Source organism: Hypomesus nipponensis, chromosome 17 (genome assembly GCF_054491055.1).
Source record: "Hypomesus nipponensis isolate SF chromosome 17, ASM5449105v1, whole genome shotgun sequence".
In the NCBI taxonomy this organism is placed as follows: Eukaryota; Metazoa; Chordata; class Actinopteri; order Osmeriformes; family Osmeridae; genus Hypomesus; species Hypomesus nipponensis.
Window position 1 is genome coordinate 435,453 of NC_140377.1, and position 134,713 is coordinate 570,165.

A 134,713-nucleotide genomic window follows, 5' to 3' on the forward strand; every position below is an offset into this window, starting at 1 on the left:
GGGGCCCAGGCTGCTGCTCATGAGGGGCTGGGGCATGGACATGGAGGCAGGGAGGGCCCCTGGCACCCCCACGCCTGGCATCATGCGGCCCCCCACAGGCACCATGCTGATGGGCTGGGGGGGCAGGGAGGACAGGGCCAGGGGCTCCGCCATGCTTCCAAAGCCCAGGGGCATGGGGCTGACGCGCAGCTGGTTGAGGGTGGGAGGGACTGGCTGGCTGAGCTGGAAGGGATTGGCCTGGGCGGCCGGCGCGGGAGCGGAACCTGTGGAGAGGAGGCAGGGTTAGACAGAGTGGAGGGTCAAGGTCGTCTGGCTGGGAGTTCCTACTAACCCTAACCCTACTGTGTCTGCTAGTCCGGCTGGGAGTTCCTACTGTGTCTGCTAATCTGGCTGGGAGTTCCTGCTGTGTCTGCTAGTCTGGCTGGGAGTTCCTGCTGTGTCTGCTAGTCTGGCTGGGAGTTCCTGCTAAGTCTGCTAGTCTGGCTGGGAGTTCCTACTGTGTCTGCTAGTCTGGCTGGGAGTTCCTGCTGTGTCTGCTAGTCTGGCTGGGAGTTCCTGCTGTGTCTGCTAGTCTGGCTGGGAGTTCCTGCTGTGTCTGCTAGTCTGGCTGGGAGTTCCTGCTGTGTCTGCTAGTCTGGCTGGGAGTTCCTGCTGTGTCTGCTAGTCTGGCTGGGAGTTCCTGCTGTGTCTGCTAGTCTGGCTGGGAGTTCCTGCTGTGTCTGCTAGTCTGGCTGGGAGTTCCTGCTGTGTCTGCTAGTCTGGCTGGGAGTTCCTACTGTGTCTGCTAGTCTGGCTGGGAGTTCCTGCTGTGTCTGCTAGTCTGGCTGGGAGTTCCTGCTAAGTCTGCTAGTCTGGCTGGGAGTTCCTACTGTGTCTGCTAGTCTGGCTGGGAGTTCCTGCTGTGTCTGCTAGTCTGGCTGGGAGTTCCTACTGTGTCTGCTAGTCTGGCTGGGAGTTCCTACTGTGTCTGCTAGTCCAGCTGGGAGTTCCTGCTGTGTCTGCTAGTCCGGCTGGGAGTTCCTGCTGTGTCTGCTAGTCTGGATGGGAGTTCCTACTGTGTCTGCTAGTCTGGCTGGGAGTTCCTGCTGTGTCTGCTAGTCTGGCTGGGAGTTCCTGCTGTGTCTGCTAGTCTGGCTGGGAGTTCCTACTGTGTCTGCTAGTCCGGCTGGGAGTTCCTGCTGTGTCTGCTAGTCTGGCTGGGAGTTCCTGCTGTGTCTGCTAGTCTGGCTGGGAGTTCCTGCTGTGTCTGCTAGTCTGACTGGGAGTTCCTGCTGTGTCTGCTAGTCTGGCTGGGAGTTCCTGCTGTGTCTGCTTGTCTGGCTGGGAGTTCCTGCTGTGTCTGCTAGTCTGGCTGGGAGTTCCTGCTGTGTCTGCTAGTCTGGCTGGGAGTTCCTACTGTGTCTGCTTGTCTGGCTGGGAGTTCCTACTGTGTCTGCTTGTCTGGCTGGGAGTTCCTGCTGTGTCTGCTAGTCTGGCTCAAGCTTCCAGTGTCACGTCCAGCAGCCCCAGACAGCAGCAAGGCCAAGTGTGATACAAGGAGCCAGGCTGTGTGTGTACCTGCGGAGGCCAGGAAGGGGTTGACGGTGGGGGCTGGCTGGGGGGGCTTGCAGATCAGGGAATCCAGGTTGACCAGGGCGGCGTTGGGCCCCAGGAAGGACTCAGGGGTCTTGCGTGTGGCGCTGCTGCTGGGCAGGGGGTCAAACAGGTCCATACTGAGGCTGCCCCCTCCTCCTCTGCTCTGGGAGGGTAGGGATGACACGCCTCCACCGTCACCTGGACCAACACACACACACACTTCAATCTATTACTTTTATCACTTGTATTATTGTTTTTGTTGATTTTATGTAAAGCACCTTGAGCTGCAATTCCTGTATGAAATGTGCTATATAAATAAAGTCTTACTTACTTACTTACACAAAGTCAAAACACTCACACTAGCTGACACAGAGTGGGCAGGTGGAGAGGGAAGGTGGACTAGGGTTAGCAGAGGAGCACAGGTGAGTGACAGTGAGGACAGGTGAGTGACAGTGAGGACAGGTGAGTGACAGTGGGGACAGGTGAGTGACAGTGAGTGACAGTGAGGACAGGTGAGTGACAGTGGGGACAGGTGAGTGACAGTGAGTGACAGTGAGGACAGGTGAGTGACAGTGGGGACAGGTGAGTGACAGTGGGGACAGTGAGGACAGGTGAGTGACAGTGAGGACAGGTGAGTGACAGTGGGGACAGGTGAGTGACAGTGAGTGACAGTGAGGACAGGTGAGTGACAGTGGGGACAGGTGAGTGACAGTGAGGACAGGTGAGTGACAGTGGGGACAGGTGAGTGACAGTGGGGACAGGTGAGTGACAGTGGGGACAGGTGAGTGACAGTGAGTGACAGTGAGTGACAGTGAGTGACAGTGAGGACAGGTGAGTGACAGTGGGGACAGGTGAGTGACAGTGGGGACAGGTGAGTGACAGTGAGTGACAGTGAGGACAGGTGAGTGACAGTGGGGACAGGTTAGTGACAGTGAGTGACAGTGAGGACAGGTGAGTGACAGTGAGTGACAGTGAGTGACAGTGAGTGACAGTGAGTGACAGTGAGTGACAGTGAGTGACAGTGAGGACAGGTGAGTGACAGTGAGGACAGGTGAGTGACAGTGAGTGACAGTGAGGACAGGTGAGTGACAGTGAGGATAGAGGATCTGGCTGTCCTCTGTAGACGTACCGTTAGACACACCGAACAGGTCAAAGCTACCTGTGAACGTCACACACACCTGTGGGTTAGAGTCTGCTTCCATTTATGAGAGGATATTGTTTGAGTGTTATGATATGCCTTTATGATGCCTGTGTGTACCTGTCCCTCTATTGGAGTTCCAGGGGTCAGGGCCAGAAGCAGAGTTGCTTCCCCAGGGATCACTGCTCTTTATGGGGGGAGCAGAGGAGGAGGAGGGGGGTCCCCAGGGGTCCACTGGTGCTGCAGGCTTGGGAGCTGCACCTGTGAGGAGAGGGAGGGCAAGGGATGAGAGGCCAGTCCAGTCACACACACACTCAGTTAACACACTGTACAAGACACAGCAGGCTTTTCTCTCCTTCAGTCATCCTCAAGATTTTCCTTTCTCCACCCCTCCCTCCTCCTTCCACCTGTCCCTTCCTCACTCCACCCCTCCCTCCTCCCTCCACCTGTCCCTTCCTCACTCCACCCCTCCCTCCTCCCTCCACCTGTCCCTCCCTCCACCCTCTTCAGTGGAGTTATGTGACAGAGCAGGTACAGCAGCATTCCTACTAAGAGGCCCACTGCTAAGAGCTGCTGGTGACACAAACACAGCAAGTCACGCACCCCAGTTCCTGCACTCTATCACACACTATCACACACTCTGTGTGTGTGTGTGTGTGTGTGTGCGTACCATAGGACTGCCAGGGGTCTGGGGCAGCTGCCCCTGCTCCCCAGGGCTCTGGCCTGGACTCTCCCTCTGGAACATCCATCAGGTCCATGAGAGAAGACTGAGGCTGGACACCCAGCAGGGGGCAAGAGAGAGGGGGGGCGGGGGGGGGACAGGGAGACAGGGAACAGAGGGAGAGAGGAATGCAGAGAGGTAAAGTTAGCATCCAGCCAGACAGGTCTGTGACAATGTTACACAAGTTTCCTTAACTGCACTTTCAGCTGGAACCTGACCCCAACCCAAACCTGATCCTCTTCCTCAACCACATCATGATCTGAATCAGACTGAGCAGGATGGGATCTCTCCAGGAGCAGGACTGAGCAGGCATGGTCTAGCCTCGGGGTCTAGCCTCGGGGTCTAGCCTTGTGGTCTAGCCTCGTGGTCTAACCTCGTGGTCTAACCTCGTGGTCTAACCTCGGGGTCTAGCCTCGTGGTCTAACCTCGGGGTCTAGCCTCGTGGTCTAGCCTCGTGGTCTAACCTCGGGGTCTAACCTCGTGGTCTAACCTCGGGGTCTAACCTCGGGGTCTAGCCTCGTGGTCTAACCTCGGGGTCTAGCCTCGTGGTCTAACCTCGGGGTCTAGCCTCGTGGTCTAACCTCGGGGTCTAGCCTCGTGGTCTAACCTCGGGGTCTAGCCTCGTGGTCTAGCCTCGTGGTCTAACCTCGGGGTCTAGCCTCGAGCTAGCTCCAGGTCTCCCTGTTGACACTGTGAGCAGCATCATCTTGGTGCATAACGCCTGGGACACACTGGGTACGTCATCACCATACTGACCATTTACATTTAGTCATTTAGCAGACGCTCTTATCCAGAGCGACTTACAGTAAGTACAGGGACATTCCCCCCGAGGCAAGTAGGGTGAAGTGCCTTGCCCAAGGACACAACGTCTTTTGGCACGGCGGGGAATCGATCCGGCAACCTTCTGATTACTAGCCCGACTCCCTCACCGCTCAGCCATCTGACTCCCCAGATGGCTGAGCGACCAGATGTTAACCATCAGCACATAATCACCTCCTTCATCACACACCAAAAACCTTAGAAAAAACACTACTACTTGTTTTTATTTATTCCTATGACATCATAGGAGGACATCATTAGAATTGAACAATTTGTGCAAAAACACAGAGTGGGGGATCGTGAGAGCTGTGGTTGCTTCCCTATACGGGCCTGGGGGGTAGGGCCTGGGGGCGGGGCCTGGGGGGTAGGGCCTGGGGGGCGGGGCCTGGGGGGTAGGGCCTGGGGGCGGGGCCTGGGGGGCGGGGCCTGGGGGGTAGGGCCTGGGGGCGGGGCCTGGGGGGTAGGGCCTGGGGGCGGGGCCTGGGGGCGGGGCCTGGGGGGTAGGGCCTGGGGGGTAGGGCCTGGGGGGCGGGGCCTGGGGGCAGGGCTTGGGGGCAGGGCCACCCTAATGATGGGAAACTGGCCTGACAGACAGGCGGGAAGCAGAGGGAAAATATCAGTCCTATTATGACTGAGTCAGTTTCCTCTGTGTGTGTGTACCTCCCTCTTCTTCTTGGCCAGTTTGGCAGAACCAGGTTCAGTGGAAGGTCCTTTCTTGCTCTCCTCCAAAGCCATCTGTAGTCTCAGATCATCCCCCCGACGGATACGCTCCTCCTGAGGAGGGAGAGAGAGAGAGAGAGAGAGAGAGAGAGAGAGAGAGAGAGAGAGAGAGAGAGAGAGAGAGAGAGAGAGAGAGAGAGAGAGAGAGAGAGAGAGAGAGAGAGAGAGAGAGAGGAGGGAGGGAGGGAGAGAGAGAGAGAGAGAGAGAGAGAGAGAGAGAGAGAGAGAGAGAGAGAGAGAGAGAGAGAGAGAGAGAGAGAGAGAGAGAGAGAGAGAGAGAGATTGAGGGAGAATGTATTCTTTGTTTTACATCCTTTCACTAAACATCTGATGGGACAGGAGTGTGTGTGTGTGTGTGTACCTGTTCTGCAGCCTCTCTGCTCATGGCCAGGGCCAGCTGCAGCTGCAGCTCCTCCTCCCCGCTGGTCTGTGGGCGGGCCTGCTCCAGCTCTGAGCCCGGCGCCGGAGACGTGGCTGCAACACACACACACACACACAGCATCTCTCTGTCTGTGTGTTCCACTGGGAGAGGGTATGTCCATTGAACAAGAGGCGTAGGCGATGTTTGTAAGACATATGTACTGACTGACACAATGAAGGACAATCACCATGGTGTGTGTGTGTTTCATCATGTTTACAGTTGATTTCCTGGAAACTGATAGTGTGTTGAAAATGGAAAATGTGACAGTGTTGGTTTCCATAGAAACCAAGGCGGGGGAGGAGATGACAGAGCATGATGACATCACAAGTCTGTGTTTCTGCCCTGCCCTCCTTCCTTCCTTCTGCTTGGTGTTTCAATGCGCTCTCCCTCTCCCTCTCTGTCCCTCTCTCTCTCTCTCTCGCTCGCTCTCTCTCGTTCTCTCTCGCTCGCTCTCTCTCTCGCTCTAGTCTCTCCCTTTGTGTCTCTTAATGCACATCTTAAAATAAAGGACTAGTGGAGACATGCTCCCACACAGATCTCTGGAGACAGCATGGGACACACACACACACACACACACACACATACATACAGGAGCCAACCAAAGAACAGAAAACCCAGACCCTTGCAGTAGCTGAGCCATCCTTCACTAAGCAGACAGAGATGATGACACGAGGAGCAGAAGTATGAGGTCAGAGGACGACTACCTACAGAACAACCCTCACCCCCAAACTCACAGCAGGGAAACCTGATCAACTGCCCCAGACCAGCCCTCCTGGTGCTCTTCCTGCCCTCCTGGTGCTCTCCCTGCCCTCCTGGTGCTCTCCCTGCCACCCTGGTGCTCTTCCTGCCCCCCTGGTGCTCTCCCTGCCCTCCTGGTGCTCTTCCTGCTCTCCCTGCCCCCCTGGTGCTCTTCCTGCCCTCCTGGTGCTCTCCCTGCCCTCCTGGTGCTCTCCCTGCCCTCCCTGCCCTCCTGGTGCTCTCCCTGCCCTCCTGGTGCTCTTCCTGCCCTCCTGGTGCTCTCCCTGCCACCCCTGGTGCTCTTCCTGCCACCCTGGTGCTCTCCCTGCCCCCCTGGTGCTCTCCCTGCCCTCCTGGTGCTCTCCCTGCCCTCCTGGTGCTCTTCCTGTCACCCTGGTGCTCTCCCTGCCCTCCTGGTGCTCTTCCTGTCACCCTGGTGCTCTTCCTGCCCTCCTGGTGCTCTTCCTGTCACCCTGGTGCTCTCCCTGCCCTCCTGGTGCTCTTCCTGTCACCCTGGTGCTCTCCCTGCCCTCCTGGTGCTCTTCCTGCCACCCTGGTGCTCTTCCTGCCCTCCTGGTGCTCTTCCTGCCACCCTGGTGCTCTTCCTGCCCTCCTGGTGCTCTCCCTGCCCCCCTGGTGCTCTCCCTGCCCTCCTGGTGCTCTTCCTGCCCTCCTGGTGCTCTTCCTGCCCTCCTGGTGCTCTTCCTGCCCCCCTGGTGCTCTTCCTGCCACCCTGGTGCTCTCCCTGCCACCCTGGTGCTCTCCCTGCCCTCCTGGTGCTCTCCCTGCCCCCCAGGGGCCCCAGCACACAAATACACCACACGAGCCATTTCAGCCCCACTTCCCCCTAGAAGGAACCAACCCCTGATGACTTCCATCCTGGAAGCCGACCCCCAGGGTGAACCTGATGGAGTCTCTCATCCCCAGGGGTTGGAACCACTGAGTAGCATTGGTCAGGGACGGACACCACTACAGGAAGATGATGGTGTGAAGCTGATTTGGATCTCATGGCTGCCACAGCCATGGGTTTGGCACTGGTTGGTTAAAAATTGAGGAAATGACAACAAACACTCTGAATAGCTCTAGTCAGTCACTCAGCTGTTGGTTCATTCACACCCAGATCGGACAATACCAGGAAGTTTCCACTGGAATCCTAAATATTCCCTTCAGAAACACCCTGAGTGAAACCTCAGTCCTGGTGACTGTTGGAGCTTCATTCAAGACAGGTGAGGGTCAGGGACAGTGATCACATTGATCACACAGACGGACACAGGACCAAAGAGCTTGGATTCAGTGACCTGAAGATTAAGGATTAGGTGGAAGAGAGGAAAGATCTGTGTCTCTTATCTGTCACTGTCCCTGTGTCTCTCTCTCTTATCTGTCACTGTCCCTGTGTCTCTCTCTCTTATCTGTCACTGTCCCTGTGTCTCTCTCTCTTATCTGTCACTGTCCCTGTGTCTCTCTCTCTTATCTGTCACTGTCCCTGTGTCTCTCTCTCTTATCTGTCACTGTCCCTGTGTCTCTCTCTCTTATCTGTCACTGTCCCTGTGTCTCTCTCTCTTATCTGTCACTGTCCCTGTGTCTCTCTCTCGTATCTGTCCTGTCTATGCTGAAGGGAGGATCATGTTGCTCTCAGGAGACCAGAAACAGATTATTCTGTCATGTGGAAGAGGGGGTGAACTCTACATCCTCCTCGGCTGTGTGTGTGTGCGTGTGTGTGTGTGTCACAGCCTGTGCATGCCTCCAAAGCTCAGGAATGTGCCCCTACTGCAGGCTTGTACAGCCCAGAGCCAGGGGGAGGGGCTACACTCAAGTTCTAGGCCAAAGTTACACAAACTAGGGCAGAAGCATGAACAGAAGTCTGATGTGTGTGTGTGTGTGTGTGTGTGTGTGTGTGTGTGTAGTCCTGACTCCACAAAGTATACTTACAGCCATGGTAGGAAGCAGGCGAGCCCTCTGACTTGCCGTACTCCTCAGAGTAGGAGGTGGAGAGGTTGGGCTGGGACGAGCCCCTGCCAAAGCCCATCTGGGCAGCAGCTCCCGTGGTGGAGACCTGGGCCATGCGCTCCTTCGTCTTCAACGCCTGGGACCTGGCACACACACACACACACACAGCAGGTCAGTGTATTGGTCTACGCTCTTTCCCGACACACACAGTATCATTAACAGTGGGAGGACCTAACCCCAACCTTCTCACACAACACAACAGTTTGGTCATAGCCCACCCATCCCATAATAATCTCCTGGGGTGTGCAAGGCAGCCCCTCCTGACCTCTCTCCTTTGAGCCTGTCTTCATCCTTGAGGAGCACCACCAGCTGCTTGCTCTTCTCCCGGACGTTGATGCCCTGGTCCTTCCCATCCCGGTCCACGTACTGGAAGTCCTTCAGTGTCTGGATGGCGAAGATGTTCTCCTTGCACTGCAGTGCGACGCGCTCCGAGCCCGTCTTCATCAGGTAGTCCAGCAGGGTCAGGGCCTTGTACACGTGGCGCCAGTTCTTGCCATGGTCGTTGAGGCGTTTCCAGATCATGCTCATGATCTCAGAGAAGGCCACCACGTTGTAGGTCAGGTCGGCGATCTCCGACATCAGCGAGGACGAGGGGCCCCACGAGTCATTGGAGGTGGCCTCGCGCACCTTCTTCTCGGCGTCAGAGTAGTTGTTGACCATGTTCTTCATCTGACGCCGGATGGTGGAGCTCGGCATGGCGGCAATGGTGATGGTGGACACGCAGCGGGTAGACACGCTCTCTCACACAGGAGAGTTAGGCTCACACACTCTCAAGAGGGAGGTGTGTGTGTGTGATAGAATGTTCTGTTTTGTGTGTGTGTGCTAGGAAGCCTCTCCAGCCCAGTGACGTGTTGCTGAGTCCTCTAGAACTGAGTCTGTTAAAACCATCTCCACACGCCAGGAGCCGACAGCACACACAACCACGCCATCACCTAGAAACACGAGAGAGAGAGACAGAGAGAGGATGAGTCAGTTCTGTGGCAGAGGAACACAACACAGTGACAGTAAATAAGAGTGAAGCCTACATAGAGGAAGGAAGAAGAGGCAACGTTTCCACTGTAACAGCAGCCAGGGTTAGGGACACTTCAACACAATACACCATCTGAGGAACTGGGCTGCTGTTTCCCTGTGAGGTTTCTGTCTGTTACCAGCATTGACTGTGGGAAGAGAGGATGCCCGTCATCTCTGATTGGAAGCTGTGATAGGGCAAGTCTGTCTGCCACCTCAGCACTCCTGACTTCCTGTAGCTCCCTTCCTGTAGATCCACATGTGAGCTCCCCTCACAGCTCTCCTCTGTACCGCACACACACACTCACACAGCTGGGGAACCTACTAACCACTCACCCCAGAGGCTTCACATGCCTGTCACAGGGCCATGACCTGGGTAGTGAGTGAGAGGCAGGGGGAGTGAGACTGGAGTAGAGCTGGGAGAAGAGGGGAGAGCTGTGGCAGTAACATGCATCCTGTCTGGGTTACCTGAAACCCTGACAGCATGCACACACATGCCCTCCTGGCAAGCTCTTCTTTAGGGGGTGGTTGGGTGTGTTTGGGTGTAAATATCCTGTAAAATGTTCACGGTAAAGCACCATCAAGTTTTTAATGCAAGTACCCTACTTCTGAGTGTAGTAGTGTGTGTGTGTGTGTGTGTGTGTGTGTGTGTGTGTGTGTGTGTGTGTGTCGGCTGGGCTTCCTGCTTGGTGATGCTGAGGAAAGGCAGCTGAAGGAATGAGGGTGAGGAGAAGGCAGGGGTGACGGGGGTGTAGGGGGAGGTGGGGGGTAACAAAACAACTTGGCACATCCCGTAAATTCACTTAAAGGCTCTGAAATGTGACTCTAACTCCTCCCCCCTCTCCTCTCCCCTGCATCAGTGTGAATACCGCTCCAGCCTAATGACACATCTGCTGCTATAATCACCTATTCACACAGTAGACAAGAGGAAGAGAGAAACGCCTGTCTCCCCCCGGAACAACCCCCCCTCCCTCCCTCCCCAGCCAAGGAAGCCTGCACACAGGCAGGGTCTGTGTAGTGTGCCTGTGTTACTAGGCCTCCTCCACAACTCTGGCTCTTATCAGAGCACCAGCCGTTTCTCCGCCAGACCAGCCATCTACAGGGCAGATCCCACATTCACTGAAGCCGCGAGGCCATACACCCGCTAGACGACACCTGCTATTACGTTCAGATTTAGCGTTTTTTTTGCTTGTTTTTTTTTTTTACAGTTATAACCCAAGCTCTGTTAGATATCTGGGGGTACATTTGTATGTCAATAGATTAATAACCATGGATTTGCTCCTTGTCCACTATCGCTGAAGATGCCCAGAACATTGATCGTCAACTCATGCCTTCTAATGTCCGGCTCAGCAAATTCTGAAGCAACCACATAGTTTTAACTACCATGCAGCGTTTAGACCAACTAACCTATCTAGCTAACCACCAGTTGTGGTAATTGTATGCGACCAAAAAGTTTCTTTGAACAGCTACTTGCTAACAACAGCAAATCACATTTTCAATCATCTTGCCCCGACATTTAACAATCTCACCGAAACTGAGGACATTGAACTTGCTAGCTGCTGTTTGTGTGCTTCGCAAGCTATGTCTTTATCTGGCCAATTGATAATTATCTTGCCACTGTTTTTGAAAACGATACCAAAAAGCGAACATTTCCAAACGTATGGGTCCAACAATGCACAGGTAACCAGCTAACTTTAGCTAGTACCGTTAGCTTGTTATCTATTAGCTAGCAAGTTGCTAGAATGAACTCAGCAAATGGTCCTTGATATCTAGTCTGCGCTTTCAGAAGTCAAACCTGCAGTAGTAAACGTTAATCAAACTGACAAATACCAAATTACACTTTGCCTAAACAGTTAAAATTCAGTTCAGGCAAACAATTAGCTCAAGTGACACCAGAACACACTAAATGAGCCGTTCCTTACAATGGTCAGACTAGCTAGCTGGCTAACAAAGCTATGTAGCTAACGTTGCTAGGGACTGTACTTGGTGGAGATGTCGCCGAAGAAGCATCGCAAGGAGTTTGGACTCCCCTCTAGGCAAAACAATGAGCGACTTACCATTCTTCGGAACTTGTTCGAGGTACAACTGGAATTCCGGGGATTTAAACCCATACGTTAAGGAAATAAATTTCGTAAAACGCCAAGGATATTTCGAGGATAACGAGTTTTTTTTGTTGGATGAGGCTTGTTGCGCCTTCGCGTATTGTTGCTATGGTTAGCAAGCCAGCTAGCCTAGCACAAGCTTACACGTCTGCGCTTCCACTGGTCCCTGTGAACCCCACTCAGCCCACAACATGGCGGGCAGATCCTTCGCTCAGGGAGGGGGGCAGCGCAGGCGGGGAAGGGTGTGACCAAAGCAGTTTGACTCGCCTAGACAAAAACCTCTGTCCTTCCCTTCTGAAGAATTTATTTACATGTTGAGCAATGGTGAGGGAACTTTTTTGATTTACCACAAAGAGATCATTGGAGTTATGCAGTCTTGTATTTCTATGTGGTGTGTTATGTATTTCCATTGAAGAAAGACGAACGGTCAAGTGGTGTTCATCATCAGGTTTCTGTGGATTCCTGCAAACTTTCCTTTACCGTTTTTACTTTAACTTCTTACCTTATCTGTCATCTGCCTTGTTTTTTTATAAGCTGTAAAAGAAACACTGGAAACTGGTTAAACAGGGAACAACTTCAGAAACAGGTCCTTTACACTTCATGTTGCTTTAATGATAAATCATCGCCAGGGGCGCAGCCAGGAATTTCGGGCCCCATTAATGTTTTTTTTATTTTTATAATTTAGTTTTTAAATTTTTGGGGGGCCCCTGTCAGTCTGGGGCCCTTAGAATCGTCCCAACTCCCCCCCCCCCCCCCCCCCCCCCCCCCCTATACGGCGCCCCTGATCATCACCAGTGACAAGGCGTACTGTTGAGCTATGGAACACTTAATTGACAATAAAGAATTAATAGTATGGCCAAGGAACAATTAACAAAAAAAATTATATGCACACTCACAGGACTTAGTAGGCCTAGTGTGGCTGTTTGATATGTTATTAGAGTGAGAGAGTGTGTATGTGTGACAGTGTGTATGTGTGACAGTGTGTGAATGTGTCAGCACCAACCGTTGCTTGGAGAACAGCATTCCACCAGTCAGAGGTTCAGAGCCCTGTGTCCGTGCCAGTGATAAATATAGCGTCTGGGAGGGTTTCAGACATCATCCACCCAACCAGCCACTCCCGACCTACGTGTTCCTAAGCCTGCCCCATCCATGCACCACGTGTGGCCTCAGTCACACAGCACAGGGGAGACACTGCAGAGGTGACATTGGTGAGATGCAGATATCAAGACAGGAACCTAACCTGCACTGGTGCCTGAGACACCCAGTGAATCTGTAGAACAGACTTTGACTTGTTCATGTAGCAAACTAGTTTGAGTTTGGTTGGGAGGAAGCAGATGATTTGGTCTGACAGGTTTATTAAAGGGAGGAGCAGATAGCATGAGGAGGAAGAAAAGGAGGGATTGAGACAGAATATGTCAGTCTTCCTATGACATTGAAATTAGATCATTTAAAATCATACAGTAATGATAATAATACAAATAAAATAATATTATTGTTAATACAAAGCATTCTTCAGGAAACCCTTATACTACATTGTCAGGTACTATTTAAAACTTGGAACACAGAGGATCATAGTACAAAACATGCAAAACAATTAAGTAAGGTGAAAACTTGTAGAGCTGAAGTGCAAACATAATGAACATGTCCAGTATGTAAAATACTGACAGCAGCCCTCCTGTCTGAGCAGACAGACAGCAGCCCTCCTGTCTGAGCAGACAGACAGCAGCCCTCCTGTCTGAGCAGACAGACAGCAGCCCTCCTGTCTGAGCAGACAGACAGCAGCCCTCCTGTCTGAGCAGACAGACAGCAGCCCTCCTGTCTGAGCAGACAGACAGCAGCCCTCCTGTCTGAGCAGACAGACAGCAGCCCTCCTGTCTGAGCAGACAGACAGCAGCCCTCCTGTCTGAGCAGAATGACAGCAGCCCTCCTGTCTGAGCAGACAGACAGCAGCCCTCCTGTCTGAGCAGAATGACAGCAGCCCTCCTGTCTGAGCAGACTGACAGCAGCCCTCCTGTCTGAGCAGACAGACAGCAGCCCTCCTGTCTGAGCAGAATGACAGCAGCCCTCCTGTCTGAGCAGACTGACAGCAGCCCTCCTGTCTGAGCAGACAGACAGCAGCCCTCCTGTCTGAGCAGAATGACAGCCTCTCTGTCATGTTGTCTCTGCCTGTTGCATTAAGGAGCACAAGATTAGCCAAAGAAAGCTTAAGTCAAGCTGCTTTAGGCATGTGTTTGTGAGTGTGTTTGTGAGTATGTGTGTGTATTTGTAAGGGTGTGTTTGTGTGTTTGTGAGTGAGCATGTGCAGAAGCACAGATCATAGTATGTCCAATCTACTTATTGCCAAAAGAGGCTGCAGCAATGTACCTCCTCCACACACAAGAGGGCAGCAGAGGACAAGAAAGACCAAGTGTACATTGTGTGGTGTGAGAATGTGTGTGGAGGGGGAGGGTGTTATTGTCTTTTATTTGCAGAGTTTCCCAACAGTCTTCAAGGATATCAGAAACATCCTGCCTCAAGATGATACAAGTCATGCAAAGACACAATTTGTACATGGGATTAATATTTCCTGTTATTAAACATCTCTTTACCACAAAGTTGTTTGTGTGTAGGTGCACCGGCTCTGATGCTGAAACAATATCTGGCATATGAGTCTATGAGCAACTACCAACACATGAATAAAATATAGAAAATGACCCAAAGAGTTGAGGCCCGAGCTGGCTGGGCTGAGGGAGGGAGGGAACAAGGGAAGATCTGCAAGAGACAGAATAAGGAGAAGGAGGGGAAGAGAGAGAGAGAGAATAAGGAGAAGGAGGGGAAGAGAGAGAGACAGAATAAGGAGAAGAAGGGGAAGACAGAGAGAATAAGGAGAAGGAGGGGAAGAGAGAGAGAGAGAGAGAATAAGGAGAAGGAGGGGAAGAGAGAGAGAGAGAGAGAATAAGGAGAAGGAGGGGAAGAGAGAGAGAGAGAGAATAAGGAGAAGGGGGGAAGAGAGAGAGACAGAATAAGGAGAAGAAGGGGAAGAGAGAGAGACAGAATAAGGAGAAGGAGGGGAAGAGAGAGAGACAGAATAAGGAGAAGAAGGGGAAGACAGAGAGAATAAGGAGAAGGAGGGGAAGAGAGAGAGACAGAATAAGGAGAAGAAGGGGAAGAGAAAGAGAGAATAAGGAGAAGGAGGGGAAGAGAGAGAGAATAAAGAGAAGGAGGGGAAGAGAGAGAGAGAATAAGGAGAAGGAGGGGAAGAGAGAGAGAGACAGTGAATATATTTTTTTTACAGAGATTGGAAAAAGGTGAAATGGAGGGATGATAAAAAGAGATAAGGTAGAGATCAAGACAGTGGGTGGATGAGAGAGAGAGAGAGATAGAGGAAGAAAGAGAGAGAAAGAAGGAGAGAGGGAGAGAGAGGGAGGGAGAAAGAGAGAGAGGGGGAGAGAGAGGGAGAGAGACAGAGGGGGAGAGAGAGAAAGAGAGGAAGAGAGTGAAAGAGAGGGAGAGCCAGAAAGTATGGTTTCATTGTAACACGTATTTGTGCCCACCCGGTTGTTCCCCTGCCCACCCGCATCCGCTGAGGTCTCTCACACACACACACACACACACACACTTACCTACATGCACACAAGCAGACACATACACAGACACAGTACAGCCGTGGCCAAAAGTATTGGAAGCAACATACGTTTGGTGTTTGCAAAGCTTGCTGGGTATAATATGACTGCTAACATAATTTCAGTAAGTCATATCATCAGCACAGGGGAAAGTGTGAACTAGTTGTAGCCAGATGAAATCATTCAGATTTTAAGAGCAGATTGTAAAAGAGGGGACTATTTGCATGTATTGAAAATGTTCGCCCGCAAAAAGCTTTAACAAATATGAAATGTGCCATATTGTATTCCAGTATTCTATAGAAACATGTGAATACATTTTCCTCAAATACTGAAACAGCAAAACACAACATTTGTCATTGCCAAAACGTATGGCCACGACTGTACATACTAACATATAGGTGCTGTGCCAGTAACTAACATTTCATGTTTTTTGCCATGCAGGTTGATGGAGAGTGTGTAAACTTATGATCAAGAAAAAATCATTCTCCCGTCTATTTTTACTACTTTTTGTTGACTTGTCCTTCCATGTATTTGCATGTTTATGATCACCTTCATGCAACACATGCAAGACACTGTTAGTCAGGAAAGGTGTGGTGTGTGGTGTGTGAAAAACTCGACCTTGTGAGGCCCTTGTGCTGGAAGCCAGAATCTGGAACGTTGTGTCAGGGTGTGGAGTCTCAGTGTCAGGGTTAGGGGTTAGGGGTGAGGGGTGAGGGGTGAGGGGTGAGGGGTGAGGGGTGAGGGGTGAGGGGAGAGGGGTGAGGGGAGAGGGGAGAGGGGTGAGGGGTGAGGGGTGAGGGGTGAGGGGTGAGGGGAGAGGGGTGAGGGGAGAGGGGTAACACAGTTGTGTGTTGGAGTGAATAGTTGGGCCTGACTGGGATGGAAAAACGAACTTGTGTGTGTGTGTGTATGGTGTCAGTGTGACTGAACACACCTTGAGAGGGTTTCCTTTTGCATGTTGTGGTATCCACAGTCCTCACTGGTCACTGGACGTTACACACTCACGAGACCTCCAGTAAACGCTCAGGTCGGGCTGTCTGTGTGAATGACATGACTCAGCTTCCTGTTCTGTCCTTCAGCATATCATGTGACCAGCTCACTGACTGATGGCTGATATCCTGGGAATGGGGGCTAGTGTCTATAGCCAGTTCTGCTTTCAACCACACTCCTTGTTCCTCTGCCATTACTCACTTACTGCATCCTGTCGCTCAGCCTTCAGTTGTTCCGTCTAGCTTAAAGAGAAACACTTCTCCTCTTTTCTTATGCTCCTCTGCTTCCTCTCCTGCTCCTCTCCTCTCTTCCTCCTCCTCCTCTTCCTGCTTGTCTTGTGTCTCTGTGTTGTTATTGGAACCAGTGAAAAACACTCCTGTGGTGACTGGTAGGTTTGTGCGTGTCTGCATGTGTGATGTTTGGTAGGTGTGTGTGTTGTGTGTGTGTGTCTGCATGTGTGATGTTTGGTAGGTGTGTGTGTTGTGTGTGTGTGTCTGCATGTGTGGTGACTGTTAGGTGCGTGTGTGGTGATTGATATGTATAAGTTCAGTTTGCGAGTTTGCATGAATCACAGGCTCTCCAGAGCTCTGAAACTCCAGCTGTACTACACACACACACACACTCCAGCTGTACTACACACACACACGCTCCAGCTGTACTACACACACACACACACTCCAGCTGTTTTACACACACACACACACACACTCGTGAGTAACAGATGATTATGGTGCCCCTGCCAGTATTCCACCTCAGGCAGAGAACCCCAGAGAGTGCCGCTATAGAGCTGCTGTAGAGCTGCTGTAGAGCTGCTATAGAGCTGCTGTAGAGCTGCTGTGGGGCTGCTGTAGAGCTGCTGTAGAGCTGCTGTAGAGCTGCTGTAGAGCTGCTGTAGAGCTGCTATAGAGCTGCTGTAGAGCTGCTGTAGAGCTGCTGTAGAGCTGCTGTAGAGCTGCTGTAGAGCTGCTATAGAGCTGCTGTAGAGCTGCTATAGAGCTGCTGTAGAGCTTCTGTAGAGCTGCTGTAGAGCTGCTGTAGAGCTGCTGTAGAGCTGCTATAGAGCTGCTGTGGGGCTGCTATAGAGCTGCTATAGAGCTGCTGTGGGGCTGCTGTAGAGCTGCTATAGAGCTGCTATAGAGCTGCTATAGAGCTGCTGTAGAGCTGCTATAGAGCTGCTATAGAGCTGCTGTAGAGCTGCTGTAGAGCTGCTATAGAGCTGCTATAGAGCTGCTATAGAGCTGCTATAGAGCTGCTATAGAGCTGCTGTGGAGCTGCTGTAGAGCTGCTGTAGAGCTGCTGTAGAGCTGCTGTAGAGCTGCTGTAGAGCTGCTATAGAGCTGCTGTAGAGCTGCTGTAGAGCTGCTGTAGAGCTGCTGTAGAGCTGCTGTAGAGCTGCTGTAGAGCTGCTATAGAGCTGCTGTGGGGCTGCTATAGAGCTGCTATAGAGCTGCTGTGGGGCTGCTGTAGAGCTGCTATAGAGCTGCTATAGAGCTGCTATAGAGCTGCTGTAGAGCTGCTATAGAGCTGCTATAGAGCTGCTGTAGAGCTGCTGTAGAGCTGCTATAGAGCTGCTATAGAGCTGCTATAGAGCTGCTATAGAGCTGCTATAGAGCTGCTATAGAGCTGCTGTAGAGCTGCTATAGAGCTGCTATAGAGCTGCTATAGAGCTGCTATAGAGCTGCTGTAGAGCTGCTATAGAGCTGCTATAGAGCTGCTATAGAGCTGCTATAGAGCTGCTGTAGAGCTGCTATAGAGCTGCTGTGGGGCTGCTGTAGAGCTGCTATAGAGCTGCTATAGAGCTGCTATAGAGCTGCTATAGAGCTGCTGTAGAGCTGCTATAGAGCTGCTGTGGGGCTGCTGTAGAGCTGCTATAGAGCTGCTATAGAGCTGCTATAGAGCTGCTGTAGAGCTGCTGTAGAGCTGCTATAGAGCTGCTATAGAGCTGCTATAGAGCTGCTGTGGGGCTGCTGCTAGTGAGTCAAACTCCCTGCTTGGCACACCTGGATATGCTCTAGGTGTGCTGTATTCATTTGTCCTTCCCATACGGGAACCCACAGAGAATGAATCCTAGTAGAAATAAGATGACCTAGATCTGGCACTGTCGATCCCCACAAGTAGGAGAGAAATCACGCAACTGTTCATCCATGTGACAGTCCAGAAACATGAGACAAGGATAGATTCATATACACTCATGCAAACATGCACACCAACACACACCCACATCCAAAGTGCAGGCAGAGCTGGGCTGTACAGGGTGGCCAGGCAGGGCAGTGTTCTGGGTGGACAGAGTTGCCTGTAGGAGAGGAAGTTTCTGGCTGTGCGGCGCTGCTCTGAAGCCACTCCCCTTTCCTGTTCAATAGAACGCTGCTCTCCCGTCTCTCAGCAACACACACTAACACACACTAACATACACACTAACACACACTAACACACACTAACATACACACACATTCGAAGAAACACACTCGGCACCACACAGACACACTCACACACACAGGAACTGCCTCCCACTCACAGTCTCTCTCTCTCTCTCTCTCTCTCTCTCTCTCTCTCTCTCTCTCTCTCTCTCTCTCTCTCTCTGTCTCTCTCTCTCTCTCTCTCTCTCTCTCTCTCTCTCTCTCTCTCTCTCTCTCTCTCTCTCTCTGTTGCTCATGACCGTATTGTAGTAAGAAGCCAGTCGTCTCTCTCTTCTCTAGCGGTTAGAGGTCTCCTTTCCTCCTCTCATTCTCCTCTTCTCTCCTTTATTGCAGCTGCAGAAGAAGACCAACATCTCTGTCCTCATCCTCCCTCCTCTCCACCCCTCTGTCCCCCATCACTAGGGGTTAGTGTGTGTGTCAGTGTGTGTGTGTGTGCTGGGGTCTCACAATGGAGGCAGTAGCTCTTTACACGTTTCGAGCCACAGAGAGAGATGAGCTCAGCTTCACCAAGGGAGACATACTCAAGGTAAGAGAGACACACCTGACACAAACACACTCATATCTGGCACAAGACATAACACACACACACAACACACACATTTTGCACACATATACACACAATTCCACATGTCACAAACACACTCACACACAAACTTGACACAGACAAATGCTAGTACAGCACACATGGATTCAGAGAGGAGAGAGGGACTGGATGGGATTCAGACTCACTGGGTCTCTCAACACTCTGGGAATTATACCAATTATAAATCCTAACACATATTGTGAGGTCGGCAGTATGGTTGTCTAAAGGGACATACTGTACTGGCGACAATCTTGAAAGTTAGATCCAGATTCAGTTGTGTTTGTTACTACTGGGGTTAGATTACACAGTATTGTGTGTGGTTGGTAGATGTGTTAAATCCAAAGCACTGTAGGGGGGAGGGGGGTTGAATCTCTCAATCCACTCCTTTATCCAGTCCACAACTCTACCACTGAGCTAGCTCTTTACCCCAGAACAGTTTTTAGTATATTGGTCACCTTTTTGTAGTAATGTTATTGTCATTTCTCTCTTCTCTTTATCTCTCGCTATCTCTGTGTCTCTCTTTTGCTTTTTCTCTCTCTCTCTATGTCTCTCTCACACACACACTCACAATCACACGCTCACAATCACTCACTCACACACACTCACAATCACACGCTCACAATCACTCACTCACACACACTCACAATCACACGCTCACAATCTGCGTAGTGTGCTGAAGCATAGCGGTTGTGCTGGACTGGTCTGGTGCTACTGAGTGGGCTATGAGCAGAAAGACAGGAAGAGTCCACTTGTGCTCCTTGCTCTTGTGTGTGGGTGTCGCAACCACAGAAAGAGCTTGTTGGTCTAATATGTTGTTTTTGCATTACAAATGACGAATCAGTTTGCCGAAATGATGAACAGAGAAGCTGTATGATGGACATGGGTGATTTGTTCCAGAGCTGTTTATAGGTCAGAGCCCATTTGCCATGGGATTATCACTAAATATGTGTGCGTGTATGTGGGTGTGTGCACCTGTGTTTGTGTGTGTTTCTGACCACAGATCACCAACATGGAGGATGATCCTAACTGGTATACAGCTGAACTCCACAGCAGAAAGGGCTACGTGCCCAAGAACTACATCACCCTACGAGCACATGCGTGAGTGCACACACACACCTCCTGTCCAGAGTTGGCACACATGTGTGTTTCACAGTCTCAGCTAATGTAGCTGTGTGAAGCTACTGAGAGTGTGTGTTGCTGCAGGCATAGTTGGTACTAGTATGGACATCTGTACTGCAGCAGAAGGCCCTTCCAGGGGGAATACACTCGCTCTCTTACGTAACAATACACATGATTTGACGTTGTTTGTGAGTGTGTGTGTTATTGTTTGTGTGTTACTTTGCATACCAGCTCTAATGAAACACTCACACACAAACACCCCCCCACACACACACACACACACACGCACACACACACACGTTGAGTGAGAAAATGCTTAAAATGCACCAGCTGTGTCTTCAAGCCTCTCCATAAATGCACTGTGATGAAACCAGACTAGCTAGAATGGTGAACAAAACATATGTGATGTCTGTGTGCATCCGTGCGTGTGTGCCTGTGTGTGTGTGTTCACCCCTCGGCCCCTGTCCCTGTGCAGCTGGTTTGCTGGCCGGGTGTCCAGAGGGGTGGCAGAGGGCCGTCTCAGACAGAGGGAGTGTGGAGCCTTCCTGGTCAGAGAGAGTGAGAGTGCACCTGGAGAGTTCTCTATGTCTGTCAGGTGAGGACCACACACACTGAGGGACATCTGGGGTTTGGGCACAAGTTTATATATGTGTGTGTGTGGGTCTGGGCCTGGGCTGAGTGTGGGTGTGGCCTGGGTCTGGCCTGGCCTGGTAAAGCAGCTGATTTACATCTCAGCACCACCAGGGCCAGATGGAGCAGGGCTGGTTTTGTGTTAAAAGATGAGTCATTTTGGGAGATAACGCCTTTCAGCTTAAAACTCTCCCTCTGCCTGTTCTGGCCCTCTACCTCCCTCTACCTCTACCTTTCTCTACCTCCCTCTACCTCTCCCCCTCTCCCCCTCTCCCCCTCTCCCCCTCTCCCCCTCTCCCCCTCTCCCCCTCTCCCCCTCTCCCCCTGTCCCCCTCTCTCCCTCTCTCCCTCTCTCTCTCTCCCTCTACCTCCCTCTACCTCCCTCTACCTCCCTCTACCTCCCCTCCCCTCCCTCTCCCTCTACCTCCCCCTCTCCCTCTCCCTCTCCCTCTCCCTCTCCCTCTCCCTCTCCCTCTCCCTCTCCCTCTCCCTCTCCCTCTCCTCTTCTCTCTATCTCTCACTCTGCCTTGTCTGTAGCAATATTAATATTACAGATTTAATCTCTCGCACAACAACCTGACATGGAAAGGATGACACACTCCAAAACATTCTGACACAAACAAACACACACACACATTCTGAAATACACAGGTACACACACAGTACAGTACTGCCAGTCCTGTGTCCACAGAACCATCCTCAGACGGTAGTTTAGGGACTGAAGTAAGATGAGGCAGTGAGAAATAAAGGATGTGAGAATGGAGAGATGGGGGAAAGGAAGAGGGGGCACTGCAGATGACCTTCATGCAGCATGAATTGTGCTGTTTGCTGTAAAGTTATAAATATAACTGTCTGCTGCTGAAGCTTGGGGGGGGGGGGCTTCCCTTGAGCTCATCAGCTTCTCATGAGCTCTCTGTCTCTCTCTCTCTCTCTCTCTCTCTCTCTCTCTCTCTCTCTCTCTCTCTCTCTCTCTCTCTCTCTCTCTCTCTCTCTCTCTCTCTCTCTCTCTCTCTGTCTCTTCTTGCTCTCTCTCTCTTCTATCATGTTCTCTCCTCTCTATGTCTTCTCTCTCTCTATTTCTTCTCTCTACCCCTCTCTCTTACTCTGTTTTCTCTCTGTCTCCTCCTTTGACTTGGAAAGACAACTTCTCTATTGCTTTGGGCCTTAATTAGAATACACTGCATCACAGGCAGAAAGGACTTTGTGTGTCTGTGTGTGTGTGAGAGAGATGTTCTGCTTAGACAGCTGCTGTCTAAGCAGAACAGTCTTTAAATGTCTTTAAATGTTCTCTATGTTGTCCCACTAATGTCTCTGTCTATAATTTATGAAGATGTCAATTCAACAAGCACAACATTTCTAAGCTAATAGATTGCTCTGTCTCTCACTTTCTGTCTGTATCTCTCTTCACTCTCACCCTCTCTCACCCTCTCTCACCCTCTCTCACCCTCTCTCACCCTCTCTCACCCTCTCTCTCACCCTCTCTCACCCTCTCTCACCCTCTCTCACCCTCTCTCTCACCCTCTCTCACCCTCTCTCACCCTCTCTCACCCTCTCTCACCCTCTCTCTCACCCTCTCTCACCCTCTCTCACCCTCTCTCACCCTCTCTCACCCTCTCTCACCCTCTCTCTCACCCTCTCTCACCCTCTCTCACCCTATCTCACCCTCTCTCACCCTCTCTCTCACCCTCTCTCACCCTCTCTCACCCTCTCTCACCCTCTCTCTCACCCTCTCTCACCCTCTCTCACCCTCTCTCACCCTCTCTCACCCTCTCTCACCCTCTCTCTCACTCTCTCACACGCTCTCACACTCTCACACTCTCACACACTCTCTCACTCACTCTCTCTCTCTCTCACTCTCTCTCACCCTCTCTCCTGACAGGAGGCTGCAGTACCACAGCTCATCCAGTAGGGAGCATTAGGAGAATTCATTTGTGTGAGAGAGATCATTCTCATAGAGAGTGAGGGAGAGAGAGAAAGAGAGGGAGATAGAGAGAGAAAGAGAGAGAGAGAGAAAGAGAAAGAGAGCAGGGTAGATTTGTAAGCTCTGTTAACAATCAGAACAGAGACAGGCTGTTCATGGAACACAGCACCTGAAAAGAAAAGGAATTCAGGTTGAAGAAGGTCATAACTCACGATCACCCCTTAGTCATGGTCAGAGAACTTCCTGACTTGGAGAGTAACTGGAGAGTAGAAATGTATGCTTCTATCTTTTCTCTCCTGTCTCATGTTCTTCTCCTTCCACCCCCTAACCTTTCTGAAGCTAATAACTTACTCCCTTTCTCTGTCTGTGTATGTGCGTGTCTACAAGGGGTTCATGTTGTAGAACTAGTTTTGGAGGTACTGCTGTTTTCACCCCCCTCCCCCCCTCTCTACCAGCTATGGAGATCATGTGCAGCATTTCAAGGTGTTGCAGGACACTGCAGGACAGTACTTCATCTGGGACGAGCTCTTCTGCTCCCTAAACCAGCTGGTGGACTTCTACCACAACAACAGCATCGCTAAAGAGAGGGCTGTTTTCCTCAGGGACCCAGAACACTTTGCCAGAGTAAGAACTTCTATCCTATTCTATTCCGTCATGCTTTATTCTATTCTAAGATAGACACCCTGTTCCTTAGGGTTGGGGGAAAAATTGATTCAAGTTTGAATCGCAATTCAGTCTTCTAACGATTCACATCGATTCACACATTTTAAAAATCATATTTTTAAACATATATATTTTTATATATAAAAAAGAGATTACAAATTGAAAAAATCGTGAATCAATTTTTTATCGAATCGTGAGGAACCAAAAGATTCCCACCCCTACTGTTCCTCCAGCAGCTCCTCCCCCCTCTCCACAGGCTCCACCCCTGGACAGGCTCTGGTTCAGCTCCCATGTTAGGATCACCCCACCCCATAACCCCCTGTAGTAGAACTGGAGACACACCCCACCCCATAACCCCCTGTAGTAGAACTGGAGACAGGCTACATAAAAACAGCACCCTGTGCTCATGATGCACATGATGCAAGTATGTTACGTGTTGCAGGATATTTGACATAGTTTTAGATGTCTCATCCACTGAAATCCCATAGGCTCATATCAGCAGATGTCAGGGTGAGAGCCAATCATTTATCTTCTTGTCTCATGACAAGATGCCAATGTTCCCACAGATCTGCATTCCTGAACCACAGTTGGCCACGCCCTGGACCACGCCCCCTGACATCACATCATAAACGTGATGGCTGCATATCACATCACGCAGCAGCACATTGAGGAGTTATTGTGACGCTCAGAACATTATTGTCCTCAGAACAAGGAACAGAGAGTTAAGCTCTCATTCCTCTTCTCTGACCTCCTCACAATGAGCAACACTGTCACTGTAGTGACATTTCGGGTTTACATTTTAGTTGATAATTTTGACACTTACTCGTGTGCAGGATGAAAGGTTGTTCTGACTCATATCCGTGGTTAGCTTGCAATTTCTATAGTGGCTCTTGATCCACAGTTCCTACTCACAAGACCCAGATGACTGACTTTTGATGTCTATTATTATCGTCTTCTTCTTCATCAAAGAACAGAATCTTCACGCTTGCGAAGTAGTTGCAAATATACACAATGTCAAACTAAAATAATAATTGCAAAACTTCAATATTGGTTGACGGATGATGGTCAAAAGCTGTATGCTTCCACAGATACACACGTCTCTCTAATCTAGTCATATATTCTCATTCTAATCACTTACATCACATGTGCAGCACAAGATCTACATTATCCATTAGCAATAATTAAATATTCAAATGCAAAATATTAACAAAGCATTTTCCAATAATTTGGCTCCTACAATCACCTTCATTTCATCACTTCCAGAAGATTAGGAGGGATCGAGATTTAACTAACCCAACTCCTTCTTTACTACATGTAGGCCTACACACACATTAGTACATAAACAGGACCAGCTGACGTGTATGTGTGTACATATTTGCCGTAACTGACGTGGAAATAATGACAGGCTATGCTGCTCAGGAGTACTGAGGAAGTAGGCCTAGCAGGGGCGTTGTTAGACATAAAGCTCTACTGGGTCACAGGCTCACAGGCCCCCCCCTCACAGGGGCACAGGCCCCCTCACAGGGGCACAGGCCCCCTCACTGGGGCACAGGCCCCCTATTCATATCCCTGTTCTTCTTCCAAGTGTGCTGCGCACAATGCACTATAGGCTATAGAAACTCCCCTTGCTTAACCCACTATACAACAGTTCAGGGACGCAAGTTTGATATCAGCTTTGGCAGGGACATCAATAGTTAATGTGACCTACCTCAATTCTGACTTGTGCGCCGAGACCAACACCTGGACTTCTGTGTGCGTGCTGCAGTGGCTATTTGGCAAGCTCCGAAAATGGCACATACATTGGGCACATATAAACTTGTGCCCAATGTGGAATTCTGCGTGCATCAGTTTGTGTTTTCGGTTAAATCTTCCGGGATTATCAATCTAAATTAATGCACTGACTAATAAAGTACATTTTTAAAACTCAAACTTTTGATTTCACTGGGGCACAGCAAAATTATACTGGGGCAGTAAAAAGGGTCTAATGACGCCCCTGGGAAGTAGCCATGATCCTTATCTGACTGTTGACTGTAAAAATAGCAGCTGTTTGTGTGTGCGTGTGTTTTGTGTGCATGTTTGTGATCTGGTTAGAATACCAACCAGCAGCCTTACAGTGGGAACATACACATGAGTGTGTCCCGGCTGCCAGCCAATGAGAGACAGGAAGTTAGCATCTCTCCTGGAGGACAGGGAGAGAGACAGGAAGTTAGCATCTCTCCTGGAGGACAGGGAGAGAGACAGGAAGTTAGCATCTCTCCTGGAGGACAGGGAGAGAGACAGGAAGTTAGCATCTCTCCTGGAGGACAGGGAGAGAGACAGGAAGTTAGCATCTCTCCTGGAGGACAGGGAGAGAGACAGGAAGTTAGCATCTCTCCTGGAGGACAGGGAGAGAGACAGGAAGTTAGCATCTCTCCTGGAGGACAGGGAGAGAGACAGGAAGTTAGCATCTCTCCTGGAGGACAGGGAGAGAGACAGGAAGTTAGCATCTCTCCTGGAGGAAAGGGAGGGAGACAGGAAGTTAGCATCTCTCCTGGAGGACAGGGAGAGAGACAGGAAGTTAGCATCTCTCCTGGAGGACAGGGAGAGAGACAGGAAGTTAGCATCTCTCCTGGAAGACAGGGAGAGAGACAGGAAGTTAGCATCCCAAGCCCTCTCCAAATAACAGTTTATCTTCTCTTTACACTGCAGGAGGGCTGGGCCACTGTAACAGCAGACAGACATTGCTTTTTATTTGAAACTGGCTGAATTTATCTCTAAATTCTCATTGCATTGTCTATTCACTATGACATCCCTTGTTTCATGCTGTGCTTTTACATGACTTTCATGTTTCTCAGGAAACACACGCTCCTGAAGCTCAGGTATATCAAGCCTGGAAGTAGATTTCCTTTCATCCTAATCTCAGACTCCATCCTCCATCCTGAAGCAAACAGTACCGCAGATCATGTATACAGTGTCTATATCTACCATTTATACAGGATCTATAGAGGACTGTGCATGTAAGTAAGTAATTAAGTAAGACTTTATTTATATAGCACATTTCATACAAGAATTGTAGCTCAAGGTGCTTTACATAAAATCAATAAAATGTCGGCTTCATTCACACTGTGAATGCTCAGTGCTCAGCCTGTTTAGACTTGTTAACCACTTTATTGAGACTTAGGCTGCATTATGCAAATCAGAAGTGTGTTTATATTCTGGTTATTGATAGTCTGACTTGGGTTGGGCTGCCCCACATGTTCTGAACTACATTTACATTTACATTTATTCATTTAGCAGACGCTTTTATCCAAAGCGACTTCCAAAAGAGAGCTTTTCAAAGTGCATAGGTCACTGATAATAACAACAAGACACAACATGCCCCAAAAGCATTGCGGGTAGCGAAAACAAGAAGCACACATTGTGACTAAAAACTATGTGTCAGCAGAACTGACCTGTAGAGGTGCAGAGGTGGAGAAGTGGAGGGGTGGAGAGGTGGAGAGGTGGAGAAGTGGAGAAGTGTAGAAGTGGAGAGGTGGAGAAGTGGAGAAGTGGAGAAGTGGAGAAGTGGAGAGGTGGAGAAGTGGAGAAGTGGAGAAGTGGAGAAGTGGAGAAGTGGAGAAGTGGAGAGGTGGAGAAGTGGAGAAGTGGAGAGGTGGGGAGGTGCGACCGGGGGGTTTATGTTTATGTAGGAACTGTTTCTTCCTCAGTGTGTACTGTCATTACCTGTAACACGACATGTTCTCCCCCTCCCCTCTCTCCCCTCCTGTCCTCCTTCCCCCTTCTCCTCCCTCCTCCAGCGCCCCCACCATGCCCACGCCCTTTTTGACTTCCCCGCCCACCACCCATCCCAGCTTCGTTTCGTACGAGGTGATGTCATCGATGTCCTCGACAGCTCGGACTCACTGCGCTGGAAGGGCCGTTGCCACGGACGCGTTGGCTACTTTCCCCCGGAGTACGTCCAGCCCATCTACCACTGACCTGTCAATCAACCAAGCCCCTATCCCCAACAACACAGACCCCATGATGCCAGTAGAGCTAGACTCTAGACCCTAGAGCTAGACCCTGACCCTACCTCTGGATCTATGCTGGCAGGTCTGCTGCTCCACTAACTCAGTGACTGAACCTCTGCAGCCCTGCAGAGCCCTGGCGCCTCCACACTGGCACCTTCACACTGGCACCTCCACACTGGCACCTTCACACTGGCACCTCCACACTGGCACCTTCACACTGGCACCTCCACACTGGCACCTCCACACTGGGACCTCCACACTGGCACCTTCACACTGGCACCTTCACACTGGGACCTTCACACTGGGACTTCCACACTGGGACCTCCACACTGGCACCTTCACACTGGCACCTCCACACTGGCACCTCCACACTGGCACCTCCACACTGGGACCTCCACACTGGCACCTTCACACTGGCACCTTCACACTGGGACCTTCACACTGGGACTTCCACACTGGGACCTCCACACTGGTACCTTCACACTGGCACCTCCACACTGGCACCTCCACACTGGCACCTTCACACTGGCACCTCCACACTGGGAAGAGAGTGGAGACACAGGGATTCATTGTGTTGATACAGGTTAGAGTGTTCTTCTGACACTGCAGATTACTGTAGAGGTTGGTTGGTGTGGATTGGTCTAAAGCTGTTTGGGTGTGTGTGCTTATGAGTGGCCTTCTCTCTGTGTGACAACAGCCCAGTGATCTGGGGAAACAGCCCAGTGATCTGGGGAAACAGCCCAGTGATCTGGGGAAACAGCCCAGTGATCTGGGGAAACAGCCCAGTGATCTGGGGAAACAGGCCAGTGATCTGGGGAAACAGCCCAGTGATCTGGGGAAACAAACTGATATCAGCTTTGTCTTCTTAGTCAGCTTGACTGTTTGGCCCCTTACTCTATTCTTTAAAACATCTTTGGACTTTACTCATATTTATTTGTGCTCATTCAAGGTCTCTGCTGTAAAATCATGTTAAACATTATAAAGTCACAAATGTTGTGTTGATCATAGTCAAATCCAATTCAAACTACCTTTTATCTGTATAGCACTTTCTACAATTAATGTAACTAAGTAACTATGAGGCATAACAGTAAGACTGGCCGATTCAAATCTTAAATCTTTTATTCCTTCAACTGTTATAACTATGAGGATTAAATAAAGTTAGATAACATTCCACTATTTGTATTTATGTCGGTGTGTATGTGTGTGTGTGTGTGTGTGTGTGTGTGTGTGTGTGTGCTATGTGTGGAATGCAGGCGCTGTAGGCCTCTCATCAGGATGTTATGTTTAAAGAGCAGGAAATGAGGTCGCATCCCACAATCCCCCTGGGTGAGATGACTTGTGAGTCTTCTGTTAGTGTCAGCTCGCAGCTGCTGTGGATGGACTAGACACTGAAGATAAAGTAGATGGGGCTAAAACACAAGTGAACAGAAATAGCATTGTTTGTTCTTTTTACAGCAAATACATCACTTTAATGTTAGTCTAGTTTAGTGTGTTTGTGTCTAATCCATGATACAATTTCATGAGTCAGACAAAAACTGCATAGGCAGTGCACACAGATAAATACTACAGATCTCTGCTTACCACACACACACACACACACACACGCACACGCACAGAAAGAAAAAAAGAGAGAGGGAGAGAGAGAGAGAGAGAGAGAGAGAGAGAGAGAGAGAGAGAGAGAAAGAGAGAGAAAGAGAGAGAAAGAGAGAGAAAGAGAGAGAGAGAGAGAGAGAGAGAGAGAGAGAGAGAGAGAGAGAGAGAGAGAAGAGAGAGGGAGGGAGAGAGAGAGAGAGAGAGAGAGAGAGAGAGAGAGAGAGAGAGAGAGAGAAAGAGAGAAAGAGAGAAAGAGAGAGAGAGATCAGTTTGGTCTCTTCAGGGTGGAATTATTTCTTAAAAGGTAAAAAATTGCCTTCGGTTCTGTGTTGTCGGCTAATCTGTACATGCAGATCTTGCTCTGTCAAATTGGATGAACAGCTCATCACATAGATCTTTAGGCCATCTGAAAAGTCGACGCCCACACCTTTTATCAAAGCGATAACACATGACGCCTTCCGCTAAAGTTTAAACTCATTAGAGGCAGGGCTGTGTAGCGGGTCACGTGACAGGTGTATCGTTTCACACCTGTCCTGTATGTCGTGGTGGCTGACGGCTCGCGGGTGAACGTGATGGACTGGCGGGTGTGCAGTCCACCGGTAATGGAAGGCATAGATTAGTAATGCCACATGGCTGAATCAAACTTGTAGGCAAAAAGTTATACAGTATCCGTCACTCTACTCAAGTACCTTTACTGGTACTGCCTGTATATAGCCCAGGATTTTCTATTCTCCAAAGAATAGGCTACGGGGACGAACTTCTTTTGAGATAAATTTTGAACTAATAACTGACTTTTTTTCTCAAACCATGGCGTTATCTCAGATCCACTGTTTGGATAACAACAATGTAAATCCCCGGACACACGAGTCCAAACCGGAATTTTTATACTGTGAGGACCAGAGGCTCGCTCTGGAGGCGCTCCTCGAAGACGGCAGCGAGGCGTTTGAGAAGTTCCTCTGCGCGCAAAAAGTGCGGAACTTTCTATCAGACCCCGAACTACACTGGCTTAGGGCGACCGTGGAGGTGTATGACCCGGGCTCAGAGCACTTTCAGGTGGACCCAGAGAGCGATGATCCCACACTATCTCTCCAGTACTGGCCGGAGCGGTCTGACTGCTCCTTGGCCGAGCTGGAGCTGGGCTGGCCGGACAGCTCTGCTTACCGGGGGGTGACGCGCGTCAACGTGTACACGCAGCCACCACTGCACGAGCCCACTCACGTTAAAGAAATGATTAGAAGAACGATAGCTCAGGCGCAAAAGGTAGGCGGGCTAAATCGCACAATTGGAAAAAAACCGATATTTGTGATGAACACAAATAAAACGAGGGTACATATAGACCTGTTCCGCAGCAGTTGCACCTTCATCTAAATATGTTGCCCATATTAATCGTATTGAGCACAGTAGTGGTATGTTGCATTAATGTATGGGGTTAACTGGGAGATAAAAACTGCTGTAGACGGGCACAGTATTTTCAGACAGACGTGTCTCTGTGTTATAGGTCAGAGTACACGTGCCTGTTAGGGCTGTTCAGACAAAGTTCACTCCTGTTTACAGAACACAGGCTTCCACAACTGTCACTGTATACCTTGTAGATAGGAATGAGCCACTGTATAGATATCACCCTGTAATAAATGCAGCTTGAAAACAAAGCTCAGGAATGCAGAGAAGATTGTAATGTGCTGGCAGAAGTTTTCACTTGGTAGTTCGGAGTTCTTCACAGCAGTGTGTGTGACGGTGTGTGTGTGCAGGTGATTGCCGTGGTGATGGACGTGTTCACTGATGTGGACATATTCAGAGACCTGCTGGATGTTAGCTTCAAGGGGAAGGTCTCCGTCTACATCCTGTTGGAGCGGACTGCCATTCCTCACTTCCTGTCCATGTGTGAGAGAGCAGGCATGCACTCCGGACACCTGAAGGTTAAGATCGCTCTCTCTCACACACACATCATATGATAGGAAAAAGATATGAACAGGAAGAAACTTGGTAGGACAGGGGTAACTAGGCTGGGTAGGACAGGGGTAACTAGGCTGGGTAGGACAGGGGTAACTAGGCTGGATAGGACAGGGGTAACTAGGCTGGATAGGACAGGGTTAACTAGGCTGGATAGGACAGGGTTAACTAGGCTGGGTAGGACAGGGGTAACTAGGCTGGATAGGACAGGGTTAACTAGGCTGGGTAGGACAGGGTTAACTAGGCTGGATAGGACAGGGTTAACTAAGCTGGATAGGACAGGGTTAACTAGGCTGGATAGGACAGGGTTAACTAGGCTCGGTAGGACAGGGTTAACTAGGCTGGGTAGGACAGGGTTAACTTGGCTGGATAGGACAGGGTTAACTAGGCTGGATAGGACAGGGTTAACTAGGCTGGATAGGACAGGGTTAACTAGGCTGGATAGGACAGGGTTAACTAGGCTGGGTAGGACAGGGTTAACTAGGCTGGGTAGGACAGGGTTAACTAGGCTGGGTAGGACAGGGTTAACTAGGCTGGATAGGACAGGGTTAACTAGGCTGGGTAGGACAGGGTTAACTAGGCTGGGTAGGACAGGGTTAACTAGGCTGGGTAGGACAGGGTTAACTAGGCTGGGTAGGACAGGGTTAACTAGGCTGGGTAGGACAGGGTTAACTACGCTGGGTTGGACAGGCTGTAATGGTCTCATTAGTTTATGTGAACATGCAGAACATTCAGAGGGCCCAGTATAATGGCAGACTGATTGAGCCATGCTGATAACAGACCTTTGGCTCCAGGGTATGGGTACACACACACACACACACTTACACTGTAGACATACAGACATCAAACACACATACACACAAAAAGCAAAACACACCAAAAGACACGCACACAAAGACATGAATAAACACAGACATCCCTGTTCCAAGCTATCCACAGGCTCGGACATCCATGGAGGGACACACACACACACTGTCTCACACACACTCTCTGACACACACGCTCTCACACACACTCTCTCACACACACACTCTCTCACACACACTGTCTCACACACACTCTCTGACACACACGCTCTCACACACACTCTCTCACACACACACTCTCACACACACACTCTCTCACACACACACTCTCTCACACACACTGACTCACACACACTCTCTGACACACACGCTCTCACACACACTCTCCCCCAGGGTGAGATGTAGAGCACACAGATCCCAGTCTGCAGGGGACCCTGTAACACACGCACCAGAGGGTCCTGGGAGGTCCAGGTGTGTCCTCTATAACCTGTACCACAGAGCTGGTTTCCTAGATACTATTTACTCTTTTCAGATGAGGTCATGTGCTTGTGAGATCATGTCTGACACTGTCCTATCCAGGAAGAGGAGAGGGAGGGAGACAGAAGGGGAGGGCCAGAGATAGGGAAAGTGCCGGACACTTTCATTTTGTTTATTCTGTTGAACCCTTTTACAACAGGGTGTTCACAGTGTGTGTGTGTGTGTGTGTGTGTGTGTGTGTGTGTGTGTGTGTATGTGTGTATAGAACCTGCGAGTGCGTTGTGGGGGGGAGCAGAGTTCTATACACGTTCCTGTAACAGGGTCCGGGGCAGGCTGGGACACCGGTTCATGTTTGTGGACGGAGACAAAGCTGTGTCTGGATCCTACAGGTGAGGCTGTGTTTGGGACACAAAGGGGTTCCCTCCCAAACCCTGATGCCTGAGTTTGTTTAGTGTTTTTCTAGTGGAAGGATTACGACCAGGGGAGCGATGGAGGGCACAGCACACCAGAGGCATGTGTCCTGTCCATGTCAGAACACAACCCTCACCCTCATGTCATCTTAAGTTTAATATGTGACCATACTGTTACCTCACTCGTGTGTGTGATTGTGTGTGTGTTTGTTTGTCAGTTTCACCTGGATGGCGTCACGTTTGGATAGACACCTGGTCACCGTGGTAACGGGCCAGGCTGTGGAGGCCTTCGACCGGCTGTTCCGTGACCTCTACCTGACCTCCAGTGCCGTCAGCCTCAGCAAGGTAACCATGGAGACGGAACCCCAACCAGAGCCCCTCCTCCAACCCGCCGCTGTGGCTCCTCCTTCTGCTGCTGTTGCTAGGAAACTCATCAACCCCAAATACGCTCTGGTTACCCTGGGCAATGCTAACTCAAGCCCCGCCCCGTCAAACAAGGACAGCGCCAAGAACTCCCAGAATCCCAAGGGGCTGACTCAGAAAAAGAGGGTTAAAGAGCCAGAAGAAGTCCCACCGCTTCACCCTGGATTGGCCGACCTAGAGAAGGCCTACCTGATCCCCTACCTGCCCACTTGGCCTGACCCCGACCCCCCCAGTGATGTCATCGGCTTCATAAACGTGCGTGACTCCAGCCGACCCCTGCAGGTGCACCTGCAGAGGTCAGAGAGATTTGAGACGAGCCACGCCATCAAGTTCAGCTCCCCCTTCAGCAAGCCTGAGACCCCAGACCTGACCCAGCCTAAAGCTGTCAACACCTCGAAACCTGAACACAACCTCAACACACACACCCCTCCACCTGAACACAACCTCAACACACACACCCCTCCACCTGAACACAACCTCAACACACACACCCCTCCACCTGAACACAACCTCAACACACACACCCCTCCACCTGAACACAACCTCAACACACACACCCCTCCACCTGAACACAACCTCAACACACACACCCCTCCACCTGAACACAACCTCAACACACACACCCCTCCACCTGAACACAACCTCAACACACACACCCCTCCACCTGAACACAACCTCAACACACACACCCCTCCACCTGAACACAACCTCAACTTGAGTCTTAACACACAGACTCCTAACACTGGACCCAACCTTAACCCACAGATTAATACGCACCCTTTAAACCCTAACCCTCATAAGCCTACAGCCTTCCATCCCACACACACTCACACTACCACACACATCTCCCTTACACCAAACCAGACACACGTACAGCCCCAGCCCTCACCCCAGCCCAGCCCAGCACCTCTGTCACCCCCTCTGGATTCCAGACAGGACAGGACCCCTCCCCCTGTGCTGCTCACCCGCTCACTCCTCCCCACCATCCCTCCCCACACCACGGACCCGATACCTTCTGGACTCACCCTCAACACACACGACACACACACAGCCGCACAGTCTCCACCGCAGCATGGAGACCTACCCACAGACAAACCTGATGTACGGTCACACTCTGACCTGCGGACAAACACACCAGAGAGGCGGACCTCCACACCTGAGGTGGGCGATGGCTCCAGGTGTGTCTCTCCCAGGAGAGACTCCACCACCTCAGACGAGTACTACGAGTGCTGTGACTCTCTGCAGACTGACTCTCTGCTGGATGTGAAAGGCCTCCGCAAGGACCCCGAGGAGCAGGGCCGCACTCCTGGTTCACACGCTCCTGGTTCACACGCTCCTGGTTCACACGCTCCTGGTTCACATGCTCCTGGTTCACACGCTCCTGGTTCACACGCTCCTGGCTCACACGCTCCTGGTTCACATGCTCCTGGTTCACACGCTCCTGGTTCACACGCTCCTGGTTCACACGCTCCTGGTTCACATGCTCCTGGTTCACACGCTCCTGGTTCACACGCTCCTGGTTCACACGCTCCTGGTTCAGCACCAGCCCCAGCCTCATCTTCAGACCCTCAGAGCTCTACACCTTTACTGACACACACACCTAGCACCAAAAGACGTGCCCCTCGGCCCCCCATAGCATCAGCAGGCCCTTCCCCTGACAGAGGCCGCCCAGCAGGGATACCAGCAGAGATACCAGCAGGGATACCAGCAGAGATACCAGCAGGGATACCAGCAGAGATACCAGCAGAGATACCAGCAGAGATACCAGCAGGGATACCAGCAGAGATACCAGCAGAGATACCAGCAGGGATACCAGCAGAGATACTAGCAGGGATGCCAGAGTACCCACATGTGGCGAGACCAGCGTCAGAAAGGAGAAAAAGACCCCTGCACATTAGAGAGACAGACGGGAGGAAGGTGAGTGACAAGACACACACACACACAGCCTTGTCTATGCTGGACAACAGTGACTATTCATGTCAGAAACATCCCATCAGTGTCCCAGCCTCTGGTGATTCAGCATGAAGCACATCTGAGCATGTCTAGTCACACGAGAACACTGGAATATTGAAGGAGAGTGTGCAAAAAGCTACAGACATTTAATGAATCATGTGTTCACAGTCATGGAGTATTTATGAACTGGTAAAAGCATGAAACCCTTTAATGATGCTCACTTGTGTGTCCACACACACCCATTTTGCCAGTTTTTAAATGATTCATTAATATCCATTCTTTTGCACCTTTCTCTGTCTGTCTCTTTCTATCTCTGTCTTCTTCTCCCACCACCATCTCGCCATCTCTCCCTGCTGTCTGCCAGCCTGTGACATTGACCCCGAGGCCTCCGGCCCCAAGCCCTCCCGGGAGGGGGCAGCACAACGAAAGCCCCCCCACTAAACCTCCCCGGCTGTTTGTGGGGAGATACCTCAGCCAGGGAAGGGCCAGGGAGACTCCGCCCCCACACGACCCCCCCAGCAGGCAGACCAGGGAGACTCCGCCCCCACACGACCCCCCCAGCAGGCAGACCAGGGAGACTCCGCCCCCACACGACCCCCCCAGCAGGCAGACCAGGGAGACTCCGCCCCCACACGACCCCCCCAGCAGGCACACCAGGGAGACTCCGCCCCCACACGACCCCCCCAGCAGGCAGACCAGGGAGACTCCGCCCCCACACGACCCCCCCAGCAGGCACACCAGGGAGACTCCGCCCCCACACGACCCCCCCAGCAGGCAGACCAGGGAGACTCCGCCCCCACACGACCCCCCCAGCAGGCAGACCAGGGAGACTCCGCCCCCACACGACCCCCCCAGCAGGCAGACCAGGGAGACTCCGCCCCCACACGACCCCCCCAGCAGGCAGACCAGGGAGACTCCGCCCCCACATGACCCCCCCCGCAGGCAGACTTCCTTTCAGCCAGGGAGGAGACTGGTGGAGGGCTCCCCTGCCAGGACATCCCCAGCAGGGGAGCGGAGGAGAAGCCTTAGGAGCAGCTTGGCTCAGGCCAGCACCAGACCTCAGCCTCTGCAGCGCTCCCAGTCCTGTGCCCCATTCTCCCAGGCCTCCGAACCTGGAGGAGGTGAACGGGCTGGGGCCGGGGCTGGTCAGGAGGGGGTCAAGGCTCCGTTCGCTCTGTCCTTCAGCAGGTTGTACCAGCTGAAGAGTCTGAAGGAGAGGATGAGCAGGAGCCCAACTCAGAAGAGAGCCCCGCCCACGCAAGAGAGAGCCCCGCCCACGCGGGAGAGAGCCCCGCCCACACAGGAGAGAGTCCTGCCCACGCAAGAAAGAGCCCGGCACACGCAGGAGAGAGCCCCGCCCACGCAGGAGAGAGCCCTGCCCACGCAGGGGCAGTCTGACCCCTGACCTCTCTCCCGGGACCACAGGGACTTCCTGGGGAAACTTGTGACTCATGAGGTCATTAAAAGCACTGACTGTGTAGGTCTTCTATGGGGATATGTCTGACTTAAGGTGTCATTGGAGGAACAGGACTGTTTATATGTGTGTTGAGTGGAATCAATTTAAGAAATAACAATAAAAATCTAAATGTTGTACCTTGGTATGTTTCTGATTTCTGTGTTGACCAGTGAGTGGAGTGGAGCAACAGATACTCTAACATGTGTTTTGTTACTGTTGAGATATTATGGAGATTCAGTGATTGTAAAAAAAGAGAAAGAGAACAAGAGAGAGAAATTAAGTGACCTCTTATATGACATCAAACACAGAGTGCCACAGGGGATGCAGGTGCTCACAAGCAGCCAGGACACACACACACACACACTTACCTCAGGGCACAGTTGAAATGTCAGGGAAGGTTATGAGGAGGAAACGCTATCCTACAGAGTCTGGGTTGTCTGTGTGGGGGAGGTAGAGTGGAGCAACCATAGGATAAGGTCACAGACTACACTACTGCACACCACACAGATACACAACCTATAGGAAGACATCCTGTACAGATACATATCACACAGAGCATTTCAACTGTGCAACTAGTATTGTGTTTTAATGACTGTTGCTGTTGATACATTTCGCCCAGGGCGCCAGAGGTGCTAGGTTTGGTACTGGGGGGAGGTGATGGAGGGAGAGAGGGAGATGACAGGATGAAAGAAGGGACACTGCTGCTGGTGTCTACTGGCCACCCTTGGCAAACATGAAGAAATGCCTCATGCAAATCTCAGGGGAAGCAATACAAACCGAACAATCCCACAGCTTTAAACACAGACCCACTCACCATAAGATGCTAAGAGACACACCACCACTATTTCATGAAGGATTAGGATGAAGGGATGTATCTAGATCCAGACCTCTTCATTAAATGCACATCCATATTTCCAGCAGTGTATGCAGTGTGTATATGCCGTGTGTATATGCAGTGTGTATGCAGTGTGTATATGTGTTGAAGCAGATGCACAGCATCAGTGTAGCCAGTCAAGCATGAGAGGGAAGCTTGTTAGCCATGGGATCTGCTAGAACACATCTGAAGTTGAGCCCTCGCCCCAGCTTAAGGCCACACATACACATACTTTCCTGCTCCACACCCACCCTAGGCATCCAGTTGAATAGGTATTTAGTTATTTAATTAATCCAGTCAGAAAAGGTTGAGAAAAGGGGGGAGGGAACCGAGGTACAGGAGGAATGTGAAGAAGAGAGGGTGGGGAGGCCATCACATCTGTCACAGCTCTGACAGCATGTAGCTCTGTACAGAGCGTGTCAGAGGAGCTCTAGCAGCATGTAGCTCTGTACAGAGCGTGTCAGAGGAGCTCTAGCAGCATGTAGCTCTGTACAGAGCGTGTCAGAGGAGCTCTGGCAGCATGTAGCTCTGTACAGAGCGTGTCAGAGGAGCTCTGGCAGCATGTAGCTCTGTACAGAGCGTGTCAGAGGACAGTCATTGTTGGTAACCCAGGACAGGAAGATACGAGGGCCATGTTGTTGTTTGTCAGGGTTAGTAATCAACAAAGACATAAGCTGCTCAGACAAAGCCAGGACACACAACAATGACCTCACGCTTCCTGTGGAATAAACCCAAAACGATTTAACCTTAAGAGGCACAAACTCAACACACAAGAACAGCTAAAGGATGCGTCGCCCCCTAGTGGCCATCCGCTGCCAGGGACGACATTCAGCAGGTCGGGATCACAGCACGTGTTGATAGAGTCCCTGTGTCCTGAGCTCCCCCTGCTGACCGGTCACATGGTATCATCAGATATCATGAAAAACCCCATCAGAAATCAGGTCGAGATTAACAATTGGAAATTTGCTGGACCCAAACAGGTGGAGTAATTGGGTGTGCGGACATTGGCAAAGAACCACTTCTGGCGTCAGATTAATGTCAAAAGTCTCGAGCATGTTTATTATTTCACACGCGCAGACATTAACTCTGCTTGCGCATTGAAATTCTACTCGCTTGAAGTGGGGTTCAGCTCGCAAAAGGTTGAAAAAAATTATATATTTTGTATAATAAGTTTTGAAAAAAGCTTTGAAAGGTTGAAAAATTATTCTCACTATTGCAGATCCCAAAAAAAATCCCCAAAAAGTTGAGGGGTTAAAGAATATTTGAAAAGTTTTGGAAAATTGTTTCTAAAATATATTTTTAAAAAAAGGTTTTGAAAGGCTGAAAAAAATATTCTCAGTACTGCAGACTCTCACTACTGCAGCATCTCACCAATGCCACTTCGAAAAAAGTTTCCAAAAGGTTAAAAAAGTGCTTAGTACTGGAGATGAAAATGGCTTCATAAAAGCATTCTTTATTCCCCTTTATCAGGATCTGTGAGAAGATTCAACACCCACCTGAATCTCCATTAGATACATTCCTTTTACTCATAATCAATCATTCCTGGTGGCCCATATAGATGAGTTGATTTAGTGTACAGAAACAGTATTACAACGACATAGGACCAAAACCTTCAAGGGGGAGGAAACAAATCCCAACAGCAGAAATAATAAATACAGTAACATAAAAACATCCTGATTGTAGACACAGCTGGCTTAACACAGCTGGAGTAACAACTCAGGCTTCCCCAGGTCAGCATCTGAGGTCTTCCTGGCTGGCCCAGGTCAGCATCTGAGGTCTTCCTGGCTGCCCCAGGTCAGCCTCTGAGGTCTTCCTGGCAGGCCCAGGTCAGCCTCTGAGGTCTTCCTGGCTGCCCCAGGTCAGCCTCTGAGGTCTTCCTGGCTGGCCCAGGTCAGCCTCTGAGGTCTTCCTGGCTGGCCCAGGTCAGCCTCTGAGGTCTTCCTGGCTGCCCCAGGTCAGCGTCTGGACACGGGCGTCTTCAGCCCCATCACCCTGAAAGTGCTGGTGGTGATCTTCTCGTACAGCAGGAACATGAGGGCAGCCGTGAGGACGGTCTGCAGCAGCTTGGCCTCCAGACCTTTAAACAAGCCCTGCAGCCCAAACTTCCTGCAGCGGGGGAAAGGCCCACACACACAATACTAGACTTGATTTAAATAAATGGGAATACTGACTGCTCCTGACACTTTGAAAAGGTTTGGGACCTGACGCTGGGTTGTGTGTGTGTGTGTGTGTGTGTGTGTGTGTAACCCACCTCACTCGGTTCAGTAGCAGACACTTGACCGTGGTTAGGCTGCTCAGAAGGTGAGGCTGGTCTGTGGGCTGTTTCAGACCAAACTGACCAACGGAGAGAAACTACTGTTACTGTCACACGTTTCTGAACTCCAACACATCTACACACACACACACACACACACACACACACACACACACACACACACACACACACACACACACACACACACACACACACACACACACACACACACACACACACACACACACACACACACACACACACACACACACACACACACACACACACACACACACACACACACACACACACACACACACACACACACACACACACACACACACACACACACCCCCCTACCCTGAGGATGGACTGGACAGTCTGTAATGGGTATGTTACAGTGGTGGCCACTGCCTTGGCTAGAGCTCCGATGAGGAAGACCTGGACAGAGGACAGCTGCAGAGACACAAAACAAACTCTTCATTGTGGTACAAAGACTCTGAAACATCTGAATCCATCATATTCACTGATGCCTTGAGTAGCCTACCGATGTAGATATGATCTTGTAAGTGGAATTCTAACCCGACCAAGGTGGGCCATCATGTGGGTGGGCTTATCTGCTTACTTACATATCTCAAGTCTGCTCATCCAGATAATTAGCTCATCAATGAACAAAAAGCACTCTCTATGGTCAAAACCCTCATCTCCTCCTAACCACTACCCTGCCCCCTAACCCCTCCACCCTCTCCTCCTCCCCCCTCCCCCCCTTCCCCCCACCTCTGGGAGTGGCCCCCTCCTCAGCTGCCTCTTCAGGCCCTCGTAGATCATGAACTGGATTGCGGGGTTGAGCACCAGCAGCAGGGAGGGGAACGTGCCGTTCCACAGCGCCCCCAGGCCCTCCTCATGCAAGATCTGGGAGAAGGCATCTGGGAGACAAATGTTTACCCATGATGCCAGTGTAGTACGAGAGACATATGTTTACCCATGATGCCAGTGTAGTACGAGAGACATATGTTTACCCATGATGCCAGTGTAGTTAGAGACATATGTTTACCCATGATGCCAGTGTAGTAAGAGAGACATATGTTTACCCATGATGCCAGTGTAGTTAGTGGGACGGATGTCAGCATTCCGGAACTGAGCCCCCTGCAGTTTCAGTCTGGTGTTGACCACCCACAGAGGAGTAGTCAACAGCACATTCACCACACCTACAGGGGATGGGGAGGGTGACAGAGGGGGGGGGGGAGAAGGCAAGGAAGTGAGTGATGAGAAGAACATGCCAGAATTGACTCCATGTCATAGCCTAGGCGTGGCTAACCTGCAGCTACACCGATGAGCAGGTCCCGGCCAGGGCTGGCCTTCTGCCCCCTCAGCCAGCTGGCCTTCAGGCTGTGGAAGCAGTAGAAGTAGACAAAGTTGGAGCAGCACAGGCTACAGATCACTGGGACCCAGCCTCGGTAGGGAGCAAGTCTACAGGAAGAGGAGAGAGAGACTGTCAAGGTGATTCACTAAAGAAAGGAAGGAAAACACTGTGGTGGTCACGATTGGTTTCAGCCTACTCACAGTCCCTCCTCCTTCATTATCTCTGCCAGGATGGCTGGTGTGGACTTCGCCTTCCTCTTGTCATCCACTGTTGGAAAGAAGAATGAGGAAAATTGAAAACATTGATGCCCGCTTTAATTCCGGATATAGACATGAAGGTTTAACGGCACCGGTATCCCGGTATGCTACCTTGTAGTCGTAATCTTGCCGTGTCAAGAGGGAAAAACACCGTCATTGCTGTCACGCTCCCCTGAAAAACAGTTTCGGTCACTGACACGCTCTAGCAACGACTATTAGACCAGGGACAGACAACTGGACACGACCACAATGAAGTTTGGTTAACTTACCACAGCTCCAGCCACTGCGTGCACCAAGCTTTCGTATGAGAAAACGTTATATTCGCTGAAGTTTTCAGAACTCATTTTTGTATTTGTTCCAACTGGTGTATGCTATTTCATTATTAATACATACTACAAACGACTAGCTGAGTTTAAATGTTTCTGTCTCTGAGGAAACTTTGTCAAATGAATCGCCGCCGTTTCCTTACACTTAGTAGAGCGCCTCCTCTTCTGCAGGGATTCCATCCAGGTCATTCATACCCAATAAGAGAGCGATTCTCGTTTGCCAAATAACACAATTGGGCAACATACTTTCTTACTTTACATGCGATTGGTTACTCGTGTTATCAATCAAAAACGATGTGGCATTTGCCTGCTAGCTTTCGATTCCGCGTGACTACCGTAGTTTGATTACCTGTCGGTGTCGCTTAAAAAAAAAGGATCCCCCCCCTATATCGTTGTTAAAAAAACATTATGTCAAATACATATTTGTTACAGGATAGTCATGTATCATCTGTTTTCAATTTCAAGCATTTATATTTCATCATCTAAACTATGTTTGCGTCAATTACATTTTATTGTCGATGAAATGTTAATGAATTTTGTGATAAGCAATATTTGTCAATGCGTTGATCAACAATAATTACTACATTGTTATTAATTAACCAATGATACCCAGTAGTCAATTATTGTAAAGACTTAATTTATTCTTAATAATACACAAAAAAAAGAAAAAAAGATTCAGGATGAAAGATTTATTCTCCATTCTTTGTGAAAATTGAAAACATAGAAATCACTTACAGGACATGTTATAGCATAAGACAAACAATGTTCATAGTTGACACTGAAAAATTAAGGTTAGAAAGTGTGAATGATCCAACAACAGAACATTCAAACTCAACTACTGATTACTATTTCTCATTTTCTCCACCATCTGCCCACAACATGAACCAGCCGGTCTTTAAACAGGAAACCACCCAGAACCACCACTGCCAAATATAAAAATAAATTTAAAAAATGGTCTTTTAGCAGGTAGTATGCCACTCCTGTTAGAACTGCAAAAACAATTAGGAATATTGCAACAGAGAAGATTTTACTGGGTTGGCTCTCTGCCTCCTGCCTGGCCTCCTCCTCCTCTCTTCTCCACAGCTCCTGACGTTTCTTCTTAAGCTCCTCGTCCTTGTACTTGTCCTCCAGCTCTCTCTCTTTACGGCGGATCTCCTCGTCCTTCTGTGCCAGGATGCTCTCCTGCTTCTCCCTGACCCTTCGCTCCTTCGGGGGGTACAGCTGACTGCAGTAGCAACCTCCTCCATTTAAGGCCACCAGGGTGTCAATCTTCTCCAGCAGCCTGGACACCTGATCTGGTTTACTATCTGCGTTTTTGTTGTCAAACACCAAAAAACCGCCACTGCATTTGCGGATGAAGTCACGGAGGTTTGCATCGCTGCTTGCAATCACGTCATTAATGGACTTGCCCTCCAAGCGGTCTCCGTAGGTGAACAGCACGATGGTGTAGTCCCAGACATGGGGACCGAATGCAGCTTCAATCCGCAGGTTGGTCTCCTGGTCCTCCATGGTCAACCTCCCCAGAGGAACCACCACCACGAAGGCATGCAGCCCCGGCTCCTGCAGCTTCACACGCTTCAGGATCTCACGGAGGATCTCCTTCTCTTTGCGATTGGTCTCAAACAGTCCTGGTGTGTCGATCACCGAGATGGGCCTCCCATCGACCTCTGTCTTCTCCTTCTCACAGATCTGGGTGACCCTGGCCAGCTTCATGTCTGACTGAAACACAGGACTGCCTATGATGGTGTTCCCTGAAGAGCTCTTCCCAACTCCACTCTTCCCAATCAGCATGATGGTCCACGCTGGCATCACATCTATGTTTAAAGGAAGTCATCTCTATTAATCACCCTATTAATGAACCAGCCAAACAAAACATCAAATTGTTCAATTGGTTTACATTTACATTTAGTCATTTAGCAGACGCTCTTATCCAGAGCGACTTGCAGTAAGTACAGGGACATTCTCCCCGAGCAGGTAGGGTAAAGTGCCTTGCCTAGGGACACAACGTCATTTGGCACAGCTGGGAATAAAACCAGCAACCTTCTGATTGATAGCCCGATTCCGGCAGGTATTTAACTATTTGGAAGTCAAATTATTTATATATTTCTGTATTTGACATGATCTAAGGATTCTCTTGTATTTTTAGTTATTATTTCTTATAGTAGGCCTACTAAGTGTCAAAGTCACAACGTTGACTTTGATAGTAATGTCTTACAGTGAGTCAGCAACATTTACAACTCACCATTCTTAGCTGGATTACTTAACTCCATGGCCAGGACTGGTTATCTGTAAAAGTAACGTATCGACAGTTAAACTATAACACATGCAATACACTATTATCATCTTAGTAGGCTCCTGTAGTCACGGAGTATTTAGATGTTATGTTTGGTATAACGTGCCATTATCACTCCGGCTTCACAATCGTGGTTTGAGGATGCTGCTATGAAAGGACAGTTCAGTTAGGCTGTAGATGGGGCACGCACCGTGTACAATGCCAACGTACTTTTATGACGAATACACTTTAAATCGTATATTGAGAGTTGTTAACGTGTTGATGATACTTAAACAAGCCTGTACACACATTGCTCACGAGAGAAAACGTAGAGGATCGCAGGCCATGAAACCTCAGCAGGTTTTATGCAATGGCCCAGCCCTGTTGAAGTTACATTGAAAGTTGTAAATGAGTAAAATCATTACATTTTACATCATTACACACAACTTCCAAATGATAAAAAGTCTATAAATTAAGCTCCCATTTAATGCAACATTCTATTTTTCCGCGTAATTGGACATTTGTGATTCTTTGCAATCGTGTCGACAAAAGCAACGTAGAAATGTAGGACCTATCGGTTTTTGTCAGTCACTAACCCTAAATGTTAGATTTTTAATTTTGAACACAGGTAATAACTGCTTTCTTACCTCTCGGTTGAATCTACTACCAGAATAGCCGGAATGTTGTATGTTCTGAATTATTGAACAAGCATTTAACATTTCCTGCACGCAATGTCTGGCCTGTAAAGTTACTGAAAACAAAAGTGAAACTGAAACTTAAAGCGTGATTTATTGTCCAACCATGGGGTGTTTGTTGGGTCACAACACTGAGTTGATTCTCTTGGGTTAACAACGTAAACACAAGCCATAAGTCCAACATTTAATGTCAAGCACGTTATACAAATTCATGTTATAATTTATTCCTGGCCTCGTCATCAATGTCTTATTTTCCAATCGAAGGTTTTAGAATGGGAGGGGGGCAGGGGAAATATAACATTAAAACAGTGTCTGAGCAATGCCATTCAAGAGCACTTCTTCTGACATCACTTCCTGTCAGCCAACCTCTGCAGCAGTGCGATGACAGTGTCCTGTTTGGAGGAGAGAAGCTCCAGGGCGGTGGCTATCCTTCCCAAGGACTCAGCCATGCGGACCTCCCTCCTCTCCCGCCTCCTCTCCCGGCCCTCGCTCCTGCTGCTGGTACCCTGCTCCAGACCAGCCTGCTCCTCCTTCCTCCTCAGCACCTCCTGCAGTAGGGAGCTGCTCTCTTCCAGCCGTCTCTGCTGCTGCTGTGCCTGGCGGGAGGTGGAGGAGCAGGAGGTGGAGGAGCAGGAGGTGAAGGAGCAGGAGGAGAACCCACGGAGCTTCTGTCTGTGCAGCCGAGCCCGACTGAGATGGGACAGAGCTCGACGGGAGGACAGAGGGACAGCTGCCGGTTGGGACTTGAGAGGGTCTGTCTGATTGGTCATCCCGGGGGGAGGTGTGTTCGAGGGGTTGTGAGGTGGGAGGGGTGTTGGGGCGAGGGTGGGCGTCTGAGTACAGGTGCTGAGGATATCGCCGTTGGGATAGAGAAGGGGTTGGAATTCCGGAACCACAGTCTCCGCAGCGATAGTTGTCATGGGAACGGTGGTCACAGAGACAGTGCTGCTGTTGGCCTGGGCTCCAATGGTGTCACCCAACATGGCTTCCATCATCTACAGACACAGAGACTCAGAGAGTTGTGAGTGAACATGGAAGATGGAAACAGTGAGACAAGGATAGAGAGGGGGGAACAGGTCAAGATTCAAGGAGCAACCTTTACACCCACAACAACCAGGGTGGTCACATAAAATATAAGACATGACAAAACTAAACACTGACCTCAAAGTACTCCCAGGAGGTTTTGGCCTGGCCCGTCTCCCGGCCACGGTCTTTCACCCTCTTGTAGGTGACGATCAGGTTGTTCCACTTGCGGCGGATGCGCTCCACAGGCAGGGGGTGACCTTGGGCCTCCAGCTCCTTCTGGACGCTCTGGAAGAGCTGTGACCGCTCACGTGTCCCGTACAGACTCCAGCGCCGGCCCACCGCCTCAATCAGGAACACGATGCTCTGGTAGGTGAACTCTCCTGTGGTCACCTTATCTGCTGAGAGAGGGGGGCGCATGGCCGGAGCTGGGTGTGTGCGTGTGTTGGGGGTGGGGTTGAAGTCTTCAATCAGTGCTTTCATAGAAATCTTGGGGTGGCAAACCAAAATCCAAAGCCTGAACTGAATTTCAGGAATTCTATTATTCTGATGTAGTATAGGCTACTCAAAAACTATGTCAATATGAGAGTTAAGGAATTGCATACTGATATACTTTGGTTTCTTATTTTACTATTGATATAATTTTTACTATTAATACTACTTTATATTTAAGATAATTATGTTTATCGTATGCACCTTCCTGTCACAGTCAATTCCTTGTTTGTGGAAATATGCTTTGCGAATAATGCTGATTCTGATATTACTAATTATCTGATGTGCAGACTAATACTGTTAATTCGTTATTTTTATTATAGTTGCCGCAATAACTTTCTAAAAGGGTCCAAGTAATACAGGCTTCTACTGCACTAAAACTTCTTAGAAAAAGGTTCTTTCAAACATGTAGGACTACGGAAGGTGAACCTTTATCCACGGAGGAGGAGACAGAATAAGCCCGGAGTCTGAGCTTACCTGGGGAGAGCTTCAGAATGGTTTTCCCTTCTGCGACTGTGAATGAGTACAACCTGTCAGCGCTCACAGGACCTGGAAGAACCACAGAACCACACAGAACCACACAGAACCACACGTCTCAATGTCGTGAAGCAAGGAATACATGAACGTGTGAAACCACGGCATGTTGAATGTGGTCGACAGGGATAACTCACACAATAAGATAGCGGAGGTGTTAGCAGCGGGCTGTTGGCACTGTGGGCTCTCCTGGTGTCGAGTCGCGAATCCGCCTCCTCCACACGCTCTGCTGTTACCGTCTGCAGGGGTACATGAACCAGGACTGTCGGGAAAAAACGACGACGACGCATCCTCTACCAAAGACGCTTCCGTTTTAACGTTCATAACTGTAGCTAGGATTTGTCTATAAATATGTTTTCGGGATTGTGTGGAGAAAATATGCAATGTCTGAGTTCAATTAATTGTTAAAATTATCAAAAATAATTCGTATAAAAGTTTGGCACTCTGGACTCCTTTGCTAACAGGTGACAATAAAAAGATAACTCTTAGAATTGCACTTTCGTAGATCATTTTGTTCCAACTGCGCATACCCTCTTGACGCAATATAACAGGCTTGGGAAATGGCTGCGTTCTTTCTTGTCCAAACACGTCTGCGCAACGCTGATGCGCAACTCTGGGCAGGGATTCGCTGGCCCCTGTTATGTCATACGCAAGGACTGCAAAAAAAACACAACGCACACTCGTGACGCTTTCCACGTGCAGCAGCAGCCAGTTTTTATTTTTCTTAGCAGCGCTGCATGACTTCTATTCTCTGTAAGGAAATGTAATAGAATTGTCTTTCTGATAGCTCCGACGCCAGTTCTGGAGAGGATGAAATGCACATCCCGTCATTCACCATCTCATTCAAAATACCTCCCTTCATTCGATTGACATTATGTAAAGCCTATATTAAATAGATTAATCATGTTTGTTTAATGTTAATTATCTGTAACAGATACAATGTGCTAGAAGAAGTTTTGGTGGAAAAATGTTCATAGCAGTATTAAAAGAGTACAGTTCAGACATTAATGTACATTTACATTTAGTCATTTAGCAGACGTTCTTATCCAGAGTGACTTACAGTAAGTACAGGGACATTCCCCCCGAGGCAAGTAGAGTGAAGTGCCTTGCCCAAGGACACAACGTCATTTTGGTACAGGCGGGAATCAAAACTTTCTGATTAATAGCCCGATTCCCTCAGCCATCTGACTGACCCCCTTCTGAAATCTTACCACCTGAAATGTTACTTTAATAAATGTATAAACAATATCATGACTTCTGTGTTGTAATTGAACCCCATCCTGTAATTTGGCGGATGTGAGACAAGACTTCATAAAAATTACTGTTCTTGCAGTAAAGATACTTTAAAACATAAAGACTAAAGAAAAAAAGTAGATTAGAGAGATAAAACACAGACCCCAGATTTCATCTGAGGAAACTATATCAACTATTCTAGATTTTAAACAAGTATTATTATAATTATAATTCAACAGTAGCACCTTGGATGAGCTCATAGTAAAACAAGAAAAGGTGCCTGAAATAGGTTTACTGTTGAACCCTGAAAACACTAGTGAACTCGCTCTCAAAGCAATCCCTTAATTTGAATCCAAGATCACAGATCCTTCTATCATCCTGCAAAATGGAAGAAGACAAGAAATTCAACTGATAGTAAAACCAGAAGAATTTCTTAGAGTACATCTCATGCCTCATCTCATTAACACTACAGGTTCTGTGTAAAGTCAATCTCCTGGTCCTTGACAGTAGATCCTGTTCATCTCACCTTGTTGAAAGTGGCACAGTTGTCGAAGATGAGCAGAAGGTCCATCATGAAGTGTTGAACTGTCTGGTACTGTTCCTGCTGGAGCTTCTCCTTCACCTTGTCCAGCCACATGGGAGTCTTGACCACACGCCTGTAGCCCTCGATCTAACAGAGACACAAACGTCCTCAATATCACAACCCAGACAGGGATATCACTAACAAACGTTCAATAAAACACTATTCTATTGTATTCTCTCCTCCCTCCCTTCCATAAACAAACCTTAAGGCAGGAATCTGTAGCAAAGACCCTCTCCTCGTCAGCGTGGTACATATACATGAGGAGATACTGGCATTCCTGTCAGGGAGACACATCTCTACTTTACTGTCCATCTACAGGCAGGCAGGCAGGCAGGCAGGCAGGCAGGCAGGCAGGCAGGCAGGCAGGCAGGCAGGCAGGCAGGCAGGCAGGCAGGCAGGCAGGCAGGCAGGCAGGCAGGCAGGCAGGCAGGCAGGCAGGCAGGCAGGCAGGCAGGCAGGCAGGCAGGCAGGCAGGCAGGCAGGCAGGCAGGCAGGCAGGCTCACCAGCAGGTGTTTTGAGACAGTGCAGGACTGGGCTTCTTGGAAGGTTTTTTGTCCTGGGTAGAGCCACATCCGGCTGGCTTGATAAATACAGAATGTACAGTCCCACTTAGAGTCGTCACTGTACAAATCACACAAACAACACAAATGGTTCAGGACAAGTAGACAAATCGACTCAACTGTACAAACACACATTTCTTTTTCTCTCTCTCGTTCCCTCTCCTCACTTCACTGAGGTGTCGTCCAGTCTGGGAAGGTGACAGTCCTGGTGAAAGGATCGAGGACATGTGTCACACAGGACCAGGTCACCAACGCCTCGGCAGATGAAGCAGTTATCATCACTGCTCTGTTCCTTCTGACACAGTGAAGGAGAGGAGTCATGACATCACAGGCCTCCTTTATCTAACTACGGTCATGTGATTGGCTGAGAGAAGGCAGCTCCATGTTTTGTGGGGGCTGGGTGATACGGAGTCAGACTCACCAGGTCTTCAGGGTCTGAGCTGCAGAGCCTGCACGCACACCGGGTATGGATGGTCAAACTCCCCTCCTAAAAAAGACACAATAGCAATAAAATGCCTCTCCTCTAAGTTTCTCTCTCTATCTCTGTGTCTTTGTCTCTCTCTCTCACTCTCTCTGTCTCTACCTCTATGAGGAAGCTGAGAGGTTGTCCATCACACTGGATGTCTTGTCTCCATCTCCAGTCATCTGAGGCGACTGACCCCTCCCTCAGGAACTCCACAGGGGTCATCCAGCTGTGCTCCGTACGGATGCTCTTCCCACACGTCCCTGGGACACACACACACAGGGAGGGGTGAGGAGAGACGGGGAGGGGTGAGGAGAGACGGGGAAGGGTGAGGAGAGATGGGGAGGGATGAGGAGAGACAGGGAGAGGTGAGGAGAGACAGGGAGAGGTGAGGAGAGAGAGGGAGGGATGAGGAGAGACAGGGAGAGGTGAGGAGAGAGAGGGAGGGATGAGGAGAGACAGGGAAAGGGCCCAATAGTTTCCTGGATGTAAACAAACACCAAACACACACCTGACGCAAAACGGTACTTATGTAAGACTCCACTGATGATCCCACAGGTCACTTGGAAGACTGCTTGCTTATCTATTGATTGTTCATCGCTAGCAGGCCTGCTTTCGTCCTCATCTCTCTGTTCTACTCTCTCTTCATCTCTCTCTTCCTCCAACGACTCAGACACTAAATTAAAGATCACAGGAAAGAGAGGGGAGTGTTGGAAGGCAGGACCTTGGGTATAATATTAGTTTTTGATATTGTAAACATGTATTCACTGTCTCTGACATCACATGAATGTGTTGCATACAAACCATTAATGCAGCTGTCTGATTGGTTTCCTGGAACCAGTGATGTCTTGGTCTAGATGGGGAGAACAGGAAGCATGACTGTCATCATGACTGTCGAATACAACCAATCAGCACACAGATTGACCAGAAGTATGTTGGTTGCTGGGAGCTAATAAGAATAAAAAAGTGATACCAATGTTTTGCTCTGAATGGATTTCTTAGGAACCTGGTAGTTGATAAGAAGGATTGTCATTAGTTACGTTAAACAATTTTTCTTATGTTTTTACAGAAACCTTCCACTGAGGTAAGTATTGAAGTAAATCCAGCTTTAGATGAAGGATTTTCTAAGTTTGGTTTTTCCTTATAAACTTTAAACAACAAACTTCATTGTTCTTTTCCCCATTAGTGTTACTGTTACCAATACATATTTTTAAGTTTCAATTTAATACAGTGAAGCATATCGATGTGCATTGGTCCCTTCTACAGCTTATTAGTTATGAAGATCATAGATTCAGTTGCGGCTGGTCTCACACCTTTGGACTGTGGTTCTTTCTTCTGGTAAAGCCCGGACATGTCAGGTGACCTTGCTGAGGGGGAAGTCATGAAAGAGGCAGGGAAAGGTACACCATGTTGACATTATTAAAATAGAATAAGCTAAGCAACAACATATACTGTTGCACTACATACAGTACATCCTAGAATTAGATATTGTACACACATCCTCCGCAGGTCATAACTCTGAATAGATTTATATGAATTACATTTCCCTTAATTCTGGTCACCTCACTTTTATCAGTTTTCCCAGAGAGGTGTCCTCACATCGTATAGACTTTTTCCAGTTCTTGCAGCTCTTCTTTCCTGCAAACTCCTCAAAGCCAGCGGGGGTGAACCACTTGTCCTGGACCACAATACATTTCTTCCCTTGATGAGGAAGAATAAAACATAACAACCAGAACACAGACAACCTCATTATCACGCATGGAACATACATTAAAATAAGTTCATCAACTCCAACTCTATTCACGAAATCTACATTTTACATTTGTCATTGTATTAATTTAGCAGATACTTTTATCCAAAGTGACGTATAAATAGTGCATCTAGAAAAAACATCAGAAGATCCAGGATCAGAAGTACACAGATCTACAGTATCCTGTCAGAAGAACACAGATCTACAGTATCCTGTCAGAAGTGCACAGATCTACAGTATCCTGTCAGAAGAACACAGATCTACAGTATCCTGTCAGAAGAACACAGATCTACAGTATCCTGTCAGAAGTACACAGATCTACAGTATCCTGTCAGAAGAACACAGATCTACAGTATCCTGTCAGAAGTACACAGATCTACAGTATCCTGGTGGTCTGAGTCAAGAAACACTCTGATTCACCAGCCACATGGACAAGTAACCACATCTCAGCTAGCAGGCACGGCCAACCAAAATACTACTAAGGTGCAACAATAACATCTCAATTCCAGTCAACCGAAATCAAGGATTTATCACAAATGCCATATCAAGCATTATATCTAAGACATTCAACCCTTTTAATACAAGATGTGTGTCCAAGCTTCCATCTCACCCCTGGCCAGCTTGTCCCTGATGAGGAGCCCCTCCTGGTCCCCACAGGTAACAGGCAGCTGGGTCTTGTAGAGAGGCTTGGTCCAGATGCTGTCCTGGTCTGAGAAAGCAAACAGTCAAGACAGGAATGACTCACGCTTCCAGTTTGTGACATTGCTTGTTAAAAAGGCTATTCAAATGAAAGGTTAGTTGACTTGATTTAATTTGAGTTTTTCTGGCTTTGAAGGCTTAAGTGGAATTGAACTTGAACATAACCACCATACGTTTTGGGTTCCACCTGAACATTTGAGGCCTGTTCAGCCAGAGTGAAGCCTGGGACTCACCAGAGTTTGGCTTCTGGACCTTCTTCCTCTTGTGTGGGCTGTGCAGGGGGGACGGCCCAGCCTGCTCCTCATCCACACTCACGCCTCTTGTCTTATCTTTCTTCTCCATCTTTTCGTCCCTTCTTCGCTTCTTCTGTTGTTCTGGAGATGTTACTGTCTTCTCTTGATCTGGAGATGTTACTGTCTTCTTCTCTAGTTCTGGAGATGTTACTGTCTTCTTCTCTTGTTCTGGAGATGTTACTGTCTTCTTCTCTTGTTCTGGAGATGTTACTGTCTTCTTCTCTTGTTCTGGAGATGTTACTGTCTTCTTCTCTTGTTCTGGAGATGTTACTGTCTTCTTCTCTTGTTCTGGAGATGTTACTGTCTTCTTCTCTTGTTCTGGAGATGTTACTGTCTTCTTCTCTTGTTCTGGAGCTGGCACTGTTGTCTTTTCCAGCTCCTTTTCTGCTTCCTCCACTTTCTCAGGCAGTGTTTCTATAAAGGACCCTGCATAAAGAGATTTGTTCAAATAATTAGTTGAATAATATAATAAAGAAATAATACAACACCTTTGTAGTCTAGGATTTCCCAATACGATGGTACATTACTGAATACATGGATCTCAATAGGCTGTCTCTGAAAGTGCCTTGTAAGACTGACAACACTGGAACTAGGAAGCGATGATGTAACAGCAGCATCGCTGGGGACCAACTGACCGTCCATCAGGCTGCTGCGTAGCTGTCTCAGAGTGGGATACTGCAGAAGGAGATGTTCCTTGAACACACACTTCCAGAACAGCTTGATGTGCTGTGGTCTCTTCCTCTCCAGCCAGTCCAGCATCTCATACACACTCTTCTGCCTCAGATGTGCACTCTTCATCTTGATCACTTTCTGTACACATGAATGGATAACATCTTGCATTAGCATAGCCTGGTAGATTGTAAAGATGTGCATCTAAGGTAGCTCTAAAGCAGATAAACACAGGAAGTATGCAAAGCCATTTTCATCAACACAGCTAACAGGTGGCCTACACTGGAATTCTTAGGTCCTGCCCTTTTGACAATCCCTAGACGCCTGTGATGTAAAACCATAATCTAAACAAATACAAAATAGGACAGTATGTCCTAACCTATATGAGCTACTATATTTAGGCCTATCAACAATTTTAGGCCAATTTATCAAAGATTTGGACTAATTAAATAATACTGAATAATTAATCTAACAACTGAGAATAACCCAAGATAAAAATAAAACATAAACATATTTTGTGAGATGGAGTGCAGCGGGTCTTCTGAGTGGTTTTCAGTCACTCTCCCGTCTTCAGATGGTGCAGAATGCTGCTGCCAGAATGTTATCGTCCACTAGGAAGTTTGATAACATGTCCCCAGTCTTGGCCTCTTTGCTCTGGCTTCCTGTCCAGTTTAGAATACATTTTAAAATGTTATTGTTTGTTTTTAAAGCTCTTAATGGACAGGCCCCCTTGTATATCTTGGACCTCATACAACTACACGCACCCCTTTCTCTCAGGCAGTCTCCTTCATTGTCTGTTTCTAAATCCAAACTTAAAACGCACTTATATGCACTAGCGTTTCATACTACATCTTGAGTTGTAATGTTGCTTATTTTATTGTTATTGACTGTTTGTATTTTGTTATTACCATGTATTTTAGGTTGTCTTTTTTGTGCTTTTGTTCGGCACATCGAACAGCCTTGCTGTGTTAGAGTGTGCTTTATAAATAAAATGTAGCCTACTTACAGTAATATGCTGCAGACTCAATCATCGATGATATTGGGAAGATGCGGTTGCTAATTTTGTTTCGCAATAGTTTGTAACACCGGCCTACAATTTAAGCAGCACACACACAGGTCTCTCTTACCTTATACATATTTTCCGGTAGCAAATTGTGATCGCGTAGCTGGTTTAAAAAGATATACGGTGGCTCCATGAGCGACATTTGGTTTTTCTTGCAGTGGAGAAAATGTTTCAATTGTTCCTCAGTAACAAAATCCAAAGGGTCCATTGGGGACGCTGAGTGCTCTAATCGCGTAAAGATGAATTATTTACTGCCCTGATGTTGATGATCTTTAGACCGACTTGTGAATGCCGACAGCTTTGGAAATGTATTCTCTCCTTGTTCAAATGCCTTCAAATAGGATCACATTTATCCGAGACTGACGTAAAGATTGTAATCAACCCTCAACCATTTTCAAACGCAAAACCCCGCGTAAAAACCTCTTATTTTCTGTTTTAAAAACACGGAAATGTGGTTTTGTCTTAAAATTCAAATGGCTTTGGAAAGTGAAAGTAAACGACTGGACTTTAAACACACCAGTCAAGTAAGACGGGCGCCACTTACTGGACAAATGTGAATTAGTCACAGATTTTCACAAAATTAGGCAATTTTGTCAATCAGGTAACGTAAATTTGATATGTTAAGGACGGTGCAGACGGCTTGTGATTAGGTCAGGACGGAATGCACTTCTCAGTAATCACTCATGTCATAATTTTATTAGTTTTCGTTTTGTCATGACTTCAAAAACAACATATGCCTTGTACAATGTTATACAATGGTACACCAATCCCTATCCCGTTCATATAAACAACAGGACAATATTATAAACATGAATAGGTCAATTAAAAAAATTAAAGTGCTTTACACAAGACAGACATAACAGACATTTCCCAGGCAAATCAGTGGTAATAACACTATTCCTCCAATCAAATCAAATATGACTTGTTTTGACATTACATTAAGTATAAAAGGGCTTTACAAAACACTGTAAATCTCAACCTATCAAAAGCACCAACCGAACCGAAAACCTCAGATAGAGAACATGGAAACACTGTTGACTATTATCTATATAATTGTATCTATATAATTGTATCTATTATAATTAGTGGTGGGCCGTTATCGGCGTTAACGTGCTGCGTTAACGTGAGAATCTTATCGGGCGAATCAAAAAAATATCGCCGTTAATCTATTCTCAAAGTTGGGTGGGAGCTGGGTCTATACTACGCAAGCTATGATGACTTTCACCTTGATAGTTTAGCGCGGATGTATACCTAGCCGAATTGCACTGTAGGGGGCGAGAACGAATCTTCAAACCTGTGTGTATGCCTTGTGTATGAAATTACCACATCAAACGTGACGTGCTAACATGGATGCAGCTATGTAGCCGCCTGGTTTGTTTCAGGGAAAATGTATTTTTAAGAAGCTTCCCAATGGAAACATCGACAAGACTAAGGTTATTTGCACCTTGTGCGATGCGGAATTAGTTTACTGTGCGAGTTCTTCTAGTCTCAAATACTACCTAAATGCAAAGCATCCCTTAACTAATGCGGAAGATGCCGGGCCAAGCACTGATGTAGCGCAGGGGAAGAGTCGTCGTCAAACTGCTATGTTTGAGTGCAACCGAGGCAAGCCCGTCAGCACAGCTCTATCAGCCAAGCTAACTTATCTCCTTGCTCACTTGGCTTGAGAAACCCGTTCTCAAAGACTTCCATCCATCCATCCATCCATCATCTGCCGCTTGTCCGGGGATCGGGTCGCGGGGGCAGCGACCTAAGCAGGGAGGCCCAAACTTCCCTCTCCCCGACTCAAAGACTTACTTTTAGTTACTTTTAGTCATTATTTGGGTAGCACACATATTCTGAATGCCTTCGGCGGAATTCAAATGAGCCATTTTAATCTAGATTAATCTAGATTAACGCCAAGATTACAGTGAGATTCATCTAGATAAATAAAAAAATCTATCCCCACCACTAATTATAATATATAAATGATCTGAAGGAAAAGATGGAAATGAAGCAACATTATCAGAAATAATTCAGCGAGTAATGCTCCAGAGATGACCCCACATCAGTGTGCCTGCAATGCTCCAGGGAGCCAGTCAGTCCAGACTGTGGCCAGACTAGCTAAGAGGTTAGAGAACCATGACAAGGTTTACTGCTGAACTCTGAAAACACTTTTGAACTCCTTCTCAAACAAACCTCTGAGATTTACTCCCATCTCACGGAACACCGCGTTGTCCTGCAAAATAAAAAAATGAATTCAATACTCATATAATTAAAAGACACATTGGGTGTTATACTGCACTACACTACAGGTTCTGTGTAAAGTCAATCTCCTGGTCCTTGACAGTAGATCCTGTTCATCTCACCTTGTTGAAAGTGGCACAGTTGTCGAAGATGAGCAGAAGGTCCATCTTGAAGTGTTGAACTGTCTGGTACTGTTCCTGCTGGAGCTTCTCCTTCACCTTGTCCAGCCACATGGGAGTCTTGACCACACGCCTGTAGCCCTCGATCTAACAGAGACACAAACGTCCTCAATATCACAACCCAGACAGGGATATCACTAACAAACGTTCAATAAAACACTATTCTATTGTATTCTCTCCTCCCTCCCTTCCATAAACAAACCTTAAGGCAGGAATCTGTAGCAAAGACCCTCTCCTCGTCAGCGTGGTACATATACATGAGGAGATACTGGCATTCCTGTCAGGGAGACACATCTCTACTTTACTGTCCATCTACAGGCAAACAGACAGACAGGCAGACAGACAGACAGGCAGGCAAGCAGACAGGCAGGCAGGCAGGCAGGCAGGCAGGCAGGCAGGCAAGCAGACAGGCAGACAGAAGGGCAAGCAGACAGACAGACATACAGGCAGACAGACAGGCAGGCAGGCAGGCAGGCAAGCAGACAGGCAGACAGAAGGGCAAACAGGCAGGCAGGCAGGCAGGCAGGCAGGCAGGCAGGCAGGCAGGCAGGCAGGCAGGCAGGCAGGCAGGCAGGCAGGCAGGCAGGCAGGCAGGCAGGCAGGCAGGCAGGCAGGCAGGCAGGCAGGCAGGCAGGCAGGCAGGCAGGCAGGCAGGCAGGCAGGCAGGCAGGCAGGCAGGCAGGCAGGCAGGCAGGCAGGCAGGCAGGCAGGCAGGCAGGCAGGCAGGCAGGCAGGCAGGCAGGCAGGCAGGCAGGCAGGCAGGCAGGCAGGCAGGCAGGCAGGCAGGCAGGCAGGCAGGCAGGCAGGCAGGCAGGCAGGCAGGCAGGCAGGCAGGCAGGCAGGCAGGCAGGCAGGCAGGCAGGCAGGCAGGCAGGCAGGCAGGCAGGCAGGCAGGCAGGCAGGCAGGCAGGCAGGCAGGCAGGCAGGCAGGCAGGCAGGCAGGCAGGCAGGCAGGCAGGCAGGCAGGCAGGCAGGCAGGCAGGCAGGCAGGCAGGCAGGCAGGCAGGCAGGCAGGCAGGCAGGCAGGCAGGCAGGCAGGCAGGCAGGCAGGCAGGCAGGCAGGCAGGCAGGCAGGCAGGCAGGCAGGCAGGCAGGCAGGCAGGCAGGCAGGCAGGCAGGCAGGCAGGCAGGCAGGCAGGCAGGCAGGCAGGCAGGTATCAGATGTAGCTCACTAGAAGGTGTGTGTAGACAGGGCAGGAATGAGCTTCTCGCAGGGTTTTTCCTTCTGGGTAGCGCCAGTCTTTGCTGGTCTGGTACACACAGACTGTACACACCCACTCACAATCGCTACTGCAGAAATACATAAACCACACATGGCTATAGGACAAGTGGATCATGTGGCTCTACTGTAATGTACCAACACATCGGAATTCTCTCTCTCATCGTCCCCACTCACCCTCAGTCTCTCTCTCTCTCTCTCTCTCTCTCTCTCATCGTCCCCACTCAGACCCAGTCTCTCTCTCTCGTTCCCTCTCCTCACTTCACTGAGGTGTCGTCCAGTCTGGGAAGGTGACAGTCCTGGTGAAAGGATCGAGGACATGTGTCACACAGGACCAGGTCACCAACGCCTCGGCAGAGGAAGCAGTCATCATCACTGCTCTGTTCCTCCTGACACAGTGAAGGAGAGGAAAAGTAAGTAAATTATTAAGTACATTTTATTTATAAAGCACACTAACACAGCAAGGCTGACCGACATGACATCACAGGCCTCCTGACATCATTATCTAACTGCAGTCATGTGATTGGCTGAGAGAAGGCAGCTCCATGTTTTGTGGGGGCTGGGTGATACGGAGTCAGACTCACCAGGTCTTCAGGGTCTGAGCTGCAGAGCCTGCACGCACACCGGGTATGGATGGTCAAACTCCCCTCCTAAAAAAGACACAATAGCAGCGGGTGGGGGTTTTCACTGCCGCTGTTTCTAGGGGGACCCAGGTACTCAGTTCCAGAGAAGAGGAGAGTATGCCTCGCATCTTTCCTTTTTGGGCAGGCCAAGCTCGCTATATGGAAGACGAGGAAGAGTAGGCGTTTGGTAATGGGGTCGGTTGATGCGAGAGCAGTGTTGCTGGGGCTGGTCACGGCAAGGTTGCGAATTGAGTTCTCGTATTATAAGCTGGTGGGGAAAATGGAGGAGTTTGTGGATGTGTGGGGGTGCCTTGTGCACAGTGGAGGGGGAGGGGGGTCTAGCGTTAAAGCTGTGAATAGGGGGGTTTGTATTTATTGTTATATATATATATATTTTTTTTTGGGGGGGGGGGTTTGATGAGGAATTAATATTGTGTGGGAGTTTTAATTGAAGTGTTTTTTGTCTTGATAAGAAAGGTTCGGTGTGGTGAAACAGTTTGGTTGGCTGGCAGTTCTAACTGCCCAATAAAGGTATCTTTAAAAGTCAAAGGTCTCTGTGTGTGTCTCTCTCTCTCTGTCTCTCTGGCTCTCTGTCTCTACCTCTATGAGGAAGCTGAGAGGTTGTCCATCACACTGGATGTCTTGTCTCCATCTCCAGTCATCTGAGGCGACTGACCCCTCCCTCAGGAACTCCACAGGGGTCATCCAGCTGTGCTCCGTACGGATGCTCTTCCCACACGTCCCTGGGACACACACACACAGGGAGGGGTGAGGAGAGACAGGGAGGGGTGAGGAGAGACAGGGAGGGGTGAGGAGAGACAGGGAGGGGTGAGGAGAGACAGGGAGGGGTGAGGAGAGACAGGGAGGGGTGAGGAGAGACAGGGAGGGGTGAGGAGAGACAGGGAGGGGTGAGGAGAGACAGGGAGGGGTGAGGAGAGACAGGGAGGGGTGAGGAGAGACAAGGAAGGAGCACTACTTTCCTGGATGTGAACAAACACCAAACACACACCTGACGCAAAACGGTACTTATGTAAGACTCCACTGATGATCCCACAGGTCACTTTGAAGACTTGAGGTTGACCACCATCACGACTGCCCTGTTCAGAGTCGGACTCTCCTGTCTCTCTGTCCTCCTCCTCAGATTCAGATTCTGAGTGAAAAGCAGACAAAGATGGAAGACAGGATATTTAGCATGATACTAGTTTTTGGGGGCATCAACATCCTTTATATGACATGAGTGTTTAGTCTGTCCGTTGTGGCTTCTGACAGTGTGTGGGGGGATTTCAACTGTGATCCTGGTGGTCTGGACTAGCCTTCCCAACTTTAGTCCTGCCCTGCATGTTCGAGATCGTTTCTGTCCTTTAGTTACTCCCACAATACGTGCAAAAATTTAAAAGAATAAGTCAACTTTTTATTTCAAGAAGGCATTTGACTGGATAAATAAAGAACTTCATCAATATAGGTTCAATTCTAGGGTTAACGGGAGGTTTTATCATGCAATTAAGTCTCTTTATCAAGCACCTGTTGGACATGTCCAAGTTAATAACACAACTGGATGGTTTTCCCAACTATTTGGTTGGAATCAGATTCATTGTGTGCAAACATTTTGGTCTTAAGTCTTAAGGCCTGAACAACTGTTTCTTGTCAATGACATCCCATTCATGTTTTCCATACAAACCAGTAATGGAGGTCTTGCAGTGGCTTCTTTGAAACAGAGTTCTTTTAATCTAGAGGGGGATGCCAAGAAGAAGACAGGGTGTGACAGTGGTCAGTCATGTGACAGTTGTCAGTCATGTGACAGAGGTCGGTCATGTGACAGGGGTCAGTCACACCAAACACACAAGCACAGTTTCAGTAGTTCCTAGATGTTTCAATTTGTTTGTCTCTGTTAAAAGAGCTTCCAAGATCATTCTGGGCAGCACACCAAGTCTCCACATAAGTCTCCAATCAAACCTGATATACAGCTGGTTAATACAACCATGCAGAGCTGCAGATAGTTTAATGTTTTTTGTTCTTCTGTACGGTGCAGAGAAAGGCGCCTTTAAATACAATTTATGATTTAGTATTATTATATAGAGCTGCAGAACATAGAGCTGCAGAACATACAGAGCTGCAGAACATAGAGCTGCAGAACATAGAGCTGCAGATGAACCAGTCTACTGTGTGGTTGGTGTCACACCTTTGGACTGTGGCTCCTGTTTCTGGTCAAGCCTGGAGATGTCAGGTGACCTTCCTGAGGGGAAGTTATGAAGAGACGCAAAAAGAGGGACAACATTTCAGACACTTTCCAACTGAATAATATCTTCACTAAGACCTCTAACACCATATATAATATTAAACACACACAGTACATCATGTTCACATGCCCTCAGAAACACTGACTACTCATTCAGTGGAACAGACTGGTCTGGTCACCTCACCTGTATCAGGTTCTTCAGAGGGGTGCCCCCACATAGTATTGACCCTTTCCAGTTCCCACAGCTCTTCTTTCCCCCAAACTCCTCAAAGCCAGCGGGGGTGAACCACTTGTTCTTGACTATGATGCACTTCTCTCCTGGAGGAGCGCCACGCAAGTCAAACCAACGCCAGATAAACACCAGACAATGACACCCAAGTCACTGTCAACGTTCTTTGCTTACAAACCAGGCTAATCACTGAATTTGAATTGACATTGTACATTAAATTCATTTTTTACACTTATCCAAGGCAAAGTACAAACAGAGCTGAAGGTCAAAGATCAGAAGGGCAGATTTCACAAGACCTCTCTCAGTATGTGGGTGGTCCATGAAGCAACACACTGTTTGTTCATCCAGTCCTGCTCACCTTTGGCCAGCTTGGCTCTGTACAGCATGCCTTTCTTGTCCCCACATGTGACCGGTACTTGCGTCCGGTACAGCTCCCAGGTCCAGATGTCCCTGCTCTGCCCCTTCGTCAGAGGAGTCCCTGAGAACACACGCAGAGAGGGCCACCTCATCAAAAAGCACAATTAAAAACCTTTTACCCTATCGTTGGCGTTAAAGAGGATTCAGGGAATAAATTCAAATGCAGCCAGAGAGAAGCCTGGGACTCACCAAAGCTTGGCTTCTGGACCTTCTTCCTCTTGCGTGGGCTGTGCAGGGAGGACGGCCCAGCCTGCTCCTCATCCACACTCACACTTTTTGTTGTCTTCTTTTTCTTCCCCATCTTTTCCCCGTCCTCAGGAGCTGTCTTCTTCTCTATGCCCTGCTCCACCTTTTCTGGTAGTTCTTCAGAGAATGTAAACGACCCTACATGAACAGACGCTGGGTTAAACACAAGTGCGACACACATAATTATAAGTCAAAATAATTCTGGTTCTTTGATAAGTCTAATAGTATTGCTCTATAACATGGTACATTGTTGAATGCATTGTCCTCAATATCTGCCTACTAAGGTAGAGACAGACTGACAACACTGGAACTAGAAAGCGATGATGTAACAGCAGCATCGCTGGGGACCAACTGACCATCCATCAGGCTGCTGCGTAGCTGTCTCAGAGTGGGATACTGCAGAAGGAGATGTTCCTTGAACACACACTTCCAGAACAGCTTGATGTGCTGTGGTCTCTTCCTCTCCAGCCAGTCCAGCATCTCATACACACTCTTCTGCCTCTGAGCTTTGCTCTTTGTCCGGATCACTTTCTGTACACAAGGTTTATAAAACATATTATTGCCTATTGCTGCCTATTGTCTGTTATGACAACTGAGGAAAGGAAGTTTTAGAGAGTTAAAGGCATGGTAGGTAATGTTGATGAGGAGCATTTTTTGACATATTTGCTGCGATAAACTTCACATCATGATAGCAACAAATACATCTAAAGGTTTGACAGTAAAATGAAATTAGGACTGTAATAAACACGACCAATCATACGGCACTATTGATTCAGACGGAATGCAATGATTGGACGGGATTGGACGGGGACTACAATTCAAACACGAATGTGTTTTGGAGGAGTGGCTTTGAAGTGAGAGGGGATATTTGGGTTTGAATCCTTTCAAACTCGTTTTCAAAACGATCCTTCCTTTAACACCGCAAACAATTTTTGCAGTAGGAAAATGGCTAAACTGATCTTGATTTCGACAAATCTTTGCAAACCTATTAGACTATATCGGATGATTTTGAAGTAGACCTAAATAGGTGGTGTTTAAATGTGTGACCAAAGTGCCTTTTTGAAGTACTACAAGAAGTTATTTGGCTTTGTTCATGCATCACCTTTAACGTTTGAGAAAATAAATATGAATAAAAAATCAGCCACCCAAAACTTTTGATCAAAAAATATGAAGGCGCGGCAAAGGGTTTTTTCAACAGCCACTCAGCCTCGGACTGTTTGACAGACCTGACTTCCGTCTCACCTCGTACATATCAGTCGGTAGTAGGTTGTAGTCGTTAAGCTGGTTCAAAAAGAGACGTGGATCTTCCATAACTGACAGTTCAGTTTTCCTGCAGTGGAGGAACTGCAGAAATTGCTCATCTTCTAGAAAATCTGTCGGATCCATCGTCTTTACAAACCGCATAAATGCTTATACCAATATATTTGAAGCGAAGGGCACGTTTGTAGCTAAGCGCATTAATGCATTATACTACCGTAAACTCGTTACAGTAGATTTATAATCTAGTGGATTGTCAAGTGCAATTATTACAGCTAATACATAAACAAGTTTCAAGCGTTAAAAAAGAGTCCCGCGCAATGGGATCCACTGTCCCTCCCCAGACCCAGGCTGTTCCGTCTCAGTCAAATGACGTTTGGAAAGTGAAAGCAAGCAGGCTTCTGGTCAGTGAACATTGCGGGCTGCCACTCCCTGGGTTACAGTAGTTGAGGGTAAAACCAACGTCTTTGACAACTCAGGAACACAGATGGATAAACAGCTTACTGTCTTTCAACCCCATAATCCAGATTTGATCACTTTGAACATGACAGTATGTCATTCTTGAAGTTCACATTCAAATCCCGATGTACCTTTTAATAACCAAATGAAAAAACGCGGGTAGGTGAAGACAATATTTCTTGTAAAATACTTTTATTTTAATCATGGTGTGGTTTTCAGTGTTCCTATTGATCATTGTAGAGGACATCGTCATGGTGATTGTGACAGGTGTGCACTATCTGCAGGACAGTTGCCAGGCGGCGGTCCAGAGCCTGGAGGTGCTGCTCTGACAGGAGAGGAGCCACCGTCACCAGAGGGTCCTGGGATAGGGACTCACGCATGACGTCACTCAGACGGAACTCCAGGAGGGACAGGAGACGCAAGCGCTGCAGCGTGGAGACACGGATCCTGATGGGGGGGTGAGGTGAGGTGAGAGAGGGGGCTGGGGGGGGTGAGGTGATGAGGGGGTGAGGTGAGCCCTCCTTACCTGCAGCACTGCTGTAGGGGCGCCAGTATGGACAGCTCATCAACAGAATGACGGCCAAACCTGCCGGACAGGACAACACAGTCACCTCACGCAACACAGTCACCTCACACAACACAGTCACCTCACGCAACACAGTCACCTCACACAACACAGTCACCTCACGCAACACAGTCACCTCACGCAACACAGTCACCTCACGCAACACAGTTACCTCACGCAACACAGTCACCTCACACAACACAGTCCCCTCACACAACACAGTCACTTCACGCAACACAGTCACCTCACGCAACACAGTCACCTCACGCAACACAGTCACCTCACACAACACAGTCACCTCACGCAACACAGTCACCTCAGGGGCCATGCTGGCTAGACAGCACAGCACCTCAGTGTTGTCTTCTGAACCTCTGTTTTACAGAACTTCACTCCTTTAAACAGCATGTCTCAGGTTCTCACCCACGCCCGTTGTCCAGGTGAAGCAGAAAAGTCTCATTCCCGAATTTCTCAAAGGTCTCATATTGATGTCTGTCCATGTTGCCTGTACAAACATACAGTACCTGGGGTTTATTGAAAGGTTACAGTTTTGGGTTAATATGACCATTTTGTCTGTAGGTGAGCTGTACAGTGTAACCCTACAGGAGGGTATCTCTCCAGGAGCAGGGTTGGAGTGTAACCCTACAGGAGGGTATCTCCCCAGGAGCAGGGTTGGAGTGTAACCCTACAGGAGGGTATCTCCCCAGGAGCAGGGTTGGAGTGTAACCCTACAGGAGGGTATCTCTCAGGCCAGGCCTAACTGATGAACATGTCTCTGCTGGCAGAGCAGGCAGTGCCAGACTAACCCATGAGGAAGTCCAGGATGGCCATGTCGACCAGGTCCACCAGCCTGCTCCCCTGGCTGTAGGGAGGAGTCTTCTTCACGATGTCACAGTACTCAGGATCCTGCTGCCAGCTACAACACAGCACACAGAGAGCTCACGTTAGTGGGACGTCAAATACTTGTGTTTATTTAACTTTTATTCAAAACAACATACAAACAGTGCATGAAGGCCTAGTAAAATATTCGTTTTATTCTAATCCCTGTATTTGTGTGTGCTTGTGTGGGTGTCAAGTTTCAAGCTTATCTGCCATTTGTAAGAAGTACAGGTACACTGGAATGATTAGGTCCTTCTCCGGACAGCAGCCTGTCTTCACTTCTAATAGATCATCTAAACCTGTAATCATTATTCAAATGAGCTATTATACCAACAATATCTATAATATAAATAAGAATTTGAAAAAAAAAGAATGATTCACCTAACAACTGAAAACAGCCCACACTAAGGATGACAACCAATGTGTGTGTAAGTGTGTGTGTGTGTGTTAGTGTGTGTGAGTGTATGTGATTGAGTGTGTGTGTGAGTGTGTGTGGACTGACGCTGCCAGCTTGACGCGGCTGTAGGAGCGTTTCCAGGGCGACCTCCAGTAGCGGCGGGGGGCCAGGGAGAGGTCGGGCAGCATGGAGGCCAGGGATGCCTCCAGGAGGTGGGGCCGGCCGCACACTGCGTGCTCTGTGGAGCAGTAGTACTCACACTGGCCGAAGAAACACACGTTGCCCACTAGGGGGAGCCAGAGAAACGTGGAGAGATTGAGACTGGTTTCGTCACTGCAACACCAACCTGCAAGGTCACAGCGGCTATTAGCTGGACGTGTTTAGCTTTTTTGAACACACACACCAGGAGAGTTAAAGAAGGTTCTAGAGAGTTTGCGGTCAGTTGTGATGTCTCTGATCTCTGTGGTCACGTTGATCAGTCTGCCGACCACGGGAGGAACCCTTCTGAAACCCAGAATTCTGACAGAAGTCAGAAACGGAGCGTGAGGATGAGGAGAGGGACAGAGAGCAGGGAGATGGTCAGGTCAGGGTCAAAGGGCAGCATTCCTCATGCTGTCCCCTGCCTTCCTACCTGTCCAGGTGAAAGGCAGCGATCTCCGCGTTATGTCTCTCAAAGTCTGAGAAGTAGAAGAGGTTCAAGTCTGTCTCCACGTCCCTCTCCTGTCTTCTCACAACACACAGTGAGGAGGTCAGGTTGTGGCACGTGAGTGTCTGAGTGTGTTTGTGTGTGTGAGTGTAACATCTTACTTCATGGGTTTGAGCAGCGCTTCTCCATGGTTTGAGAAGGACATCTTCAACTTCAGCTGTGTCCCACCTGTCTTCTGCACTACACACACACAAACATACACACACACACACACAAACATACACACACACACACAAACATACACACACACACACAAACATACACGCACACACAAACACACGTCAATAAACAGGCAGGCAACAAACTCAAATGTATATTTGCCTTAATTTAGCCTCGAGTGTAGCCAGCCTATTTTGGATCAATCTGTTGAGTCAGATGGGTAAATGCAGTCAGTGCACAGTGTGACTCAGATGTAGCAGTCTGCAAGCAGCCTGTGGTCTGTTGAAGAGGAGGGGAGTGGAGCCTAGACTACAGAAGACAATCCCACGGAAGATTAAGGGTTAGTAATCTGCAGTGCTCAACACCAGTCTCAATACGGCTCTCAGTAGCTCTGGGCTGTAGAGAGGGGGAGGTGTTTGAGAGATTTACAAGTGTGTGTGTGTTTGGGGGATGTTGTGTATGTGTGTGTATCTATCTGCGTGTGCTCTGGAGGATTATATTAACTGACCTCAGAACGAAGGATCATGTGATCCTGACATGTTCGATTATCTGCCTTTCACATGTGTCTGTTCTCCTCCCCTCTCCTGCTGTAATCCCAGTGTCAGACTCTTATTTCAGTAGAAACCACAATCCTTAAGGTTTTACAAGTAGATTCTGAATGTGTACAATTGTTGTTTGACACAAACACGCACAACACTCACTTCTGTCTCTGTTGACATGCCCTGTCTTTGTTTGTTAGGATAGAGGAAGGGAGGAACTTTTCTCCAGGATCCAAGTCCAGGATTTGAGGACCATCTAACACTGTTGAACATGCTGTAGGTAACACCAGAGCCTGTCTGCATGGCACAGCCACCATAGGCTGGTACTCACACACACATCATACTCACACATATGCCTGTTTTATCTGTGATTGATTAAGAGACACCAGCACTCTCACATCAACGCTCCTGGCCATACACGCTAACAAGCTGCCTTTCAGAGCTCCAGAGCTTCTGACCAACCAAGAGGACTAGAACTGTCCAGCCAAGGGAACCTCCTGAAATTTAGACCTGAGCCAAGCTGACCCTGAACATACCTGTGGTGAGGATGCGTTGCGTGGCTAGGTCATACCTGTAGAGAGGATGCGTTGCGTGGCTAGGTCGTGAGTGAGCTGGGCCAGGCTGGAGTCTGTCCTGCCGTACAGCTCCCAGCGAGAGATCCCCAGGTGAAACCGCAGCCACGGGGGGTGGGTCTCTGCGCTGCTCGTCCAATTAAGTCTGTCGTAGCCATCCTCCTCGCTGTCGCTTGGCCTATGGGAGAGTTTTGTATCGCGAAACCAGTAAAGTAATTTTCTCTATAATGAGAGTTATTTATCTGTATTGATGAAGAGAGTCAATGGCCCCCTAGATGACAGTATTTGTAGAGCAATTCTTATGTGAAGCCCTCTGTGACATGATTGCGTGTAAAAAGGGATATACAAACACATTTGATTTGATTTGATTTTCAATTCCAGTTCTGATGGTGGGTGTTTTGTGTTACTCACCACTCACTGTCTAGTATGAAACTCTCCAGCGCTTCATCCATGGTCTTTTCCTCTGTCTCTGGCTTGAACTTCAGCAGCCAATCATCTTCCTGAAGCGGGGGACGGGGCAGGTTGTACAGCGGATGGCTGAAGAGAGCCTTTAGCTTGGAGCGACCTTCAACTTGGCTGTCTCTGTCTGAAATCTTAGCTTCGATGGGCCCATTTGTTGCAGCAGCCATTTTGAGACGGTTCTCAGCCACCTGGGAGCTGCTCGCTGGGGAGGAGGAGGAGGAGGGGAGCGGAGGGAGGAAGCAGGATGTCCAGAGAACAGAGAAACAGAAGAGGACCAGCAGCAGGTGCAGAGCCAGAGCCAGAGCCGCCAGCACCAGACAGACGGAACGAGAGCAGCGACTCCCACTCTGCCTCACCGTGCCTGCCTTGCTCTGCTTCACCATGCCTGCCTCGCTCTGCCTCACCGTGCCTGCCTCGCTCTGCCTCACCGTGCCTGCCTCGCTCTGCCTCACCGTGCCTGCCTTGCTCTGCCTCACCGTGCCTGCCTCGCTCTGCCTCACCGTGCCTGCCTTGCTCTGCCTCACCGTGCCTGCCTTGCTCTGCCTCACCGTGCCTGCCTTGCTCTGCCTCACCGTGCCTGCCTCACTCTGCCTCATCGTGCCTGCCTTGCTCTGCCTCACCGTGCCTGCCTCGCTCTGCCTCACCGTGCCTGCCTCGCTCTGCCTCACCATGCCTGCCTTGCTGCACAAGGGAGACAGAGGAAGGGGGTGGACGTTAGTCACCCTACTGCTCATGCACCTGCTGTATGCAAAAATGATCATATGGAAATTACAAGACAGAGATAGGTGAGCAGGCAGACAGGCTGACAGACAGACAGACAGACAGACAGACAGGTTGGAAGGCAGACAGGCTGACAGACAGACAGACAGACAGGTTGGAAGGCAGACAGGCTGACAGACAGACAGACAGGTTGGAAGGCAGACAGGCTGATAGACAGACAGACAGACAGGTTGGAAGGCAGACAGGCTGACAGACAGGAGACACTGTTAGATATTGCAGGACTCTACTCACATCTCAGTCATTCTGGACAGATGTTTTCTCTCTCTGCCTCGCCTGTGTGTAATGAGGCCTGATGACAGTGTTGTGGAGTCATGTGGCAGTTCTGTCCCCCTCAGGTGCTGTTACCTCAGCCTCTCTGTGGGAGCGGTCAGGTCACACTGACCACAGTGACGGCTAACAGAACACTGTCCAGACACTTCTGTTTGTCGTTTGATTGCATCATCTTGTGTTTGGGATCAATGTTGTTTTCTGTGTTGCGCCAATTAGACGACTGACGTGTGTTTAGTTTTTATGTGATTATAACTTTAGAAAGTGGTCTGGGAATTTTGTGTGCTCACATGCACTGAGCATAATAGTTCCATATTTTGCAGTCGGTGATGACAAACAGGAGCAAAGTCTCTAAGCCTGTGTTTGTCTACTGGCAGAGACAAGACTGATCTCTCCCTTTACCCTGCTCTCTCTCTCTCTCTCTCTCTCCCTTTACCCTGCTCTCTCTCTCTCTCTCCCTTTACCCTGCTCTCTCTCTCTCTCCCTTTGCCCTGCTCTCTCTCTCTCCCTTTACCCTGCTCTCTCTCTCTCTCCCTTTTCCCTGCTCTCTCTCCCTCTCTCTCCCTTTGCCCTGCTCTCTCTCTTTCTCTCCCTCCCTTTACCCTGCTCTCCCTCTCTCTCCCTTTGCCCTGCTCTCCCTCTCTCTCCCTTTGCCCTGCTCTCTCACTTCTCTCTTCATTTCATCCCTCCTGGGACTTATCAGAGAGCTTTATGTGCTATTGCTTCATCCCTTGCCCCCTCTCTCTATCCCCCCCTCTCTCTACCCCCCTCTCTCACTCCCTCTCTCTCTATCCCCCCCTCTCTCACTCCCCCTCTCTCACTCCCTCTCTCTCTATCCCCCCCTCTCTCACTCCCCCTCTCTCACTCCCCCTCTCTCTATCCCCCCTCTCTCACTCCCTCTCTCTCTATCTCCCCCTCTCTCTCTACCCCTCTCTCACTGACGTGACCGGGAGTGCTTCCATGAGGAGAATATTAAAGATGTTTGCTGTGTCGATGAACACAGGGTACAGTGAGTTAGAATAAGGCAGCCGTGTAACCACACAATCATACATATGGGAAGTGTACAAGACCGCACACACACACACACACGAGTGAAACGTGCTGTGAAGTATCAATATTCCATGTCTTATCAGACTTCACTAACAGCTCATGAGAGCAGCTCAGATCAAATATTCATCCAGCATGGCGCTCATCTCCTCCCGTCATACCTCCAGCTTCTCCTCTGCCTCGGACCCATATGATGCTTAAGGTGCAGTATACAAAGTAGACAAACACAAACTGACAGACATCGAGGTTGTTAAAAAGTACACTTTTAAGTACACTTCCAAGTGTGTAGAAAAAGATAAATATAATGAAAATGTTTGAAGCTCCTGTAGATTCTTCTACCACTTGAAATGTTTCCGTCTCCTCTGTCTTCACATCTGCTCTCCAGTGGAAACATTTCACTTCCTTCTTAATTTAGCACACAGGCTTTGGCTTGGAGAAAACAGGATATATTATTCATAGAGTGGTAGTAATAGTCTATTCCCTAAAGGTTGCCTAGATCCTTGATGTCCGGGTGACCCCAGGCTTGGATGGTAAGGAAGAGGATTCCTCCATAATTAAAAGTTTAATTTGTATTGAAGTTAAAGTTTATTTACCAAGTGTTGCATGTAACCAACTCTTAAAACAAGCTGGTATTATTATAATACATGTTTTTCTCTCAATTCTTTCAATCTCTGTGTCCCACAATATTCTTTTTTCTCCTCACACACACGCACATGCACACACACACATGCACACACACACGCACACACGCACACACATGCACACACTTCAAAGCTTCAAAGCCTGTCCTGTTTCCCTCTCAGCATTTAAAGCTTAATGTAGGTTGCTTGGAAACAACCCAGAAATCTCGACCTAATTGGAGACAGTGCTGACAGCCACAGACACTCTGCTCCCTGCTAACACCAAGAGACACACTGACTCTGCACTTGTGTTTGTCTGAGATAGAGAGAGTAAAAGAGAGAAAGAGAAGACAGAGATGAGTATTTCATGTATCCTGGAGTGAGGGGATGTGGTGGGTGAACACAGGGGCACTACTCTTCCTCACTGGCTGAATATTTCATCTCCACCCTTGACAGAGAGAGAGACAGAGAGAGAGACATAGAGAGAGACATAGAGAGAGACAGAGAGAGAGACAGAGAGAGAGACAGAGAGAGAGACAGAGAGAGAGACAGAGAGAGAGACAGAGAGAGAGACAGAGAGAGAGACGGAGAGAAAGAGAGACAAAGAGAGACAGAGAAAGAGAGAAGGGGAGAGCGAAAGAGAGCAGACACAGGGAGAGAGAGGGATGAGAGACAAAAAGAGATAGATAACTTAATGGTTGGGGAGGAAAGTTTGCACATGAAAGTGAAGAGGTGACGGATGTGGAACATTAACTAGCAGTGGAGAGGACAGTAGAAGAAGGGGAGAGAGGAGGGAGAGCGGCTAATCGAACATCGAACCTAGATGACAGCTCCGGCAAGGAGGTAGAGGGAAAGGAGAGAGTGGGCCTGACTGAACTTGCACTAAGCTTTCTTTTGGTACTGCACAGGAGAAGAATGAGTCCTGGGAGGATGTGAAACAGCATGGTGGATGAAGAGGAAGAGGGAGAAGAAAAAAGAGGAAGGAGAGGAAGAAAGGGAGAGACAGAGAGAAAGCTAGTCAGAGTAGCAGTCCAGATGGCCTCTCTCTGGAGCTGCTGGGAGGGGAGGTGCATGCTGGGAGGGGAGGTGCATGCTGGGAGGGGAGAGGTGCAGTGCCAGCAGGCTGAGGGGGTGGAAGAACAGATCTGTAGAAACTGATGAGTAGGAGGTTGGAATGACAGTGAGCAGTTGTATGCTGGCGCCATCATCCAGTCACATTTTTGTTCCCCCACAAATAACTGAGAATGCACTCCATTATGTCAGTCCTGGAGCCCCATACACTCTCAGCCACAGATATATAATATACTTAGTATAATAACCCTAACCCTAATATACTTAGTATAATAACCCTAACCCTAATATACTTAGACAATTTATAAACCCGGAACCTGAACTGGAAGTCACACCGTTTTAGTGGACACAAACTTGAAATTCTTCCAACCCCTCACCCAGCCCTGCCCTGCTCCCCTCCATCCCAGCCCTGCTCCCCTCCATCCCAGCCCTGTTCCCCTCCAGCCCAGCCCTGCTCCCCTCCATCCCAGCCCTGCTCCCCTCCATCCCAGCCCTGCTCCCCTCCATCCCAGCCCTGCTCCCCTCCATCCCAGCCCTGCTCCCCTCCAGCCCAGCCCTGCTCCCCTCCAGCCCAGCCCTGCTCCCATCCAGCCCAGCCCTGCTCCCCTCCAGCCCAGCCCTGCTCCCATCCAGCCCAGCCCTGCTCCCATCCAGCCCAGCCCTGCTCCTCTCCAGCCCTGGCCTGGTCGCCTCCAGCCCTGCTCCCCTCCAGCCCTGGCCTGCTCCCCTCCAGCCCAGCCCTGCTCCCCTCCAGCCCAGCCCTGCTCCCCTCCAGCCCAGCCCTGCTCCCATCCAGCCCAGCCCTGCTCCCATCCAGCCCAGCCCTGCTCCTCTCCAGCCCTGGCCTGGTCGCCTCCAGCCCTGCTCCCCTCCAGCCCTGCTCCCCTCCAGCCCAGCCCTGGTCCCCTCCAGCCCTGCTCCCCTCCAGCCTTGGCCTGCTCCCCTCCAGCCCAGCCCTGCTCCCCTCCAGCCCAGCCCTGCTCCCCTCCAGCCCTGCTCCCCTCCAGCCCAGCCCTGGTCCCCTCCAGCCCTGCTCCCCTCCAGCCCAGCCCTGCTCCCCTCCAGCCCTGCTCCCCTCCAGCCCAGCCCTGCTCCCCTCCAGCCCTGCTCCCCTCCAGCCCAGCCCTGGTCCCCTTCAGCCCTGCTCCCCTCCAGCCCAGGCCTGCTCCCCTCCAGCCCTGTTTTACATTTTACATTCAGTCATTTTGCAGACGCTCTTATCAAGAGCGACTTACAGTTAGTACAGGGACATTCCCCCGAGGCAAGTAGGGTGAAGTGCCTTGCCCAAGGACACTACTCATTTTGTACAGCCGGGAATCGAACTGGCAACCTTCAGATTACTGGCCCGATTCCCTAACCACACAGCCACCTGATGGTTAAGCCCATCTCTCTGATTGTCCCCACAGGATTAACTGGAATTATTCCCGCCATGATAAATGGAGAGTCAGGAGCTCTAATCCCTTTGGGAATAACGTTTTCAGGAAAAATCTATTATTTAATGGAGGCACATCTGAAACGTGACTCTATCAAGAAATTGATGTTTCCACTGCAGTTTATTTCCTTTCCTAGAAATTCAATAGGCTACGCCCACCCAATCAGTGGATTAGAAAAGATCAAATGTCACATTCACGATCCTTTAATATTAGATCTTTTTAGACGTCATGGTGACAAGAATGGAGTAAAGAACATCTAACCCTAAACCCGGAACTCAAAACCCTTGTCTCTGTAGGAAACGTTATCATGGAGTCCTGTGACTGACTATCTCACTTCACACCTGCTGCCCCCCTCTCTCTGGATGCTGGTCTGAGAAAGACCTGGGCTTGGGAGGGAGAGAGAGATGGAGATGGAGGGAGAGAAAGAGTTGAGCAAAGGAGGAAGAGAGAGATGGAGATGGAGGGAGAGAAAGAGTTGAGCAAAGGAGGAAGAGAGAGATGGAGATGGAGGGAGAGAGAGAGTTGAGCAAAGGAGGAAGAGAGAGATGGAGATGGAGGGAGAGAGTTGAGCAAAGGAGGAAGAGAGAGATGGAGATGGAGGGAGGGAGAGAGTTGAGCAAAGGAGGAAGAGAGAGATGGAGATGGAGGGAGGGAGAGAGTTGAGCAAAGGAGGAAGAGAGAGATGGAGATGGAGGGAAGGAGAGAGTTGAGGGCTATATATATATAAATATGATCTATAAAAACTGTGATCAAACTGAATATGTTAGCTCTTACTTTTCTGTATCCTGCTTGAAGCTTTAAAGATCAATATGTTGATTTTAAATGGAGTCTGAACTCTGGGTCAATATTTTAAGCATCAAGAAATCTAACTGGGTTCCTAAACACTGCCATTATTATATTACATCATGATTCTACTGATGCAGATGATCAATCTAAAATGAACCCAACCCCAAAGTTCACACACACACACACACACACATACACACACACACACACACACACACACACACACAAACACACACAGTGTTCCAGTTGGCTGTCTACACAGGTGTAAGAGTGAGCCAGGAGAGATGGTGAGCAGTTTGTTGTCAACAACCTTGTGTGACAGGATGATCAGTGAGTAACAGTCTAACGTTCGTTGTTAATCTACATGGAGTAATCCCACTGTCCAGATCTCCCACGATGCACTTAACATTTGATACCTCTCTCTCTGTTACAAACACTCTCTCTCTCACACACACACACACACACACTCAGACACCGTATTTGACATACTGGAAACTCTGGAAGATTAACAGATGAACCTTTTTCCCAACATACACACAAACTCCATTAAACAGGATAGCATGACACATCTCTCCTGCGCCACACACACAGCCTCTTCAACACACATGATATCACACATGACGAGAACATGTGACGAGAACATGTGACCACAAGTGGTCTCACGCATGAAATAAACCAGACCTATGTTCTTTAGTCTGAACATCATTTCTGCATCAATACTGTTGCTATAAATGTTCCTGTTTGATGTCTCAAGGGGCAGCTACAGAGATGATAGGATTAATGACTCCAGTTTCAAGACTTCAGGACTTTTTAATCCACGTATTTGAACAACAGCAGGAACATAGAGACACTAACAGTACTGTTGAACCAAAGAGGCTGCTCAGCCTAACCATGTCTAGAGGAGCCAAGGGCAGGAAGCAAGGCTCACCTGAGGGACACACTGGAACAGGAAATGACACAGGCAATACAGGAAGTAACCGGAAGTGTTCAAGCACTTAAATACATATTGTGCCACAGCAACATCAAGACAGAGAGAGAAAAAGAGAGCAAGATAAAGAGAGAAAGTAAAATTAAGAGAAAGAGATGGAGAGAGTGATAGAAAATGTGTGTGAGCTAAACAGCTAAACAGACAGAAGACAGAACAAACAGCAGAAGCACATGGGACAGCCCATCACTGGGAGGAATGGACGGATGTTACCACGGGTACAGGTACCCAGGTGACAGTGACAGGCACTTTCCATTGGTCAGCTATGAGGTAAGAAGGAGGATGTTCTGCTGTTAGGTTGGGAGTTCTCCAAGGTCAGTAACCCTAACACTTCATAACGTAGTGTCAGTAACCCTAATCCTTCATAACGTAGTGTCAGTAACTCTAATCCTTCATAACGTAGTGTCAGTAACTCTAATCCTTCATAACGTAGTGTCAGTAACCCTAACACTTCATAACGTAGTGTCAGTAACCCTAATCCTTCATAACGTAGTGTCAGTAACCCTAACACTTCATAACGTAGTGTCAGTAACCCTAATCCTTCATAACGTAGTGTCAGTAACTCTAATCCTTCATAACGTAGTGTCAGTAACCCTAATCCTTCATAATGTAGTGTCAGTAACCCTAACCCTTCATGACGGTGTCAATACGTTTTCCCCCAAAACCCAGCAATGTTAGACCTTTGTATTTGCTGAAGCAAAACATTTAGTGTATACTGGCATGTTATATTCATATACAATCAAACATCCATTATAGTGCATCTTACGTTGATGTACAGAGAGCCTTAACAGGAGTATGAACACTAAATTGCATGCACCTATACATAGTTCTTCAAAGTAAACTTTATCACCTTTTTATGGAATGTCAAAGCATAGATAATGCGCTGGTGGTATGGAACCCACCAGGTGGTGTGATCAAATATCCCCCTGGATGACTAGATGACATCACTGTTCAAAGTGTAAACCAAAGAGGAATATGAAAACATCAAACGTAGAAATCAGAATCTGAAACTACAATTATAGATTTGCAGATTCATCTCCATCAACACCACCCCGCAACCCCTCTACCCCACCCCCAGCTCCAGTTCCTACCACCACCCTACCCCCTCTACACCCTAACCCTCCACACCCTACCCCCTCTACACCCTAACCCTCCACACCCTCCACCCTCTACACCCTAACCCTCCACACCCTACCCCCTCTACACCCTAACCCTCCACACCCTACCCCCTCAACACCCTAACCCTTCACACCCTCCACCCTCTACACCCTAACCCTCCACACCCTACCCCCTCAACACCCTAACCCTTCATACCCTCCACCCTCTACACCCTAACCCTCCACACCCTCCACCCTCTACACCCTAACCCTCCACACCCTACCCCCTCTACACCCTAACCCTCCACACCCTACCCCCTCTACACCCTAACCCTCCACACTCTCCACCCTCTACACCCTAACCCTCCTCACCCTCCACCCTCTACACCCTAACCCTCCACACCCTACCCCCTCTACACCCTAACCCTCCACACCCTACCCCCTCAACACCCTAACCCTCCACACCCTACCCCCTCTACACCCTAACCCTCCACACCCTCCACCCTCTACACCCTAACCCTCCACACCCTACCCCCTCTACACCCTAACCCTCCTCACCCTACCCCCTCTACACCCTAACCCTCCACACCCTACCCCCTCTACACCCTAACCCTCCTCACCCTACCCCCTCTACACCCTAACCCTCCACACTCTCCACCCTCTACACCCTAACCCTCCACACCCTCCACCCTCTACACCCTAACCCTCCACACCCAACCCCCTCTACACCCTAACCCTCCACACCCTACCCCCTCAACACCCTAACCCTCCTCACCCTACCCCCTCTACACCCTAACCCTCCTCACCCTACCCCCTCTACACCCTAACCCTCACTGGCGTGTGTGTTTGGCGCAGGGCTCCCCAGGGGCCTTGGTGGCCCCTCCGTACAGCTTCAGGTCCCGGTCCCTCCAGGGGGCCACGTTGCCCTGCGTAACCCGCCCACATCGCATCAGCCGGGCCACCTCCGCAGGCATCAGCACCCTCTCCCACAGGTTCACCTGGGACAGCTCCCCCACCAGCGCCTGCGACCAGTCAAACCCCCCTCCCAGAGTATCCTGCAGAGAGGGGGAGAAGACAGGTAAGGAGAGGGAGGGAGGGGAAGGGAGGCCTGAGTGTTTCAATCTTTACCCCCTCCCTCCCTCTCACCTGCTCCTGCCCCAGGATGAGGACCCCTCCAGGTCTGATGAGATGCCCAGCCGCCAGCCCCTCTCCCTGGCCCCTCAGCCTGCCCCCCTGGTAGGCCTGCCACGCCCCAGCCCTCTGGCTCCAGCTCACACACAGGTGCTGCCAGCTTCCCCGGGACAGGTTCAGAGGCAGCGCCGCCACCTGTAGGTGGGAGGATGACAAGGCAGCTTAGAATCTCCAGAGTGACAGTGGAGTGCAAGGTTGGGAGGGCTGTAGTTTATAGAAATCTTTTTAGACACGTTCAAAATTGTATCTGGCAACAACCTGGAAGCATTCCAATATTGTGTTGTTCCCTAATGGCCATTCCTGTTCCTACCATGTTCCTGTTCCTACCACGTTCCTGTTTCTACCATGTTCCTGTTCCTACCACGTTCCTGTTCCTACCACGTTCCTGTTTCTACCATGTTCCTGTTCCTACCACGTTCCTGTTCCTACCACGTTCCTGTTCGTACCTTGTCGTTGATGAGTAGCTCCACAGCAGAGTGCAGACCCTGCAGCAGCACCAGCTCGTTGGGCTGTTCCTTCACGGCGTAGGACAGCGCCGTGCCCATGTCCCCCTGCGAGGGCCGCAGCCACAGGCAGGCGGTGAACGCCGCCAGCTCAGGGATGGTGTGGCTCATCACAGCATACATGGAGTTGGTCCGTGAGGAGAAGGACAGTCTGAAGCGCGCAGGGTGCTCTGGCAGGCCTGGGGGAGACAAGGAAGAAGCAGTCAACACAGCAAAGTATTAAGTTAATATAACCTTTTATAAAGGTATTTTTGCAAATGGACACACACACACATTCCCTCCTGATCCCTATGCTCACCCTCCTCCAGGTCAGCGAGGCGTTGGTGCAGGATCCGGACGGCCTGGTCCACGTCCTGCTGCTGCTGGAGGGTGTCCTGGCGCAGGGCCTTCCGCTCCTGCTCCAGGAGCGCCACCTTCCTCTCCAGCGCTCCCTCCAGGTCCTCCATCCTCCAGCGCTTCAGCTCAGCCTCCTGCCCGGCCTTCCCCCTCCCTCCTAGGGCTGCAGAAGGAGGGCTGGGGGCCTGGGAGGATCCAGAGGTGTGGTTGTGGGGATATGGTCCAAAGTCTGACTGCAGGGAAGGAAAGATGAAGGTTTTTTGGAAGTGATCTTGTTCTTTTCACCTTGAATAAACCTTTCCACAGAAAGCTCCTTCTCTCTTCGTCTCTGTGTCTCTCTCTCCATCTCTTTATGTCTCTCTCTCTGTTTCTTTCTTTATTTCTTTCTTTCTTTTGTCTTTCTCTCTCTCTCTCTCTCTCTCTCTCTCTCTGTCTTTCTCTCTCTCTCTCTCTCTCTCTCTCTTCTCTCTCTCTCTCTCTCTCTCTCTCTCTCTCTCTCTCTCTCTCTCTCTCTCTCTCTCTCTCTCTCTCTCTCTCTCTCTCTCTCTCTGTCTTTCTCTCTATAGGTGTTATATGATGAGCCATGTGAGTGAGGTGTTGTTAGAGAAGCTGTCGAACCTCTGGAGAATGTTTTGTTTTCAATTATGCACCATCAGTTATGTACCAAAAGAGTTCAGTCTATAATTAAGAGAAAGAGAGAGAGAGAGAGAGAGAGAGAGAGAGAGAGAGGGAGGGAGGGAGGGAGGGAGAGAGAGAGAGAGAGAGAGAGAGAGAGAGAGAGAGAGAGAGAGAGAGAGAGAGAGAGAGAGAGAGAGAGAGAGAGAAAGAGAGAGAGAGAGAGAGAGAGAGAGAGAGAGAGAGAGAGAGAGAGAGAGAGAGAGAGAGAGAGAGGGAGGGAGGGAGAGAGAGAGAGAGAGAGAGAGAGAGAGAGAGAGAGAGAGAGAGAGAGAGAGAGAGAGAGAGAGAGAGAGAGAGAGAGAGAGAGAGAGAGAGAGAGAGAGAGAGAGAGAGAGAGAGAGAGAGAGAGAGAGAGAGAGAGAGAGAGAGAGAGAGAGAGAAAGAGAGAGAGAGAATGTCAGGAGAGCAGTATTCCACCAACCAACCAATTAGTTTCATGATTCTTTAGTATACAGTTGTGTATTGCAAACAGTAGTAACAATACACAGTACTGTATTGCAGCTGTGAACTCGTACAGCTAAGACTCGTACAGGACAGAACAGTGAGACAGGACAGTACAGTGAGACAGGACAGCAGAGTGAGACAGGACAGTACAGTGAGACAGGACAGCAGAGTGAGACAGGACAGTACAGTGAGACAGGACAGAACAGTGAGACAGGACAGTACAGTGAGACAGGACAGCAGAGTGAGATAGGACAGAACAGTGAGACAGGACAGCAGAGTGAGACAGGACAGTACAGTGAGACAGGACAGTACAGTGAGACAGGACAGTACAGTGAGACAGGACAGCAGAGTGAGACAGGACAGAACAGTGAGACAGGACAGAACAGTGAGACAGGACAGCAGAGTGAGACAGGACAGTACAGTGAGACAGGACAGCAGAGTGAGACAGGACAGTACAGTGAGACAGGACAGCAGAGTGAGACAGGACAGTACAGTGAGACAGGACAGCAGAGTGAGACAGGACAGTACAGTGAGACAGGACAGAACAGTGAGACAGGACAGTACAGTGAGACAGGACAGCAGAGTGAGACAGGACAGTACAGTGAGACAGGACAGTACAGTGAGACAGGACAGAACAGTGAGACAGGACAGAACAGTGAGACAGGACAGTACAGTGAGACAGGACAGTACAGTGAGACAGGACAGAACAGTGAGACAGGACAGAACAGTGAGTCAGGACAGCAGAGTGAGACAGGACAGCAGAGTGAGACAGGACAGTACAGGGAGACAGGACAGAACAGTGAGACAGGTGTAAAGCATGTTACAGAGCCAAACAAATGGATGAAGTCTTAAGATGCTGGAGAACATGCAGGTCTCTCTCATTTAACACATATATATAGGTGTCTCATGAATTATTGATGATATTTCTCTAGCAGAAAAAGGTTGTACATCATGTGCTGCTATCACGGGCAGCCTCCCCCTCTCCCTCTCCCGCTCTCCCACAGCTTGGTGATGTGTGTTGAAATTGTGTTTTGTTGAGGTCCAAAGACACATGTTTGTCTGTATGTGTGTATGTAAGTGTGTGTAAATGTTTCTGAGATTTTCCCTGCATCCTGGTGGTTGTAACTATAAGTGCTTTTGGAAAAAATCTGCCTAAATGGAAACTCTAAAGACAATCTAGACTAACACATGTACTGAGCATATTACCTCTAACACGTGGACACCCAGACAAAATACGTGCTTAGCAAGTGGGATGGAGGGATGGAGGCAGGGATAGAGGATGGAGGGATGGAGGAGGGAGGGATGGAGGAGGGAGGAGGAGGGATGCGAGGTGGGTCATCTCGATAAGCGCTAATCAGCATCACGGCGCACTAAAGGGACTGACTCATTTTATAAATATGCCATCAGGGCAAAGCATGTTGAATAGTTTTTTGTTTGGCTAATACGTTGAAAACTACTTCTGTAGATATTAAAATGCAATGGCACACATCCAGGACTCGTAACCGTCCTACCTCTAGTCTCTCTATGCGGTCTTTCAACAGAGTAATGGCCTGATCCAGGTCGTTAACTGCTCGATCTGTGAGCAGCTGTACAGCGGCACGCGACCCCTGAGGGCTATCTCGAACCATGAGACCTCCATCCTCCCCCCATCTCCCTCTCCGTAGTCCCGCGCTTCTCTCCGGACTGTTTATCCCCTCTATCCCGCTCTCGCACTCCGAAAGCTTGCCGGTTAGCTCTCTGATCGTCCGTTGGTCGGTGAGAATCTGGTCCTTCTGTTGAAGCACAGTCTGTTTTAATTCTTCCGCTGTGGTGCGAAGGTGCCCCCAATCCTCGCCTGCGTATACCGAAGATTCATCCGCTTGTTGCTGAAAGTTTTTCCGATTACATTCGCCCGCGGGAATAGGAGTGCAGATGAGTCGGCTGACCGTAGCGTCTGGTCTGCCGTCCAGACCACTGAGGATGTTGAGGGTGGGCGCTTCGAAATCTGGAGTTACAGAACCATGGAGAGCGCCCAGCGGACCAGCCCGCGCCGAGCCCCCGACGGGAGTCTGTTCTCCGTAGTCCGGCGACGTCGACTGGTTGTAGGCTGCAGGCGGCTGGGGCGCCGCGGCGGCAGAGCCTGTGTGGACTGCAGCGATAATACAGATAACAGCTCCGATGAAGGCCACCATACCGGCGGCCAAGATGATAACGATGAACTTCAGGTTGGCGGCTGGAGCGAACAATGATTATGAAAAACTCACAACTATCACGGGTTCAATTATGCTATATAGTAATTGAGCGCAATAAAACAAAGGATCTAACTATTTGCGTCGATATGCCGACAGGATCGAGCCTAGGGCTTTGCCACCACTATCCACACCAATAGAAAACCTATAAAGTTTGAATCTATATATTTTTTATTGGAATCAATAAAGCAACCGTTTGCATTCCCTACCTCGGTTCCTTGTGCATGGCCTCTGCCTTCTAGCCTACAGAAGATATCTCATTCTGTCACTGGGAGGACAACAAGCAAGACAAGAGAGAGAGAGAGAGAGAGAGAGAGAGAGAGAGAGAGAGAGAGAGAGAGAGAGAGAGAGAGAGAGAGAGAGAGAGAGAGAGAGAGAGAGAGAGAGAGAGAGAGAGAGAGGGAGGAGGCGGCGGTTGTATTACACTGTTGTATATTACGAACATCTTTTGCTGTCTCTCACATTACGGGAGATCCCCAAAGCGGTCGGCTATTTTAAACCAGAAATAGCAGGACACGCGCCGTTTCTGCCGCGTCGATGCGCAGCCCCTCACACCCTGGTGCACCGTTCATAAGTCAGCTTGGAGTCTTCCCGCGGGACAGCCGGATTCTAGGTGGTTTTGCTGCAGCATGGGCACCAGAGTGAACTCATTACATTGTGCAAGCACGAGCAGGTCTGTCCAATGTAAACAGTGTGTGTGTTTGTCTGAGAGAGAGAGAGAGAGAGAGAGAGAGAGAGAGAGAGAGAGAGAGAGAGAGAGAGAGAGAGAGAGAGAGAGAGAGAACAAGAGAGAGAGAAAGAGCAAGAAAGAGAGAGATAAAGAGAGAAAGAGAGAGATGCTGTAACATATTAGCACCTTCAGATGAACAGGAAGCTTTCCTGTACCGCGCAGGTGAGGGTAGGTTATAGTTGAACCAATAGATATACGCAGTGAACATCACAAATTATTCAGGCGACGGGACATGTTTTAACTATTAATAGCTTATGTTAACATTATAAATGTATCTGTGTTGTGTGTGATTACGCGGGTATGCTGCGAAAGCTGTTTAAAATTCCGGTCGTGTCTTTTGTTTAATGGTGCCACCTAGTGTACAACCACCGGACCCTAATTACTGCAGCACCTGTTTTATGAGGGCTCGAGGGCCTCTCCTTCTCCGCTCCGTTACGTCACGGCTGAACAACCTGCTTTCCCTTTATAGAGTTTGTGTTTATGACGAACACTGGGAACCTGTTGTTAGTTTATTGCCTACAGGTCCACACATGTAGGCTACATTCTCCCGTTCTTTCATGATTAACGTGTTCTTATTTAATCAATCTTATTTAAACAGTGAGGTATACTGTTTCATCTAAATGAACACAGTGATAATGGCGCTCGCTGCCATTTCCTATGAACGTTTTCATGCACATACACATCCTCACTTTAATAGGACTACGTCACGTTGTTCACACTGGACATCAGCTTATGTCCATGTTTCAGCGGAAACGGGCACTGAGAGTGAAGTGAATTTGGCCAACATTGGTTTACAAGGTCTCCTCATGTTGAACACACACACACACACACACACACACACACACACACACACACACACACACACACACACACACACACACACATGTTAGTACATTCAGCATGTTGGGTGTTGTATTTTATGGCCCATACTCCTTTAATAATTAACAACTTTGTCTCAGAGCTCGGTGTCAATTGCGCACACGTTCAGTTCTTCCGTTCCATTTGTAGATGATAAACTGCTGATTCGTGTGGAGTAGACGACAAAAGGGACATTAACTGGATGTTTCTCAATTTATAAAACAATTAAGACGAGATCATCTAGTTTCATCAAACCTCAAGCGTCAACATGTCAGGCCTGAACAGCGACCAGCTCCACCGCTCCACGCTAGCGATATATGCGGTAAGACAATATCTCCAACCCGGAAGCCGCATCTGAACGCAAACTCTGGATGTCTCACTTACATTTCCAGAAATAATTGTATTAAGGCGCAAAAAATATAGGATGACATAAATTGAAATGTTTCTTGTTGTTGATAGTTTAACATGCATAACTTAATAGATGACAAGTTCCTCTTGGTCTTGTGTGTTGGTGCATGTGCTTGTGTATATTCAACAGAGTCTGACGGATCAGTTCAATCCAAGCCTACAGAAGTTAGTGTCTCTGGGGAACAGCTACATCCAGGCTTTCCATGGTGAGGTCCTACCTGCTCTGACGGACATATTTCACCCTGACTTTCCCTCCAACCTGAATCCCCCACCCCCTCCACCCTGAATCCCCCACCCCCTCCACCCTGAATCCCCCATCCCCCCTCCACCCTGTAACAGCCCTCCCTACCCCAGTTCCCCTCCCCAGCCAGCTGCATCCCTGGAGACACATGCTAGTGTGTCATAGTTAGGCTGCATCTCATTCTGACACCGTGCCAGACAGTGTGGAAGAGTCCCTCCTGTGAAGCAGGGCTGTGATGACTCCTGGACCGTCTGTGAGCTGCTCACAGGCGGTAAAGGAACATGCTGGGAAAGTACAGCTGGAACACATGCTAGTGGTCAGTGATGGCTTGTCATGGGGACATTTGCTTGAACAATATGTTAGCAATACATGAATTTCGTCAGGACACTCCATCTGTTCATTTAACCACTTATTTCAACTAAGATAGTTTTGACTTGGAGGGGTTCTATCTAGAAGGGACACTTTCTGTCTTTTTCTGTCCTTTAGAGCAGCTAGCATAGTATATTTACAATTACAAGTAGAGGGCTCATGGTACAAATCCGGAACAAGATAGACAGACAGCATGGAGTAGTGGTGGTGGTGGGAGATGTTGTGTTGTGAGCATGTGTGATTACGTTGCGTGCATCTGACAGCTGGTGATGGGATCACAGGCTGTTCCATAACTAGCTTTCCTCCATTTATATGGTGTTAGAAAAGTCAGTTACATTATTTGAATGTACAATATCATTTCCTCTTTGCGGGATTGCTTGTGTTTACACTGTGTGTGTGTGTATTGTGTGTTTACACTGTGTGTGTGTGTATTGTGTGTTTACACTGTGTGTGTGTATTGTGTGTTTACACTGTGTGTGTGTATTGTGTGTTTACACTGTGTGTGTGTGTGTGTGTTTCAGCTCTTGCAGCCACTAGTGAGGCCTACTTCAGCGCTCTGGCTAGGATAGGAGAGCAGGCCTTGCACACCCTGTCCTCACGGCCCCTCGGTATGTTCCCCGGCATTGTGTGTGTGTGTGTGTGCGTGTGTGTGTGTGTGTGTGTGTGTAGAGGACCAGGGTCGGCCTGACCCAATAAACAAACTAAACATTTGTTTAGGGCCCCACGATTGGTTCGGGCCCCCCTCCAGAAAACAATATTTGTAAGAAAAAATATTTTGCCAAACAATGGGCCCCATACACTATTTTTATTTAGGGCCCCCAAAACCCCCCTAGGGCCAGCCCTGTAGAGGACACTGCTGTGCCGGCCCTGTAGAGGACACTGCTGTGCCGGCCCTGTAGAGGACACTGCTGTGCCGGCCCTGTAGAGGACACTGCTGTGCCAGCCCTGTAGAGGACACTGCTGTGCCAGCCCTGTAGAGGACACTGCTGTGCCGGCCCTGTAGAGGACGCTGCTGTGCCAGCCCTTTAGAGGACACTGCTGTGCCGGCCCTGTAGAGGACACTGCTGTGCCAGCCCTGTAGAGGACACTGCTGTGCCAGCCCTGTAGAGGACACTGCTGTGCCAGCCCTGTAGAGGACACTGCTGTGCCATTCCTTTAGAGGACACTGCTGTGCCGGCCCTGTAGAGGACACTGCTGTGCCAGCCCTGTAGAGGACACTGCTGTGCTTCTCCACATATTTTCACTCCACCTTCAGAGGGCCTCAGCCTTGCATTCTAGCGTGAACACATTGTTATCTACGCTGAACATAAACATGTTTGTTTTGAATGGAGATACACCTACAGTCCAGGCCTAAAAGCTGATCTAGGGTCAGTTTTACTAAAGGCGGGTCAACGCTCTAATCTATGACAAACTGATCTTGAATGAGCTGTAAACAGAATCCTGGAAGTGGACCTGATGGTGCTCGTGTGCAGTAGAGGAGCTGGGTCAGGTGACAGAAGCCCCACAGGGATCATTAATGATGGAGGAGAACAGACTCCCAGGGTGAGAGGCTCAGTTCACTTAACCCAGCCGCTCCACGACTACAGGCCTGATACGAGAGAGTGGAGGAAACAAACAGCTTCCTGGCTCCTTCATTGCTGACAGTTTCTACTAAAGGAAATCAGTGTCTTAGGAAGGGTTAGGCGTGGTACGATGTTGGTGCTTCAAAAGGCAGGCTTCCAAATATGTGTGTCTCTGTGTGTGTACGTGTGTGTCTGACTGTGCGTGACTGTGTGTGTGTGTCTGACTGTGTGTGTGTCTGACTGTGTGTGTGTGTCTGACTGTGTGTGTGTGTGTGTGTGTGTTGTAGGAGATGTCCTGCTTCAGATCTCTGAGCACCAGAGGAGGCTCACATCAGAGCTGGAGGGAGTTGTGAGTGTGTCAACATGCTGCCACACACACACACACACACACACCAGGCTAAACACACAAGACTAGCCTCATCCATATGGATTGTCTTTGATCTAACACATGCAGTTCATAAACTTGTGAGAAAAATTATGAAACTATTGATATATTGCCAGTGACCTACATGTTCATTACTTAATAATTGATATACAATAGCCTGAACAAACCCCACAGACCTGCGATCAATTATTAAAACATTTGGTCAGTTATAAAGTCACTGTTCACTGTTTATCTTGCAAATGGAGCAGAAATGTAGCATGTTTGAATGTTTGACCTGTTTGTGTTGCCACCAGTTTTACTGGTTCCAGCATGAGGTCATCCAGGAGATGGACAACAACGTGAAGTTGGACAAGGACTACATCTCAGTAAGCAACCACACCACACATACCACCCACACCCCACACACACCCCACCACACACACCACACACACACCAGACCCACACACACCACCCCACACACACCCCACACACACCCCACCACACACACCACACACACACCAGACCCACACACACCACCCCACACACACCCCACACACACCCCACCACACACACCACACACACACCAGACCCACACACACCACCCCACACACACCCCACACACCCCCTCTCTCAACAGCATCCGCACACGGCTCTCAGCATGGATACCGGCCATAGTATGTGTGTGCTTTCCTCATGTGGTTAAGGTGTGTTTGTATGCTTACTCAGTGTCTGTCGTTGCTGTAATGTGACCTCCAGAACAGTAGGAGGCGCTATGAGATGGAGGTACGAAGCCAGGCGAGCGGTCTAGAGAGACAGTTGAGGAGGGGAGTCCATCAGGTCAGTCAGTTGTGGGGGGGGGGGGTGGGGATTGCTAGAGAAAAAAGTATTGTAGAAAAGATTCCTGAGTTTGTTAAATAACATTGGTGCTTTGGGTTGTGGTGGTGGTGCATGTGTGTGTCAATGCGTGTGTGTTTGAATGCGTGCGTGTGTGTGGACAGGACGGCAGTGAGTACATCAGCTTCTTGAGAGAGAGTCAGCGAGAGGCGTTACAGGAGGAGGAGCGGCGGTATCGCTTTCTGGCTGAGAAACATTGCAACCTCACCCAGTCCTTCATCCTCCTCATGAATAAGGTACACACACATATACCCCCCCTCCCCCTACACACACACACACATATACCCCCCCCCACACACATATACCCCCCCCCCACACACACACACATATACCCCCCCTCCCCCTACACACACACACACATATACCCCCCCCCCACACACATATACCCCCCCCCCCACACACACACACATATACCCCCCCTCCCCCTACACACACACACACATATACCCCCCCCCCCCACACACACACACATATACCCCCCCCCCCCCCCACACACACACACATATACCCCCCCCACACACACACAGTCTCATAGAATGTGTGTTGTCTGTGCGGCAGACAGGGGTTCCTCTCCAGCAGACAGCTGATGACTGGAAGGACCAGGTGGACGCCACGCGGGGCGCTCGTGCTGGCTCCTCCCCTCACCTGGAGCAGGACAGCAAGGTAGGAGACCCAACACACCAAACACACACTTTTTCTCCAACTCTAATGTAACACGCCTGATTCTGATTATTAGGTAACTAGTGGTGAATCAGGTCAAACACGTGTGGTTGGAACATAAAAGACCAGGCAGGTAGCTCTTCAGGAACAGGGTTGGAGACCCCTGCTCTACTGCTTCATGTATCCCAGAGTGAACACTGCTAACAGATCTGGATTCCAGTGGATTCCAGTGTGTGTGTGTGGTGTTTAAGCTGTGAGAGCTGAGTGTGTTACTGTGTTGTTGCGCAGGTGGGGCTGAGGGAGGTGGAGCGGTGGAGTCGCAGGGAGGACCAGCCCTTGGGAAAAGTGCCCTCCAGAGGTGGGGGACGTCTTCGGCCTGTACCGAGACTGGTGTTGTTGCTTTAGTGTACATATATGTTTATGTCCTTCATCTTCTGTGTCTGCCTCTCTTCTTCTTTCCTCTGTGTCAATGTATCATTTCCTTCCCTCTTTCATTCTTTTCCCTCCCCTCACAACCATGTTTCTTTCACTTTTCCTCCCTGCCCTTTACCTCCCTCTCTACCTACCCCCGTCATCATCCTCCCTCATCCTTTCTCCGTCTCCCTTCCTCTCAACCCCCCCCCATCCTCTCCCTCCCTCCCCCTCTCCACCCAGGTCCCTCCCCCCAGGGCAGCCGCTCCCGTGCTGGCTCTGTGGGGGACTCCCTGGGCCTGGGAGGAGGGAGAGTCATGAGGGCTCTGGTGGCCCACCCTGCCTTGTCCAACCCCACCCTGCTGGCCTTTTCCAAGGGGGAGCTGATCAGCGTGCTGGTCCCTGCACCCAGGAACGGCTGGCTGTACGGCCGCGCTGAGAGCAGCCTCAGGTGAGGCCATGGCCACAGGGACCAAAACAAACAGATCATGATACAATATCATTCTTGAGGATCTCCATGTGTCTTTACAACTTCAGATTATTATTTCAAAGTTATGGTACAGACTGTACACTCTTAAGTAGTTCTGACAATGAATTCAATGTGTTTAACTTTGAGATGTGTAATTGTAGAAGTGATTTATATTTCATAATCTGTGCTCTCTCATGCCCTGTCTCTGATTCTCCGTTCTCTTGTATGTCTCTGGTTCTCCGGGTCGCCGGTTCTCTGGCATATCAGCAGCCAAGGCTGGTTCCCGGCCTCCTATGTGCAGCCTCTGGAGGAAGCTCCCAGGCAGCCCAGCTCCAGGTAACTGTTCACAGGGGAACTTTGCCCACAAGTTTATTTGATCATACAAACTATATTTAAACAAGCAGGTCACTGAGAACAATGGATTTCCAATCATGATGGGCAAGCAGCTAATAACTAGGCTGCCATGACTATAGTTAGCATCATTATCTTTAATACTTTCCACTGCTTCATCTGGCTTTTGTGTCACAATCTCCTGAAAACAGGGCCAACATTAAAACACCAAGGCCTTCCAGCACACAATGAACTATTTAGGAAATATGGGTGACCTATTGCTGTGAGGAGCAGTGATGAACAATAAGGTTTTTCCACGTTAAAAACGTATCTTTTTTGTTACTTGATTTCCAGTAGCGGCTCCACCCTCAGAAGCAGTAGTAGCATGAGCAACCTGCTTGACCACTCAGGAGGCAGCAACCATGGAGGAGGCCCGCCCCCACCTCCACCCTTACCCAATAGGCAGACAGAAATGCGTCCAATCACGCCCACCTCTGAACGAAGGGCAGAGTCACTCTCAAACAAGAAGGTATTGGTGGATAGACTAAAAGGCCTATTTAGGCCATGGGTCATGAACAATCTCAACTATACATTTGGTGTTTTAAAAACATGATTACTACTGTATTTGTCATTTTCATCAATACAGTTCTTTGGGAAAAAGTGTTACTATTTTAGTCAAAGTTTACCTCCAAATTGTCAAGGTTTTTCCCTCTCCGGCCAGCAGGGGCACTGTGGCAAGGTGCTTTTCTCTATGACGCCACACCCCGCGTTCTGGTGGATGCAGGGGGGCAGTTCCAGCTGCTGAGAGTGTAGGGGTGAGGCTGTGTGAGGGGTGGTTTGCATGTGTGTGTGTGCACATACTTGCATGGAGTTAAGTCAGGTGTAGCAGGGGTGCTCCAGTGTCATTCTGTAGAGACTCGGACCAGTTTACCTTTTCATCCTGAGAAGTGAATGAACACATCAGTTTACTGTAAGAGTTAGAGTCATCCAGATTTATAACATCCATAAACGTTTTATAAGTATGAGGAAAGACTGAACTGTGGAAAGACTGAACTGTAGAAAGACTGAACAGTGAAAAGACTGAACTGTAGAAAGACTGAACAGTGAAAAGACTGAACTGAGGAAAGACTGATGTGGAAAGACTGAACTGTAGAAAGACTGAACAGTGAAAAGACTGAACTGTAGAAAGACTGAACAGTGAAAAGACTGAACTGTAGAAAGACTGAACTGTGGAAAGACTGAACTGTAGAAAGACTGAACAGTGAAAAGACTGAACTGAGGAAAGACTGAACTGTGAAAAGACTGAACTGAGGAAAGACTGAACTGTGGAAAGACTGAACTGTAGAAAGACTGAACAGTGAAAAGACTGAACTGTAGAAAGACTGAACAGTGAAAAGACTGAACTGAGGAAAGACTGAACTGTGGAAAGACTGAACTGTAGAAAGACTGAACAGTGAAAAGACTGAACTGAGGAAAGACTGAACTGTGGAAAGACTGAACAGTGAAAAGACTGAACTGTGGAAAGACTGAACAGTGGAAAGACTGAAGTGCAGATGCTTGTCAGAGGTAGACAGACGTCGTGTAAATCAAGTCTTTTCTGGGACAGGTGAGGTGAGGAGAGTGATGATACTGACAAATTCAAAGATACATGCTTCATCTCTCTCTCCCTGTCTCTCTCTGTCCCTGTCTCTCTCTGCCTGTCTCTCTCTGTCCCTCTCTCTCTGTCCCTCTCTCTCTGTCTGTCTCTCTCTGCCTGTCTCTCTCTGTCCCTCTCTCTCTGTCTGTCTCTCTCTGCCTGTCTCTCTCTGTCCCTCTCTCTCTGTCCCTCTCTCTCTGTCCCTGTCTCTCTCTGTCCCTCTCTCTCTGTCTGTCTCTCTCTGCCTGTCTCTCTCTGTCCCTCTCTCTCTGTCCCTGTCTCTCTCTGTCCCTCTCTCTCTGTCTGTCTCTCTCTGTCCCTGTCTCTCTCTCTCTCTCTCTGCCTGTCTCTCTCTGGTTTTCTACAGAGACCTGAGAAGTCCGGACATCCACCAGAGCTCTTCCCCAAGTAAGAGCCATGTCTCCATGTCTCACACCCTTACAAGTGGCTGACTGGTGATGAGTGACTGGTGATGAGTGACTGGTGATGAGTGACTGGTGATGAGTGACTGGTGATGAGTGACTGGTGACCAGCTTCTGCTCCCTTGTCAAGCCTTCATACTGACACACAACTGATGAAACCTCTTTTGTCTCTCTCCATCTTTCTGTCTCTTCCTTTCTCTCCCCATCTCACTCTATTGCTCTCATCCTTGTGCTCCCATTCTATGTCTGTGTTGCTAGAGGCACCAACCCCTTTGCCACGGTCAAGCTGAAGCCGACGTCGACCAATGATAGATCAGCTCCAAAACTCCGTCGGTGATGGGTGATGAAATCATAACCTTGAGAAAGAGTGGTGATATTGTGAAGTTTAGACTAGCTTGGCGTTCTACACAACCCCAGATATATCATGACCTTCATAAACCACTTTGATAGGAATTGTTAATGCATTGATTATTTTATATGAAGAGGTACATTTTGATTTGTTGATGAGAAACCAATGCATTGATTGTTTTCTGGGGATTATATTGTAAATATAAATGTTTTATAATTACGTTTTATGTTTTTTAAAGTCTGTCTCATATCTTTGTCAGAATCAGGGAGATTGTATAATAATTGCTCAGTAATAGTGGTTTGTGTTCTGAGTTAAAATGATCTTAATTAAGGCCTGCTGTATAATGTATCCTTAAACAACCCTTTCATTTGATCTGCCATTCTTAACCTACACCATGTTAAATGTTCTGTTCAATGTTACACCATGTAGAGACTGAGTTAGCTGTCTGTCAGGCATGGTCACTGAATACTACCTGGCTGGCCATTGCCTCGTGTCAAACACTGTACATTCTTTTGGGGTTATCTGCTCAGGCAGTTGCGTGGCGTAGAGAAGGACCTGAGGGGTGCCAGCTTGTCCTGTTGGGGATACTTAACCCAGACTGCCCTTGGTGTGATGCAGCCTGGCTGATGGTACAGCGATACACAGCCACAACTCTGGATGTATTTGTAAATCCAATGAATAAAGTGTGACATTGATTTCTGTGTTTGATGTTGTGTGGATGTTCCAGCTGTCTCAGTCTCAGGACTGTGAGGGCTGAGCAGAGGACAAAGCTCAGTGGGAGACATACCAGAGGCATTTCTTTTATTATTATTTTGTTCTGTCACAGTCTGACCTCTTTCAGTGTTTGTTCATTTTTACCAACAACTCTAACAGTGGAGGGAGGGAGGGGAAAAAAGGGCAAAATCAAGAGCATGTCGGACAGGTCAAAGGGAGGAGGAAGAGAGTCGTGTTGGGGGTGTGGGCAACAGTCTGGGAGCAGGTGTTGGGTGGGGGAGCCCTACTCCGCAGGGAGGTAACTGTTACTGGTGCACCAGGGCAGTGAACTCTGAAAGAGAGGATGAGACAGTGTGGTTGGTACTCTGAGAGAAGAAAAACACTAGAAACATCATCCACAAAATCTCCAGTCCTTAGATATGGTGATAAATACAGTAGGCTTATATTCTGCCTCAGAACCAGAGCCTTTGTGTGAGACACATGATTTATGGGACCAGGTAAAAAGGGACAGAGACCATCGATAGAAATCTTGCCATCTCCATCCGTGTCGGCTGCCTGTAGGAATGCTTTGGTTTCCTTATCGGTCAGGTCCCTTCCCTCAGGGGAAAATCTCTTCAGTAAGGTTCTGAGGAGAGAACAGCAGTGAGAGCGTGTGTAGGTGTATCCACCATTAAAGTTCTAATATGAACATGTGAACACTAAATTAGTCTTACTTCATCTCGTTCTCCTCTATGAAGCCGCTGCTGTCAGCATCCACAATTAGGAAGACCTTCTTAACATCGTCAGCTGACTTGGCCTTCAGACCCACCATCTCAAAGAACTTCTTATGGTTGAAGGAATCAGCAGCTGTACACACACACACACACACACATTACAGTCAGCGGAAAGAGCCACTAGGTGCTGGTATACAGTAGATGTGGTTGCTATGAAGAATAGAAGATCCCAAACCTGCAAATGCTGCCAGGGCTTTCTTGATGTCATCAGCGTTGAGGATACTGTTCAGGGCCATCTTACTTCTGGAACTTGAGAGAGAGGAAGGAGGAGGGAGGGAGGGAGGGGTTGGTCAGGGGAGAAGGTCATAAACAATTAAGTTCAAATTAATACATTTACAGTATAGTAGCTTACCGTACAGTACCGCTGAAACACCTTAACGCTAGTATTAGACCCAAGTTAGTATTTTCTAAAACTAACATTTATCAAAATAAAAAATAAAAAATATTTACTTGAATAAATTCAAGTTAAGTTATAATGCTGTTTATTTCGGTGTTTTGTCGTCCGGGTTGCATTTTTGCTAGATCTAGCTAGAGGTCGTTGCTAGTACTACCGCTAGCTAACTAAAGCTAGTTGTTAACCAACGGTTAAAAAAAATACAGTACCGTAGTAGAAACTGGGATATCAGGCTAGACTAGCTGGCCAATTAACGATTCATCAAAATAAAATATCATAATAATTAACGTACATAAACACAAATTAGGTCAATATTAAGTATTTAAGAGGGTGTTTTTTTCCAGGTTGCGTTTTTGACTGAGTAATTTCATTGCTACTGTAATGCTAGGCTAGATCTCTAACTGTAGTGCTAGCACTAAGATAATTACAGTAGAACTAGTTTTTTAACGGTTTAAAAGTTACAGTCGGAACTATTTAACCAGGTTACCTATTTATCAAAATCGTAAAAGTTCTTCTTAGCTAAACTAAAGTAAAATGGCACAATATAATATTGGGTAATGAAGACAAAGTATTTACCTTACTAGTAGCTTGTAGAGCTGGTGATGTGTGGTGTGGGTCTTGAATAAGGCTCTCGAGCGCAGACCAACTGACGTGTTTAAATTCAAATATTAAAGCTGGAGAGGATTGGGGTTACTAAGCAACAGTCCTCCTCCTGAAATGATTTGATTGTAATTCTCGGACTCATAGCTACTGGACGTTTTAAATTAACATATGGTTAATTTAAAACGAGGAAAGCCTATATTGGGGAAATCGGGTGGTCACCTAATCCCTTTAAATTTAACTGGTTGCAGGCTTTACAAAGTAGAATAGGTATAACTCAGTGGTAGTGCAATTTGACTTCAGAGAGGTTGAAGGTTACGTTTTTGGATAAAAGTGTCTGCTCAAAGAAATAGAATAGTGTTATTTGAGGCATGCGTCTTGCTCACTTCCTCAGGTCACTTGCTGGACAAAAATGCCAATTCGTCCAAACGAATTTTCAGCATGGGCGAAAAGAAAAGTCACTTCAAACGTATATAGGTTAGCACTACGTTTTTCATACCCCAGTCAGCTAGCATACGATCGACGGGCCACCAGCGGTTTTTGGGTGGCACGCCGTTATAGTGGCTTGCAGCGGTCGGGCCTCCATTGGCGGACCATCCTCAAGCGGATAGTCGGCAATTAGGCTACTCACTGGTCCGCCAGTGTTTCATGGGCTGCATGCTGATAGTCGTAACTGCGTCAACCTTCTGTGTTTTCTCTATGTGTTGTGGATATTATTGATGGTGAACAACAAATTACACTCAAGGACGTTATATCAAGGCCTACAAAGCATACATCAGATTCGGCCTGTTACCCTAAAGAAAATACAACAAATTGTATAGCCTAGCACTAATAATATTCATAGCAGGCCTACCTTATTATTTGACAAACATAATGGAGGATGCACATTTTCGCTAGACGAGGAGTGCTTCGTGATAAGGCTTGTGATAGCCTATTTTTTACCATAGACTGTAGGCCTATATAGGCAACATATATCTTAAGCAATTTGTTTCAAAGGGTTTTCTTTGAGGATGAAAATTCTGGTTAGCTAACAAGGCCTACCGTAAAGTAGATACTGTATTTATTAGTAGAGATGCAGGGAATTGTATCTGCTTGTTAATGACAACATGCGTTTAGGTGTACAGACAATCCATGGGTACAAAAATATTATTATTATATAGGCCTATATATATTCTGAACTGTGGTGGATCTGGAGCCTACCTAGATTGGCTGCTACTCACTGATTCACATTGTATGTTGTGAAGTTGTCCTCAATCCCACTGAGCAGATCTATAGTCCTATGTTAGTATTTAGTTAATGTTGTTCTGGTTGTCATGTGTTTGCTAGAACGCAGCGTGTCCACTGTCAACACGGGGTCTGTGAGACCAGTCGCCCTGCATGTGAAACCCTCCTGGGCCCAACCGGTCCTGACAAACACACTCCCACAACAGCTGCTAGCGTGTGTGTGCGTGTGTGTGTACGTGCGTGTGTGTGTACGTGCGTGTGTGTGTGTACGTGCGTGTGTGTGTGTGTACGTGCGTGCGTGCGTGCGTGTGTGTTCAGAGGTGGTCAAGGGAGGCTTGGCTGAGGAAAGGAAGGAAAGGGATGAAGCCAGACTGTACAGAAACTTGTCATGTTTTTTTTCTTCTTGCTTGTCTAAGTCTGGATGCTATAGTACTACTGTGATACACAAGCACAACTCTGGATAACAGCAGTTGCAAATATGATGAATAAAGTACAACATTGATTTCTGTGTGTTTCATGTTGTGTGGATGTTACAGCTGTCTAAGTCTCAGGGCTGCAAGGGCAGAGCAGAGGAGGAGCTGAGGGGAGACCTTAACACAAGAGTTAGGAGAGATTAAAGGAGTCATTTGGAGTCAGTCCTACTTTAGGCATTTCTTTTATTGTTATTTTGTTCTTTCACAGCTTGACTTATTTCAATGTTTGTTAATTATTTTCATTTTTACAACAGCTCATGAGCAGAGAATGGTGGGAGGGTAGGAGAGGAGCAGAAGTAGAATAGATAAAGTGAAACTGAAACAGTGTAGAGAGGGACTCTCTTGATATATCTAATGTACATTAACAGGAGGTTTAGCTTGTCCGGCAGTGTGATCATCTACACATCAACAGAAAAGCAAACATTGTATAAAACCGGAAAATGAACAAGATGATTATGGGTGGCACAGAGATCTGAGAGACACAACTCTCTTACTCTAGAGCAGGTGTGCGCTGAGAGGAGAGAGCTAGATGTCGGACAGGTCAGAGGGGTGAGGGAGGAGGAAGAGAGTCGTGTTGGGGGTGTGGGCAACAGTCTGGGAGCAGGTGTTGGGTGGGGGAGCCCTACTCCGCAGGGAGGTAACTGTTACTGGTGCACCAGGGCAGTGAACTCTGAAAGAGAGGATGAGACAGTGTGGTTGGTACTCTGAGAGAAGAAAAACACTAGAAACATCATCCACAAAATCTCCAGTCCTTAGATATGGTGATAAATACAGTAGGCTTATATTCTGCCTCAGAACCAGAGCCTTTGTGTGAGACACATGATTTAAGGGACCAGGTAAAAAGGGACAGAGACCTTCAATGCCAATCTTGCCATCTCCATCTTTGTCAGCTGCCTGTAGGAATGCTTTGGTTTCCTTATCGGTCAGGTCCCTTCCCTCAGGGGAAAATTCCTTCAGTACGGTTCTGAGGAGAGAACAGCAGTGAGAGCGTGACTGTAGTGAGTGGATGCCGGTGTGTGTGGGTGTGTCGGCCATTAAGGTACGATGTGATTACTTTAGCTCCTTCTCCTCTATGAAGCCGCTGTTGTCAGCATCCAGTACCAGGAAGACCTTCTTAACATCATCAGCTGACTTGGCCTTCAGACCCACCATCTCAAAGAACTTCTTATGGTCGAAGGAATCAGCAGCTGTACACACACACACACACACGTCAGCAGAAAGGGACACTCCCAGCTGCTGGTCACATACAGATGTCAGGCCACCAGCATGTTCACCTTTAAAGGCCAAATGTTACTGGAAAACAATGGAAACCACCATAAATACAAGGTGAATTACAGACTGCTGGGACACAGACTCTGTCTGTGGAGGGTTAGGAAAGACGTGGTGGCTGGAGGTCCGGTCTCTTCCAGGTCAGGGACCTCAGTGGGTCAGTTCCTATGTTGGAGTGTGAAAGGTTTGTACTGTGTGTGTGTGTGTGTGTGTGTGTGTGTGTGGTGAACCTAGGGGCTGTAGCTGTGTTCATCACATTGTAGTTAGGAAGCAAATGAACAGAAGATCCCAAACCTGCAAATGCTGCCAGGGCTTTCTTGATGTCATCAGCGTTGAGGATACTGTTCAGGGCCATCTTACTTCTGGAACTTGAGAGAGAGGAAGGAGGAGGGAGGGAGGGAGGGGTTGGTCAGGGTGAAGGTCATAAACAAGGCCAACCAAGAGCAAAGGAGCACAGACACAATGCTGCTGCTGTGTGACTTGGCTTTGAAGTTGATGTGGGATGAAGTCTCTTTGTGTCCCCACATACATTTGGAAACACTATTTTACTGACAGCTTGGTCGATCCTCTATCATCCGGTAGGTTAGAAAAACATACAAACATGATTAGGGTACTAACTCACCAGTAGTACTACTAGCAACTGTTAAGTAATACTGCTGCTATGATGATCAAGGACAAATCACACTGATAAGCTACACAGTGATCCTATCAGCATTATAATACGTGATCTGTTCAGAGCATGTGCACAGTATTGATCACACAACTGGTGTGAGGGAGAGAGAGAGAGACAGATGGAGAGAAAGACGGGGTTAGGGGCGTGTCAGTTACAACAACACCACAGAGCAAAGGGCAGGTAAGATAAGACCGTAAAGATGCATTATGGGATTGTTTGGGGGTTTATCACAAACGCGTCTTATCTCATGTCAGTTACCATGAACCGTCACCATGACATCCCCAGGCCTCCCTAACCCAACTCCAGAGACTCTGGGGAGCCGAGGATACAAACTGCAGTGTCTCCATCTCTGGAATAAACGGCCAAAGTTGATTATTAATAATCTTATGTAAATGTCAAACATGTCAACAAATAATGAGAATATTGCATAATTTACATAAAGCATTAGAGAATAATAAAAAATGCTAATTGCTTAAGTCCTGGCTTTAGCGTTTGATAGCATCGTTATTTTGAAGTCATACATATTTCATAGTGACACACGAATGCAGCGTTATTTGTTTTTCTTGGTAATGAACGGAGGCCATATCTACTAAAACAGTTCACTGCGTACATGAATATTCATGAACAGCGTGCATCCATGAGCACATGTAAATGCACCACTTTTACTCAAACCCCAATGAGCCAGGGGAGAAAGGGAGTTTCTACCGTATCAGCAGTTTCCAGCCAACACCTCTTCCTCTACAGGGGGACAGATAGGGAGCGCAGAGGCGTACACTTGACCCAGTAGACTATCTTGCTATGGATTATTACGGTTTGACCTTGAGGCGAAAAAGCCGGTAATAAAAACTGCACCTAAAAAAACTGAAATAAAAACGCATAAGTGTTTCATATTTCCCTGGTAGTTAAACCCCCAGTTACTGCAAAGCACCTGCCCTGTTGATATACTGCATGTGAGTTCGGTTTTTATCTAAGGACAGAATACAAGAATGTGCATTTAAAGTTTGCAGACATGGATACAACCATCTTTTAGATGTACAGCATATGTATCCTAAATAAACTCATTCATTTACCCATTTTGATCAAGTGAACGAGTCTGCCTCCACTCCCCCATCATCTCCCACTCCCTAGCTTCTCCTCTCTGGGAAGCAACACCCAGAGGACTGCCATCCCCCGTCCATATCCACATCCTGACATCAGAAGTGCTCAATCTTTTTGAACTCTTTCTTGCCTCAGTCTTTTCCTCCGTCTAAGTCCCGGCTCAGACAGGGAGGGAGGTGAAGGAGTGAAAAGGAGGGAAGCCAGTACTGACATCCACCACAGTGATAAAGACTGCAGGTCTACACGTCACTAAAGAGCAGTTGTCTTCATGTAATTATATAGAGGGGGAATCGATGTGTGGTTGGAAATATACAAAAATACAAAAAGTTTCTAAAAAAACGTTTGTGTCGTGAAAATTGTTTTCCAAGTTTAAAATGGCAAAAAATAAAAAATATTGAAAGGTTTGGGAAAAAAAGTTTTGAAACTGTTAAATTGTTTCTAAATATTGTTGTGTCGTGTGTGAAAAAATAAATAATTCAAAAAGGTTAAAAATTTTAAAAAGTTTTTAAATGTTGAAAAATAACATTGGAAACATTTGTTTTGAGGTGGGTCATGTGACCGTGTCTTCACAGACAATCTATCCTTACATTGACTCGCCTTGATGATGTCACATCTCACACTGAGATCCACTTCCTGTGCCCAAGCCCAGAGTGAATACATTCACGAGACTTCACAGAGAAAACAAAGGCGAGTTATTCTTAGGATGATAGAGGATAAAACAGAAAGGAGAGAATTCCAAGGAGAGAAAGAGACAGACCGTGAAAGGGGATGTTCCTTTGAAGCAGTCTGTAAGCCATGCTAATGCAGACCCAGCCTGGGTATCTTTGAAAGTACCAGGCTCTGGAACCCCAGGCTCTGGAACCCCAGGCTCTGGAACCCCGGGCTCTGGAACCCCGAGCTCTGGAACCCCGGGCTCTGGAACCCCAGGCTCTGGAACCCCAGGCTCTGGAACCCCGGGCTCTGGAACCCCGGGCTCTGGAACCCCGGGCTCTGGAACCCCGGGCTCAGGAACCCCGGGCCTGGCTCAGTCAGCCCTGGCCTGGTGGAGCAGCCACACACAGACAGACCCTCGCCCCACCGTTACAGCTCTCTGTTTGAGCACTGCCTCGGAGCGGGAAGGCTCAGATAAAAAGATGAGACGGTGAGCAATAGAGAGATGGAGAGGACATTAAAAGAGGAGAGAGGGGAGAGAGGAAGACAAAGGTAGGAAATAGAGATGGGCAGAGATCTTTGAACAAAAGGAAAAAAGAAATTGTGCGATACAAAAAGGGAAGAAAGAGAGGATGGATATGGTGAGAAATAAAGATGGACAAGGGCAGACATAACATCTGACAGTCACTGTGAGAGCAGCAAGATGGGGAAGAAATGGAAAAAAGGAGTTGTTTAATAATGGAGCTAATGGAAGTCCAGGCTATGTGGTCGTGCACGGAGGCGCCAGTGAGTTTCTATCTGTGTGTGCGGCAACAAGATGAATGACCTGTGCTTCTCTGCCCCATCAGGACTTGTAATGATGTAACATTTGGCACCTGAAGCACATTCTGATGCACCAGCCTCCTGGACGTCCCTGGGACTGAGATTATGGACACTCCCTGCTCACTAGGAGGAGAAACGCCCAGAGCCACAGGAAGAAGGATGAGCTGCCAGGAGAGGAGAGGAGTGCTGTGTGTGGGAGGAGGAGAGGGGAGAGGAGTGCTGTGTGTGGGAGGAGGAGAGGGGAGAGTAATGCTGTGTGTGGGAGGAGGAGAGGGGAGAGGAGTGCTGTGTGTGGGAGGAGGAGAGGGGAGAGGGGAGAGGAAGGGAGCAGAGAAATGAGGGGAGGAGGACGCATTAGACAGGAGGACAGGTGAGGTGTGATTTATGGAAATACGTCAGTCTGCAGGTAAAGCAACATAAAGAAAGACCAGAAACGTAGTCAACAACCAAGAATCCAAGACATTAAAGAACACTGATCAACTCCTCCTCACCAGCAGCAACAGCGTTGCGTATGGAAAACATTAATCTTTCAAATATATCTAGTATAAATCATAGCATCAATTATTGAGAAGCTCCAAGTGCAGTCGGGAGGATGTGGGGTTGGTGTGGCAGCCTTGTAACTCTCCCAAGATCTAGTGCTGGGCATGACACAGGGAGGTGTGAATTCATGCCACAGGTGTCTGGGGAGAGGGATGGCAGGCTCTGGGAGACTAGAGTTTAATCAGAAAGATAAGAAGGAGAGAGGGAGAGAGAGAGAGAGAGAGAGAGAGAGAGAGAGAGAAAGAAGGAGAAAGGGGGAGAGAGAGGTGGGGGGGATGGAGGGACAGAGGAAAGGACACACAGAAAAAGAGTGAAAGAAAAAGATGTAGGGAGGAGAAAAAGAGAGATCATGAAATGAAGTGAGAGAGTGAAGACAAAGGAAAGAGATGAGGGAGAGAGAGAGAGAGAGAGAGAGGTGGAGGAGAGAGCAGGAGGGCCAAAACAAAAAGAGAGAGGTAGAGCGAGACAGGAACAGAAGCAAGTGAGCAGGGCAACAGAGTGGTGGTGAGAAAGATTCTGTCAACTAATGACCTTCAGAAATGGATATTGCCGCCAGCGACTCTAGAATGCAGAGAAAGTAGAAAGCGAACCACAGTTCAAACCCTAACCAACATCAGTCAGCCAGTGCTGACACGTTCGCTCCATAATAAAACATTTGTCTTTCCTAAAACCTCACAGTAAAAAAAAGTTGTACAATGATTGTACAGGTGTTCATGCTAGCACTGGTCTTCTTTTTGATTTGGCAACATCATTCTGTTAGTGTTCTATCAGAGGAGCAAGGCAGACAGCCAGAACCTCTCTCTCTTTCACTGTAGGAGGATAGTAGACTATTCTACAACTGACACTTTGCATGAGATGCATGAGATCACACACACGTACATATGTGCACACACACACACACACACCTACTCTACCATAGATTATGGATGCAGCAAGTAACTGATTTTACTATGGAATGCAATTAATTTAATTTTGATAACCGAGTCCCCGAGTTGAATGACCTTTTAACATGGCAGAGAAGAGGACTGGTTCGGTAGTGGAAGGTATGTAATTTTTTATTTGCAACTATTGTTAATTGTTGTTTGGGTATATTATTTTACTCTATAATCTATGTAAACTGTGGACAAACTATTGGCAGGCACTCACACACTGTAATTAAGCCAAGTGAATGTACTGGCCTATCTGAGCATCCAGCCTCCCCTGCCCACATCCCTGAGTAGCAGTGCATTGTGGGTCTAATGACGAGCGTACCTATCAGTGAGCAAAGCTGTGGCAGCATTATCCACTTTGCAGGAACCTCTTCATAGGCCAGTCATTGGCTCTGTGATTTACATGAAACCTGTGTGTTCTGGCTCAGGGCTGGAGACTGTGTGTTTTATATTTCCTCTCCTGATCTTATCTATGAAGACTCATAGTGTGTCCAATTTCAGCTCTGGGTGGAATGAAAGCATTGCTTCACATTCATTCATGAATTGACTCCTTCCATCTCAATGGGCGAGCAAGAGAGGGTTGCAGCTGCTGTCTTTTTGGGTGTTCTGTTGGGTGTGTTCTGTTGGGTGTGTTCTGTTGGGTGAGTTCTGTTGGGTGTGTTCTGTTGGGTGAGTTCTGTTGGGTGTGTTCTGTTGGGTGAGTTCTGTTGGGTGAGTTCTGTTGGGTGAGTTCTGTTGGGTGAGTTCTGTTGGGTGTGTTCTGTTGGGTGAGTTCTGTTGGGTGAGTTCTGTTGGGTGAGTTCTGTTGGGTGTGTTCTGTTGGGTGAGTTCTGTTGGGTGAGTTCTGTTGGGTGAGTTCTGTTGAAACCTTTGAACAATTACTATCTGAATCATTCATGGTTTTATGGAGACTGAAAATATAAATTTTTCACTCAACGTCGCTGGAGCTTGCCCGAGCTAACAACGCAAACAGAAGGATCTGGAGCAGTCAGGAAGAAGGAACAAGCCTGTCACTCACTTTAAAGTAAATTATCCATATTGGAGTTGCTGTCTCCTAATACTATAGAAAGTGACAGATGCTCTCACACCAAGCTGTCAGCTTCTCCTCTTTGGGACCGAGGACAAGGAGAGACAGTCTTACAGCGTGTCACACACCTGTTACAGCTCCATTACAATGTTACCCTTCTAATAAGGCTGTAGTGCTGTAGGGTGCTCCACAGTCTGTGAAACAGCCTTGCGTTTTGATGGGTCGTACCTCGTACGCTCTGCAGAATCGCTTGAAACATAAATTAAATAAAGAGAGCGCTCCCCAGTGTATTTGTGAGACTAAGAAGTTAGTGCGCAGAAAGAGGAATGAGATACAGGGAAGTCGAATGAAGGAATAGAGAGAGAAATGGAGTGACGACAGTTTGTGAACATGAAGCAGCAGTAGACAGTGTGAGGAACTGTCTTCTATTCGTAACCAGCCGTCTACCATAGGTTTGGCTGTCCTCCACTGGCTAGCCCCTTGGACAGCCCCCTCCCCCCTCCTCCTCCTCTTCCTCCCCCCAGCTCTCTTTGTTGTGTGTAGACTGAGCAGAACTATGTGAGTTATTGTGTATCCCAGAGAGGAGAGACACCACTGCCTGCTGGTGATGAGGAGTAACATCACACCATGCTCCTGCTGACCCATGAGGAGTGTAGGTGTGTGTGCAGTCTGGGAGTGGATGTGTGGGCTTGTCTGTGTGTGTGTGTGTGTGTGTGTGTGTGCATGCCTGTCAGTGTGTGTGTGTGTGTGTGTGTGCACCTGTGTGCAGGTTTGAAACTTGCAGATGGGGCACGTAAGGATGAGAAGTGATCAATAAGTTGACCTTTGGTGATCTGGATAAACAGTGGTGCTCCCCAGGGACAGGTCATCAGAAGCTGCACCAGTGCACGGCCACGTCTTCCATTCCTCTGATGTGTGTGTGCATGGGTTTAGCTCTCAGTCATGGAGAGGGACAGATGAGAGAGAGAGAGAGAGGTGACTACAGCATAAAGACACAGAAAGCTTTGCTCAGTGCACGTTTAAACACATGCATCCTAAAATAACAGTCCCATAGAGTGTCAGAAGTGTGAACTCCATCCATCATTGAGGAGCATCAGTAATGGAATCTGCTGTGACTAGCATAGGGTAGGTCTATCATCTGGACTGGCCTGCCACTACAGCACCCGACGGGTATTGGAGGTGACAGAACCGGGAGAGGGGGAGGCCAGGAGAAAGACAGGGGGAGTAATTAGGCGAGGCAGGGGAGGCAGGGGAGGCAGGGGAGGCAGGGGAGGCAAGGGAGGCAAGGGAGGCAGGGAAGGCAGGGGAGGCAGGGGAGGCAGGGGAGGCAGGGGAGGCAGGGGAGGCAGGGGAGGCAGGGGAGGCAGGGAAGGAGGGAGGTAGTGCAGAGGAATACGAAGGAGGGGGGAGGAGTATGGAGGCAACCTTCATCTCGACTCTCTTCTGTTCTGTCTCTCCCAGAACTCTCTCACTCTGTTCCCCCTCCCCCTCTCTCTTTCTGTCTTTCACTCTTTACCCTCTCTCTCTCTCCATCACCATAACTGTAACATTTGGCCCCATCAGCTTCTTGTTCCCTGGGTGGAGAGCACAGTACTGACCAGGGGGGATTAGATGTACTTGGGCTGACTGGAGGTGGATGGAGGGGCAGGGTACTGTACACTAGTGTTGTTAGAAATATTTATGTGTGTGTTATGCAAGAATACTGTTGTGCAACATATCCTTGCGTGCAGAAAGAGGAACCTCTCATAGTTGCAACTGTAAGCTTAAACATGCTGGCCGCTAGCTTTACTCAGCATGTAAAGATTTTTACTCAGCATGTAAAGATAAACAGTGTCAAACTCCATATTGTGTTGGAACCAGTTCCAAACTGATCATGTAATTTTTCACTCCATATAATGAAAACCAAAAGAACATTTCTAGTTCCAAAGATTCAGACCACTCTGCACGCCATCTCCTTGCTGCTGCAAGAATGAACTTTCTTGGCTCCATCGACTCCTAACAACTGTGTATTCTCCTTTCCATATCATCCAGTTTTCATGTCACTTCCCTTTTCTCCTCCCTCCTGCCGAGCCCTGCATGGCTCCCTGTGTCACTCTGAGCCCTGCATGGCTCCCTGTGTCACTCTGGGCCCTGCATGGCTCCCTGTGTCACTCTGGGCCCTGCATGGCTCCCTGTGTCACTCTGGGCCCTGCATGGCTCCCTGTGTCTGTCCTTGCTGTGACATCAGGCCAGGCAGCAGCCGTCCTGACGCTACAGTGAGGCAAGCAGGAGCAGTGTGGCAGATCTGGACTCCTATGCTGTCTGTCTGTCTGTCTGCCTGTCTGTCTGTCTGTCTGTCTGTCTGTCTGTCTGTCTGTCTGTCTGTCTGTCTGTCTGTCTGTCTGTCTGTCTGTCTGTCTGTCTGTCTGCCTAGTGTACAAGCCAGAGAGACAGACCACACACACACACCCCTGTTGTACATATGCACACACACCCATTATAAACACAAACATATACTGTACACACACAATGTTTCTCACTCATTCACACTCACTCCTCTTTTTTTCCCTTTCTGTTGTGCCCTGCAGTCTTTTCACCCAATTCATCTCCCCTCTTGTATTCTCTCTGTCTTTCTCTCCCTCTCTCTCAGTCTCTCTCTGGTTGTGTGTTCTGTCCCAGCCCAGTTTCTTCTCTCCATTGTCAATCCCTTTCTCTTCCTGGGAAAGAAGCCCTCCTCCATCCATTCTCATTCTGGTCATGCTCACAGCTTATAGGGTACCAAAAAATCACCATCTGTATTCTGCCTGCGTCTCTGGAGGAGGAGAGGGAGGAGTGAGGGAGGGAGGGAGGGGACGGAGGGAGGGAGGTAGGGGATGGGGGTGGTTGGGTTTAAAGTCACAGTTGTATGCTGTTTAGTATTCGCAAGCACCATAGTCATCTGGGCTGTTATATAGTCAGCATTTCCTGTTTGTTGGAGGGTTAACCCTGTTACCGGGTCCTGGACGAGGACAGGGGTCCTGGACGAGGACAGGGGTCCTGGATGAGGACAGGGGTCTGGACGAAGACAGGGGTCCTGGATGAGGACAGGGGTCTGGATGAGGACAGGGGTCTGGATGAGGACAGGGGTCCTGGATGAGGACAGGGGTCTGGACGAAGACAGGGGTCCTGGACGAAGACAGAGGTCCTGGATGAGGACAGGGGTCCTGGATGAGGACAGGGGTCTGGATGAAGACAGGGGTCCTGGATGAGGACAGGGGTCTGGATGAGGACACGGGTCCTGGATGAGGACAGGGGTCCTGGATGAGGACAGGGCTCATGGAGTTACTCTGCAGTTTTCTGTGCTCAAACACAGATCTGAGCGGCGAGGGAATTGGGCTAGTAATCTGAAGGTTGCCAGTTTGATTCCCGGCTGTGCAAAATGACGTTGTGTCCTTGGGCAAGGCACTTCACCCTACTTGCCTCGGGGAGAATGTCCCTGTACTTACTGCAAGTCGCTCTGGATAAGAGCGTCTGCTAAATGACTAAATGTCATGTAATGTAATGAGTCCTGATGACATGGGCAGCTGCTACAGCCATGTTTCTTCATGTTCCATAACACATTACATGTGGTGTATGAATGTGTATGAGAGGCCTGGACGTCCAGTCCTGTGGCAGTGTACAGTCAACATTAGAGGCTCAGGCTGGCACTGGATATATTACATGTACATCTCTTCTTCAACCTTGACTGATTTCCCCACAGTATCTCTCACAGACACTCCCCATACCGCCCCACCTCACTTTAACTGTCATCAACATTGTGTTCAATGTTTCCAAACTATCACCCATGTCCAACACTGTATACCCTGGCTCTATATCCTGCACAACGAAGCATGCTGATGGAACATGAAGGAGAGGTAGGGAGGAGGGAGGGAGGGAGGCTGGTGGATACAGAACTTCTCTCCCTCGTTGACAGGAGTGGGATGGACAGCTGGGTGACAGATGAGGGATGGATATTGGTCTCAACGAAGGGCCAATGCTAACCTTTATGTCGATATGCTGATGTGATGTCACTGCTATCTCAAAGCAATGGAATCTGACATGCCAGGAAATAATCACCTTTAATCACCGCACTGGATGAACCAGAGAAACGATCTCTGCAGCAGAAACGAGATTCCAGAATTTCTTACTTCCTCCCGAAGTTGCACATTACTTTACCAGAAACTGCTGACAAGGGAAGTGTCTTTTTCTCCCCAGCTGAAGACCTTGTGTCTGTAGTGGACTCCCGCTGTGACAGTCCACACTGAACAGGTTTGACCGATGTGACCACTGTCACAGAGCGCCCCCTGTGTAGCGTCAGGGTACTGCAGTGGGCTACTGTTACAGGGTCAAATTGACAACATTTCAAAAAGTGCAGCGCACGAAAATGCTATATTTGCTTTTGACCAACTGAACGTTTAACCTGAACAATAGTGGAGGCTAAATAGAAGCAGTGTGTGTGTGTGTGTGTGTGTGTGTGTGTGTGTGTGTGTGTGTGTGTGTGCGTGTGTGTGTGTGTGTGAGGACATGTAGAAGAATACAATCATCCATCTCTCCCAAAAGACTAAGGCTTTAAGTGAGTCTGGTAAAGTGGGTCACATCATTCCATTTATCTCAACAAAAAAGACAAACCCCAAAAAAGAAATCTCCCAATCCATTTTCTCTGGTCCCCCGGTTGCCTGGCCTACTAATGATCTCATTTAGGAGGCTGTGGATGCTCTAATGGGAGGGCGGGCTCTGGCCAGGCTGAGGTGACTTCTGTGTCAGGCTCAACTTAGCAGCTTCCTGTGACCTCTGATCCATGCCACAAATATAAAACATCGCAAATATAAAATCCCCAAATAGATTCAATGAACTTAACACTTTCATCTAAATGTCCCGCATTCCACACGGACAGGGGAGGGGGGGGGGGGGGTGAGAAAGAGAGAGAGAGAGAAAGAGAGAGAGAGAGAGTTAGTGCAGGTGTAGCAGCAGTTTCATCAGTGGAACACATTCACACAAACAGCTTGTGTTCACAGTCAAACACTCTCAGTAAATACTCATGTGTTACAGTCATTCATTCTCAGTGAATACTCAGCTAATTAAAGAGATGTCCCACATCGTCCATTAGCGGCAAACACAAAATGCTTTATAAGCAGGAAGGTTTAATGCTGTGGCTCCTCTCCAGCACTGCACTCACACACACACACACACACACACACTCACACACACACCTTACTCACCGCCCAGCTTCAGATGAGCCCTCTGTCTTGGTCTAATCAGATCTTTATAACATCTGTCCTTGACCTTGGCCAAAATTCTGTCTGCTGTTCTGACCGGGGTGTTATGTTCAGCCTGCTCTATGAAGCCTTCTGGATCAGGTGTGTGTGTGTGTGTGTGTGTGTGCGTGTGTGCGTGTGTGCGTGCTTGCATAGTGGTTCTTGATTTAGCAATGGAGAAGAACAATGTACATTCCAGAAACTGAGTGACACATTCACACACATGTTCCTGTAGGTAAGCAGGTAGACAGCTGTACATCCTACTACAGTGGGATCAATCCGGCCATGCTGACAACCCTGCAGTTTCCCTCTCGTTAACCCCCCCCCCCCCCCCCGTGTGCAGGTCACATGACGGGCCTTCTGATCTCCATCACCAGACACATCTGTTTCATTAGCACCTTCACCTGGGGTCCTCGAGCACTGTCTTACAGTAATTACATGTTTCATGCCCAAACCTTTTAGTTTGAGAGATGGTCTACATGCCGGTAAACAAGGTTCTCTCTCTCTCTCTGTTGAAGTTTTTCAAAGGTTACCCGCGTAACCAGTGGAACATGTACTCTTCAACAGCCAATACATAATTAGCTGGTCCCATCTAACACCAACTCACCTAAACAAACCCACACAAACATACTTTTACTAAAGTAATGATGACATTTTCCATCCCTTCCATCCATCCCTGCACATGGCCGCTGCACACTCCCTCAGCACAGCACACACATGCTGCATGAACACAGCACACACATGCAGCATGAGCACAGCACACACATGCAGCATGAGCACAGCACACACATGCTGCATGAGCACAGCACACACATGCTGCATGAACACAGCACACACATGCAGCATGAACACAGCACACACATGCAGCATGAACACAGCACACGTGCAGCATGAACACAGCACACATGCAGCATGAGCACAGCACACACATGCAGCATGAACACAGCACACATGCAGCATGAACACAGCACACACATGCAGCATGAGTACAGCACACACATGCAGCATGAACACAGCACACACATGCAGCATGAGCACAGCACACACATGCAGCATGAACACAGCACACACATGCAGCATGAACACAGCACACACATGCAGCATGAGTACAGCACACACATGCAGCATGAACACAGCACACACATGCAGCATGAACACAGCACACACATGCAGCATGAGTACAGCACACACATGCAGCATGAGCACAGCCCACACATGCACAGAGAACGTTAAACATCACTCTGGAAATTAGCACACACACACACTGGTGTAGCTCTATGACCAGTAGATTTGGTTTCATCTACATTTGAGCAGATCATTCAGTAGGAGTGGTCATGCTCTCCTCTGACTGAATCACAGATAAGATTTCTTTACTAGGTCCAGAGCTAAGCCGTCCGACTGCAAGGTCCCCACACACACACACACACACACACACACATCACACACACACACACACACACATTATCACAAACAAGGGGAAGTGCAGTAAAAGATGCTGCTGAGCCAGTCAGGCTTCCTGGACACTAGAGAGGGTGGAGCTCACCACCCTTAAATCACCCAGAGTTCCGCGCTTCCCTGAACACCGCCATCACTTCAGGATGGACGTCCAATAGGAGCTCTCAGACTGGCAGATATCTCAAATGAGTACATTTCACACTCCAAAGAGTCTCTCGACGCAAAATCACTTAGTCCCTGGTGGGAACCATGACATGATATGCGCAATGTGTCAGCCATCACTCCCATGGGGTAGAAAGAGAGGGTTAGAGAGAGGGAGGGTTAGAGAGAGGGAGGGTTAGAGAGAGGGAGGGTTAGAGAGAGGGAGGGTTAGAGAGAGGGAGGGTTAAAGAGAGGGAGGGTTAGAGAGAGGGAGGGTTAAAGAGAGGGAGGGTTAGAGAGAGAGAGGGTTAGAGAGAGGGAGGGTTAGAGAGAGAGAGGGTTAGAGAGAGGGATGGATGATAGGGAGGAAGAGGACGGATGGGTAGAGCTGGGGCAGGGAGATGAAGGAGGTCTAATGCTTCCCTTGACACTCTGTTCTCTGTTCCGTCTCCTCCTGTCTGTCTCTTCTAACCCTCCTGTCTGTCTCTTCTAACCCTCCTGTCTGTCTCTTCTAACCCTCCTGTCTGTCTCTTCTAACCCTCCTGGCTGTCTCTTCTAACCCTCCTGTCTGTCTCTTCTAACCCTCCTGTCTGTCTCTTCTAACCCTCCTGTCTGTCTCTTCTAACCCTCCTGTCTGTCTCTTCTAACCCTCCTGTCTGTCTCTTCTAACCCTCCTGTCTGTCTCTTCTAACCCTCCCTAATGTAAGATTCTGATGGGATCTTTTTTTCTCTAGATCCACTTTTCTCTTCACCCCCCCCCCCCCCCCTCTGTCCTTCTCTTTATTCTGGCTGCCCATTCCTGCATCCATCAGTTTTTCTCCTGCCAACTCATTATTCCCTCATTTCCCACCATATGTCATTGTGATCTGTCATCTCTCTTTCTCTCTCTCTCTCTCTCTCTCTCTCTCTCTCTCTCTCTCTCTCTCTCTCTTCCTCCCTCTCTCCCTCGTCTCCTCTCCTATTCTCTCACCTCGTCTCCTCTTCTCTCCTCTTCTTTTTCTATCTTCCTAATCCTTCAGGGTTATGCAATGATGACCCCCCCCCCTCCCATAACAGGTCAGGTTCTAATGGGCTTATTTTAGGCAGGCTTGCTGCTTGTTTTTGCAGCTGTTACAGTAATGAGACACAATCTGGGCAGGGGGGGTGAGGAAGAGGACGTGTGTCCAAGTGGCTCGAATGATCATTCTTTCCACCACCAACATCATCATTACTATCGTATCCACAATAACCATCATCATCATCATCATAGTTCAATCATCATCGCTGCACTCCAACTCAACCACAGGAATCCCCATCACCTTCAGTCATGCACACACTGATGACTCACTACCACACACTGACGGCTCACTACCACACACTGATGACTCACTACCACACACTGACGGCTCACTACCACACACTGACGGCTCACTACCACACACTGACGACTCACTACCACACACTGACGGCTCACTACCACACACTGACGACTCACTACCACACACTGACGGCTCACTACCACACACTGACGGCTCACTACCACACACTGATGACTCACTACCACACACTGACGGCTCACTACCACACACTGATGACTCACTACCACACACTGACGGCTCACTACCACACACTGATGACTCACTACCACACACTGACGGCTCACTACCACACACTGATGACTCACTACCACACACTGACGGCTCACTACCACACACTGACGGCTCACTACCACACACTGACGACTCACTACCACACACTGACGGCTCACTACCACACACTGACGGCTCACTACCACACACTGATGACTCACTACCACACACTGATGACTCACTACCACACACTGACGGCTCACTACCACACATATATGCTCACATGTAGAACACCAGGTAGAGAACCAGGTCCACCAGCATTGCACTACACGGTCAATCTGGCTGGCTGGTTAGCTGGCTGACTGGTTATCTAGCTGACTGGTTAACTGGCTGGCTGGTTAGCTGGCTGGCTGGTTAGCTGGCCGACTGGTTAGCTGGCTGGCTGGTTAGCTGACTGGTTAACTGGCTGGCTGGCTGGTTAACTGGCTGGTTAACTGGCTGGCTGGTTAACTGGCTGGCTGGTTAACTGGCTGGCTGGTAAGGTTGTGTCTTTCTCAGCGGCAGGGCTAGAAGATCCAGCAGAGCTGTGTAATAGACTTTCTACTCCCTCCCCCTTTCTTCTCCCTTCCCTTCCCCTTCCTTCTCCCTATCTTTCTCCAGCTCTCCCCCACCTCTCTCTCTCTCTCTCTCTCTCGCTCACACACACACATTTGCTGGTGCACACACAGCACTAGGGGAGGGTGGGGAGTTCAGGTCCTGTTTGTGAATGGGATGTTCCAGGAGAGAGGCAGAGCAGCGCTTGTGACTGCAGGCATGCAGCTTCCAGCAGGCTAACGTTTACATCACACTCTCTCTGCCTCACGCCCTACTTGCTCTTTCTGTCTCTCTTTGTTTCTCTCCCTCTCCTCTGTCAGTCTGACGGTATGTTCCTCTCCTTCTCTGCTGTACGGTCCCTCTTTTTCTTTTATATCTCCCTCATTCTCTCTTCTCTCCCTCACCTTCTGTTTGTCTTTGTCCAGCTCACACAAGACAATGAAAATATCTTTCTCACGCTCTCTTTCTGTTTCTCTCCCACTGTCTGTCTGCCTGCAGCAGGAAAACTCTTCAGGGTATATGTTCTCCCCCCACACCTCCTGCTCCACTCTCCTTGTCTTCAGCTCTGCATTCCCCTATCTCTCTTTCTCTCTGTCTCACTTCATTTCTCTGTTTCTCTTTGGTCCTCACTTCCTCCCCTCACTCATCCAGTCTTCCTCCCACAGCAGCTGTAGTCAAAAGTACAGAGCCTCTCTCCTCCTCTCTCGACTCTCCCCTCTTTTTTTCCCTCTGTCCTTCTCTCCCTCTCTCGCCCCTCCTCCCTCCATGCTCCCTCTTACCTCAGTGAGAGGGGGTCCCGGGCAGAGCGCTGTGTTCAGACTACACGTCAGGAAGGCAGCCGGACAAGGGCTCTGGGAGACTGGCAGCAGGAGAGAGACAAGGGCTCTGGGAGACTGGCAGCAGGAGAGAGACAAGGAGAGAAGACAGAGAAAGAGGAAATGGAACGAAAGGTAGACAGAGAAATAGCAGACGGCTTCTGTTGGAGCAAGAGAGGGAGCTGTGACTGGCTGGAGGTGAGATGAAGGGGAGAGAGAGAGGGAGGGAGAGATAAAGAGTCAGGGAGGGGGAGGGAGGGAGAAGGAGGGCGGTCTGGATTGGGATAGGAGGGAATTGTGTGAAGTTAAGAGGAGGAGGGATTGCAAGGCATGGGGGGTGGAGTGAAGCAAAAGAAAGAAAGAGAAAGGATGTAGAAAAGAGAAGAGATGATAGAGAAGACAGAGGAAGATTAAAGGAAGCAGTAAGAGGAGGAGGGAGAATAAGGGGGATGGGAAAGAATGAGGGTAAAAATTAGGGTAAGACTGAGGAGAAGAGGGAGGTGGAGTGAGTGAGGAGGAGGAGGAGGAGGAGGAAGAGGAGGAGAGGTGGTAAAAAGAACTTGAGGCAGTAGAACAAATGAGAAATAGATGGAGAAGCAAGATAAAGGAGTAGTAAGTGGAGTGAGGGATGGAGAATGACAAAGAAAGAGAGAGGGGGAGAGACAAAGAGAGAGAGAGAGAGAGGGAGGGAGAGAGAGGAGAGAGAGGGGCTGAGAGAAAGAGGGGGACTGAGTTAGGGTAGGGGTGGATGGAGATGATAGAGGGTGGAGGGTAGGGGTGGAGGTGATAAAGGGTGGAGGGTAGGAGTGGAGGTGATAGAGGGTGGAGGGTAGGGGTGGAGATGATAGAGGGTGGAGGGTAGGGGTGGAGGTGATAGAATGTGCTAGTGCAGACGAAGCTGCCTCTCTGGCTCCCTGTTCTCCATCACCGCCGACCTGAAAGCTTCCACCTCTTGCCTTTAGTTCAGACATCCACTAGGCGGCGCTGTTTTGGTGGTCTGGTCTGGTGAGGCTGTGCTTCTCCAGAGGAGAGGCTCTCTTTCAGCCTGGGACACGCAGAGTGATGACATCATCTCTGCACTGAGCCAGGAGGATCCCACATGGTCCTCGATTCAGCCACAGGGAAGTGATGTATACTGTATATCATTATGACCAGCTGGACATACATACAGAGAGAGAGAGAGAGAGAGATAGAACAAGTAACAGAGAGAGCGAGGGAGTGAAACAGCGAGAGAAAGAGAAAGAAGAGTGAGTATGGATATGTGTGAAGAAGAAAGATCAAAGAAAAGGAGGATGGGAGGATGAAGGGGGGAAGATCTGTGCTCCCCCCTCATCCCCCCCTCACCCCCCCCCCCTCATCCCCCCCTCACCCCCCCCCCCCTCATCCTCCCCTTATTCCCCCCCTCCTCCGTGTCTATCAGAGGCTGGTGGAGTCTCTCCTCGCCCTCCCCTCTATCATCTTCACCAGGAGTCTCTCCTCCACCAGGGGTCTCTCCTCCAGCAGGAGTCTCTCCTCCACCAGGGGTCTCTCTTCCACCAGGGGTCTCTCCTCCACCAGGAGTCTCTCCTCCACCAGTGGTCCCTCCTCCACCAGGGGTCTCTCCTCCACCAGGAGTCTCTCCTCCACCAGTGGTCCCTCCTCCACCAGGGGTCTCTCCTTCACCAGGAGTCTCTCCTCCACCAGGGGTCTCTCCTACACCAGGAGTCTCTCCTCCACCAGGGGTCTCTCCTCCACCAAGAGTCTCTCCTCCACCAGGGGTCTCTCCTCCAGCAGGAGTCTCTCTACCACCAGTGGTCTCTCCTCCACCAGGAGTCTCTCCTCCACCAGGAGTCTCTCCTCCACCAGGGGTCTCTCCTCCAGCAGGAGTCTCTCCTCCACCAGGGGTCTCTCCTCCAGCAGGGGTCTCTCCTCCACCAGGAGTCTCTCCTCCACCAGGGGTCTCTCCTCCAGCAGGGGTCTCTCCTCCACCAGGAGTCTCTCCTCCACCAGGAGTCTCTCCTCCACCAGGGGTCTCTCCTCCACCAGGGGTCTCTCCTCCAGCAGGGGTTTCTCCTCCACCAGGGGTCTCTCCTCCACCAGGAGTCTCTCCTCCACCAGGGGTCTCTCCTCCACCAGGGGTCTCTCCTCCAGCAGGGGTTTCTCCTCCACCAGGGGTCTCTCCACATATCTGCTTAAAGTACTTGAGATACACTGAGATTAAACCACAAGTGCCTTTTAATTACAATAATACATCCATGGTAAACAGGCAGAAGGGGGGCCTGTCCCATCTGCCCACCCACATCTATCAATCTGAAGAGCCCCCTTCGTTTACATAATGCTCTCAGTATCTATTAAAGAATACTTAATGTCCTAAATGGAATGAAGCAGTTCTTTTTCAACCCTGGTCCTCGGGGCACCATTGTCCACCAGGGTTGAGAACCACTAGTTTAGTGGACATTTATCAGGTCAGCCATCACAGTTGCAGTGCCGGTGTTTTGACCTCTAGATGGCGGTGTCGACGTTTCCCCCCAATCCACCCTGTCAGTGGCAGCTCGGCGTCTTAAAATAACTTCTCCATAGACAGCGGTTTGCGGTCACCTGGATTATCACTATCCGGCTTTCACCATATACACCGTACAACCGCAAAACAACAGCTTTTGTATCACATTATCATATTTGACGAGCTTTCTCAACGAGGAACGGCTGTGTCACTGAGGTACTGCGTTATGAAATATTTATTGTGTCACATTCGCTGTCATTTATGATAGTAAGCTATGACAAAGAGGAAAGATTTCAACAAACTGTCGTGTCACCTTCCTAAAATGTTATGCAAAATGCCTCTTAATGAGAAATTACAGAAAAGTGAAGGAAATCCAACGAACTGGACTCGGCTAGTTCTGATGCCACTTTCCCCAACTTGGTAGGTTTAACAGCGTCGACTCAAACTAGAACTTGCAGTAAGAAAAAAACGAAATCTGTCAACTAGAAAAGGAGAAGTCAAATTTCAGAGAAAGAAATAAAAGGAACTGGTCAAGGTCATCTTGTGTTATACCGCATCCTAACAGAACTCTTGAACAGACGGATGCAAACATGAATAGTCTGTGTGTGGGTGCGCGTGGGGGTGCATGGGTGCACACATGCAAAATACTTGTTTAAGGGGTTTTTCCATGTGTTGTAGACAGTACAGAGGGGAACACCACACACAAAAGTGACCAAAATTATAAACGCAACACTTTTGTTTTTGCCCCCATTTTTCACGAGCTAAACTCCAAGATCTAAGACTGTTTCTACGTACACAAAATACCTATTTCTCTCAAATAGGGCTCTAAAACCGGTTAGGGTTCAACCAATGGTGGTCACACCAGATACTGATTGGTTTTTGGACCCCCCCACAGATTTAGAGAGGCCTTTTATTGTGGCCAGCCTACGACACACCTGTGCAATAATTATGCTGTCTAATCAGCATCAGTAACATTGCACTACTGTACCTCTCTGTACCTCGCCACCAGGCGCCTGTATGGTCATTGACATAGACACTGATCTGCAATTTTGCACTATTGTACTGTACTCCACGTAGGTTAGAATAGGTTATAGGGTTGTAATAGGTTTTATATGCATTTAGGGTTAATATAGTTGATTATTTATTGCTATCTGTATATTTAGGAAGTTTTACTTATTTAAGATCAGCATAGATGTCAATTATGTTCTGTGTACTTATATGTTATTTTATGCCAGGTGCTTGCGTTGTCTTGTCTTAAGAATTTCAGTGCCCAGTCTAACCTTGTGTTGTTCTGTGTACCTGACAAATAAAAGACTTGAAGACTTGCCACAACTGTGAGGTGGATGGATTATCTCGCCAAAGGTGAAGTGCTCACTAATACAGATTTAGACAGATTTGTGGACAATATTTGAGAGAAATAGGCCTTTTGTGTACTAAGGGTTAGAAAAAGACTTACTTAGAAAAAGGCTTAGATCTTTGACTTCAGCTCATGAAAAATGGGGGCAAAAACAAAAGTGTTGCGTTTATAATTTTGGTCAAGGTAGTTCTGGGCCTGGCTTGTGGACACGATGGCTGGGGCCACAAGAGCACAGAAGAACATGGCAACCCTCACAATCAACCACCACAGATCACACACACATCACACACAGATCACATCAGACACAGCCCTTAATCTAAGATGGCCACAGTCTTTATCGATTTATGTCATGATTTACAAACATACTGTCTACTGACTGATTAAAGGAAATCTTTCTCTCTCTCTCTCTCCTCTCTCTCCCTCTCTCTCTCTCTCTCTCTCTCTCTCTCTCTCTCTCTCTCTCTCTCTCTCTCCCCGCCCCCCAGCTCTCTTAATCTCTGAAAGGAGCTGAATTGTGCTTTAGGACCAAAAGAGGAAGATGAAGCTGCTTGACTGTGACTGTTAGTTGACTTTCACAGTTTAACAACTGCTACAGAGACGCATGGATAGACAGATTCATGGGAGCAGTCAAAGGTATGTTCATTTATTAGAATATCTGCAGTACATGAGTGGTGAAATGTTTCTGTTACCCTGCCTCTTCAGTAAAGTATGTCTCCAGTATTATAGTCAACATACTAGTCAGCGCTTTAACAAACCTTCAGCTAAGGTTCATTTTCTACATGGCTCCTATGTCTTTGCATAACAAAGATATATACAGGTTTACATATTTCTTTCTATTAATTTTGTTGAGCTAAATACATCTAAAACATCCGACTTCTTTCAAGTATACATTTCTACATCTAGTTTGTTGCTACTATTAATATAGTAGTCATGCTCTGACACGTGACACTGTGGGGAGTTTTCTACTGTTAGTCATCCGAAGTGCTGAATTTGGCATTTGATGTATCCACATACTGTACAGAAGGGGGATAGATAGGGAGGGAAAGAGAGAGAGAGAAGAGGGACATAAAGTAAAAGTGTGAAATAAACAGAGATATGGAGAAAGAGACAGGAGGGAGAATAGTGAGAGGGAAGAGGAGTCCTAAATAACCACTCCAGAGAGAGAGAGATAAGTGACAAGGAACGTGACCTGGAGTTGACTTCAATCCTCCGTAGGGAGGATTTACAAGGAGCCTCATTGTGTAAGCAGCGTGAGCAGCCTCATCGTAAATGTGGGCTACAGAACCTGTTCAAAGACAAACACTTAGTATTGTCACCCAGCAGCAAAATGCACATCCCCAAATTAAAGCAAGTTCAAAGGCACCAAAGCTAAGGTGTGAGTGAAATCTGAAACCCCCAGAACAACTGACCAAGTGTGTTATGAGTAAGATCTGAGACCATCTGTAATTACCAATAGTAAAATAACACATGAGAATAGGTGGGCACATGCAACAGTAAGTGCATGCCCAGAGGGTAAAGTTGATCCCGGGATCAGCTCACGTTTATTGGGATTTTTGTTTTCTAAATAAACGCTTTGCATCAAACTTTGTCAAGTTCCAGTGACGTTTTTTGAACTTTGAAGATTGATTGAAGACATTTTACACAACAATAGATGAGAGAGCTAGATGAGAGAGAGAGAGAAAGAGAGAGAGAGAGAGAGAGAGAGAGGGAGAGAGAGAGAGAGAGAGAGAGAGAGAGGGAGAGAGAGAGAGAGAGAAAGAGAGAGGGAGAGAGAGAGAGAAAGAGAGGGAGAGAGAGAGAGAGAGAGAGAGAGAGAAAGAGAGAGAGAGAGAGAGAAAGAGAGAGAGAGAGAGCACAGGGAGGATGTGATCACACACCACACTGCCCAGTGTCACTTACTAAGAAGCAGGGTGGAAGTCACTTATTGGCATTGTGAGAACTTTGCAATACCACAACCATCTGTGTGGGTGTGCTATAAGTAACACACAACATCACACAATAGCAAACCAATTATCCAAACCTTAAATACAGTATACAAACATCTGCTTATGCAATGGTATTATTTCAAAAACAACATATCTCACCTGAAAAAAAAAGACAATTGAAAAACGGACACACAGCTGATTCATGTTGGGTGAAGTGGGACGCAGCTGATTCCAGGGGTCATTTCCTTCAATTACTATAAAAAAGGACTTTGAGGAGTGGTGTTTTTGGAAACAGAAACAGATACAAACACTGTAATGTTTGGACGAGGAAGAGCAATGGGCCCAGGGAGATTCGAGCAGGCCCAGTGAGAGATGGAGGGAGAGGTGCAGAAGCAGTGAGAGATGCAGAAGGAGGAGCAGGTGCAGTGAGAGGAGCAGGGCTGGGGATAAGAGCAGGCCCAAGGAGAGAGCAAGGAAGAGGTCTAAGAATGCGTGGTGGTGGCATTCCAAGGGCTGCAAGAACAGTAGTCAGTGATGAACTTCGTACCACTATCATTGACCATGTAATCAACCACGGCCTTTCACTAAGAGAGGCTGGTGAAAGAGTGCAACCCAAGTTGAGGTGGTCAACGGTTGCCTCCATTGTACGCATCTTTCAACAAACCAATATTTTGTTCACTGTAAGCATTACTGTAAAACTCTTTCTGTCCTATTACTGTATACTGTGTTTCTACTGTACTTCCTTTAGTAAACAGTAAGGAAAAAAAAACGGATTTGCTTTTTACTGAAATGTATTTGAATGTGAACATTATTGTATATGTGGACATACAGTTCCCAACCAAGACATTTAGTGTAAAAGTGGGATTGCATTGCAAATACCCGAAACATAAGTCTATGCCATTTTTATAATGTCAAAATAGCCAGTATTTTGAAACCTGGTGTACTTTGATTGACTGCATGTACCTTGGGAAGTGAAAGTGGTGTGTTGGTGTGTTGGTGTGTTGGTGTGTTGGGGTGGAGGTGTGTTGGTGTGTTGGTGTGTTGGTGTGTTGGTGTGTTGGGGTGTTGGGGTGGAGGTGTGTTGGTGTGTTGGGGTGGAGGTGTGTTGGGGTGTTGGGGTGGAGGTGTGTTGGGGTGTTGGGGTGGAGGTTTGTTGGTGTGTTGGGGTGGAGGTGTGTTGGGGTGGAGGTGTGTTGGGGTGTTGGGGTGGAGGTGTGTTGGGGTGTTGGGGTGGAGGTGTGTTGGTGTGTTGGGGTGTTGGGGTGTTGGTGTGTTGGTGTGTTGGTGTGTTGGTGTGTTGGGGTGTTGGTGTGTTATGTGTGTTGGGGTGGAGGTGTGTTGGGGTGTTGGTGTGTTGGGGTGTTGGGGTGGAGGTGTGTTGGTGTGTTGGGGTGTTGGTGTGGAGGTGTGTTGGGGTGTTGGGGTGTTGGTGTGTTGGGGTGGAGGTGTGTTGGGGTGGAGGTGTGTTGGTGTGTTGGGGTGTTGGTGTGGAGGTGTGTTGGTGTGTTGGTGTGTTGGTGTGTTGGTGTGTTGGTGTGTTGGGGTGGAGGTGTGTTGGGGTGTTGGTGTGTTGGGGTGGAGGTGTGTTGGTGTGTTGGGGTGACTGCTAAATCATCCCAGAATGATCCAGATCTTCTGTGCTGGTCAGTAGGACCCAGAGAGTCTCCCCCTGGCTCACTCTGCCTTGCTCTCCCCAGAAACACTGCCTCTCCGCTGGGTGGCTTGTGGTGTTGTGCTCTTGGTTCTGGGCCTGGCTTGTGGACAAGATGACTGCAGTGCCCACAAGAGCACAGAAGAACACGGTAACCCTCACTATCAACAACCACAGAACGCACACACACACGGAACGCACACACACACACAGGTCTTTATCTAAGATGGCCACAGCTGAAGCTAACAGCTAAACCTGAATCTTATGCCAGCTCAGAACCTAGTCCTGTCCCCTCAGGCACCGCAGTGTCCCCTGTGTTGGAGTCCCTGAAATGCCACAACGACTACCAGAGACGGCTCAACTGCAGCTGGAAGACCCCCAACACCAGCTTCTTCGCAGGCCTCACCCTCCACCACTGGCCCAGCTACCAAACCAACTGTGACCTGAAGTAAGAGTGGAAGGAGGGACGATAGAAGAGAGGGAGGGTGGACTAAATGAGTGTAAGGAGAGAGTGAGAGACAGAGAAGTGCATGGTATAACTGAAACAATTAGTCTCTCTCCTCTCTCTCCCCCACCCCTCCCCTTGTCTCTCTCCTCTCTCTCCCCCACCCCTCCCCTTGTCTCTCTCCTCTCTCTCCCCCACCCCTCCCCTTGTCTCTCTCCTCTCTCTCCCCCACCCCTCCCCTTGTCTCTCTCCTCTCTCTCCCCCACCCCTCCCCTTGTCTCGCTCTCAGTCAGTCTCTGTGCCAGCCGTCTGGAGAGATATGGACCTCCAGTGGCCAGAGGATCGTCCACTGTTCGTATGAGTCGGAGACGCTTTTGTTCGGAGCCAATAATAACCACGCCTTCTTCTTCAAGACCCCTGGGGCCCCGGCCACGCCCCCTAGCATGCCCCTCTCTCAGCACGGTGAGTCCTGCTGGTCTTCCTCCTTCCTCGAGCTCTCTGTGTCTGTGAGCTCTCTGTGTCTGTGAGCTCTCTGTGTGTCTGTGAGCTCTCTGTGTCTGTGAGCTCTCTGTGTCTGTGAGCTCTTGTGTTCATGTGTGTGTGTGTGTGCATGTGTGTGTGTGTTGCAGTGAGAGCGCGTGCACCAGCGGAGCTCTCAGAGCAGGCTGAGGGGGGGGGGCGGCTGCTGCAATGGGCCAACCCCTACCCCCCGCCGACCCCCCTGGCCTCCAGCCCCCTGGCCTCCAGCCTCCTCTACCAGCTGAGTTACAGGACCCAGCATCAGGACTGGACGGTAAGAACTCTGCCATCACGCTGGCCAGCACGTCACACAAGTAGCAGAGACACCACCTCAGCAGGCCATGTTAGAGACACCTCTCTCTCCCCTCTCTCTCCCTTTCTCTCCCTTCATCTCCTTCTCTCACCCCCTGTCTCCTCTCCCTCTCCTCTCCCTGCAGGTTGTGGAGGTGTCTAACACCCGTCTGTGGCTGAACGCTACGACGCAGCAGCCTGGCTTCCGGTACGAGGCCAGGGTGCGAGCGCGGGGGGTGTGGGCAGTGTGGAGTGAGTGGAGCCCCCTGGTGGTGTGGCACAGCACAGAGGGTGAGTGCTTACCCTCTCCTCACATGTGACAGACACACAGCCCTGTGGGGGGAACATCTGTATACCGAGCCTTTTGTCAAGATCAATAATTAGGTACAATACTCCTTTTAATTATTGGTGTTAATAATCTCTCTCTGTCTTTCTCCCCTTGGCCCACTCCCTCTATTCCTCTTTCCATCCTCCCTCCCCCCTTCTCTCCCTCCCCTTCTCTGCTTCCTTCCCTCCCCTCCTCTGCCTCCCTCCCTCCCCTCCTCTGCCTCCGTCTCTCCCCCCCTTCCCTCCCTCCCCTCCTCTGCCTCCCTTCCTCCCCTCCTCTGCCTCCCTCCCTCCCCTCCTCTGCCTCCCTCTGTCCCCCCCTTCCCTCCCTCCCCTCCTCTGCCTCCCTGCCTCCCTCTCTCTTCCCACCCTCCAGGGCCCTGGGGGCTGGGCTGTGTGATGGAGACAGACAGCCTGGTGAAGTGTAGCTGGAGGCTGAGCAGGGATCTGGCTCAAACCAGCACCTACCGGCTGTCCTGCAGACACAATGACCCCGACCAGTGAGAGAGAGAGAGGGGGGGGGAGCGGGGAAGTGGGGAAGTGGGTTGAGGGAGTGGGGGAGGGGGGAGGGAGAGGAAAGCTGATGCTGATAACAGTTCCAGAAAAGGAGATCTCTCACTGCTGTGGTTTTGACGGTGTTTTAACTTGACACACATAAAGTAGTGGCTTGTCCAAGGCAGAGAACAAGAGAAAGCGAGAAACAGACTGATAGAGAGAGAATGAAACAGAATGATAGAGTGAGAATTAAACAGACTGATAGAGAGAGAATGAGTCAGAGATGGAATTTCACACCAATTGTCACTTTTAGTTTCTATCTGTGCTTCCCTTTTAACTTATTATCTACTCATACCTCCATTATTCTCTCTCTCTCTGTCTCTCTCTCTCTCTCTCTCTCTCAGAGTGCAGTGCTGTGTTAACTCCACAGTCCAGGATGAACCAGGAGAGTCAGAGCTGCAGTTCAGCTGTCTCATATCTGCCTCTGACCTCCAGCACCTTAAAGTGGAGCTGGTGCCTTCTCACAACACCAAGGAGTTTCAGTCGAGCACTAACAGTTAGTCCCCCTCCCTCCCTCCCTCCCTCCCTCCCTCCCTCCCTCCCTCCCTCCCTCCCTCCCTCCCTCCCTCCCTCCCTCCCTCCCTCCCTCCCTCCCTCCCTCCCTCCCTCCCTCCCTCCCTCCCTCCCTCCCTCCCTCCCTCCCAAACACAATCACTTGCTTCCTTGTGGACTGACTCTTTATTGTGTGCCAGTGATGTCACCTAATGGAACACTGTAGTATTACATGTCAGTCTGATTCTCTACTCACACTAAAACTCCAACATTGTTTTCTTTGGCCCAGTTTGTCTTGACCCTCCCAGAGAAGTGAGAGTGAAGGAGGATGGACAGAACTGGCAGCTGACCTGGTCTGCTTCACCTTCTGAGAGCACTGTCACTCCCTCCTATCAGGTGCGCTACTATCCAGTTGGAGCGCAGGTGAGACAGTGACAAAGCAATTATTTGTGGAACAGCACACACAAGAACCACTATGGATACATTGGTATGAAGTTCTGGAATTTTGTGCATGAAGATCACTCCTATCCCTCCTTTCTCTCCTGCCCTCTCTTCTCTCCTCCACATTTTCCAAACTCTTCCACTTCCACCTATTCCTCCTTCTCTTCTTCTGTTTCCTCCCTCCCCTCCCTCCCCTCCCTCCCTCCCCTCCCTCCCCTCCCTCCTCCCCCTCCTCCCCTCCTCTCCTCCCTCCTCCCCCTCCTCTCCCTCCTCATCCTCCTCCCTCCTCTCCCTCCTCCCTTTCCTCCCTCCCCTCTCTCCTGCCTCCCCTCTCCCTCCTCATCCTCCTCCCTCCTCTACCTCCTCCCTTTCCTCCCTCCCCTCTCTCCTCCCTTCCCTCTCTCCTCCTCTCCCTCCCCCCTCCCCTATCTCCTCCCTCCCCTCTCTCCTCCTCTCCCTCCTCCCTCCCCTCTCTCCTCCTCTCCCTCCCCCCTCCCCTCTCTCCTCCCTCCCCTCTCTCCTCCTCTCCCTCCTCCCTCCCCTCTCTCCTCCCTCCCCTCTCTCCTCCCCTCCCTCCCCCCTCCCCTCTCTCCTCCTCTCCCTCCCCCCTCCCCTCTCTCCTCCCTCCTCAACCTCCTCCCTTTCCTCCCTCCCCTCTCTCCTCCCTCCCCTCTCCCTCCTCATCCTCCTCCCTCCTCTACCTCCTCCCTTTCCTCCCTCCCCTCTCTCCTCCCTCCCCTCTCTCCTCCTCTCCCTCCCCCCTCCCCTCTCTCCTCCTCTCCCTCCCCCCTCCCCTCTCTCCTCCCCTCCCCCCTGCTTCTTCAGCATGTGATCAGAGTCCTGAACGTCTCCCGGGGGTCTCTCTCCGTCAGAGTCCTGGGCAGCTCCCTGCAGCCCTCCCAGGCCTACGTGGCCCAGGTCCGGGTCCAGGTTCTCCCTGACCACAGCTCCTACCAAGGCCCTCCCTCCGAGTGGTCTGCATCGGCTACCTGGACTTCAAAGCCAGGTGACCTTTCACCCCTGAAGCTAACTACGTAGCAGCTGAACTAGTGGGTCTTTTTGCTCTACAGTGTTAACTGTTGTAGTGGACCTGGACGAAAAGATACAACAAACAAGCTCTCCTCAGGGAGCTGCACATGCAGAAAGAGCCATTCTGTTTGGAGTTGATCTTAGTTTCAGACTTTGTCTAGGTGCAACCAAACTCTGCACCAAGCTGTAACTTTCAGACTGCATAATTTAGTGTCATTACGTCATCCTCAATAAATGTTTCATATCAGACTTTTATTATTTATTGAGGATGTGTTGTTGTTTCCTCCCTGTGTCTCTTTAAAGTTCGGTGCCCTTTCCAGTGATGTTGAAACATATTAAAACATAATCATCATAATCTTTATAATCCACCACACGTGGTTTGGGTCTTCCAGAGCTGTCTCACAAGCTTGTCAACTGAGTGTCTCATTTGAAGTATTACTGGTTAGTTTAGTGCAGCCTGTGTGACCTGTCTGTCCTGACAGCTTCCCTCTCAGGGGCCACAGTGTACAGCTGTGTGGCTCTCTTCACTGCTGCTCTCTTCCTCCTCTGCTTCTTCTCCATACCAGCCTGCTACAAGTGAGTGGGTTTACAAATGTGTGTGTTCTGTGTGTGTGTGTGTGTGTGTGTAAGTCTGTGTGTGTTCTGTGTGTGTTCTGTGTGTGTTCTGTGTGTGTGTGTGTGTGTAAGTCTGTGTGTGTTCTGTGTGTGTGTGTGTTCTGTGTGTGTGTGTGTGTGTGTAAGTCTGCGTGTGTTCTGTGTGTGTGTGTTCTCTGTGTGTGTGTGTGTGTGTGTGTGTGTGTGTGTGTGTGTGTAAGTCTGTGTGTGTTCTGTGTGTGTGTGTTCTCTGTGTGTGTGTGTGTGTGTGTGTCCATGATCCTAGTTGCTGTGTTCTGTCTACAGGCGGATGGTGATGTGGGAGGGCTCTCTCCCCTCTCCTGTGAAGAGCAAAGTGCTCTCTGACATCGTATGGGAGAATGTGAAGGTAACTCTTCTGTTTCATCCCCTTCCCTTCTCTGTTCCATCCTATTGCAGTCAGTACCAGTCTGTTGTGTTTGCTTCTGTTGTGCTGTGTTGACCTGGTGCTGTGTCTGTGTTGACCTGGTGCTGTGCTGTGTTGACCTGGTGCTGTGCTGTGTTGACCTGGTGCTGCGTCTGTGTTGACCTGGTGCTGTGCTGTGTTGACCTGGTGCTGTGGCTGTGTTGACCTGGTGCTGTGCTGTGTTGACCTGGTGCTGTGTCTGTGTTGACCTGGTGCTCTGCTGTGTTGACCTGGTGCTGTGTCTGTGTTGACCTGGTGCTGTGTCTGTGTTGACCTGGTGCTGTGCTGTGTTGACCTGGTGCTGTGTGCTGTCTCCAGAAGTCTCCTGGTGTTGTGCTGTGTTGACCTGGTACTGTGCTGTGTTGACCTGGTGCTGTGTCTGTGTTGACCTGGTGGTGTGTGCTGTGTTGACCTGGTGCTGTGTCTGTGTTGACCTGGTGGTGTGCTGTGTTGACCTGGTGCTGTGTCTGTGTTGACCTGGTGCTGTGCTGTGTTGACCTGGTGCTGTGGCTGTGTTGACCTGGTGCTGTGTCTGTGTTGACCTGGTGCTGTGCTGTGTTGACCTGGTGCTGTGTCTGTGTTGACCTGGTGCTGTGCTGTGTTGACCTGGTGGTGTGCTGTGTTGACCTGGTGGTGTGCTGTGTTGACCTGGTGCTACGTCTGTGTTGACCTGGTGCTGTGCTGTGTTGACCTGGTGCTGTGTGCTGTCTCCAGAAGTCTCCTGGTGGTGTCTTCTCACCCCAGGGTGCCAGATGTAGGGTTTTCAGCCACACCACAGAGAGCCTTGACCTCAGTCTCTGTTCCACCTGGTGAGCCTGCACACCTTGCACACACACTCACACATAGTTCCTTGTTGAGTGTGTCATTAACCCTGAGGTGTCATGGTGCAGCTCCATGTCTGACCTGCAGAGCCGGGATGTGGATGGCATCCTGCCCCCCCTCCCCCCTGCCTCCATCCTGCCCCCCCTCCCCCCTGCCTCCATCCTGCCCCCCCTCCCCCCTGACTGCAGCGGTCACAGCTTTAGTGGACCCTACATCTTCCTCTCCAGCACAGCAGCTCCCTCTCCAGGCCCCCGCAGGGCAGCCGACCACCTCTCCACCCCCTCCACACCCTGCTCCTCTACCCCCTGCTCCTCCACCCCCTGCTCCTCCGCCTTCTGCCCCCCCAGGGGTGAGAGCTGCTACGTGGTCCTGCCCCAACCCCGCCTCTCCTGCTCCTTAGAGGGACTCGCTCGCCACGGCAACGATGCGGATGATTGGTGCGGTAACCACGTCAACAGCAGTCCGGCTGAGACCGGCTCAGAGCTCCTCCAGCACCCCCTCCCCTGCCAAGCCCCCCCCGCCTACACCCCCATGTCCCCCACCCTGTCCCCCATGTCCCCCACCACCCCCCTCCACACCTCAGGGTACTTACTCCCTCAGGATGTTGGGGGAAACTGGGCCAGCCTGCGGTACCCTGGCCCGCCCACAGGGGGTGCTGTGTCTCTGGCAGAGGTGCAGGTGGAGCAGAAGTCTCTCTAGTCTCTGGGATGTTGGCCTTTTATTGTTGTTATTGTTCTGTGTGTGTTGTGTAACTGCTAGGTGCTTGAAAGATTTTTTTTGAGCACCCAGCAGTGCTGAGTAGAGTTAGTTAATACAGAGTCTGAATTGAATTTGCGTTAAGGTTTTTATTACATTTTATTTGCCCTTTCTTGCTTTTAACCTGTAGCACTTTGAGATTGTAGTTAATATAAAGTGCATTATAAATATTATTATTATTATTATTGTTCAAACTTACGACATAAAATGTTGAGTTTTTAAATGTTTAAAAGGACTGAACTGGTGCGCTCCCTGCTCTGACTAGCAGGTGGCAGCAGTGTCACAGCGTCATCTGACACAAATGACTTGAATTATCTTTAAAGGATGGAACTCAGAGATGCAGATAAATATTTGTATGTATTTTTTTATTATCGCTTTAGCAGAGTATTGTATTGTTGTATTGTTTATTGATGATTGATTTTTATGTCTTTTTTTAATCTCAATCGCTATTTAAAGTAAAGTAAGTAAAGTACTTTTTGTCATTGTCACAAAATTAACAAGAAAGTAGAGGCAGCAAGAGACAGCTAAAGACGGAAGTTGCTGTGGACATTTAGCTGCCACAGCTAAATAATAATAAATAACAATTAATAATTAGATAAATAAATATACATTGAGGTGCATCAATAGTTGCAGGGTAGAGTGTTAAGAGTGCAGTCGTTGGGAGCAGGAAGGGGGGGGCGGGGAGGGGGGGGGCGGGTGGGAGGGGGGGGCGGGTGGCTGGGAGGGGGGGGCGGGTGGGAGGTGGGTGGTTTTGGGTAAGCTGTTGAGAAGCCTTATTGTACGAGAATAGAAGCTGTTTGCCATTCTGGAGGTGCTTTTGTTGATCTGAACCTTTACTCTGACAGGAGTATTGGGAACAGGTCATGGGCAGGGTGGGAGGGGTCTGAACGCTGCAGGCATCGGGAGGAGGAGATGGAATAGATGTCGGGAAGCTCTGTCCCGATGATCCTTCCCGCTGTGTTAATCAGCCTCTGGATGGCTGCCTGCTCCGCCTTTGTGCAGCTGGAGAACCATACGTTCAGGCAGTATGTCAGCACACTCTCTATACAGAACAGCGGTAGAAGTTGCTCAGTAGTCTCTGAGGAAGGTGTTCTTTCCTCAACTTCCGGAGGTAGAAGAGGCGTTGCTGGTCTTTCCCCAAGACGGAAGCTGTGTTGTTGTCCCAGGACAAATCTTCCGTCAGCGTTAGACCCAGAAACTTGAAAGAGGTGACTTGCTCAACCTCTTCATCGTTAATGTGGAGTGGGAGATGGTGAATTGTGCTGGGCAGACTTCCGGAAGTTTCTCACTTCTTGTCTGTAGCCTCATCGTTGTAGGAGATGAGGCCAAGCACTGTTGTGTCATCTGCAAATTTGAGGATGTAGTTGGATGGGCAGGAGGGAGTAGAGTCATGGGTTTAGAGAGTGTATAATAGTGGGCTGAACATGCAACCTTGTGGGGTGCCAGTGGTGATGGTCAGATTTGAAGAGTGGTGCTTCCCCAGTTGTACTCTCTGTGTGCGATGGGTCAGAAAGTCCAATACCCAGTTACACAACTTCAGGTTTGAGTCCTGAAGTTTGGAGATTAGTTTTCCTGGAAGGATCGTATTGAAAGCCGAACTGTAGTCTATAAAGAGAATACGGATGTAAGTGTTAAGTGTTTGATTTTATATCTATCATAGATGTTTTAAGAATTTGTTGGATTTTCACTTCTATGCCAATTATATTCAAATAAATTATACTTTTCCTATGTGCATTGTTTTCTTACTGTATCTTTGTATATTTTCTCTATCACAGTTCATAATCTGTACAGTATATGTGAGAGAATCATGAAAATGTGTTTCAGATTGTCTTGATGTTTATACAGTGCAAGGTCTAGTGAAGAACCAAAATATACAGTAAATATGTATCTTAGTGTCTTTGGCTCGTTATCTAGGATATGAATCTGATCTCTGTGAAGCCCCCAGAAGCTCCCAATGTGACATCTGGAGAGAGAGAGGACCAGCTGAGCTCATACACACACACAACCTCCACTCATGACACCCCTGTGGCAACACACACACACACACTCTCTCACACACACACACTCTCACACACACACTCTGTCTCACACACTCACAAAGTCACACACAAACACAACCACAGCCAGAGATGGCAAAAGAATAAACATCCTTCACTCAAATAGAAGTACAGATACTCATTTTTAAAAGGACTCTGGTAAAAGTTAAAAGTACTGACTACACTTTTTCTCCCAAGTTAAAGTAATAAAGTGTGGGATCTGACATGTACTTGAGTAAACATGAGCCATTACTACGACCTGTTTTAGTGTCATGCTGGTAACTGGACCTCACATCATATTAATACAAAAAGAAACTATAGAGCTACCAGAGTTAGAGACAGACAGAGAGAGAGAGACAGAGGGAGAGACCCGGTACTGTAAATGTTCTCTGTGCAGAGAACACAATGGAGGAATTCCAGGCATGCTGATACAGACTTCCTGTGTTTTCAGCCCATCTCAAGGTACAACGTCCTGTCCTCCGAGTCCAGTGCTGAATGTCCCTGAGGCCTGCTGGCTCATTCTGACCCTGAACGTGTCCACAAAGCATTTTCACCATCAAGTTACTGGCCTTCACCAGCCAGTAGGTAGAGAGCTCATATTCTCATATGACTCATATTTTCCCAGCATTCCAGGCTGGTTCAGATGCTGTGTGCTAAAAACATCCCATTCCTCAGCTTCCTTGTCACCATGACAACGCTGTTGTTCCTGAGGGGGGGGGGGGCGGGAGGGGGAGGGGGGGGGGGAGGGGGGAACCCGGAGACAGAGACAAGCAAACACACAAAAAGAGAGTGTTGACTGTGACTGAGGGTGTGTGTGTGTGTGTGTGTGTGCATCATGTCCTGTCCTGTTGACAATATGTCCCTGGCCTTTGTCCTAAATAAGAACAGGAAACTCAAAGTGTGGAAGAGTTAGTGCCACACAGCCTCACGATCAAAGCCTTGAACACATCAACAGATCTGCCTCCTGCTCTGACCTCTGACCCCAGCGCCACCACACCTCCTGCTCTGACCTCTGACCCCAGCGCCACCACACCACTCCCCGTCCTCACAGTCTGGCCCCACACTGTGCATAGCGCCTGTGCATAGCGACTGTGCATAGCGACTGTGCATAGCGCCTGTGCATAGCGACTGTGCATAGCGACTGTGCATAGCGCCTGTGCATAGTGACTGTGCATAGCGACTGTGCATAGCGCCTGTGCATAGCAACTGTGCATAGCGACTGTGCATAGCGACTGTGCATAGCGCCTGTGCATAGCGACTGTGCATAGCGCCTGTGCATAGCGACTGTGCATAGCGACTGTGCATAGCACCTGTGCATAGCGACTGTGCATAGCGAATGTGCATAGCGACTGCCGTTTCTAACCTGTACATGATCACCCTTCACTACATAAGAAGCTTTCCTGCAGGTTCACACAGATATAATGAGAGGGTTGTCATGGAGTTGTTACACTAAAGTACAGAACCCCTTCTTCATACAGCTCCTAAACCAGCCCAAACATGAGATTAAAAGTTAAAAGTGCTGAAACTCCTGATCTGAAATATTTCATGAAGCACGCCCATCACAGAGTCCCTCCACACAGCTCTCCAGATCAGCGTGGTGAAGAACACACACGTCTAGTCTGCACCTCTGCATCAACATCACCACTCTGCTCAACAACACAGGCTTTCAGGGAGGGTTTGGCTTAATGAGCTTTCCTTTAATAACTGTGCTGGGAAGCTGGGTGAAGCAGGGATCATGTGCAACACTTGGAAATGGAACAGAGGAGGATTTAAATATGGTTTTAAATCAGACAAGTGAAGGAACTCTCCTCATTCATGTCTGCAGACAGAAGCAGATACCTGACTGCAGTCTAGAATGTTTTGTAGGTTTCCACGGAGACTGGAACATGGCATAGTCCTCCAATGAAGTTAAAACGACTTTTATCTTTCTGTTGCTTTTCGCCGTTTATGCACCTCCCGACATTCGGAAATAGCGTTTATCCACTTCTAAATAGCGGAAATTGCGTTTATCCACGTCTAAATAGCGTTTATGCGCGTTTACACACATCTAGTCCCTGCGCCTCGTTTTCTGCCGTAGGAATAATCCGAAATACATTTGGAGTAATTTTAAAACACCAAAGGCTACATTTCATATAAATTGCATATTGCACATTGCATATCGCTCTGGATAAGAGCGTCTGCTAAATGACTAAATGTTTAACATATAAACGCTGTAGTCTGAATCATTTCATCTGCGCTGTATGGTCTGTGATCCTCCAATCAATGCGTTGCGGCGGCAACAATAGGATCCACGAAGTATGTGCACACACGTTGTCGATTAGTCTGTTCGGAATGGATTAATTAGCCATGGATATCTGGCGATTTATGAAGAGACCATCGAGTGCTCCCACTCCCACAGATGCCGGCAAAAAGCCTCAAGTAAAGTTCAGAATACAGAGTAAGATCAATTCACGTTTGTAAACGTTGTTTTGGTAAATTTGCACAACATCGCATTAAGACATGGGACAAACGGCTAGCCTACTATTATTAATGTTCTTTTAAATACGATGATGCAGATACAAGCCAACTTTGCTGGTTCCTTCTAAATAGGCCTAATGAAACGTCAAAATGAATAAATAAACAGGGTTCTCAAGCCTCTGTATGGGGCTGTGTGTGGGGGGGGGGGGGGGGGGGGAGAGAAACAGACGTGAAAGATCGCCTGGGGGGAGGGTGCTTGACGACCCTGTAAATAAATAAATACATAAATAAATAATAAAACTGATAGTTTACCCACCTCAATTTTTACCACCACACCACTGCTCTCAACCCCCCCCCCTTTCTTTATCTGAGTCCTTCTCTCGCATTATCACACACACACACACACACACATACACACACACACACACACACACAGAGAGAGACACACACACATACACACACACACACACACACACATACACACACACACACACACACACACCCACCCCACACCCATTGAGGAAGAAATCAAGCCTGAAATAAGATAACAGGAAGGGCCCTTGTGTATAGCCGGGAAAGATAAAGATTACAGCCATTGTGTGAGCATGTGCTTGAGCGTGTGTCTGTGTGTGTGTGTGTCTCTGTGTGTGTCTCTGTGTGTGTGTCTCTGTGTGTGTGTGTGTCTGTGTGTGTGTCTCTGTGTGTGTGTGTCTGTGTGTGTGTCTCTGTGTGTGTGTGTCTCTGTGTGTGTGTGTGTGTGTCTGTGTGTGTGTCTCTGTGTGTGTGTGTGTCTCTGTTTGTGTGTGTGTGTGTGTGTCTCTGTGTGTGTGTCTCTGTGTGTGTGTCTCTGTGTGTGTGTCTCTGTGTGTGTGTGTCTCTGTGTGTGTGTGTCTCACTGTGTGTGTGTCTCTGTGTGTGTGTGTGTGTGTCTCACTGTGTGTGTGTGTGTGTGTGTGTGTGTGTGACACAGAGGCAGCAGCATGATATGGACTGCATGCTTGGTGTTCTACATGCTGAAGGGGAACTGGCAGTGGAGCAGCTGCACCAGAAGAGATGGACGAGGAGAAGCTGAACTGTCTGCTTCTCTCACAGTCCCCAGAACCACAAACAGAAAGGGAGAGAAGAGAGGCAGATAAATTGAGTGAGAGAAAAAAGAAAGAGAGAGAAACAGCTAGGAGGAAGATGAAATGGAAGACTTTACTTTCACATTACGTAAGAGAAGCCTCAGATGTTGAATGGGCTGTTGAGGTCAGCTGGGCTGTTGAGGTCGGCTGGGTGATTGAGGTCAGCTGGGTATCTGGTCGCTTGAACGCTCGTGTTGTTCGCACCCGGTAGGCCAGATCCGTCTTAAAGCTTGTCCAGTCAGCTGTGCTAGCAGGCAGCCTCCTCCTTAGTCACGCTGCCTGCCTCTGGCCCCTCCCACACCTCTCCCTGGGCTGGGGGGCTGGGCTGGGGGGCTGGGCTGGGGGGCTGGGCTGGGGGGCTGTCCAGGGCCCCGGGCCCCCCCACCACGCTCCCCTCACCCAGCTCTTGTTTGATGTTCGTGGGGGGTGGAGGACAACTTGGCCACTCCTTGAAGATGGTCCTCCCACCTCCATGCTGAATGTGGAGGTGGTGTGCTGTTTAGAAGTAGTGTGAGTGTGTGAGAAGGAGGACAGTAGAGCCGTGGGCCTATTGTGAAGCTGCTTACACTAGCACATGGTCCCATGGATACACGCACTACTGCCAAGTCCCAGGAAGAGAGAGGGGAGGAGAGAGGGGAGGGCAGGAGGAGGTTTATGACAGTGTGAGTTCCAGAAGTTGAGTCAAGAAGGTAAATGTGCAGAACACACCATAGATGGGTGTGTGCCAGAGGGCACCTCTCTCCCTCTCTCTCTTTCTCCCTGTCTCTCCCTCTCTCTATCCCACCCCGCTCCTGGAACAAACACCTGCATTTTCACTCCAGCGCTGAATCAGCGAGTAACTCGTAAGCCAAAGTGCTGTCAGGCAGGAGTGATGTGGGTTTCCATCAGGTTGGAGCAGCTGCGTATGTACTGCTGCTATCTCCCAGATAAACTCCTCCTCCTCTCCTCTCCTGGTCTGGGGCCCTGAAAACACCCCGCTGTGCCCTGTCACCTGTGTGGAAAGTCAATCCTCTCACTTCTTCACCACTTATTCATGGCCTTCGCGCTAAAATGTACATTCGAGTCAAACACAGGGATTTTCGGAGCCAAATCTCACAGCCTGACAACACTGGACTGAGATGTTTATGTAACTGAGTGGACCAGTGTGTCAGTTCCAGAATGCTCTGTGTACAAGCAAGACCAGGTCTGAAGCACAACAACATTTGAGCATGAGCTTTGTTTTATAATCATATCAAAATAGCATTAAGTGGCACAACAGGTTATCACAACACATTCCTTTTCATGTAACTCATTACAAAACACACAATCAATTACAGTTAAGAGGATGCTATAAGAGCCAAGCATGCCACATATTCAATCATTTAGAACAGGAGTTGGATGATGAGTTAATGGAAGCACACCAGTGATGACTGTGATCGAGGTCTCCAACATCTCCCCTGGTCCTCACAGACGAACCTCTCTACAGGACTCGTCTGTGAGGACCTGCAGGGCCCAAGGCACAGCCTCTCTTCACAGGCTCCATGATTCACTGAGTAGTTACAGCAGACTGTGTTAGTGTCTGATCCTGCATGTCCAGCTGAACTCAGTATAACATGAACATTTCTGTAAATCCAGGTTAAAGTCAAGACAGAGGGCAGGTGAGCTGTGGAGGCATAGGGCAGGTGAGGTGTGGAGGTAGAGGGCAGGAGAGGTGTGGAGGCAGATGGCAGGAGAGCTGTGGAGGCAGAGGGCAGGTGAGGTGTGGAGGCAGAGGGCAGGTGAGGTGTGGAGGCAGAGGGCAGGTGAGGTGTGGAGGCAGAGGGCAGGAGAGGTGTGGAGGCAGAGGGCAGGAGAGCTGTGGAGGCAGAGGGCAGGTGAGGTGTGGAGGCAGAGGGCAGGTGAGGTGTGGAGGCAGAGGGCAGGTGAGCTGTGGAGGCAGAGGGCAGGTGAGGTGTGGAGGCAGAGGGCAGGTGAGGTGTGGAGGCAGAGGGCAGGTGTGTCGTGGAGGCAGAGGGCAGGTGAGGTGTGGAGGCAGAGGGCAGGTGTGTCGTGGAGGCAGAGGGCAGGTGTGTCGTGGAGGCAGAGGGCAGGTGAGGTGTGGAGGCAGAGGGCAGGTGTGCTGTGGAGGCAGAGGGCAGGTGAGGTGTGGAGGCAGAGGGCAGGTGTGTCGTGGAGGCAGAGGGCAGGTGTGCTGTGGAGGCAGAGGGCAGGTGTGTCGTGGAGGCAGAGGGCAGGTGAGGTGTGGAGGCAGAGGGCAGGTGTGTCGTGGAGGCAGAGGGCAGGTGAGGTGTGGAGGCAGAGGGCAGGTGTGTCGTGGAGGCAGAGGGCAGGTGAGGTGTGGAGGCAGAGGGCAGGTGAGGTGTGGAGGCAGAGGGCAGGTGTGTCATGGAGGCAGAGGGCAGGTGAGGTGTGGAGGCAGAGGGCAGGTGAGGTGTGGAGGCAGAGGGCAGGTGTGTCGTGGAGGCAGAGGGCAGGTGAGGTGTGGAGGCAGAGCGCTCCTCTCTCCAGGTGTGCTGTCTCTCTCTCCAGCTCACTGCCCACTCATCACCTGTGGCTTCACGTGTCAGTCAAACAGCAAAATATAAGAACACTAAAACACACACACCCACGCCCAGACATGCTTATGCACACATACAAGCAGACACACAAACACACACAAGCACACACACATACAAGCAGACACACACAAGCACAAACACATACAAGCAGACACACACACAAGCACACACACACATTGATCCCTTTACTCATCTTCTCTGAGAAACTCTCCATCTTTTTTTGCACAACTGAACTCTCTGTGGACAGATACGTGATTGATTAGAATATCCTGTGATCCAGATACATAAAGTGGGGATACACCGCCCTGCACCACCTTACACCACCCTACACCACCCTACACCGCCCTACACCACCCTACACCACCCTACACCACCCTACACCACCCTCCACCACCCTACACTGCCCTACACCACCCTACACCACCCTACACCGCCCTACACCACCCTACACCGCCCTACACTGCCCTCCACCACCCTACACTGCCCTACACCACCCTACACTGCCCTACACCACCCTACACCACCCTACACTGCCCTACACCACCCTACACCACCCTACACCGCCCTACACTGCCCTCCACCACCCTACACTGCCCTACACCACCCTACACCGCCCTACACCACCCTACACTGCCCTACACCGCCCTACACCACCCTACACTGCCCTACACCGCCCTACACCACCCTACACCACCCTACACCGCCCTACACCACCCTACACCGCCCTACACTGCCCTACACCGCCCTACACCACCCTACACTGCCCTACACCGCCCTACACCACCCTACACCGCCCTACACCACCCTACACCACCCTACACCGCCCTACACCACCCTACACCGCCCTACACTGCCCTACACCGCCCTACACCACCCTACACTGCCCTACACCGCCCTACACCACCCTACACCGCCCTACACCACCCTACACTGCCCTACACCACCCTACACCACCCTACACCGCCCTACACCACCCTACACTGCCCTGCACCACCCTACACCACCCTACACCACCCTACACCGCCCTACACCACCCTACACTGCCCTGCACCACCCTACACCACCCTACACCACCCTACACTGCCCTACACCACAATACACCACCCTACACTGCCTTACACCACCCGGTATGAGTCTAGCAGGCACAGGAACAAGGATCAGTGAAATGAATAAATAAATGGTATATATCATGTAGAAATGCAGACCCAGTTTAGTGTATCTGGAGCACCTTGATGAGTCGTCCTGAGG

The 134,713-nt window shown here is 49.1% G+C and overlaps 15 protein-coding genes and 1 long non-coding RNA gene across 34 annotated transcripts in view; 5 read left to right on the forward strand and 11 right to left on the reverse strand.

Annotated features, from left to right (window-relative positions):
- Positions 1-11,622, reverse strand: part of epn2 (epsin 2) — a 14,615-nt gene extending 2,993 nt beyond the window's left edge. For both annotated transcript variants that reach the window (XR_014731778.1, XM_084677991.1), the window contains exons 1-10: positions 11,205-11,622; positions 8,405-9,071; positions 8,062-8,222; positions 5,335-5,447; positions 4,914-5,027; positions 3,384-3,486; positions 2,834-2,974; positions 2,705-2,734; positions 1,558-1,773; positions 1-263 (exon numbers count right to left, since the gene is read on the reverse strand). The exon at positions 1-263 is cut by the window's left edge. Coding sequence is in view for 1 of the 2 variants with exons in the window: in XM_084677991.1 (XP_084534117.1) it covers positions 1-263; positions 1,558-1,773; positions 2,705-2,734; positions 2,834-2,974; positions 3,384-3,486; positions 4,914-5,027; positions 5,335-5,447; positions 8,062-8,222; positions 8,405-8,835 (1,572 nt within the window). In the remaining variant the exon portion in view is untranslated. The remainder of the gene's footprint in view (positions 264-1,557; positions 1,774-2,704; positions 2,735-2,833; positions 2,975-3,383; positions 3,487-4,913; positions 5,028-5,334; positions 5,448-8,061; positions 8,223-8,404; positions 9,072-11,204) is intronic.
- A 6,871-nt stretch (positions 11,623-18,493) lies between these two features.
- Positions 18,494-28,336, forward strand: grapa (GRB2 related adaptor protein a). Of its 3 annotated transcripts, XM_084678273.1 has the most exons (6): positions 18,494-18,784; positions 19,842-19,939; positions 20,436-20,555; positions 22,967-23,135; positions 23,741-23,805; positions 26,951-27,035. In XM_084678273.1, exons 1-5 carry the CDS (start codon positions 18,707-18,709, stop codon positions 23,801-23,803), a joined length of 528 nt encoding a protein of 175 aa, XP_084534399.1. In that variant the 5' UTR covers positions 18,494-18,706; the 3' UTR covers positions 23,804-23,805; positions 26,951-27,035. The 3 variants fall into 3 exon arrangements, with proteins under 3 accessions (XP_084534399.1, XP_084534398.1, XP_084534396.1); XM_084678272.1 differs by lacking the exon at positions 26,951-27,035 and having other exon boundaries at positions 18,495-18,784; positions 23,741-25,103; XM_084678270.1 differs by lacking the exon at positions 23,741-23,805 and having other exon boundaries at positions 18,504-18,784; positions 26,951-28,336.
- A 1,212-nt stretch (positions 28,337-29,548) lies between these two features.
- sack1ga (scaffolding CK1 anchoring protein Ga) lies at positions 29,549-36,366 on the forward strand. Its single transcript, XM_084676865.1, is given in 6 exon segments — positions 29,549-30,016; positions 30,505-30,672; positions 32,255-32,273; positions 32,276-32,378; positions 32,618-34,739; positions 35,140-36,366. Coding segments are annotated over 6 exon segments (3,906 nt in total). The 5' UTR covers positions 29,549-29,563; the 3' UTR covers positions 36,181-36,366.
- A 2,172-nt stretch (positions 36,367-38,538) lies between these two features.
- Positions 38,539-41,493, reverse strand: slc25a17 (solute carrier family 25 member 17). Its single transcript, XM_084676881.1, has 9 exons — positions 41,249-41,493; positions 41,091-41,151; positions 40,923-40,989; positions 40,678-40,829; positions 40,451-40,567; positions 40,137-40,285; positions 39,720-39,815; positions 39,357-39,439; positions 38,539-39,211 (listed from the first exon to the last, which is right to left on the reverse strand). Exons 1-9 carry the CDS (start codon positions 41,321-41,323, stop codon positions 39,061-39,063), a joined length of 951 nt encoding a protein of 316 aa, XP_084533007.1. The 5' UTR covers positions 41,324-41,493; the 3' UTR covers positions 38,539-39,060.
- A 486-nt stretch (positions 41,494-41,979) lies between these two features.
- On the reverse strand, positions 41,980-44,329 carry LOC146252787 (GTPase IMAP family member 7). 4 transcript variants are annotated; one of them, XM_084676879.1, is made up of 4 exons: positions 44,225-44,329; positions 43,887-43,958; positions 43,548-43,591; positions 41,980-43,119 (listed from the first exon to the last, which is right to left on the reverse strand). In XM_084676879.1, the coding sequence occupies exons 3-4, from the start codon at positions 43,573-43,575 to the stop codon at positions 42,158-42,160; spliced, it is 990 nt and encodes a 329-aa protein (XP_084533005.1). In that variant the 5' UTR covers positions 43,576-43,591; positions 43,887-43,958; positions 44,225-44,329; the 3' UTR covers positions 41,980-42,157. The 4 variants fall into 4 exon arrangements, with proteins under 4 accessions (XP_084533005.1, XP_084533004.1, XP_084533003.1 ...); XM_084676878.1 differs by lacking the exon at positions 43,887-43,958; XM_084676877.1 differs by having other exon boundaries at positions 43,548-43,958.
- Positions 44,330-44,347: 18 nt separating this feature from the next.
- LOC146252788 (uncharacterized) lies at positions 44,348-46,843 on the reverse strand. Of its 3 annotated transcripts, none has more exons than XM_084676874.1 (4): positions 46,459-46,843; positions 46,265-46,336; positions 45,434-45,693; positions 44,348-45,267 (listed from the first exon to the last, which is right to left on the reverse strand). In XM_084676874.1, the coding sequence occupies exons 1-4, from the start codon at positions 46,643-46,645 to the stop codon at positions 44,620-44,622; spliced, it is 1,167 nt and encodes a 388-aa protein (XP_084533000.1). In that variant the 5' UTR covers positions 46,646-46,843; the 3' UTR covers positions 44,348-44,619. The 3 variants fall into 3 exon arrangements, with proteins under 3 accessions (XP_084533000.1, XP_084532999.1, XP_084532998.1); XM_084676873.1 differs by having other exon boundaries at positions 45,434-45,696; XM_084676872.1 differs by having other exon boundaries at positions 45,434-45,723.
- Positions 46,844-47,004: 161 nt separating this feature from the next.
- LOC146252789 (nuclear body protein SP140-like protein) lies at positions 47,005-50,122 on the reverse strand. 2 transcript variants are annotated; one of them, XM_084676884.1, is made up of 9 exons: positions 49,966-50,122; positions 49,673-49,837; positions 49,282-49,424; positions 49,120-49,185; positions 48,866-48,993; positions 48,642-48,759; positions 48,340-48,414; positions 48,081-48,224; positions 47,005-47,932 (listed from the first exon to the last, which is right to left on the reverse strand). In XM_084676884.1, the coding sequence occupies exons 3-9, from the start codon at positions 49,384-49,386 to the stop codon at positions 47,846-47,848; spliced, it is 723 nt and encodes a 240-aa protein (XP_084533010.1). In that variant the 5' UTR covers positions 49,387-49,424; positions 49,673-49,837; positions 49,966-50,122; the 3' UTR covers positions 47,005-47,845. The 2 variants fall into 2 exon arrangements, with proteins under 2 accessions (XP_084533010.1, XP_084533011.1); XM_084676885.1 differs by lacking the exon at positions 49,673-49,837.
- On the reverse strand, positions 49,966-54,122 carry LOC146252790 (uncharacterized). Of its 5 annotated transcripts, XR_014731676.1 has the most exons (8): positions 53,700-54,122; positions 52,539-52,713; positions 51,844-52,329; positions 51,522-51,620; positions 50,729-50,862; positions 50,475-50,524; positions 50,135-50,167; positions 49,966-50,014 (listed from the first exon to the last, which is right to left on the reverse strand). XR_014731676.1 is itself a non-coding variant. In XM_084676875.1 (6 exons), the coding sequence occupies exons 1-6, from the start codon at positions 53,841-53,843 to the stop codon at positions 50,469-50,471; spliced, it is 1,098 nt and encodes a 365-aa protein (XP_084533001.1). In that variant the 5' UTR covers positions 53,844-54,122. The 5 variants fall into 5 exon arrangements, 1 of the variants encoding a protein (XP_084533001.1); XR_014731679.1 differs by lacking the exon at positions 49,966-50,014 and having other exon boundaries at positions 50,148-50,167; positions 50,475-50,528; positions 50,761-50,857; XM_084676875.1 differs by lacking the exons at positions 49,966-50,014; positions 50,135-50,167 and having other exon boundaries at positions 50,469-50,528.
- A 180-nt stretch (positions 54,123-54,302) lies between these two features.
- On the reverse strand, positions 54,303-62,601 carry LOC146252791 (autoimmune regulator-like). 4 transcript variants are annotated; one of them, XM_084676868.1, is made up of 15 exons: positions 62,253-62,579; positions 61,367-61,541; positions 60,954-61,163; positions 60,706-60,825; positions 60,303-60,436; positions 60,062-60,115; positions 59,561-59,609; positions 58,892-59,032; positions 58,483-58,625; positions 57,844-57,909; positions 57,521-57,648; positions 57,213-57,330; positions 56,243-56,317; positions 55,984-56,127; positions 54,303-55,853 (listed from the first exon to the last, which is right to left on the reverse strand). In XM_084676868.1, exons 1-15 carry the CDS (start codon positions 62,412-62,414, stop codon positions 55,767-55,769), a joined length of 1,806 nt encoding a protein of 601 aa, XP_084532994.1. In that variant the 5' UTR covers positions 62,415-62,579; the 3' UTR covers positions 54,303-55,766. The 4 variants fall into 4 exon arrangements, 2 of the variants coding, with proteins under 2 accessions (XP_084532994.1, XP_084532996.1); XR_014731675.1 differs by lacking the exons at positions 54,303-55,853; positions 55,984-56,127; positions 56,243-56,317; positions 57,213-57,330; positions 57,521-57,648 and having other exon boundaries at positions 57,843-57,909; positions 58,909-59,032; positions 62,253-62,600; XR_014731674.1 differs by lacking the exons at positions 54,303-55,853; positions 55,984-56,127; positions 56,243-56,317; positions 57,213-57,330; positions 57,521-57,648 and having other exon boundaries at positions 58,483-59,032; positions 60,954-61,148; positions 62,253-62,601.
- Positions 62,602-62,901: 300 nt separating this feature from the next.
- On the reverse strand, positions 62,902-68,110 carry LOC146252792 (extracellular serine/threonine protein kinase FAM20C-like). Of its 2 annotated transcripts, XM_084676866.1 has the most exons (11): positions 68,014-68,110; positions 66,952-67,683; positions 66,540-66,718; positions 65,372-65,450; positions 65,196-65,288; positions 64,968-65,083; positions 64,670-64,850; positions 64,095-64,204; positions 63,712-63,793; positions 63,253-63,312; positions 62,902-63,173 (listed from the first exon to the last, which is right to left on the reverse strand). In XM_084676866.1, exons 1-11 carry the CDS (start codon positions 68,022-68,024, stop codon positions 62,951-62,953), a joined length of 1,866 nt encoding a protein of 621 aa, XP_084532992.1. In that variant the 5' UTR covers positions 68,025-68,110; the 3' UTR covers positions 62,902-62,950. The 2 variants fall into 2 exon arrangements, with proteins under 2 accessions (XP_084532992.1, XP_084532993.1); XM_084676867.1 differs by lacking the exon at positions 65,196-65,288.
- A 7,808-nt stretch (positions 68,111-75,918) lies between these two features.
- nptxra (neuronal pentraxin receptor a) lies at positions 75,919-80,438 on the reverse strand. Its single transcript, XM_084676883.1, has 5 exons — positions 79,752-80,438; positions 77,081-77,351; positions 76,726-76,961; positions 76,235-76,414; positions 75,919-76,143 (listed from the first exon to the last, which is right to left on the reverse strand). Exons 1-5 carry the CDS (start codon positions 80,409-80,411, stop codon positions 75,919-75,921), a joined length of 1,572 nt encoding a protein of 523 aa, XP_084533009.1. The 5' UTR covers positions 80,412-80,438.
- On the forward strand, positions 76,394-77,427 carry LOC146252794 (uncharacterized). Its single transcript, XR_014731680.1, has 3 exons — positions 76,394-76,473; positions 76,744-77,005; positions 77,091-77,427. It is a non-coding gene; the product is annotated as an uncharacterized LOC146252794 (long non-coding RNA).
- Positions 80,439-81,931: 1,493 nt separating the features above from the next.
- Positions 81,932-90,855, forward strand: baiap2l2a (BAR/IMD domain containing adaptor protein 2 like 2a). Its single transcript, XM_084676871.1, has 15 exons — positions 81,932-82,378; positions 82,595-82,670; positions 83,596-83,682; positions 84,924-84,985; positions 85,315-85,386; positions 85,757-85,837; positions 85,999-86,130; positions 86,453-86,557; positions 86,843-86,912; positions 87,209-87,416; positions 87,705-87,770; positions 88,119-88,293; positions 89,768-89,808; positions 90,081-90,162; positions 90,702-90,855. Exons 1-14 carry the CDS (start codon positions 82,325-82,327, stop codon positions 90,157-90,159), a joined length of 1,308 nt encoding a protein of 435 aa, XP_084532997.1. The 5' UTR covers positions 81,932-82,324; the 3' UTR covers positions 90,160-90,162; positions 90,702-90,855.
- Positions 90,856-90,958: 103 nt separating this feature from the next.
- LOC146252796 (parvalbumin-7-like) lies at positions 90,959-92,714 on the reverse strand. 2 transcript variants are annotated; one of them, XM_084676886.1, is made up of 5 exons: positions 92,629-92,714; positions 91,834-91,907; positions 91,599-91,731; positions 91,401-91,510; positions 90,959-91,216 (listed from the first exon to the last, which is right to left on the reverse strand). In XM_084676886.1, exons 2-5 carry the CDS (start codon positions 91,892-91,894, stop codon positions 91,191-91,193), a joined length of 330 nt encoding a protein of 109 aa, XP_084533012.1. In that variant the 5' UTR covers positions 91,895-91,907; positions 92,629-92,714; the 3' UTR covers positions 90,959-91,190. The 2 variants fall into 2 exon arrangements, with proteins under 2 accessions (XP_084533012.1, XP_084533013.1); XM_084676887.1 differs by lacking the exon at positions 92,629-92,714 and adding an exon at positions 92,540-92,563.
- A 1,819-nt stretch (positions 92,715-94,533) lies between these two features.
- LOC146252797 (parvalbumin-7-like) lies at positions 94,534-95,983 on the reverse strand. Its single transcript, XM_084676888.1, has 4 exons — positions 95,913-95,983; positions 95,404-95,536; positions 95,204-95,313; positions 94,534-95,019 (listed from the first exon to the last, which is right to left on the reverse strand). Exons 1-4 carry the CDS (start codon positions 95,971-95,973, stop codon positions 94,994-94,996), a joined length of 330 nt encoding a protein of 109 aa, XP_084533014.1. The 5' UTR covers positions 95,974-95,983; the 3' UTR covers positions 94,534-94,993.
- Positions 95,984-114,124: 18,141 nt separating this feature from the next.
- Positions 114,125-123,028, forward strand: csf2rb (colony stimulating factor 2 receptor subunit beta). The gene is made up of 11 exons (XM_084676764.1): positions 114,125-114,197; positions 115,505-115,652; positions 118,642-118,746; positions 118,893-119,043; positions 119,330-119,502; positions 119,670-119,833; positions 119,997-120,141; positions 120,554-120,677; positions 121,077-121,228; positions 121,514-121,647; positions 122,491-123,028. The coding sequence occupies exons 2-11, from the start codon at positions 115,637-115,639 to the stop codon at positions 122,701-122,703; spliced, it is 1,377 nt and encodes a 458-aa protein (XP_084532890.1). The 5' UTR covers positions 114,125-114,197; positions 115,505-115,636; the 3' UTR covers positions 122,704-123,028.
- The last annotated feature ends 11,685 nt before the right edge of the window (positions 123,029-134,713 follow it).

Excerpts from the sequence above, each read along its gene's own strand:
- grapa (XM_084678270.1), top strand. The coding sequence starts at position 18,707 with ATGGAGGCAGTAGCTCTTTACACGTTTCGAGCCACAGAGAGAGATGAG. Across the intron at positions 18,785-19,841 it reads CCAAGGGAGACATACTCAAG|ATCACCAACATGGAGGATGA; the intron begins GTAAGAGAGACA and ends TTCTGACCACAG. Across the intron at positions 23,136-26,950 it reads ACCCAGAACACTTTGCCAGA|CGCCCCCACCATGCCCACGC; the intron begins GTAAGAACTTCT and ends TCCCTCCTCCAG.
- slc25a17 (XM_084676881.1), bottom strand. The coding sequence starts at position 41,323 with ATGAGTTCTGAAAACTTCAGCGAATATAACGTTTTCTCATACGAAAGC. Across the intron at positions 40,286-40,450 it reads TAACTACACTGGCATCATGG|ATGCCTTCTCCCAGATCTTG; the intron begins GTAAACATATGT and ends TTTGTCTCCCAG. Across the intron at positions 39,212-39,356 it reads CTGCTACTGAACCGAGTGAG|GAAGTTTGGGCTGCAGGGCT; the intron begins GTGGGTTACACA and ends CCCCCGCTGCAG.
- LOC146252787 (XM_084676878.1), bottom strand. The coding sequence starts at position 43,575 with ATGGAGTTAAGTAATCCAGCTAAGAATG. Across the intron at positions 43,120-43,547 it reads AAGTAATCCAGCTAAGAATG|ATGTGATGCCAGCGTGGACC; the intron begins GTGAGTTGTAAA and ends CTTTAAACATAG.
- LOC146252788 (XM_084676872.1), bottom strand. The coding sequence starts at position 46,645 with ATGAACGTTAAAACGGAAGCGTCTTTGGTAGAGGATGCGTCGTCGTCG. Across the intron at positions 45,724-46,264 it reads CATTCTGAAGCTCTCCCCAG|CTCCGGCCATGCGCCCCCCT; the intron begins GTAAGCTCAGAC and ends GCACACACCCAG. Across the intron at positions 45,268-45,433 it reads CCTCCTGGGAGTACTTTGAG|ATGATGGAAGCCATGTTGGG; the intron begins GTCAGTGTTTAG and ends CTGTGTCTGTAG.
- LOC146252789 (XM_084676885.1), bottom strand. The coding sequence starts at position 49,386 with ATGACCCCTGTGGAGTTCCTGAGGGAGGGGTCAGTCGCCTCAGATGAC. Across the intron at positions 48,994-49,119 it reads GCTCAGACCCTGAAGACCTG|AAGGAACAGAGCAGTGATGA; the intron begins GTGAGTCTGACT and ends TCACTGTGTCAG. Across the intron at positions 47,933-48,080 it reads ACTGTGCCACTTTCAACAAG|GATGATAGAAGGATCTGTGA; the intron begins GTGAGATGAACA and ends TCCATTTTGCAG.
- LOC146252790 (XM_084676875.1), bottom strand. The coding sequence starts at position 53,843 with ATGGACCCTTTGGATTTTGTTACTGAGGAACAATTGAAACATTTTCTC. Across the intron at positions 52,714-53,699 it reads TACCGGAAAATATGTATAAG|AAAGTGATCAAGATGAAGAG; the intron begins GTAAGAGAGACC and ends TCATGTGTACAG. Across the intron at positions 50,529-50,728 it reads CTCTGGGAAAACTGATAAAA|CAAGGTCACCTGACATGTCC; the intron begins GTGAGGTGACCA and ends CTTCCCCCTCAG.
- LOC146252791 (XM_084676868.1), bottom strand. The coding sequence starts at position 62,414 with ATGCGGTTTGTAAAGACGATGGATCCGACAGATTTTCTAGAAGATGAG. Across the intron at positions 58,626-58,891 it reads TAAGTACCGTTTTGCGTCAG|GGACGTGTGGGAAGAGCATC; the intron begins GTGTGTGTTTGG and ends TGTGTGTCCCAG. Across the intron at positions 56,128-56,242 it reads CTACAGATTCCTGCCTTAAG|ATCGAGGGCTACAGGCGTGT; the intron begins GTTTGTTTATGG and ends TGTCTCTGTTAG.
- LOC146252792 (XM_084676866.1), bottom strand. Across the intron at positions 65,084-65,195 it reads GCTGCCTTTCACCTGGACAG|AATTCTGGGTTTCAGAAGGG; the intron begins GTAGGAAGGCAG and ends GACTTCTGTCAG. Across the intron at positions 63,313-63,711 it reads CACCTGGACAACGGGCGTGG|GTTTGGCCGTCATTCTGTTG; the intron begins GTGAGAACCTGA and ends CCTGTCCGGCAG.
- nptxra (XM_084676883.1), bottom strand. The coding sequence starts at position 80,411 with ATGGTGGCCTTCATCGGAGCTGTTATCTGTATTATCGCTGCAGTCCAC. Across the intron at positions 76,962-77,080 it reads CCTCGCTGACCTGGAGGAGG|GCCTGCCAGAGCACCCTGCG; the intron begins GTGAGCATAGGG and ends TGTCTCCCCCAG. Across the intron at positions 76,144-76,234 it reads TCATCCTGGGGCAGGAGCAG|GATACTCTGGGAGGGGGGTT; the intron begins GTGAGAGGGAGG and ends CCCTCTCTGCAG.
- baiap2l2a (XM_084676871.1), top strand. The coding sequence starts at position 82,325 with ATGTCAGGCCTGAACAGCGACCAGCTCCACCGCTCCACGCTAGCGATA. Across the intron at positions 86,131-86,452 it reads TCATCCTCCTCATGAATAAG|ACAGGGGTTCCTCTCCAGCA; the intron begins GTACACACACAT and ends TCTGTGCGGCAG. Across the intron at positions 88,294-89,767 it reads AGTCACTCTCAAACAAGAAG|AGACCTGAGAAGTCCGGACA; the intron begins GTATTGGTGGAT and ends GGTTTTCTACAG.
- LOC146252796 (XM_084676886.1), bottom strand. The coding sequence starts at position 91,894 with ATGGCCCTGAACAGTATCCTCAACGCTGATGACATCAAGAAAGCCCTG. Across the intron at positions 91,732-91,833 it reads AGCCCTGGCAGCATTTGCAG|CTGCTGATTCCTTCAACCAT; the intron begins GTTTGGGATCTT and ends GTGTGTGTACAG. Across the intron at positions 91,511-91,598 it reads ATAGAGGAGAACGAGATGAA|AACCTTACTGAAGAGATTTT; the intron begins GTAAGACTAATT and ends TTCTCTCCTCAG.
- LOC146252797 (XM_084676888.1), bottom strand. The coding sequence starts at position 95,973 with ATGGCCCTGAACAGTATCCTCAACGCTGATGACATCAAGAAAGCCCTG. Across the intron at positions 95,537-95,912 it reads AGCCCTGGCAGCATTTGCAG|CTGCTGATTCCTTCGACCAT; the intron begins GTTTGGGATCTT and ends GTGTGTGTACAG. Across the intron at positions 95,020-95,203 it reads TGGCAAGATTGGCATTGAAG|AGTTCACTGCCCTGGTGCAC; the intron begins GTCTCTGTCCCT and ends CCTCTCTTTCAG.
- csf2rb (XM_084676764.1), top strand. Across the intron at positions 119,044-119,329 it reads CAAACCAACTGTGACCTGAA|TCAGTCTCTGTGCCAGCCGT; the intron begins GTAAGAGTGGAA and ends TCTCGCTCTCAG. Across the intron at positions 121,648-122,490 it reads ACTATCCAGTTGGAGCGCAG|CATGTGATCAGAGTCCTGAA; the intron begins GTGAGACAGTGA and ends CTGCTTCTTCAG.